At 32.5% G+C, this 121,896-nt stretch overlaps 6 protein-coding genes and 2 long non-coding RNA genes across 12 annotated transcripts; 1 reads left to right on the top strand and 7 right to left on the bottom strand.

Annotated features, from left to right (window-relative positions):
- Positions 1-7,004: 7,004 nt before the first annotated feature.
- LOC128172415 (microfibril-associated glycoprotein 4-like) lies at positions 7,005-28,645 on the bottom strand. 2 transcript variants are annotated; one of them, XM_052838216.1, is made up of 16 exons: positions 28,587-28,645; positions 28,323-28,367; positions 23,410-23,466; positions 22,564-22,693; positions 20,640-20,801; positions 19,409-20,416; positions 15,707-15,798; positions 15,445-15,507; positions 15,169-15,213; positions 13,692-13,748; positions 12,448-12,580; positions 10,919-10,987; positions 10,684-10,820; positions 10,180-10,276; positions 9,751-9,921; positions 7,005-8,878 (listed from the first exon to the last, which is right to left on the bottom strand). In XM_052838216.1, exons 5-16 carry the CDS (start codon positions 20,680-20,682, stop codon positions 8,577-8,579), a joined length of 2,217 nt encoding a protein of 738 aa, XP_052694176.1. In that variant the 5' UTR covers positions 20,683-20,801; positions 22,564-22,693; positions 23,410-23,466; positions 28,323-28,367; positions 28,587-28,645; the 3' UTR covers positions 7,005-8,576. The 2 variants fall into 2 exon arrangements, with proteins under 2 accessions (XP_052694176.1, XP_052694175.1); XM_052838215.1 differs by lacking the exons at positions 19,409-20,416; positions 20,640-20,801; positions 22,564-22,693; ... (1 more) ...; positions 28,323-28,367; positions 28,587-28,645 and adding an exon at positions 17,428-17,536 and having other exon boundaries at positions 15,707-15,769.
- A 217-nt stretch (positions 28,646-28,862) lies between these two features.
- LOC128172536 (uncharacterized) lies at positions 28,863-30,142 on the bottom strand. Its single transcript, XR_008242302.1, has 3 exons — positions 29,955-30,142; positions 29,145-29,207; positions 28,863-28,925 (listed from the first exon to the last, which is right to left on the bottom strand). It is a non-coding gene; the product is annotated as an uncharacterized LOC128172536 (long non-coding RNA).
- A 1,084-nt stretch (positions 30,143-31,226) lies between these two features.
- Positions 31,227-35,411, bottom strand: LOC128172392 (IgGFc-binding protein-like). Its single transcript, XM_052838189.1, has 5 exons — positions 35,369-35,411; positions 35,053-35,130; positions 34,159-34,291; positions 33,695-33,880; positions 31,227-33,472 (listed from the first exon to the last, which is right to left on the bottom strand). Exons 3-5 carry the CDS (start codon positions 34,235-34,237, stop codon positions 32,253-32,255), a joined length of 1,485 nt encoding a protein of 494 aa, XP_052694149.1. The 5' UTR covers positions 34,238-34,291; positions 35,053-35,130; positions 35,369-35,411; the 3' UTR covers positions 31,227-32,252.
- A 4,815-nt stretch (positions 35,412-40,226) lies between these two features.
- LOC128174376 (uncharacterized) lies at positions 40,227-66,056 on the bottom strand. Its single transcript, XM_052839942.1, has 25 exons — positions 65,745-66,056; positions 65,115-65,274; positions 61,193-61,993; positions 60,800-60,936; positions 60,558-60,654; positions 60,095-60,265; positions 59,536-59,790; positions 56,103-56,119; positions 55,494-55,541; positions 55,211-55,288; positions 54,369-54,449; positions 53,236-53,368; positions 52,840-52,968; positions 50,887-52,097; positions 48,906-48,923; positions 48,151-48,213; positions 47,879-47,941; positions 47,599-47,643; positions 46,189-46,245; positions 45,331-45,463; positions 43,918-43,986; positions 43,683-43,819; positions 41,768-41,867; positions 41,336-41,506; positions 40,227-40,801 (listed from the first exon to the last, which is right to left on the bottom strand). Exons 1-25 carry the CDS (start codon positions 65,868-65,870, stop codon positions 40,500-40,502), a joined length of 4,602 nt encoding a protein of 1,533 aa, XP_052695902.1. The 5' UTR covers positions 65,871-66,056; the 3' UTR covers positions 40,227-40,499.
- A 9,997-nt stretch (positions 66,057-76,053) lies between these two features.
- Positions 76,054-85,084, bottom strand: LOC128172420 (microfibril-associated glycoprotein 4-like). The gene is made up of 12 exons (XM_052838222.1): positions 84,994-85,084; positions 83,299-83,352; positions 82,491-82,550; positions 82,155-82,229; positions 81,139-81,252; positions 80,775-80,837; positions 80,468-80,630; positions 78,924-79,280; positions 78,503-78,639; positions 78,143-78,239; positions 77,841-78,011; positions 76,054-77,473 (listed from the first exon to the last, which is right to left on the bottom strand). Exons 7-12 carry the CDS (start codon positions 80,502-80,504, stop codon positions 77,211-77,213), a joined length of 1,062 nt encoding a protein of 353 aa, XP_052694182.1. The 5' UTR covers positions 80,505-80,630; positions 80,775-80,837; positions 81,139-81,252; positions 82,155-82,229; positions 82,491-82,550; positions 83,299-83,352; positions 84,994-85,084; the 3' UTR covers positions 76,054-77,210.
- Positions 85,085-92,921: 7,837 nt separating this feature from the next.
- Positions 92,922-95,706, bottom strand: LOC128172529 (uncharacterized). The gene is made up of 3 exons (XR_008242296.1): positions 95,403-95,706; positions 93,730-93,783; positions 92,922-92,981 (listed from the first exon to the last, which is right to left on the bottom strand). It is a non-coding gene; the product is annotated as an uncharacterized LOC128172529 (long non-coding RNA).
- Positions 95,707-102,189: 6,483 nt separating this feature from the next.
- On the bottom strand, positions 102,190-117,626 carry LOC128172391 (angiopoietin-related protein 1-like). The gene is made up of 13 exons (XM_052838188.1): positions 117,536-117,626; positions 116,185-116,238; positions 115,235-115,291; positions 114,703-114,777; positions 113,269-113,382; positions 112,897-112,959; positions 112,590-112,749; positions 111,902-111,943; positions 111,401-111,661; positions 110,985-111,121; positions 110,600-110,696; positions 110,214-110,384; positions 102,190-102,754 (listed from the first exon to the last, which is right to left on the bottom strand). The coding sequence occupies exons 1-13, from the start codon at positions 117,542-117,544 to the stop codon at positions 102,489-102,491; spliced, it is 1,506 nt and encodes a 501-aa protein (XP_052694148.1). The 5' UTR covers positions 117,545-117,626; the 3' UTR covers positions 102,190-102,488.
- Positions 103,085-107,718, top strand: LOC128172399 (uncharacterized). 4 transcript variants are annotated; one of them, XM_052838197.1, is made up of 3 exons: positions 103,085-104,575; positions 106,231-106,270; positions 107,421-107,718. In XM_052838197.1, the coding sequence occupies exon 1, from the start codon at positions 103,371-103,373 to the stop codon at positions 104,571-104,573; it is 1,203 nt and encodes a 400-aa protein (XP_052694157.1). In that variant the 5' UTR covers positions 103,085-103,370; the 3' UTR covers positions 104,574-104,575; positions 106,231-106,270; positions 107,421-107,718. The 4 variants fall into 4 exon arrangements, with proteins under 4 accessions (XP_052694157.1, XP_052694158.1, XP_052694154.1 ...); XM_052838198.1 differs by having other exon boundaries at positions 107,424-107,718; XM_052838194.1 differs by lacking the exon at positions 103,085-104,575 and having other exon boundaries at positions 104,928-106,270.
- Positions 117,627-121,896: the final 4,270 nt, after the last annotated feature.

The following is a 121,896-nucleotide window of genomic DNA, read 5'->3' on the forward strand; positions in this document are numbered from 1 at the left end:
GCCTCGAGCAATAAAATGAACAAATTATCATCCATGGAATGAACTCCTTTTCTCGCAATAGAACACAGCTTTTTGTAGTTGTAAATTCTAAGTTTCCTGTCTGTTTCCTCTTCTTTGATCATCACCGGCTTGGCTGACCCAGGAAGACAAAGGAAATAGTAATTACAGAGGAGGGCAGATCTGGATGAGGTCTGGGATGATTAATTGATGACACCATCCGTCTCAAGGAAGAGGGCCGTCAACTCCCACGCCTGCAGCCTCTGATCCGGAGTCATTGTTTCCCAGCCTGAGGGTGGCCAAGTGAGTTTGGGCTATCTGGAGAAATGGGGAATGGTGCGACTCCCGTTCAGTTTTTCCTTGCTTGGGACAGCAGTGGCATTACACCAAACTCCAACAGAGTTCTCGCCCTGTCCAAAATGATAATATTGCTCTCTGACAAGTCCATGCTCGAACTAAGCTGGTTCCTGGAGCCTCAGAATTGGTGAAACTTGGGCAGCTTGTAGTAGTGTTGGGTACAGCTGGAGCAATGGTATCGGTATAGAAAGAACTGGCTGGCTCGCTTCGTTGGCTGTCTTTTCCTGTGCAAAGGGCTGGTACATTTACAAGGGAGGCAAGGGCTTCTGGATCCGCCAGTTCTACCAGAATGGATCTACTGGGAATGCTGGCTGGCTCGTTGGCAGGAGTGTCCTCGGCCAAGGAAATTTCAGGTGGCACTCGGAAACCGACAGGAATGGCAAATGTTGGCTGGTCTGAGAGTATAACAGGATGTTCAATGGAAGGGGAGCTCTCTGGCTGCCTGTCAATGGCAGAGGGCCCTCTGGCTGGCTGTCAATAGGAGGGGGCTTTTGGCTGGTCGTCGATGGACAGGAGATCCTCGGGCTGGCACCGAATGGTGAAACTCTCTTGTTGACCATGGACGGGAGGAGGATACTGAGGATGGCACACACCGGACATCTTAGACGGAACATAGACTGGGGTGCATGTTCCCTTCCTGATGCTCTGAAAATGCTTTGGACCAACAGCAAGGACAACGGACAGCGCTTTTTTACGGATGGAGAGGCCACAGGAGTCATGGAAGGCGGTGTCTGAAAAAAAGGATCATAGGACAGTGTTTGTGATTTCCTCATGAATGAAAACAAAAGTTGGAAATTCCGAGCCGTGTCTGGGGTCAGGGTGACGTTATATACTTCGTCCTCCTTGATGATAAAAACACTTATCACTCCGCCGTTCAGACTAATGGTCTACACTAGATGGAAGTCAATGGTGAAGTCAGGTCTGGAGGGGGTGTACTCCCTGGCTCTCTTCCGTGCTTGGAGGTCATCTTCAGGGTCCCCACTATAGTCCGGCACGAACTTCTCCTCCAGTGTCAATGAGGATGAACGCGCTGCCTCCCTTCCCTGTTCCAATTCTTGCAGACGGCGTTTGCACTGCTGGCTTACTCTAATCCTCCTAATCATCTCTTTCCGTGCCCGCACAGCCGCATCAGCCTGCCAGGAATTAGGCGTGATCAGCTTCCGGTAATTCTAGAGGTACACAGCCAGCCGGAACCCATTTGCCTCGGGGAAGAAATCAGAGGGAAGGTTGTCGGATGAAATCATCTTCTCTACTTTGTGGCTACCTGCAATATGCATATTTAGGTCACTCATCCGCGTAGTAACTTTTCCTTCTCAACATCTCGGCGGGGGCAAAGGGACATGGGACCCGCATCTGTTCACAATGCCTGGAAATCAGGTGGTTTTTCCGGTCTCTATTGGACTTAAACTTCTTTGGGCACAGCCAGCATGCGAATGAAGACATGCTAAACATAAAAACTGCAGGTAAAGCTCAGTTCATACTCTGAGCAGAATACAAAAATGCCTGCAGATACGACACCTGAACTATATGATATTATAGTTTACTGCTAATGACTACCTAACTTTTAAGGAGTTTACACAAAACCACAGACCAACAGACATCCTCCCTAAGAATTCTACAAGGTCACATAAAACCACAGAGTTGCATACTGGATGATCAGGCCATATGCTTATTCCCTCAAAATCGCCCGCGGACCTACAGTGTCCTGCCACTGCTACCTTTGAACCATAAATACTCCAATAATCAGTAAACACATTTATTTAAAAAGAACAAACATATCCCCCTGTTGTTATTCAACAGGAATACTAATTGCCCGGATTTGAAGAAAAGTAATCAAAATCGCTAAAACAAAAGATCAAACACTCCTTCTAGAGACATCATCTAGAAAAACATCTAACCAGGAATTGCAACTGCTTAAAGACCATGATACTTTCAACAAGAACAATAGATCAAAATTACTTCAAGAACTACTACGTGACTATAGCACAATTTCCATTGATCTCTATCAATAATCTCTTTATCCATGCTGGCACACCCATTCCCTTAAACATAGACAGGCGGTCAATATGATATAAGTTAGCTTCTTTTCTAGGAATTTGCTTAACTCTGTAAGTGGTATCATACATCTTCTCAATGACAACACAAGGCCCACTCCAAGGACATGACAACTTCTTGCAAATGCCTTTCTACTGTAAAGGTTCATAGAGCCATACCAATTGACCTATGGGCAGGGAAAATCTACTGGACTTGATATCATAGTAACATTTCTGGCGCTTTGCGCTGGTCTTGAGAATCTGCCTGGCTTATTCATGAATAGAATGGAGCTTGATTTGAAGGCCAGTAATGTAAACATTTGGTTCTGTTTCATTTTCTGTAGATGGGGTGCAAAACACAGATTCTAGAGGCATGTTGTTGTTTCTACCTAAGACCATCATGTTTGGAGTAAAATGAGTACTACTGTGGACTGAAGAACGGTATGCCATCATGACCTGGGGCAGAAATTCATCCCATTTGTTCTGTTCTTTTTCACAATACATGGTAAGCATAGTAGCTAAGCTGCGGTTAAAATGTTCTATATTTCCATTGCTCTGTGGTCGCATACTCGTTCTTGTCTTATGCATTTGAAACTGCTGACACATATGTTGAAATAGCTGGGACTCAAAGTTGCGCCCTTGATCAGTGTGAATCTGAAGAGGTGTACCGGATCGACAAATGAACTCATTTACAGATATTCTGCAGACTGTCTCAGATTCCTGGTTTTGTATTGCATATGCCTCAGTCCACTTACTAAAACAATTGCAGACAACAGGAATAAATTTGTTGCCTTTAAGGGACAGGCGAAGAGGACCCATGATACCCAATTCGCTCCATAGGCTCACCAACTAAGTACTGTCTAAGGGGAGCTACTCTTTTGTCAGGGGTTTATTTCTTGCAGAGCATCTGGAACAGTTTATTTGTGTAATTTTTAACATATTTATTCATGACAGGCCAGTGAAATTTATTTTTGATTCTGTCCAGGGTCTTCTCTATGCTAAGATGTCAAACTGATGGAATGTCATGGAAATACTTCATAACTTCAGTCTGTTTCTCTTAGGATACAACAAGCTGTGTCTTAACTTCCTGATCATCTGGTTGCCATTTGCGGTACTATACACAATCATGAAGACCTAATCTGTTACATTGTTTCTATATTCGTTTTGCAGTGCACGACAGCTGGGAGATATCATTCTAGCCAGGCCTGGAACCATCATTGAGAAGAGTCATGATTGGTGAGATGTCCTTATCTTAAAGTTGACGCTGTCTGAACTGAGCAGGCTCCCAACCAGACAGTGTAACTATATTAGGGGGAATGGTAGGTCCGCATGTCCTCTGCTGTACTCTTGTAATGACACAGACGTGGCCCAGATCTACATCTGCGTTTGTTTAATCTCTTGCATTTTCTGTCTGGCTCTCTGTATCATCATTGGTTTGCTGTCGTTTGCAGACACTGCATGGTTTTCTTGACACGGCATCCGCATTGCCGTGTTTTGTTCCTGGGCGATGGACCACCACTGTCATATTGTATGTACCCAGCTCCTGCAACCATCGGGCAACCTGGCCAGTAGGATTCTTCAGGTTTCTCATCCAGTTTACCGCTCTAAGTAGAACTGGTTGACCATACAGGTATTGGTGAAAATGCTTCAGGGCGCACACTACAGCAAGGAGTTCTTTGCCGGTTGTGCAGTAAACCTGTTCATGTTTATTCAAAGCTTTACTGTAATAGGAAACAACTTTCTCATTGTCATCCTGTATTTAGGAAAGGACTGCACCCACTGCGTTGTTGCTAGCATCTGTATCTAAAATGAAACTTGGACCACGGATTGGATATGTTAGAATAGAATCCCCAGCTTTGCAACTGCAATGTGCATCGTTGAAACTCTTCCCCGAGATTAACCCGATGGGGATCTTCGCTCTTTCTCAGACTTCTGAATATTTTAGCGGTAATTTGAATGCTGTTTTCATTTTCTCCTCTACAAATTTAAACAGATTTATTGTATGCATCTTTTACAAACGCTACAGCCCTTTGCTTTTGACGTAAAATCGGCTTATAATTCAGTAAAGATTGCGAAAAATCGTCCGGGACGTTCATTCAAGGAATTTTCGCCCACCATAGTGTTTACCTTCAATGTCGGGCATTTCACTTCTTAGTTACCGTCGTCACGGTGGGCGGAGCTTAAGCACCTTTCTGGCCAATCGTTAACAGCATTTGTCTTATCTGGATTTGTATGTACTCCAGTCTCTGAAACAAAATGTCCTAATTCTCGGATTTCTCTTTGAAACAGGTTGCACTTTGATGGCTTGGTCTTGAAGTTGGCTGTTTGCAGTCTATCCAAACCATGCTCTAAACTTTGCAGGGTTTCCTCTTCTGTGTTTCCAGGTACAATAATGTCATTAATATAGATCAGGCATTCACTCCACTGAAGTCCACGAAACACATCTTCTATCAGGCGCTCAAAGTTCGAAAGAGAATTTGCAAGTCCGAAAAGCATAACAGTAAACCGATAAAGACCCTGACTTGTAGAAAATGCTGGTTTAAGTTTGTCACCCTCTGCCATTCCAATCTGCCAAAACCCTGAGTTCAAGTCCATGCTGCTTAACCATTTCGATCCGGACAATGAATCCAGACATTCATCAATGCGAAGTAAGGGATAGGCGTCTTTGATTATGACATCGTTTAGCTTGCAATAGTCAACACAAAATCTGGTGGACCCATCTTTCTTGGTGACGAGGACGATCGGTGATGACCATCTCGCCTCAACATTTTTTCTAGTTCCTGTTTTTTCACCTCACGTTTTCCGAATGGCAACCGCCTAGGACGTTGTCTGATCGGATTGGCTATACCAGTGTTGATGGTGTGCTGTACCAAATTTGTTCTCCCTAGGTCATCAGAGGATGTTGCAAAGACACTTTGGAATTTTATGAGCAGTTTCATTAATTTCAGGGATACTTCCAAGATTTAAATATTTAAATGCTTCCTACTACGGGTCATCAGATCAACTTAATTTTCTGGCAAACAAGAGGTGGTATTAGTTGAACTCCAGCACTGGATATTGTCTTGGTCTACAATGAGCACCATCTTCTGCAAGTCTAGCTTCTTTACATTTTTCATCAAGACATTTTGACCAAGTATGCCTTCATTTAGAACATCACACACAACTTCAGGCAAACTGCATTTAACTGGACCAAAAGTGACTGGAATCTCTGTATGACCATATATAGTAATTTCTCTGTTGTTCACATTCACTGGTGTCCTCTCTTGATCTCTGAGTCGAGGTTTGACATCAGAGGTTATGTTGTCAAAAAATGCTTTTTAAATTGATCATTTACGTAAATTCCACCAACCAACCCAGATACAAAAAGGCCATCATCCAATTTCTTTTAATTTTACTAATGTGCCCTTAACAAATGTATTCATCCTAGTCTAAATTTATGTTCATCATCCGGCGTACTTGGACCTAAAAACTCGACGGTTTGAAGTTTCTCTGCCATCGTATGGTCTGTTCTTGGTCTCTGATTTTTGTTGATACATCGGACATTCCCTCATGAAATGATCAGTGGCGCGGCAGATGAAACATTGCCTGTTGTTTTGATTCTGTTTTCCACCAAACTTTGCCGTCTGTCCGGATTCCAGGCGTTCCAATCTCGTCACTATTTGCTTCAGGGTATCTTGTCAGTTCTCGAAGAATTGTATCTGCACTGCTGCCGGAGTTCCTCCTCTTGACTTCCTTATCGTCAGCAATCGCTCTTACAGTCTGTTTCCGCTTACAGTTTGTTTCCGTTTTTCTCCTTCACCAAGAACGGTCTCGTAACGCTCAATGACCTCTACCGCATCTGCTATGGTCTGGCAATCCTTGTCTATGCAACTTCATTTCTAATGTAATACGTTAATAAAGCTGATTAATGGACAGTGCTTCCTGCGCTAAGGCATCTAAGTTAGGGTAGGCTTTCTGTGACATCTGTCTTAAATCATCGGCAAGTGCCACTATAGATTCATTAGGGGTTCGTCTCCTAGATTCAAATCTAAATAACCAACGATTCTGCTGCCTAGAACTTCCAAATCTCTGCTCTAGTTTGTCAACCAGTACGGAGTACGTCTGTCTGGACTTAATGGGTAGACTTATGTAAAAAGTGCGAGCGGGACATCGGAAACAAGCTACTAGCGCCAACCTTCCATCTTCTCATCCCCGCGCACACCTCAAAATTTGAAATGTACACCTGCCAATCATCACCACCTGTAAAAGCTTCCGGTTTCAGGTTCAACCCTCTCGCTGCTCCGAGTCTCGCCTCCAGTCACCGCCACCTTGTCTTTCTTGGTCAGCATCGAAGTATTCCTGGAGATCATTCGGACGATCGTCGTCAACTTCTGGGTGTTGAACATGTAGAATAAGTTCAGGATCGGGGATGCCATTATAACACCAGGATAAAACTCAACCACAAGAAGATACTTGAAAAGTAAACATCAGCCTTGAAAAATTATCAAAACCCCCCACTAAACAACATAAGTTCGAATCCGGGATGCTTCTTAAAAAATACAGCATCCCACTTTTGACACCAGCTTGTAACAAGTCGAGCGGACCTTGCAACAAAAGAAAAACACCGTTTTTCTAACACACATCTATTTATTCAGGATGGCTTAATATATAAATATCACAACACAGACAAAGATACTGACCATTTCAAACAATACAACCTGAAACCCGGGGCTATAAACGTTTCAAAAATAAAATAAAATGTTACAAGTATCTAACGGATTTGTCGTTCACAAGCTCAGTATCAACTAAAAACAGCGTATAGGAATTGTACTGAATTAATAAATATTAAATGCATAAACTTGCGCCGATCGGAAAGCTTTAGTCAAAACAAAAAGTTTAATTCTATCTGGTAAAATCAAACTCCCTCCCCATTTGTACTAGGTATGCTAATTAAGTCCTCATAAATTCCAGTAAATTGTAAATAATCCAGTCAGCCTTATCCGGACATCCGGACAACTCGTTATCAAAATGAATAACCTATTTGAATTTATGAGTGCTTAACCGAACGGGATGTGAACGAGTGTTCAAGTGATACTGCTGCTGGAACTAGTATATATGTATAAACTTCTCCAAACAACGAATACTTGTCCTTTTCTGTCTGGACACAAACAACCAATCAGAAATCTGTACGGATCATGGACATTCCGGACAAGTATCCTATATTTCAGAACAAGCATATTTAAAATATTTTATTTTTAAATTTTAAATAATAAAAAAACATGTTATTCCTATACAAAGCCTTGTCAGGATTAATTTAATAACACGGACACATATTTCTATGTCAAAATACGCATATAGCCTTAATACACATCCTTGCAATATTTTACACTTTAAAAAAATTGAAATTAAGCACCTTCTGAAGTAGTGCGCGTAGCGATACACTTGAATATGGAAGCTCGCTATGAAGACACAGTTCATCAATCAAGGTGACCGATTAAAGCAATCACTGACCACACTGAGGTAAAACTACGGGAAAATAGTGGTCAGCATCTAAATACAATAATACATGATATAACACAAAATTAAGAAATGTTGCTAACACAAAAATAAGTGTCAGAATACGTTGCATGTTGAAGAGTGAAGCGGTTCGTGAAGCATATTCCGTACATAGAAATTTTTGAGCGGTAAAATGACGATTATCTCGCGGAAAGAGCATTAAAATGGCATGAAACTGAACAGGGTGATTAATTTTGTAAATATAAACATGTTTTAAACAATGATCATGCATTTACTCGATCTAATAACGTGTCAAAGCAAATAAATTGATTTCGCAAAAATGTAAACAATGTACGGGGGTAGTGTCAAAACACGAACGATAATTCAAAACATGTAAATGATTTGGTGAATCACGTCTATAATAGGTTTTTGACAGGTAAACAACAAATGACTGAACATGATACGAGGCATTTTAACTAGAATTGCATGTCTGATGTAAGACACAATGAAATATTAATAGAAATACTTAATTGATCATATAACATTAATTTATATATGAATGTATAGATAACAATACAATGAATATAATACACATTTTTGTTATAATATAAAAAAACCAAAAAAGTTTGTAATTTAAAAAACTACATAAAACAATAAATCAAAACTATTCCTAAACCATCGGAATAATAATGAAGATACAGTACAAACATCAGATCATTTACTTGACTTACACGATGCACAATAAAATTGATTTTCTAAACGCCGAACCATAATATAGGAAGTTTTCACACCGACATAGCTTGAACTTATCAGATACCAAAAGTTACATGTTTCAGTTGTCAAACAGGTTCCGTTCCCATAAATCCCATTCAGATTTGTCAGCGTACAAACGTTATACCACCACGCCCCCTGGCGAGCAAAAGTACACCGCGCGGGGGCGTTATCGTTATCAATGTCTATGGTGCTGAATTGCATGCCACTTGGATCTGTACTTCCATGATTGTCCATGCCGTCGCCTATATAAAATTATACACATGAATAAGAAACTTGGCAATGAACAGGAAAATATAATTTTGTAATTTTGTTTAAATATTAATTAATAAAACCGGAAGGGGGAGGGGAAAAGCGATCGCTCCGCTGATTTTGTTATATAGATTTATTTTTTCCATGTGTTTTTTTTTCTTTTGTAGTACATGTATCAACAGGTGATACAAATATCAAACTGGGTCTGCACTTTAAGAGTGTTTGCTAACCATTGTGACAATCAACTATTCAATGATTGGTGTTTCTTTTGTTATCTAGTTTTTTTAAGTTACATTTGTAATAATGTATACCAGGTTATTTTCGCCCTACAACAATTGCATAAACATTACATAAAAACGTAAAGTCACGCAAAGATAAATTATACGAAACTACCCTTTATCAAAGTTTCCACCAATCAAAAAGTCTTCGGTACTCGAAAAAAAGAAAAAACTTTCTTCACGAAGACTGCATTTTAGCGAGAATTTGGGACATCTGATTGGCTGAATAACTGGGTTATGTTCTAACATTCGCCCAGACACGATTTGTATAAAAGAGATAACCTGGAACATTGGAATTCGCCCAGTCTTAAATTCGCACGCTGAGAACGAGGGCAAAAGGGGCGAAAATAATACAGGGGCGAATAGTTTCCTGTTTACAGTAGCTATTCGATATGGCAGGAAAACTGATAAAACCGTTAATCAAATTCTAACAAATATGAAAAGGAAGAGAAAAAATGAATGAAAGTCATGAAAATGTGCCCCATTAATCAAACTGATTAAACAAGTTCTATGCAATTATTTACATTTAATTTCAAAATGTTCATTTTATCAAAAAAACTATACAAACTATAACAAAAACAACCTACCAGCATTTCCTTCATACGACCCGGCTTTAAGACTCAGTCTGTAGCCATCGGATTCATCAGCCACTTTAAAGTCGCCGTATTTGGCGTAATACCAGAGTCCACTGAATGCTTCTAGACGAACATACAAGTCAGTGGTTCCTAAAGTAGTAAGCTTGTGAAGATTGTCGTTACCTGCAAAACAATGTATGTCGAATTGAAAACTTAAGGTATTCAATCATGATAAAAAAAATCAAGAAACAAAAGAAACTGTACAAATAAAAACTCCAACGCCACTTCATAGCACAGTATCTTGCCGGACACCAAAACACATTCAAACCAAAAACAAAATTATAACAGTGTGTAACGCCTCAATGAGATTCCTTTTTAAAAGAAATTCGTTAGAAAAATACACACGCATCTATAGTAAATAATAAGTTATAAACTCCATACCAATCCAATGCTCTCCTGATGCCACTCCAAAGCCATTCTTGTAACTGTCCCATTGACGATAGAAATTAACAGACCCGTCTCGTCTGTGTTGGAACACCTTCATTTTTAGAAGAATAAAAAGACATTTTGGCACATACAGAACTATACAGAATGTGTATTTGAAGTATTATTCATTTTCTCATCATTTTTTTTAAAAAATTATCTTATATTCCGTATTACTGCTTTTCACAATACTATTTTTCTTTTTTACTGATACGTGTGACCAAATAATATAATGCTGGTTAGACTCTTATCTTTTACTGATAAATGATAGTTACACATTAATTCCATGCGCGGATCCAGGAAAAAAAAATCAGGGGGGGGGGGGGTTATTGCTTTGCCTGAGGAAGGGAGGGGGGCATATTTGTGGTCATATTATGATGTAATTTGAGGTTATTTGAGTTTTACATGGGGAGGGGGGTTAAAATCCCCTGACCCCCTCTAGATCTGCTTGGATTTTATTACCGTCCATCCTCCACCGTCCGTTGTCATATCACAGTACACGACGACTGGCGTCTCTGTAAGTGGGTCGGGGTATACAGTGTAAAGCCCATCACTATCGTTTCCAAACAGCTTTAGATCTTTGCAGTCACTGAAGATTTCTGTAGAACATACAATCCATTTTTACTAGGTTATTATTTCTGGACATAATTTATCAATGATTCCATACCCTATTATGTCAAGCAAAGGTGAATCGTACCGGTTCCATTAATTCTTCTTAGATAGCTTCGGTTAAGGCGCAACATATTTCCGTTATCGTTGGGAGAATCTGAAAACGAAGAAATAAAACGAAGGATGATGTGATTTTGATAAGACAGGTTTCTGTAGCACATACTTGAATATATTTCATTTGTCAAATAAATAAAACATTTCAAAAGCATCCCATTTTATTAAGAAAAAATACTCTTATTTTAACTCGCGTGTTATTTTTTTTTTTATTATTAGAGCTACTACTGAATTTATAAAACACTCATTACATACATCCGTCTACTATTGTGTATAACCTTAAGGTACTTTACTACGAATATACTTTAAGACACTATACCACCAGATGGCGATCAAAATGTATTTGCTAAATCGTTTGTATCAACCGGTTTGGTAAAATGTCGTCATAGCTCAGTGGTTAAAAAATTTGGCTTGTGAACTGCAGATCCCGAGTTTGAATCCGCCTGGGTCTATTGATTACATATTCGAAATTAAACCTTTGAAAATATGATTATTTATGCAAAATTTCACATTTGTGTTGCCTTTTTGACTTAAATATGTCCTATTCATTATGCTATCCACCACAATCAAGAAATGTTTTACTGATTAAGAAACTATTTCAAGGTGTAGTAAGCAACCTTAAAGAAAAGCGAGTGCATCTGAGTACAGAGCTGCGAAATTTTAAACACTTAAAAAAACCTTTAATATCACAATTCAGGTAGAACTTTTGGTCGATAAAGCATAATTAATATATTATTCTTTTACAAAATATGGTATTGTAAAAACAACGCCGTCATTTTGTCCAAGTAGTGAACCATATCGTAGAATACATTTTTAACACATAATTTTTTGGGAGTTGATTTTAATCAACTCTCCTATGCAGTTACTCTGGCAAACCGAAAGTGAAACAGTGTTTGGACCTAAGGACAAATCATCACCGCTGACAAGACGTAGATCTTGAAAATAATAGATAAATTCGGTGTACCGTATGCTGTTCTATTGTTTTTCAAAAGAAACGTATTTATAAATTCATTGAAAGTAGTCAGATTTTATATAGTACGAACAATTTAATTGTTTTTGTAGTTGTATGTATTCCTACGCCAGAGTTCAATATAGTCTCGTTCAACCAGACGCTTGGCTGTCTCCGTAAATCTCCGACAAGCAGAGAGTCTCTCTTGGTAGTCGGAGATTAACGAAGACAGCCGAGCGTCTGGTTGAACGAGACGAGAGTTCAATATTGCTTAGATCCAGACGTATACAATTCTTAGACACATTTCGATTACTGATACACAGTTTGATGGAATTAATTCTATCTTTAAATATTACACAACATGATTCATATGGGGTTTTCTTGAAATTCTTGTCGGAAAAGTTCGAGAATTCATATTGTAAAAATGTGCGTAATTCAAATACAGATTAGAAACTAGGCAAAATAACATATCGTTGATTTTAAAAATGATAATAATCAATAAAATCAACTCCCGACAGTACTTCAGTACTTTGATGATGTCGATTTTATCTTACCTTGTCCTTGAAGGTACAGGACCGCAATAGTTGCAACAGTAGTTGATATAACAACGGCAATCACTGACAGGATCACAATTATACATGGACGTTTGGAGTCTTTAGTATGTTCTTGGTTACTGTTGGAGTTTTTCTATAGAAATCAACATTGATACTATTTTGTATTACTGTAAAAGTATTATATTTGGCGTGTGTACTATATTTTGCGGAAATTAGATTTTCAACAAGTTCGCGTGTATTTGAATTAGCGTATTCCTGAATGTGATTATTCATATGCAAATATTCAGGTCATTTAACGATGTACTTGATTTAGCAGAAGTTATCTTTCGCCCAAAACGCTAAATACGAAAAAAATTGTGAATTCGTAGAATACACAGCCAAATGTAATACGTTTACAGTATTTGGTGTGTATCTATTTTGCGTTATTGGTTAAATATAACTTCGGCTTAATCAGGTACATTTATTTGCTTAATACACATGCATATGTTTAAGAAAAAAAGGAACATTTAGCAGTACGCTATTTCCAATCAACATCAATATGTTTCAGTACAAGGTATTCTTAATCAATTATCTCATACTCTACAGATATTACCTACACAAAATGAAATACATGTACACGGACATAAACATGAACAATAATATTATTTATTTTTTTTATTTTTTTAAATTTTTTCAAAGATATTTTATGACAGTTATTCTTTGATATCTGAAGTTAACAGTTCGCCATTTGTTACATTTCCATTTAATTTTGTCATATCGTTATCTTTCAAATGTATTACCTATCAACTCTGCATTTATTAATACTTTGGTTAAAGTTAAAAAAAATGCGTCATGGATTTAATTTCATTGATTTATACTGCCAACGAAAATAACAAAACAATATCCTCAACGAATATGTCTGCCTCTACAGTAGTATTATCCGGTAATTGAAATATTAAACAAGTATATTGTCATGACTACTATTGTAAATTTCCTAAATAAATGCAAGAAATTATTAGCCATGTAAAATCATGCAAAAAGCATAGATAATAAAAATTCGCTTTTTTTTCGGACAGATGTACTTAGTGAAAACTGTGATTTATAAAAAAAATCGGCTTTGTCGATTTTATATTTTTGCAACTTGATGCTAAACAGTTGAATCGCCGAATTAAGTACTCGCGTAAAATGAGGAATGTCCAGTATCTTAGGATTTGATTTTTTTCTTTTCAAATATGAAATATTCTGTGAAAATAATAAACCAATACCTGTTCTACATGATCTGGTTTATCATATCTAATTCTAGGAAGTTTCCCCTGTCGGCCCTGCAACACAAAACTGCTGTTTTTAAAAAAGTTTTTAAATAACTGTTATATTATCTCTTTAATTGTTGTTTTATACCAATTGTCGTTGATTAAGAGATAGTCAAATTTTGAATTATATGGGGATTTGCTTTTAACAATCACATCAAAGTATGCTACAGGATTTTGAAAATCAATGATTATTAAATTTATTGATCAAATCAACAACAATAAACATTGTATAAAATGGTATTCAACAAACATTAATGCATCCATGGTATCGTTTATGTAGGTGTTTAGTATTATTTCAACAATGCTTTAATCATCTTTTGATAGAGCATTTGTTGTGTGAATTGATCTTGCATATAAAACTTGTCCTACATTGATGAATATGCAAAACAGGATGATACAAATAAACATGTTCATGTATTTGTTCAAGTACCAGAGAGTCAAAATACAAGGCATTTATAATTCTTTGAAGCAATAGGAGCTTTAAAAAGTAAATTTACACCCGATTTAAAGCTAAACACCGCATGTATAAAGGCACCGTCCGTCACACAGATTTATGATCCCTTTTGATTCCAATACACACGAAACTTATAATCGATGTGCAATATTCACTTTGTGATCTATGGAGTTTATGTATTTTTCTCTTATTATGTGCATTTTCTGTTTGTTTATAATGCATTAACCTGTTGCTTTTCATGTATCAGTCCCCTGGCTTTACGAAAATGCGTAAAATTTGATAATTTACATCGCGACCGAGTAACACAGAGTGGCCAAATATACTAGCTTCATACAGGTGATACATTGCACCGCTACATCGAAATACTTTAAACTATTAAGAGGTTTGCGGGTATACATTTCCCTTGTGGCTTCAGACGGATCTAAACAAAAACATGAACAGGCCTAAATGGATATGTTGTAATATGAGGTTTGCAGGAATAGCGATTAGAAAACAGAAATATGGCGGGCAGTGCCTATCTACAAGCCGTTTTCAGCTTTGAGGATCATTTAAGCCCGGTAAATTCATTACATCACAGAATGGCGATTTTAACGCATTGGGTAACAATATATATCGCCATATTTAGATGTCTATCTCTATGCCGCAATAAAGTGTTGTTTCTCTGTATTATGACGTAAAGTCTCCAGTTTAAAGATCACAGGAAACTTTATTTTCATGACGAGCGGTAAAATTTAAAGTGATCTTTTTCCATTTGCATGTTTTGCACTTGTTATAAAACCATATCTTGATGTAATTTAGTAGAGTGGGTTTAAATGTGAATATTTTACCAGGTCTGTTAAGGATATATAAGTCCCATTGGCCCGATTGTCAATTTATATATACATATCCAGTAATAAAAAAAAACCCAGTGATTTGCCATTCTGGATAAATGAACTATAAACAGAATCTTCATCAATGTTAATCAAGTGTAATCCTTACCGATTTTGGTGTTATGAATTTACCAGTCTGTCTGTCATAAAAGCCCTGCATTTAAAAAAGAAACACAAAATATACATTTCATTAAAATAACAATTTAGCATTAACCTACAGGTTTTTCTTGTACAAATCTCATTTTTTCACACAGATATTGTTTATAAAAAAATAGAATTTAGTGATTTATTGGAGCGTACATGTATTTACTACAAATAAGGATCAATTTCAAAAACAAAGTTAATTTAATACATAGGATATCGTTTCTTCTATTTGAATACCTACCTCTGAAATTTTATCATATGTAGTTGAAGTTGAATTGGAAATCACCGTGTATATTGCTATGCTCTGCAAAAGGTAACATTCTTATCTTTAACAAAACTCTTAACCAACACATTGGTATCATCAATTTTATGAGATTATTTAAAATTAAAATTGAAAAATACTTGGCAAGCGAGTCTTAGCTACAATATATATTAAAAACCGGTATAAAATGCATTTTTTAATGTTTGATTCTCGTAAAATTATTATTTACTAAATAACATACCTGTTTTGAATTGATTGAACTGCTGATAGGTGAAAACTGTGCGTATCCGGACCCTCTTGAACCCTGAACATAATTGATAAAACAATCAGCAACTGATTAAATTCTTTAAATTGTTTAGTGTTTATTAAAGTGTTTATTTACGCCAAGGGGAAACTTACCCCAGTTACATGGACGCAGTAAAGCGCGTAAAATACCCCCGCGTGTATGATAAACAAAAATTTAAACTGAAGAATAGTAAATCCTGAAACCGCGTATTTAACACTTACGCGTATTGATTGGCCCTAGAAAACGCGTACTTAACCACCTGCGTAATTAACCACTTTTACAGTATACCTGGTATGAATGAATAAAAAACAGATGGGCACATTACGTTTTTGCTATATGATGTATATAAAATGCCACTTATTTTAAAAAGAAAAGCAAATGATCTCTTTCATCCTAATATCAACACAATCACTTTGTGGTAGTGAATATAAAAAAAAAAATTCAAGAAACAAAAAAAAAAAAAAAAAAAAAAAACCCAAACAAGACCCCCTAAAAAAAAACCCCAACTAAAACAAAAACAAACCCCAATACAACAAAAACAAAACCCGAAACAAAAACAAGTATTCCTTTTAAAGGAATGGTCGGCATTATATATCATTAATTATACTTTCATGTTAAATACTTTAATCTGATTGGTTTAGACTCAGTTTATAATCCGTTCTATTACCCTCAGCGTTAGCAACACACTTAGCAACGGGTAACACAACGAAATGTTTCGTGCGCGTAAATTATGCGCGATCGGTTCGCTGAGAATTCACGTCATTTCTATATAAAAGCAGTAAAAATATTTTCTAAAATTAAGACATTCGGTATAATAAAATAAATAGTGCCTGTTTCGGAGGATTGTCGCGTCGGTTGACAATGGTTTCCTCGGGGATGTCAATTTCAACTGTTACCCTCCCAAACAGGCACTATTTATATATTGTCAGCTCTGTTTATATCATATACGCTACATGCAGTAAACTATATATAGCACCGTTTTATTGATTTCCGAAATGGCAAGGCATGAATGAGCTTTACTTTTAGTAGGCGAATTATACTTCCGTCTAATATTCTTACGAATATGTGAAAAAAAAACGTGATTTAAATCACTCTGTATGAAACACAATAAATGTTTTATTTTAAAGGTAAACGGATAAGATTACTGTTTCAGTACTCTACATCTAATTAAAGATTTGAATAAGGTTGTCATTGCATAGTAAATAAAATAGTGCAAGGCGCAATGCGTGCGCAAATAGTTAAATTTGCCGGATGTCTAGTATGGACACAACTGTGATCGGCCGAAGCCGATCGCAAAACCAAAAAAAACCCAAAAAACCAAGAAACAATAATAACTAAAAGAAAATTCTTATACTCGTAGACTTTACAAAAAATCTAAAATCTTAAATGAGCGAGTCAGGCCTTCAAAACAAATTAAACTCACCAAACAATACATAACGAGTATCTGACCTTGACATATATTTCTAAACAGATACGACTTAACTCATACCTATATAGATACGACTTCTCCAACAATTTACACGAAAATTGACTCCCACGAAATGAAAGGATTCCACAGTATACAGTTATGACGCACTTCAGACCTATACAGATACGACTTACCTCAGATTTATACTGATACAACCTCAGACTTATACAGATACAGCTTACTTCAGACCTATACAGATACAACTTACCTCAGACCTATCGGAATACATTTTTCAAAGACTGACTATCCCAAACTGATGATCTGATGTGTTGAATCGCAATGGTTTTTTCAGTAACTTTATTTTGAATTTTCTTTTTAAAAGTGCCAGCTTAGTGATCATTGTATTAAATTCTCTTCCTGGTCGTTGTCATAATAGTAAATATCCATGCATAAACATCATCCTTTGTCAAGTATGCACCTTTAAATTTCAACAGAGCAGCTAATTGCATAATGTGAAAATAACTGTACACCCCCTGAGTTAAGTAAGTCATATGAAATCTGTGTGATGAATGCTGGTTTTCTTTTAAATTACACACGCTTATCCCATTTTCAATATTATAAACTAAAAGACACAATAACATAATTATTGTGAAACAAATGACCTGAAATCATGAAAATTCTTCGACAGGGAAAACCAGAATTTATGAATGGAAAACTTCTTTCCTGTGAACTGACTGTCATTAAAATGTGTTGGATATCAGATAAACGTGGATGGATAATAAACAGACAAATTTAGAGTAGCATCTCTGACAAACTTTTGGTAGTATATATGAAGCAATGTGCATTGCTTGCTATTTCTAATGAACGTTTGATAAATATTTATATGTGGAGTCAAACATAAAGTAAGCGAATTATGTCTCTTTATGCAGATAATTTAAAAGGAATGAAAAAAGGTATTGTGCACTGTTATTTTCTTCCTGTTTGTGTTAAACTTTCAGAGTTAAAGGGACTTTGCAACGTAAACAAAGGGTGCATAGATACATGTAAATTCAGCGGTTAATAAAAATGCATTTAATTTCGGTAGGGTAATCAGTTTATTGGAAATGCAGAAGGTGAAGAACAAAAGATAATTGATACCTTTATTTATGAGATATATCAAATAATAACACATTGACTGTGATAAATTAGATTTTCATCTGTTAAATATTGAGTGGGAATATATTTCACTTCATTTAGTTTGTTATATGAACTCTGAATGGAATGATAAAAAATATCAGGCTTTAAGTAGAATAATCGTTGACGATTCTTTTAATTATGGATTTAATAAAACTTTGAAAGACATTTGCTTAAAGGATCTTTTTGTCATTTATTTATATTTTGAACATTTTGAGTTTTTAAAAAAATCTTCTTTGTAATAATAATTTTTGCTTTTGTTTGGGGAGATATAAAAGTATAATTGGCAATATCTCAAAATCAGTTACATTGTTAACCACTATTGTGATCTGTAACAATATAAATAATAAAAATAATAATTAAGAAAGTTTTGTTTTATTTTCATAAACAACGATTGCACGTTCACATTTAATATGATGAAACATAAACGATGAATTATACTCTGATCAATTAGTAACATAATGATGTCATAATTCTAAATCATATATATCAGTAAATAGATTCTGCAATATATGTGCGACAAACAGCATGGATATTTTAATTACTTTAAAATCTATGTACATTTATATTCTTCAAATATTAGAATAATGCGTAAATACAACCTCTCTCTCTCTCTCTCTCTCTCTCTCTCTCTCTCTCTCGTTTAATAAGTTAATGTTAAACATGTATTCTAATATTTTATTATATCTCGAGGAACGCCAATTTTAACCAGTTTTGTAATTTACACAAATAAACTGCTGATGTTCATGTTCGTAAAATCATATTTTTAACTGTTCTCTATATGTAGCACGTAACACAAGTTTAGAACATGTTGCATTTTAAAGATTTCTACTTTTAACAATGAAAAAAGAAATTAAACCAATATCACAATACAGAATTACCTGAGAAAGCAAAGGATTTGAAAAAATTCATGCCAGCACACATTAGTCCAAATTTATCGCTTTTCGTTGTTGTCACCGTAAGTTCACCTGCGAACACACGTATTATCATTACTTTGAAATGAGTACTATAGTAGAGGAATTCCTGATAAAGAATATTGCTTGATGCTACTGTGTAGCCGTTTAGAAGCAGTAGACTGTCGCTTTGTTCCATAATAACTGTAATATAACTGTAATCATATCCAAAAGGAACTATTATTTTGTAGTAATTTTGGTACTGATGAAATCCTGGAACAATAACCATTGAAGGATCACTGATGTATCTTATTGAAGAAGATAAACCGAAACTTGCTACCAAAATAGGTCCGTTCGATTGAATATAACACACTCCGTTGCTTGAAATATCAATATCAAAGTATTCCATACGCTTATACGACTTGTAGAGAGTCTTATTTGTGCAGTTGTAGAATATTGTTGATTTATCGATGGCTATGACTCGTATTTTGGTATTGCTGTACAGATGGGGTGGAACGACATATACTGCATCAATTCGGGATGTCGGTGGCAATTGTTCAATTAGGTGATCACAAAACCCTTGCCCATTTAATTTGTTGCAATCATTTCCAGAGAAGACGGCAATAGGTAAAGATGACTGAACGAACGTTCCTGTCAAGTCCACAGTATGTTGAATCTGGTATGTTTCATAACAGTTGAGTTTGATGCTAAAAGTTTCCCCACTCCGATATATTTTCCCGTCAATTTGTAATGTATCATTCATTTGGAAGGTTATCGATATCATTGTGTTTTCATTAATTGAAGCAACTGCAAATTGACTGAAGTATTTTACCGGATTTGTCGAGACAATAACATATGTAGTTGAAAGTTTATGTATCGGGATATGAGTTGTCATCCCAACCGATGAATAGACATCAGCCTGACTTAAAACCATAGAATTTTGAGAAGTTTCAATTAATATACATTTCGTTTCTATCTTAAAGCCTTCTAACTCCATTGAATTTGGAATCAAGAATTGTTCAAAAGAGTATATACTGGTGGTTTGGTCAATTTCACTTTTGAGAGAACTATTGAGACGTTCCGACGTTGTAACGTTTATCCGTATTCCGTTGACTGATGTGACGTAAATGGATTTCTTCGTATTCCGTATGTTTTGCATGAACAACACAATAAAACGTGTTCCCCAGCTTCCTATAAGCAAACAAAATTGAACATATATTTTATTTAAATTGATGATTATTTCATACGTGTATTCTGGAAAATAAATGCCACCATAGTGATTTTTTGCTTTTTGTAGCAATTGCCTTAACTCGATATTTGTTTTAAAATACAGTTTAAACATATCTGTAAGCAAAAGTTAAAACTTAGTTAATTGCGTTGCGTTTTAAGGCATGTATTAATGACCAATACAAACCGGGTAGATGATCTGCGGAAGGTTTGGTAGTATTATGATACATGTATGGGGAAGATGTGGTTGATGGATACTCTGGCAAGGGTTTGGTATGATCATTGTACGAGGAAGATGTGGAAGATGAATACTCCGGGAAAGAATTGTTGGGTGATAACCGAACATTATCTGAAGAAGTATCTTCCTTGTCATCTTAAAAAGAAAATATTGAAGGCATAAATTTTTTTTCAATCAGCATTTGAATGTACATGCATTGTTGCAACAACGCATACATGTATAACAAAAATGACTCTACTTTTGGCAATTTCAAGGTCTGTGTTATCAATGGTATTAATTATAATATGATATGTTCATGAAACTATTGGCAGCTCATTTTCTTGTGAATACATCATACAACAATAGTTTACTTAAAAAATGTTTTATATCTTTTAAATGCAAATTATTAAGTAAATAAAAGTTTTAGGGTTTACCTTTATGCTTGAAATATTTTACATGTTTGAAAATATGATTATTTATGCAAGAATGCACTTTTTTGCCTTTTTAACTGAAATATGTTTTACCCATCATGCTACATATATCTACCACAATCAAGTAATGTTCTACTGATTTTAAAACTATTTTCAGGTATAGTAAGCCACCTAAGAGATAAGCGAGTTTTTCTGAGTACAGAGCTGCGAAGTATGAAGCACTAAATCTAACTTTAAAGAGCTTCCTTCCTTAGGTATTGGGTAACTATTTTGGGTCACCTCTAGTCTGAAAATTCTGCATCACATATTAATTCTAGTAGTATATTTATATTTTAACAATGGTAAATAAACTATTTTGAATAAAATTGTTTTTAAGAAATTACATTTTTACAGATTTTAGTAAGGGGCCATATTTTGTGGCGGAAGGTTTTGAAGAAGAAAATGAACAATTTTCATATATCACTAGTTTTAGAGTACTATTACTTTAGCTTCCTTTTTGTCAGCGAGGACCAAACTTCTAAAAAGTTTGTGTATTATGATATGTTCATGATGTATTAAAAACATATTTAAACAATATTTTGATATTTCTATCGATATATATTGGCATAATTAGCTTATATTTTATAGAAGTTAGGAAAGAAATAACTCCAATTATGGCCTAAAATTAGCTTATTTCAAACTATATCTTAATGTTTGAGATGTGCCCACTAGTTGTGTTACTTTTAAATAAGGCATTAAATGAATGTCTATTTGTATGCAGAGTTTTTGAAAGATTACATAACTATATATATATATATATATATATATATATATATATATATATATATATATATATATATATATATATATATATATATATATATATATATATATATATATATATATTTCCGTGTTAATTTGATTGCTGCAAAATTCCGAACATCTGTTGTTGCGTTCATTATGTACTGCCTTTGAAGCCACCAGTGAGCCAAGTATTTCTAGACTTTGACTAAGATTTTACTTTTATAGTTTCTAAATATGTTCAATTTTATACGGTATTAAAATCATAACTAATTAATAATTTAAACTATATATATTTGTTTGATTTTTTTAAATTATCAATTTCTATGTCAAATTTTAGCAAAAAATTCAGGAAAATTATCATTTTTGTTTGGGGGCCCTATATTTCCAAAAAAAAATGGCATGTGACATGGGTCACAAATAAAATACATAAACATAATAGGTCCCCAAATGGCCATATTTATATCCAAGTGGGTTTTTACATTACTATTATTTTAGGTGCTAACCTCCTCTATCCCACTGTTAATACAGAACTTTTGGTTGATGAGGCATACATGTAATTAATAAATCGTTCTTTTACACAATATGGCATTGTAAAGACCAAGCCGTCAATGCGTTGGACAAGTAAACAATATCGTATGTACATTTCTGACACATAGTTTTTGAAATCGGTTGTATCTTACCTTTTCCTTGAAGGTACAGGACAGCAATAGTTGCAACAGTAGTTGATATAACGACGGCAAAAACTGACAGGATCACAATAAAACATTGACGTTTGGAGTCTTTAGTATGTTCTTGGTTACTGGAGTTTCTCTATAAAAATCAACATTGAGATTGTTTTAATTTTTTGGCCGCGTATCATCTGTGGAATCATTTGAATTCATGGGGGGGGGGGGGGGGAGGCAGTTTCGTAGATTGTGGGATTTTGAATATTCATGACGATATAATTTCGTGGATGCGTCGGTTTTGAATTTCACTAAGTCATTTTCGTGGAGGAAGTAAACACATGGGGGATGGTTACCCACAAATACCAAGAAAATTGAGCCACTACGAATTTTAGTGATTCCAAAGTATTTTGCGTTATTAGTACATGTAAAATATGACTTCGGCTAAATCAAGTTCATTGCTTAATACCCATGTACATGTTTGAGATTTAAAAAAGAAACATTTAGCAGTATGCTCATTGAAATTAACATCAATGTGTTTCAGTAGAATCTATTCTTTTTAATTATTTCATATTCTAAAGATATTACTTATACAGATTGAATTATACGGACATTAACATAGAATATATTATTATTTGTTTTGCCTCGGATTAGAGATTAAAAAATCTCGCTTTTTTCGGACAGATGTACTAAGTGAAAACTATGATTTTATAAAATTGGATTTTGCTATTTTATATTTTCGCAACTTGATGCTAAATAGTTAAATCGCAGATTTAGGTACTCGCGTAAAATAAGGAATCTAAAATATCTTAGAATTTGATTTTGTAAAATATGAAATATTCTGTGAAAATAATAAACCAATACCTGATCTACATGATCAGGATTATCATCTCTAATTCTAGGAAGTTCCCCGTGTCGGCCCTGCAACACAAAAATTTTGTTTATAAAAACAAGAAGAAATATGTTATATGGTTTCTTTAATGGTTGTTTATACCAATTTTCGTTGATTGAGCGATAATCAAAATTTAAACAGTATGTGAATTTGCTATAAGCGATCACATCAAAACAGTATGCTACCGGATCATTGATTTTCATTGATCAACTCAACAACAGCAAAATACATATATATTGGTATATAACGAATATTAATGGAATCACAGTATCGTTAATATAGGTGTCTAGTATTATTAGTCCCCTACCGCTTTCACCGGAGGGGACTATAGCTTTCCTCTGCGTCCGTCAGTCCGTCTGTCTATCTGTCTGTCCGTCTGTTCGTCTGTCTGTCTGTCCGTCCGTCCGTCTGTCTGTCCCACTTCAGTTTTCCACGCTTTTTTTTCTTTATGCGTTTGAGGAATAACATGAAATTTGCTGAACAGCTTCAAAATGTCAAACTACATATCAAGTTTACATTTTTGTAGCGTCTGGTTGACATATTATCGTGAAAATTAATTTTTTATATTCCAATTTTTTAATGTTCGGGTTCGGTATCGGGTTCGGTGTGTAATGAATAAACGAGGAAAATATGTAGTCAATAATGATATTGTGCATTATTTGGACCGTTCCTTTTATTGTTTCTAACAAAACAAATAAGTTCTCTAAAATAGTTTCAAGCATTGTGTTGTTATATAATCGAAAGGGTTTTTTCTTGTATAATTACAATCGGGTTCGTTATCGGGTTGGTCTGTTGATTCGGAGTACAGAAGACGGTAAGAATGATAATCTGCATAACAGTGCATTGTTTCCACAAATTTCTACAAATTGGTAGAGGACGTGTATTGCTTATGCAATACTCTCGGAATGGTTGTTTTAACATTGTTTTAATTATCCTTTGATATAACATTTGTTGTGTCAATTGATCTTGCAAATAAAAACGATTCTTACACTGATGAATATGGAAAACAGGATAATACAAGTAAATATGTTTATGTATTTGTTAGAGCTGAACATCATGCGGAAATAGCCACTGCCGCCCAGGCCAGATACCGGTATATAAACTCTTTGATTTCGTTACACCGATTGCACACCTGAACTTGTGTAGTATTCTTTTCGTGGTCTTTGGACTTTATGCATTCATTTCTTATTTCATTTGCATATTCTGTTTGTAAATAATGCATTGAGCTGTTTATTGGAAGTAAGCATTCTTCTGGCTTGACAAAAGTGCGTAAAACTTGGTAATTTCATTGCGACCGTGTAACACGGAGAGACAAGATGTACGTCCGCACAGATGATACCTGTTCAGCGAAATATTTTGTATTAAGAATTCTACAGCTTATATAGGGGTTGTAAGGATAGCGGTGATAAAAGAGAAATATGGAGGATAGTGCCCATTTACGAGCGGTGTTCGTCTTTAAAGTACCAGAGAGTCAAAATACAAGGCATTAATATATGGAGGGTAATCGTGTTCACAAATCCAGACATGTAAACTTGTTAATCCGAATATGCAATCGTGTTGATGTGTGAGCCTGAGTATGAATATGTGTAATTCTGATCGTGTAACCTATAAAACTCGGGCATAAACACATGTAAGATTTGACTCATGATGCACATTTTGCAGTTTTATTGTTTTCATTGGTTAAATAAACTTTCAACTCTGCACACTTTCAATCCGTAGTTACTGCATTTGTGTCTTCAGGCTCGGCAATAGCACATCTGACATAATACAAATTGACAAATGTAAAGTCTACAAGTTTGTCGAGTTTTAACATGACCTTGGCAACTGCCTTGCTGCGGGAAAAGGAATGCCATAATCGCCGGAATGGACGAAAAATAAACATAATATCCACCTAAACCGTTGCAAAAAGCTTTTTTTTTTTTTTTTTGAAATTGGACCAAACAGGAAGAGGTTCATGTATATAACAATCGTTGCCGATATGACGAATGCGCTAATTTCTGTTAAAAAAAATGTTCATGGTATTATATGATATTAAAAGGTTAAAAAGAAATGCCTGATATCTATTTCTCTAAAATAATTTGACATGTTTAAACTGGAATATGAGTTAAAGGACAGGTTACACACAATCATTTTCTTTTAAAAACATTTTCTTTGATAAATATACTCTTTTTCTAGAAATGAGACGGATTAAGAAATTTCCTAAGGGGGTAAATATATTTTGAGCGGCATGGGGTTCGAGGACCGCCTTGAGGTCCCGTGTACAGTCTGTAGCTCCATTGCTTCTGAATTCTGAGAATTTTTAGAGAGAATTTCTAACCGGGTTTTTCGATTATTAAAATAGTGAAAATGGCGGGCGGTCGAGTGGCTGCCAAAAAAGTACCCTTATTGTACCGATAACACCTCGTACAGTTTTCAAGATTCGAAGTAACTGTTCTTTTGCAGATCAATCATACATATATCATTTGTATGCACATTGGTAGGATTTTGATTTCTGATATAATGTAATTTTTTTAAAAAAATATCAGCTGTTGAACTTCATTTTTTGGCAAAAACATTGCATATAAAGTATCCCATTTCTTAAGATAGGTAGTATTTATCAATTCAGGATTTTCAAATGGATTATAGATACTGTTCACACTAAGAAAACCCGGTTACCTGTCACATTGACAGCTTTTTTCTTGTTATTTTTGTTATATTTTTTTTTTTGAATTAGTTAGAATAAACGACCTGCAAAGATTTGGTAAATTTTCGCAGAAAAATGTATGTAACTATAATTATATGTATTCATACCTTTTTAAAATATCAAAATAATTTTGTTGTGCAGGTGAAAGATAAACAGTATATGTTCATAGCTCCCCGGAAATTTTTTATCAACCAACTTCACAAAGTGAGTCTGTATTGAACCGACATTCAGAACTTCACAAAGTGAGTCTGTATTGGACCAACATTCAGGATGTCATACTCATATCCCGCAATTATTGCTTGATATAAAGAAAAATGCCAATTTTCACCTGCATGATACATGTAGTCTTTTTCCCTATATATTGCCAACAATGCAAAATGAAATTTTTTCAATATGATTTGTACACATTTTAATTTTCACGACAGTTAATTAGTTGTTTTTTATTCGGAATTTTTATTTATGTATTTTTAAAGGGGGTGTCCTTCTTATGTTGCATATTAATCAAAATCTCAAAACAAATGTTTTTAAATATAGTTTTTTCTTATCGGTAACTTTGCAGTTATTTAATTGACCAACTGGCCGACCCCGTGTAATTTTTCACGGGGGAGGGTGGATGGGGGAGGGGTCTTGTCCCAACTTTGTGGTAGCGATAAGGAGGCTTTTGGAAATGTTTTCTTAATTCAGCCCAGCTCTATACTTTAACAATTTAACGAGTTTGATCCCCGTGATCGACAGTGGTTGTATGTGATAGGGTATGGCGGTCGCCCGCTTGGACACGTGGGTTCTCTCCGGGTACTCCGGCATCTTCCCACACCAATGACCCCCTCGCGCTAACATCCGTGCCAACGAGAGATATTACATGTAATATAAGTTGTAGAACTTGCTTATCAATCGTTGTAAAATAAATAAATTTCTGGTTCAGGTAACAATTTGTTGCATGTACTCTAATGAAAATGCTTGTATATCTATTTACACGTATATTCAAACAAAATCAATATATGTAATTTTTCAAGTTCTAAAAAGATATCCAAAGCCGACCGAATTCTTCACTCGCATCTTTTATACATTCTCTTGATACATGTAAAATGTACACCAATCTTATAATTTATTTTCCGAAAAATAATACTTTCTAAGAAATGTTGTTATCCAGAGATAAGATTATAGGCCTTCCTAATACTTTTCTTATTTATTCCGTCCCTATTCCGGCGATTACGGCATGCCTGTTGCTTCTATCGGTGACGTCACTGTTTCCATACATGGTCGTGTCAAAATTCGGCAAACTTGTAGACTTTACATTTGTCGATTTGTAACATGTCAGCCGTGATATTTCAAAAACGGAAATACAACTGCAGAGACTACAGATGAAAAGTGTTTACTAAAGTGGCAGGTTACATGTACATGTAAATTACAAAGAGCATTTTACACCTGCAATTAAGCGTGCAGCTGTAGGAGAAATTAGATTGAAAGCCTGCGGGGTCAACTCTAAAGTGTTTATCCCTGAGTTTTATAGATTACACGATCAAAATTACAGTCATTTTTACTCAGGCTCACACACCAACACGATTGCATAATCTGATTTACAAGTTTACATGTCTTGATTTTTTAACACGATTACCTTCCATATTATTACTTCGTTGAATCGATCGTAGGTTTAAAAGATTTAATGTACACCCGATTTATAGCAAAACACCGCTCGTAAATAGGCACAACCGTCACACAGATATATATGATCCCTTTCGGTTTCGTTAGACCCGAAACTTGTAGTAGACGTGTAATATTCATTTTGTGATCTATGGAGTTTATGTATTTGTCTCTTTTTTGTGCATTTTCTATTTGTTAATAATGCATTAACATGTTTATTTGATGTTATTAGTCCATTGGCTGTACAAAAGTGCGTAGAATTTGATAATTTTCATCGCGACCGAGTAACACGGCGTGGTTATATGCACCTCAACACAGGTAATAACTCTACAGCAAAATACTTGAATGATCTTTTAAAAAAAAATAATAATATATGGGTTGTAGGGAAAGCAATGCTTGAAGAAATATGGCGAGCAGTGCCTATGTACGAGCCGTTTTCAGCTTTCAAGATCATTTACGCCCGGTGATTTCTATTTTTCCTGACATTACGTCACAGAATGGCGATTTTAACGCACTGTTATACAGTTTATATCGCCAAAGTCTATCAAGTGTAATCCTCACCGAGTTTGGTGTAATGAATTGACCAATCTGTCTGTCATAATAGCCCTGCAAATAAAAAAAAAATTCCCAAAATACACATTTCATTAAATAAACAACTTAGCATTAACTTTCACTATTTTTCTTGTACAAATCTCAAAAATACTCACAGACATTGTTTATAAATATTAGTTACTTATTGCAACTTATTTACTACAAACAAAGGTCAATTTAAAAAAAAAAGTTTCTTACATAGGATAAAGTTTCTTCTATTAGCTGAATACTTACCTCGGAAATGTTATCATAGGTAGTTGAAGTTGAACTGGAAATCGCCGTGTATATTTCTATGCTCTGGAAAAGGAAACATTTTTTTCTTTATTGTAGCGACGCTAAGTACGCTAAATAAAACACTTCATTAACACAATGGCATCGTCATTTTAATATGATAATTTAAAATTTAAAAAAAAATTACAAAGCTGGTCTTAGCAACAATGTATAATATATATAAATGTATTTCTTTTATATTGACATCTCGTAAAAGTCATTGTTTACTAAATAGCTTACCTCTGTTGAATTAGTGGAACTGCTGATAGCTGAAAAACGTGCGTATCCTGAACCTCTCGAGTACTGAGCATAATTGATTACACATTGTATTAATACATTTTAAAAAAGTAACGGATTAAAATACTTTAAAAGAGTTGACAATGGCATCGTCATTTTAATATGATAATTTAAAATAAAAAAAAAATTACAAAGCTGGTCTTAGCAACAATGTATAATATATAAAAATGCATTTTTTTGTTATATTGACATCTCGTAAAAGTCATTATTTACTAAATAGCATACCTGTGTTGAATTAATTGAACTGCTGATGGCTGAAATACGTGCGTATCCTGAACCTGTCGAGTCCTGAACATAATTGATTAAACAACGTATTAATACATTAAATACAGCAATTGATTAAACTATTTTAAAAGTGATATTTACGCCTGGGGGGGGGGGGGGGGTTACGATTAGACTAGTTACATGAACGCAGTAAGCTTAAAAGCGCGTAAAATACCCCACGTTTAAAATAAAAATCAAAACTTAAGAGTTGTAAATCACGCATCCTCGTATTTAACACCTACGCGTATTGCGTATTATCTGACCATAGAACAATAACCTAACCACCAGCGTTATTAACCACTTTTACAGTATACCTGGTATGAATGAATAAAAAGGGAAATGCACATTCCGTTTATGCTGAATAATCTATAATTAATATCACTTATACTAAAGAGAAAGGCATATAATTTCTTACATCGTAACAGCATCACAATCACTTTGTTGAGAAGAATATTAAAAAAAGGAAGCTAAAGAAACAAGAAGACAAACACCCCCCAATAAAAAAAAACACGAAAAAAAACGAAAAAAAACCCACAAAACTTACAAACAAAAACAAGGAAAAAAATTACACATTCTTGTTGGCTTTACATATTATCTAAATTTGCAAATGAATGCCAGGGTCAGGCCTTCAAAACAAATAAAAGTCAGTTTACAATACATTACGAGTATTCTGACCTTGACCTATTTTTTTTTTTCTGTAGTACATATACTAGTTCCTTCATAAAACTATACAGATACGACTTTCTTCAGACTTATATACATACGACTTACCTCAGACCCATTTGAATACATTTAGACTGACTATCCCAAGCAGTTAATTGGTGTGTTGATTCGCAATGATAATTTCAACTACTGTTTTTCGAATTTTCTATTTACGAGTGCTTGCTCGGTGATCATTGTATTAAATTCTCTTCCTGATCGTTGTCATAATATTAACTATCCATCAATAAACATCATCCTTTGTCACGTATGCAGCTTTAAATTTCGACAGAGCAGCTTATTGCATAATGTGAAAACAGCAGTACACCCCTTGCTTTGAATATGTCATATGAAACTTGTGTAATGAATGCTAGGTTTTTTAAATATTACACACACTTATCCAATTTTCAATATTATAAAATAAAAGACCCAATGAATAACATTAATGCTAAAACAAATGACTCAAAATCATGAAAATGCTTACTCATACGAAAGGAAAAATCAGAATTCATAAATGGAAACTTTTTTTTTCCTTCACACCGGCTGTCATTGAAATGTGTTTGATATCAGATAAATGTGTATGGATAATAAACAGACAAATATAGAGTAAAGAGTACAATCTCTGACCAATTTTTGGCAGTATATAGGAAGCAATGTGCATTACTTGCTATTTCTAATGAACGTTTGATAAATATTTATATGTGGAGTCAAACATAAAGTAAGCGAATTGTGTCTCTATGCAAATAATTTAAAAGGAATGAAAAGGAATTAGGCACTGGTATTTTCTTCCTGTTTGTGTTAAACATTCAGAGTTAAAAGGACTTTGCAACGTAAAAAGAAAGGGTGCATAGATACATGTAAATACAACGGTAAATAAAAATGCATTTTATTTCGGTAGGGTAATCAGTTTATTGGAAATGCAAAAGGTGAAGATCAAAAGATAATTGATACCTTTATTTATGAGATATATCAAATAATAACAGATTGACTGGGATAAATTAGATTTTCATCTGTTAAATATTGATTGGGAATATATTTCACTTCATGTAATTTGTTATATGAACTCTGAAAGGAATGATAAAAAATATCAGACCTTAAGTAGGCGGAATAATCGTTGATGATATTTGAATTATGGATCTAATAGATCTTTGAAAGACATTTGATTAAAAGATCTTTTTGTCATTTATTTATATTTTAAACATTCTGATTTAAACAAAAATCTTCTTTGTAATAACAATTTTTTCTTTTGTTTCGGGAGATATCAAAGTATAATTGGCAATATCTCAAAAACAGTTACATTGTAAACCACTATTGTGATCAGTAAAAATATAAATAATCAAAATACTAATTAAGAACGTTTGGTTTTATTTTCATAAACAACAATTGCACGTTCACATTTAATATGATGACACATAAACGATGAATTATAATCCGATCAATTAGTAGCATAATGATGTCATAATTCTAAATCATATATATCAGTAAATAGATTCTGCAATATATGTGCGACAAACAGCACGGATATTTTATTGACTTTAAAATCTATATACATTTATATTCTACAAATATCAAAATAATGCGTAAATACAACCTCTCTCTCTCTCTCTCTCTCTCTCTCTCTCTCTCTCTCTCTCTCTCTCTCTCTCTCTTGTTTAATAGGTTAATGTTAAACATGTATTCTGATATTTTATTATATCTCGAGGAACGCCCATTTTAACCAGATTTGTAATTTACACAAATAAACTGCTGATGTTCATGTTCGTAAAATCATATTTTTAACTGTTCTCTATATGTAACACGTAACTCAAGTTTAGGACATGTTGTGTATTAAAGAATTTAAAGGGGCATGGTCACGATTTTGGTCAACAATTATTTTTTCGATTTTAATGTTTACAATACTTCAGTAAGGCATTTTTAATAGGCAACCAAAATTTGAATGCCATTTGATAAGTCATAAGCGAGTTACAGAGCTTACAATTCTTCGCTATGTAAACAAAGCGTGTGTTTACATTTTGAATGTTAAAGTGAAAATTCCAGTTTTAGACCTAAAATGAATCTGTTAATCGTTAGGAACTGTTCATTTATGCTTAAAATGAATAATTAGATAGACAAACCAGCTTTAAAAAGATTTTGTACTGGTATATTGAACCTTTAGTAAACAAAAACAGGGCACGAGCCTTGTTTACTTGACGAAGAATTGTAAGCCCTGTATTTTGCTTAAAACTCAACGACTGGCACCCAAATTGCATTTGATCATTAGAAATGCATTCCTAAACATTGCAAATAATAAAAAAATAAAAATAAAATTTGACCAAAATCGTGACCATGCCCCTTTAACTTTAAACAATGAAAAAAAAATCCCAACCAATATTACAATACAGAATTACCAGAGAAAGCAAAGGATTTGAAAAAATTTATGCCAGCACACATTAGTCCAAATTTATCGCTTTTCGTTGTAGTCACCGTAAGTTCACCTGCGAGCACACGAATTATCATTACCTTGAAATGAGTACTATAGTAGAGGAATTCCTGATAAAGAATATTGCTTGATGCTACTGTGTAGCCGTTTAGAAGCAGTAGACTGTCGCTTTGTTCCATAATAACTGTAATATTGCTGTAATCATATCCAAAAGGAACTATTATTTTGTAGTAATTTTGGTACTGATGAAATCCTGGAACAATAACCATTGAAGGATCACTGTTGTAGCTTAATGAAGAAGATAAACCGAAACTTGCTACCAAAATAGGTCCGTTCGATTGAATATAACACACTCCGTTGCTTGAAATATCAATATCAAAGTATTCCAAACGCTCATACGACTTGTAGAAAGTCTTATTTGTGCAATTGTAGAAAATTGTTGATTTATCGATGGCCATGACTCGTATTTTGGTATTGCTGTACAGATGGGGTGGAACAACATATACTGCATCAATTCTGGATGTCGGTGGCAATTGTTCAATTAGGTGATCACAAAACCCTTGCCCATTTAATTTGTTGCAATCATCTCCAGAGAAGACGGCAATAGGTAAAGATGACTGAACGAACGTTCCTGTCAAGTCCACAGTATGTTGAATCTGGTATGTTTCATAACGGTTGAGTTTGATGCTAAAAGTTTCCCCACTCCGAAATATTTTCCCGTCAATTTGTAATGTATCATTCATTTGGAAGGTTATCGATATTATTGTGTTTTCATTAATTGAAGCAACTGCAAATTGACTGAAGTATTTCACCGGATTTGTCGAGACAATAACATATTTAGTTGAAAGTTTATGTATCGGGATATGAGTTGTCATCCCAACCGATGAATAGACATCAGCCTGACTTACAACCATAGAATTTTGAGAAGTTTCAATTAATATACATTTCGTTTCTATCTTAAAGCCTTCTAACTCCAGTGAATTTGGAATGAAGAATTGTTCAAAAGAGTATATACTGGTGATTTGGTCAATCTCACTTTTGAGAGAACTATTGAGACGTTCAGACGTTGTAACGTTTATCCGTATTCCGTTGACTGATGTGACGTAAATGGATTTCCTCGTATTCCGTATGTTTTGCATGAACAACACAATAAAACGTGTTCCCCAGCTTCCTATAAGCAAACAAAATTGAAGATATATTTTATTTAAATTGATGATTATTTCAGACGTGTATTCTGGGAAATAAATGCCACCATAGTGATTTTTGCTTTTTGTAGCAATTGCCTTAACTCGATATTTGTTTTAAAATACAGTTTAAACATATCTGTAAGCAAAAGTTAAAACTTAGTTAATTGCGTTGCGTTTTAAGGCATGTATTAATGACCAATACAAACCGGGTAGATGATCTGCGGAAGGTTTGGTAGTATTATGATACATGTTTGGGGAAGATGTGGTTGATGGATACTCTGGCAAGGGTTTGGTATGATCATTGTACGAGGAAGATGTGGAAGATGAATACTCCGGGAAAGAATTGTTGGGTGATAACCGAACATCATCTGAAGAAGTATCTTCCTTGTCATCTTAAAAATAAAATATTGAAGGCATAAATTTTATTTCAATCAGCATTTGAATGTACACGCATTGTTGCAACAACGCATACATGTATAACAAAAATGACTCTACTTTTGGCAATTTCAAGGTCTGTGTTATCAATGGTATTAATTATAATATGATATGTTGATGAAACTATTGGCAGCTCATTTTCTTGTGAATACATCATACAACAATAGTTTACTAAAAAACTGTTTTATATCTTTTAAATGCAAATTATTAAGTAAATAAAAGTCTTAGGGTTTACCTTTATGCTTGAAATATTTTTGATAAGCCACTTCGAGTGCAGCAATGGAAGCCAAAAATAAAATTACAATCAAAATCATGTAATATTTAAATTTTCTATTTGCTTCTGCTGTTCCTTCTTGGATGGATTGATCCTGCAAAAAAAAAAGGAATCTATAAAGAATAATGATATTTTGTTAAGATGCAAACATGTGTAGGTTTTTTTTTTTATAGTTTACATACAAATATCAAGTTATCCTGTGTTCTGAGAATGTTGATTGTTTCCACCTTTTATATATGAGCGTGTAAAAATTATTTTGGAAGCAAAAGCTTTGTAATGCTAAAAAGATCTGATTTACGGATGTGGGAATTTAGTCTAGTTACGCAGTACACCTAAAAGTGAAAAAAGAATACATGAGCCCCAGCGTGTATGGTAAAATTATCAAGGACGAAGGATCATATTTGCTATGTGCAGATGTGTCGCGCACCTTAAAATAAGTGATTGTTACGAACATCAATTTCTCCTTATTACGTCACAAACAAAACTTAAAAGAAAACCGCTTATTATGCAAAATATTGACCTTGTAAGTCGTCAATGCACACTATAAATAGTGTAAATAGTGCCTGACCTTACTTACATTTAACATGATAAAAATGCTTGTCAGCATCATTTCATATATATCTTATGTTTCTTCAACTCTTCGCCGATAGATAATACATATTGCAATCTGTTTTATGTATGAACTTTTATGACTTAATGCTTTAAGTGAACTTATCTAGCTGCTTATAATGAGAATATCACGGTATATCTAATAATAATCACAACAACAAATATGATAAGAAAAGGGAAAAAAAATCGAAATTTTACCGGAAAGATTGTAGCCATTTAAAAATATATTGATGCCATTTGATTTACTCTTTGGTTTGTATTAGATGGTGTGTCAGCTTGGTCTCGGGAAGATGCTGATTGTCTTCCAAATAAGGAATCATACGCCTTTAAGATAGATGTGTAAATCAATGAAGCTACACTGAATAACTAATCAAAGTTATTTAGCTTATTGAAGCTATATATGGAGATTGTACTGGACCTGTCTAATAGGTTAACGATACTACTACCAAAAACAATTTGGAACATTATTTTGATTTTTTTTTTAAATTTCAAAACTAATTAAATACACACATTTCTCGCAAGGATTAAAATTTGCATATTAGTTCGATTCTTCCAAACTTACCGGCGGTTGTGACACGTCCAGTCCGTCGGATTGATCAGAAAAATATATCTGTTTGAAATAAAAAAAAAAAAAAGAATATGTAAATATTACCAGCATATCTTTAGATTTAAGGTATTGGCAGATCAGTAAATTAAATCAAACGATATTTTAAAAAAATGACAGAATAAATGCAAGATCTAGCTGATTTTGTTGCCTAGAGTCAATGCAACTCGGTTGTTGAGTTCAAGTGTACCAACACTGCATTACATTTGGCGATCGTTAAAATGAAACAAATAAACTTTAAAAGTTATATTTAAACTGTTAGAATGTATAGCAGTATTAAAAGCATCAAACGAATGTATTCTTACATTTGTAATATCCGTTTCTCTAATTTGTTTCTAAAATGGGTTTATTGACCAATTAAACAGGTTTTTATCAGAAACAGCCATTTAATTATCAATACTAAAAATTAATGAAGTAGTAAACATTACATATACGAGTTCTACAATGCAAAAAAAACCAATGAAATCAAACGTAACATGTTACAATACATTTATTAAGGGTGTAAGAATTGTCTTCAAACGAATAATACTCGTAGACAGCAAACAAGATTATCATTGATATGTATTTAATCTGGTAAAAGTCTTATCCTAGCCATTTCACAAGGTCATTATGTTGAAATACACTGCTGTGTTAAAATACACTGAGTTTCTTGTGTACACACACGTTAAATGTCGGTCATGCTTTAAATACGATCGATTTTGTTTGTGTTATGTTCCATTTAAATCCCCGCTTATTTTTGCAACGAAGCGTGATATTGGCAGTTGTTTGCTATATTTGATGTTGACCCCTTTTCAATGTCAATGTCTTGTTATCGCTTTTATATTTTTTGGAAAACAACGTCCAAGATGTGCATGCAGAACAATAAATCATTGACATGTCTGGGAGTCACAAATCATACTAGTACATGTATGTGCAAAAGCAAGTAGTAAGTCCCTTTAGCTCCAATATGTAGCTCATATTTTGTTTGCTATTTTTTTTAAACTTAGATTTATCTTTCGCCAGTATATATAACACGAAACTTATGTACAAAGCATAAGCGTTTAATATTTTTTGAGTTATAAAGTTTTAAATGCATTATATTTTTCTGACAATTTAAATTGAAAAATATTTTTATATAATTGTTTTGAATACCTCAAAATAAATAAACCGTTTCTAGTAGTTGAAATAATGGTGCACATCAATCAAAACGACTATGTCTATCACGACATTTTCAGAAAATATATCATTGTTCGTATAGGGATAACCTTTTGAAATAAATATCGTAAATGAGTTTGTTTGCTACTTCAACGTATTGCTTTACTTAAACTATCTTTTATTTGTCAAAATAACGATAAAAATGGCATTTCGTCTTATTTATTCCGAAAGATAGCTATATGTTCCTCAAAGGATGAATTTGTGCCTTTCATCGGATCTGATTTAATACCGATAGTTTGCTAAAATTATATAAATGCAAAGCATTTAGTCTCATTCTCCATTCTGTGACTTTTACAATACTTAAAGATAACAAATTTATATTAAGTTGAGTGATACCGATCGAGCTAAAGTTAATTATAATAATAATAATTATTATAAAATAATTAGCAACAACTGAGATACGCAACGTATCCATCATCTTTATATTGCAACACATTTATACAAGTTATTCAAAAATTCATTTACAAATTAAGTTGGACAGGTTCCTTTTATAAACCTGACTTAATTTACCTGAGCTACTGGTACAACGGTTCATGATCCACTGATCTCCTATTGTTTGCATCGCTAAAAAAGTAACGCTAATATCGTATAAATCGTGTAAAATATTTTATGAATGCACGGTAATTTACAAGGTGATTATTGTAATTTAAGGGTAGCTAAATCATCAGAGTAACAACACTACCAAACATGTCATTATCTAAATATAAAGACGTACAGTATTTTGACAGTTTTTGATTGATATGCATTTAGATTAACAACTAAATTGCTCCTCGGTGCTTTATTGTTTTTCAGTGTGGCTGGTTAATGCCATTGTCATACTGAATATAAATTCGATATTATATTCGATCAGAAACATTCTTTTACAGGAAATTCTTATCAAAAGGTTTATTAACAAGAAGTGGGTCATTCTAGTTCTATGCCACTAACGTGCACTTTTTTGTTTTTACCAAGAACTTATTCATGTTGATAAATAAATGCATATTTAGATGAATACATGTATACACTAACTTTTCCGCAAAACGATGCTACGTGCATGTGTTATACAATTTAAGGCGCTCGCTCGTAAAATCTCTCTACTATTTCATGGTATTACAAAATCCTTAAATTGCACAATTGTCTTTTAACATTGACAATTTACATCGATTATTGATAAAACAAGACAAACAAAAACCCCTTTATCACCATTTGTTTATGTTGATAATTGCTCTAATGGGAATATAACTCATCTTACGAACGATAACCCCAAGTTATTTAAATCTCTATTAATTTTTTTGGTGTGATTTCTTGAAAATTGAATCTAAGAAGAATAGGAGAGATGTTACTTTTATTAATAATTCGCTAAAGGGTATGTAAATTTGCTTTCATTTCTCGGCCAGGTTTTCCTCTGTCGTTGCTTACGATATAAAAACCGACTAGAACAACATAGAAATTATCATCTCATAATATTCAAAGAAAGATTCCTTATCACTTATATTAATACCATTTCAAATTTGTACACTTTAAAACATTTTAAAACCACCAATTTTTCAAGTAGCACATACTATGTATGACTACGAGGCGATGTCAATACCGTTTTCGGTTATGCTATAAGACACGCCCATTTTGTGTCACTCGTGTTTTATAAAGTTATTGGACTATAGGCTTCAAAATTTATTCGTATTGTAATCACAGACAAGTGTAGTTGAAAATGTTAATTTTTGGGAATATGGACAAGGTTTTATGGCTACATTGCATGTAGCACTCTAGAGCGCTAACAACTACGTTAGTCCTTATTTCCGAGGTACGCATTCCCGACTTCATGGACGGGCATTCTGGGAAAACATCTGTAGATAGACTGTACTTTGACAATTTCGTTTTATCAGAAAAAAAAACATATTATCCGAATTATGTTTCCTAATTTATTGTCTCACCTACACATAAAAGTACAAGAAAAACTTAATAGGTCATATAATGTGAAGACTGTAATGACCTACTGGTCAAACGTAGGGTGCGTTCAGGTTCGGGGCTGCGTAGGACTACGTCACGGCTATGCTGTTGAACGGTAATTAAGTAACTTTGCTGCTACGTAGGTATTCGTACTTGAAGTTCTTAGTGCTAAGCATCAAATTTAAGATGGCTACTTTAGATTCCACTTTGAAACAAACAGATAAATTGTCTTATTAAGTGATATTTTAAGTTATAACAAGATTATCCTTTTAAAAAGCTAAGAAAGTCAGCCAGCGGAATATTAATTTAGGTGAAACGTGAATACACAATCTTTTAACTTACAAAATGTATTTAGTATCCGGGACAGTAGTAATATGCGGGTGTACATTTAGTTTTCACAATTACCTTTACGACTGTATATACAAAGATACGCTTGTAGCGGTTTACATACAAATAGAATGTATGACTGTTCACCTACTTATGACTTAAAATTTACGCTTTGCAAATCCAAGCAAAGAAACGACATTCCCGCGGGAAAATTTCAGCAAAATATCCCAGTTGATCACTTCCTTTGTGTGTATAAAAATGGATATAGCGCTAGCTGTTGAATATTATATTGAATATGAAAAATAATCAACTTAATAGCGCTAAAGAAATCGATACTAACGTTATTGTTTCGATCATATTACATATTTCATAATACTATGCATCAGCTATGTTATCCTTGTTAATTTGGGTTTTGTGCTTTCAACCACAAATATAACTGTCATTCTTGATATAATTCGTATTTGTATGAAGATAAATTATTCCGACGATGAAGCTGTGTATTTATTACAACGATTTTTACGTAGACCAAGTGATACATGTAACCAAGATTAAACGTTTTGCAGTTTATCTACAGTACCGATCAGACCCAACCTAACAGCAGAGAAAACCCCAACTAAACCCCGGGTTTACTTCTTGGGTTTACTTTGGGTTAACCTTTTGAAAATTTGGGTCCACTCGGGGTTTACTCTGGGTTTACTCAAAGTTTACTTTGGGTTAACTTGAGAATTGATTTTGGAGTCAACTATAAGCACTGAAGTGTGAAACAAACCTGTATTTTATATTATCACTCTACTGCCTGTAATTCCTGCCCCTTGTATATTCCAAATACACATGTAGCGTCTTCTTTCAGGGTTTTCTTATGATCGGGGTTTACTCTCTGTGTCCACTCTGGGTTTACTTGGGGTTTACTCTGGGTCCACTCTAGTACTAGTAAACCCAGAAAGTAAACCCAGGGTTTAGTTGGGGTTTACTTTCTTTTAGGTTGGGTCTGATTGGTACTGTACATCTCATATATACTCTGAGTGCAACGTACGTAGGTAGATTAGACCGGCATTTGAAACAATAAATCACTGACGGGAATTTCAGTCCTTAAGCAGAGGTTTTTCTATTGGATATCAGACCACGACTTGATACATTGTCTTCAAAATTCTAAAATCATTATTACGATTATTCTTAAATAATTCTTAAAGTTATTCTTAAAAAGAATACATTATTTTTTTTTTAAAGTTAATATAGTTAGCACAAAGGAAAGTTATTCAAGAAAAACTATTTTAGGTATAGGGAAAATTAATTTTTTGACAATAAAATAAAAAAAAGCGGCGGACTAATTCAAATAGAAAAATATCCAAGGACAATACATATATGCATGCATATATGTTTTATTTTAAATACATTAAATTAATTATTTTTCATCTTAAAATTTTAGATTTTAGATCAGATGAATAACATTAATATGTAAGTATGGATATTGGTGCAAGGGAAAAAGTATAAATACATAAGTAACAATACAATGAAATGATACATGTATATATTGTTTTCAATTGATATAAAGCTAACATATCTGTAACAGTTGCGAAAAAAATATTGCTGACTATTATGTAGGCTGTCGTTACATATTTAACAAAATGGTACTCGCATCGTGTCATTTACTGGACGGACACTTTGCACAATAAAATTGATTTTCCAAACGTCGAACCATCATATAGGAAGTTTTCACACCGACATAGCTATTACTTAACAAATACCAAAAGTTACATGTTTCAGATTTCAAACAGGTTTCGTTCCCATAAATCCCATTCAGGTTTGTCAGCGTACATTCGTTATACCACCACGCCCCCTTGCGACCAAAAGTACACCGCTCGGGGGCGTTATCGTTATCAATGTCTATGGTGCTGAATTTCATGCCACTTGGATCTGTACTCACATGACTGTCCATGCCGTCGCCTGTATAAATTCATACATATGAATAACATATTTGGCAGTGAACAGGAATATATAATTTTGTTTAAATATTAATTGATTAAAAGGGAAAGGGGGGCGGGGGGACGTGATGGTGAGGAAGAGTGGAAAAGGAAACGATTGCTCAGCTGATTGTGTTTTATAGATATATTTCTACCATGTTTATTTTTCTTTTTTTGTATCAGCATTTGATACGAATATCAAACTGGGTTCCAATTTTTAAGAGCGTTTTCGAACCATTATGACAATCAATTATTTAATTATTGGTGTGTTTTTATGTCATCTAGTTTTTTGAAGTCTAAGAAGGTCGTTAGTGCCTGTTTAGTATGGCAAAAAAAAAAAGAATAAAACTTGATAAATTTCTCACAAACAAGAAAAGGCAGACAAAAAAAACCCAGAATTGAAAATTATGAAAATGAGCCCTATTAATTAAAATTATTCCAAATTATTATGGAAACATTAATATTTAATTTCACAACGTTCATTGAATCCAAGCAAACTATAACCCGGATTACCTACCAGCATTTCCTTCAAACGACCCGGCTTTAAGTCTCAGTCTGTAGCCATCAGATTCATCAGCCACACTAAAGTCGCTATATTTGGCGTAATACCAGAGTCCACTGAATGCTTCTAGACGAACATACAAGTCAGTGGTTCCTAAAGTAGTAAGCTTGTGAAGATTGTCGTTACCTGCAAAACAAGGTTTATCGAAATGAAAAATTAAGGGATCCAATTATGATTTAAAAAAAACCAAGAAACTAAAGAAACAGTACAAATAAAAACTCCAACTCCACTTCAAAGTACAGCATCTCGCCGAACACCAAAAACACATTCGAACCGAAAGAAAAATTATAACAAGGATCAATGCCTCGTTTAAATTCTTTTTTGAAAGAAATTCGTCAAAAAAATACAAACACTTTTATAATAATCAATGTGTTATAAACACCATACCAATCCAATGCTCTCCTGATGCCTCTCCAAAGCCATGCTTGTAACTGTCCCATAGACGAAGATAGAAATTAACAGACCCGTTTCGTCTGTGTTGGAAAACCTGCATTTTTAGAAGAAACAAGAGGCCCAGGGGCCACATCGCTCACCGGAGCAACAATTGCCTTAATTCTGATCAAATTAGCATTACAGTATCAACATATCTCGACAACTAAGTACAGTAGATCCTGCTAAAAAAAATAGAAAATCTGCCAATCTTTATCCACCTCTTTTTTTTCGTAAATACCAAGCCCATTTTGTTGTTGTACCTGTAAGAAGATTTTTCTCTATTCCTATACAACACCCCCAACACCCCCCCCCCCATTTCGTGGCCCCACTTTTCTCTAGAGAATCATGGTTTCATGAAACTTAAAACTGCATAACCTGTGCCTCACACTAAGTACTGAGTTTTGGACCGAAAACTTTCCCAAAATATTTCTAAAGATTTTCTCTATAAATTCCTATATAAAAATTCAAACCGCCATCACGGCCCCGCCCTACCACTAGCGACTGTGATTTTGAAAACTTGAATTTACACTACCCGAGGATGCCTCTACAAAAGTTTAAGCCTTTTTGGCCAAATAAACTTAAAAAAGAAGATTTTTAAAGATTTTCTCTATATAGTCCTGTATGAAAATTTATCCCCCAATTGTGGCCCCACCCTACCCCCGGGGAGCATGAACTTGAATCTACACTATCTGAGGATGCTTCCACTTAAATTTGAGCATTTCTGGCCTAATAGTTTTTGAGAAGAAGATTTTTCAAGATTTTCTCTATATATTCCTATGTAAAACTTGATCCCCCCATTGTGGCCCCACCTTACCCACAGGGACTATGATTTGAACAAACTTGAATCTACACTATCTGAGGATGCTTCCACTCAAATTTGAGCTTTCCTGGCCTAATAGTTTTTGAGAAGAAAATATCTCTATATATTCCTATGTAAAACTTGATTCCCCATTGTGGCCCCACCCTACCCCCAGGGACTATGATTTGAACAAACTTGAATCTACACTACCTGAAGATGCTCCCATTTTAATTTGAGCTTTTCTGGCCTAATAGTTTTTGAGAAGAAGATTTTTAAAGATGTTCTCTATATATTCATATGTAAAACATGATCCCCCTATTGTGGCCCCGCCCTACCCCCGGGGACCATGAATTGAAGAAACCTGAATATACACTATCTGAGGATGCTTCCATTTTAATTTGAGCTTTCCTGGCCAAATAGTTTTTGAGAAGAAGATTTTTGAAAAATACCAACAAATTTTCAATATTTCTCAATTATCTCCCCTATTAAGAGGGCGTGGCCCTTCATTTGAACAAACCTATATCCCCTATACCTAGTGGTGCTTTGTGCCATATTTGGTTAAATTCTACCAAGTGGTTCTTGAGAAGAAGATGAAAATGTGAAATGTTTACAACGACGACCACGACAACGACGACAGACAACGGACAAATTATGATCAGAAAAGCTCAATTGAGCCTTTGGCTTAGGTGAGCTAAAAAAAAATTTGGCACATACATAACTATACAGCAATTGTATTGGAATTATTATTAATTTTACCATCATTTTTTAAAATTATCTTATTTTCCGTATTTGTGCTTATTACAATGCTATTTTTCTTTTTTACTGATACATGTGACTAAATATTATAATGCTGGTTAGACTCTTAACTTTTACTGATAAATGATAGTTAGACATTAATTCCATGCGCAGATTCAGAAAAAAAATATCGGAGGGCGACAGTTTTTTTTTTTTGCTTTGCCGGCAGAAGGGGGATATTTTTGGTCATTTTCTGATGCCATTTCAGGTAATTTGAGTTTTACATGGGGGGGGGGGGACCCCTGACCCCCTCTAGATCTGCTTGGATTGTATTACCGTCCATCCTCCACCGTCTGTTGTCATATCACAGTACACGACGATTGGCGTCTCTGTAAGTGGGTCAGGGTATACAGTGTAAAGCCCATCACTATTGTTTCCAAACAGTTTTAGATCTTTGCAGTCACTGAAGATTTCTGTAGAACATACAATCCGTTATTACTGATTTATTATGTCTAAACATAATTTATTAGTGATTTAATATGCAATTCTGTCAAACAAAGGTGAATCGTACCGGTTCCATTAATTCTTCTCAGATAGCTTCGGTTAAGGCGCAACACATTTCCGTTATCGTTGGGAGAATCTGTAAAACGAAGACACAGAAGTTATAGAAACTGTGGGTTTTGAAAAGACAATAATTCGTAGAAAATTTATATTTTATTTTGCAAATAAATAAAATATTGAAAATACATTTTATTTTCTTATTATGAAAAGTATTCTTATTTTAACTCACCTTTTACAATAATAATTTAAAATAATAATTTAAGTGCGACCAATGAATTTATAAGACAATCATTAAACACATCCTTCTCATATAGTGTATAACCTTAAGGTACCTCACTACAACTAGACTTATTCTTTTTAAGACACTACGTCATAAGATTGCGATTTGGTCAAATATCGTCATAACATTTGTTAAAAGAACGGGCTTGTGAACTGCAGAACAAAAGTTTGATTCCGTATGGGGCTATTGATGGCATTTTTTCAATAAAATTTAAAAAAAATATGATTATGTATGGTGGCATAGATCTGTCACTACTTGTCAGATAGTTATGTCGACTTGTCAGATGATTATGTCGACTTGTCATATAGTTATGTCAACTTGTCAGATCTTTATGTTGACCTGTCAGAAAATAACCATATTGACTAGAAACTCAATATTTTGTTGTTAAAACGTTTTAGTGTCACTAACTGTCATTAACTTGTCATCATAATATCTGACAAGTCGACATAAAAATCTGACAAGTTAACATAATTATTTGACAAGTCACCATAAACATCTGACAAGTTAACATAATTATCTGACAGAAAAAAATAATATGGCCACTAGTTTAAAGAAATTTATCATTCATATTATAAGCCGAGGTGTCGGATAATGATGTTGACTTGTCAGATGTTATGTCGTCTTATCAAATAATTATGTCGACTTGCCAAATAATTATGTCGACTTATAGTGTTAAACTTTTAAACACGTGGATAAGTGACAAATCGACTTAAAGAACTCACAAGTCCACATAATTATCCGACAAGTCGACATCAAGATCTGACAAGTCGACATTATTATCTCACAAGTGGTGGCAGATCTATGCCACCATAATTATCTATGCAAAATCGCATTTATTTTACTTATTTGAATTTTTATCCATCACAAAATCTATTATAATATTGTAAGTTTCTGCTGATTTTTTATTTGATTTGATTCTGCTATTTTTAGGTGTTGTGAACCACCTTAAAGAAAAGCGAGTTCTTCTGGGTACAGAGATGCTCATATAGAACTCTTGGTCGATAAAGCATAATTAATACATCATTCTTTTACACAATATTTTACAATATATTGTAAAGACCAAGCCGTCAATAATGTTTAAGTAGTGAACCATATCGTAGAGTACATTTTAACACACAATTTTTGATGTCGATTTTATCTTACCTTGTCCTTGGAGATACAAGACAGCAAAAGTTGCAACAGTAGTTAATATAACAACGACAACAACTGACAGGATCACCATAATACATGGACGTTTGGAGTTTTTAGTATGTTCTTGGTTACTGTTGGGGTTTCTCTATAAAAAATCAACATTGAGATTGTTTTAATTTTTTGGCCGCGTATCATCTGTGGAATCATTTAAATTCATGGGGGGGGGGGGGGGGTTGCAGTTTCGTAGATTGTGGGATTTTGAATATCCGTGACGATATAATTTCGTGGATGCCTCGGTTTTGAATTTCAGTAAGTCATTTTCGTGGAGGAAGTAAAAACATAGGGGAAGGTTACCCACAAATACCACGAAAATTGAGCCACTACGAATTTTAGTGATTCCACAGCATTTTGCGTTATTGGTACATGTTAAATATGACTTCGGATAAATCACGTTTATTGCTTAATACACATGTACATGTTTGAGAATTTAAAAAAGAAACATTTAGCTGTATGCTCATTGAAATTACCATCAATGTGTTTCAGTAGAATCTATTCTTTATCAGTTATTTCATATTCTAAAGATACATGTATAACTTATACAGATTGAAATTTACGGACATTAACATAGACAATATTTTTATTTGTTTTGCCTCGGATTAGAGATTAAAAAATCTCGCTTTTTTCGGAGAGATGTACTAAGTGAAATCTATGATTTTATAAAATTGGCTTTTGCGATTTTATATTTTCGCAACTTGATGCTAAACAGTTGAAACGCAGATTTAGGTACTCGCGTAAAATAAGGAATCTAAAATATCTTAGAATTTGATTTTGTAAAATATGAAATATTCTGTGAAAATAATAAAGCAATACCTGATCTACATGATCAGGATTATCATCTCTAATTCTAGGAAGTTCCCCGTGTCGGCCCTGCAACACAAAAATTTTGTTTATAAAAACAAGAAGAAATATGTTATATGGTTTCTTTAATGTTTGTTTATACCAATTTTCGTTGATTAAGAGATAATCAAAATTTAAACAATATGTGAATTTGCTATAAGCGATCACATCAAAACAGTATGCTACCGGATCATTGATTTTTTTTATCAACTCAACAACAGCAAAATACATATAAATTAGTATATAACGAATATTAATGGAACCACTGTATCGTTAATGTGGGTGCCCAGGCCAGATACCGGTATATAAACCCTTTTGTTTCGTTACACCGATTGCACACCTGAAATTTGTGGCCGACGTGTAGTATTCTTTTTGTGGTTTTTGGACTTAATGCATTTATTTCTTATTTCATGTGCATACATGTATTATATTTGTAAGTAATGCATTGGGTTGTTTATTGGATATAAGTTTTACAAAAGTGCGTAGAATTTGGTAATTTCATTGCGACCGTGTAACTCGGACAGATGATACCTCTTCAGCGATGTATTTTTTATTAAGAAATTTGCAGCTTATATAGGGGCTGTTAGTGATAAAAGAGAAATATGGCGGACAGTGCCCATTTACGAGCGGTGTTTGTCTTTAAAGTACCAGAGAATCAAAATTAATAATTCGTTGAATCGATCCAAAGTTTAAAAGAGTTACATGTAATATAGACTCGATTTAAAGCAAAACACCGCTCGGAAATAGGCACAACCGTCACACAGATATATGATCCCTTTTGATTTCGTTACACCCGAAACTTGTAGTAGACGTCTAATATTCACTTTGTGATCTGTGGTATTTCTCTCATTTTTATGTGCATTCTCTGTTTGTTTATAATGCATTAACCTGTTTATTTGATGAAATTAGTCCCCTGGCTGTACAGAAGTGCGTATAATTTGATATTTTCATCGCGACCGAGTAACAATAAGCACTTCCACACTCATTTACAAGATCATTTACGGCGGGTGATTTCTATTTTTTATGACAATACGTCACAGAATGGCGATTTTAACGCACTGTTTAACAGTTTATATCACCAAAGTTTTGTGTCTATTTCTATGCCGCAATGGGTGTCGTTACTATGTACACCATAATGTAAAGTCCCGAGTTTAAAAAGCTCGGGAATTTTTATCATGACGAGGAGTTGATTTCCCAAAAAAAAATGAATTGAAATTTTTTTTTTCATTTGCATCCAGGTCTGTTAGGGACATATAAGTCCCATTGTCCTGATTGTCAATTTATATATACATATCCAGTAATAAAAAACCCAGTGATTTGTCATTCTGGATCAATGAACTATAAACAGAATCTTCATCAATGTTAATCAAGTGTAATCCCTACCGATGTTGGTGTAATGAATCTTCCAATCTGTCTGTCATAAAAGCCCTGCATTTAAAAAAGAAACACAAAATATACATTTAATTTAATTAACAATTTAGCATTAACCTACAGGTTTTTCTTGTACAAATCTCATTTTTTCCACATAAATATTGTTTATAAAACAGTAAAATTTAGTGATTAATTGCAAAGTACCTTCTATGAACAAGGATCAAATTCAAAACCAAAGTTAATTTTATACATAGGATAGCGTTTCTTCTATTTCAATTAGCTCAATACTTACCTCTGAAATGTTATCATACGTAGTTGAAGCTGAACTGGAAATGACCGTGTATATCCCTATGCTCTGCAAAAGGAAACATTTTTTTTTCTATATTCTAACGACGCTTGGTATTCTTAAAAAAAACCCAACACATTGGCTTCATCAATTTTATGTGATTATTTGAAATTAAAGTTAAACAAATTCTTTGCTAGCGAGTCTTAGCTACAATATATTAAAAACCGGTATAAAATGCATTTTTTAATGTTAATCACTATATTAACTAAATAACATACCTGTTCTGAATTAATTGAACTGCTGATAGTTGAAAACCGTGCGTATCCGGAATCTCCCGAGCTCTGAACATAATTGATAAAACAATCAGCAACTGATTAAATATTTTAAAATTTACCCCAGTTACATGAACGCAGTAATCTTAAAAGCGCGTTAAATTCCCCCGTGTGTATGATAAAAAAAAATAAAACTTAAGAATAGTAAATCCTGAAACCGCGTATTTACCACTCAAGCGTATTGATTGCCCTAGACAACGGGTATTTAACCACCTGCGTAATCAACCACTTTTACAGTATACCTGGCATGAATGAATTAAAAAAAAGCAGATGGCACATAACGTTTTTGCTCTTTGATGTATATTAAATACCAGTTATGTTAGGGAGAAAAGCCATTGATCTCTTACATCCTAATAACATCACACTCACTTTGTTGTAGTGAATATTAGAAAAGGAAGTTCTAGAAAAAAAACCAAAAAACAAACAAACAAACAAAACACCCCCCCCTTCCAAAGAACAAAAAAAACAACAAAATGAAAATTCATATTCTCGATGACTTTACAAAAAATCTAAAATCTTAGATGACTGAGTCAGGCCTTCAAAACAAATTATATTCACCATACAATACATTATTTTTCTTTCTAATACTAGTCCTTACATAAAACTAAACAGATACGACTTACTTCAGACTTATACAGATACGACTTATCTCAGACTTCTACAGATACAATTTACCTCAGACGTACACAGATACGACTTACCTCAGACCTATCGGAATACATTTTTTAGACTGACTATCCCAAACAGTGTTTTGACGTGTTGATTCGCAATGATTTTTTCAGCTACTTTATTTGGAAGTTTCTATTTATGAGTCCTTGTTTGGTGATCATTGTATTAAATTCTCTTCCTGATCGTTGTCATAATTTTAACTATCCATCCATAAACATCATCCTTTGTCAAGTATGCACCCTTTAAATTTCGACAGAGCAGCTTATTGCATAATGTGAAAACAGCAGTACACCCCTTGCTTTAAGTATGTCATATGAAACTTGTGTAATGAATGCTGGGTTTTTTAAATATTACACACACTTATCCAATTTTCAATAATTTAAACTAAAAGACCCAATGAAAAACATACTAATTGTGAAACAAATGACCTGAAATCATGAAAATGCTTACTCATACGACAGGGAAAATCAGAATTTATGAATGGAAACTTTTTTTTTCCTTTACACCGGCTGTCATTGAAATGTGTCGGATATCAGATAAATGTGTATGGATAAAAAACAGACAAATAAAGAGCAAAGAGTACAATCTCTGACCAATTTTTGGCAGAATATATGAAGCAATGTGCATTGGTTGCTATTTCTAATGAACGTTTAATAAATATTTATATGTGGAGTCAAACATAATGTAAGCGAGTTGTGTCTCTTTATGCAAATACTTTAATAGGAATGAAAAGGTATTGTGCACTGTTATTGTCTTCCTGTTTATGTTAAACATCCAAAGTTAAAGGGATGTCGTAACGTATATGTAAAATAGGGTGCATAGATACATGTAAATACAAGGGCTAAAAAAATGCATTTTATTTCGGTAGGGTAGTTTAGACGTAAAACATTTCGCTGTGTATTCTATTTAGCGCATTTTGCGGAATGTGGCTTCCGCTAAATCAAGTACATCGCTATATGCCATTCATATATGCACAAGAATAGTTAAACTCAGGAATACGCTTATTCATATCAACGCCAACTTGTTCAAAAACTTATTTTCGCCAAATATCGTACACGCAAAATATAATACGTTTACAGTAATCAGTTTCATGGAAATGCAAAAGGCGAAGAACAAAATATAAATTATACCTTACTTTTTAAGATGTATCAAATAATAACACTTTGACTGTGATAAATTAGGTTTTCAACTGTTAAATATTGATTAGGAATATGTTTTACTAAATTTAGTTTCTTATATGAACTCTGATTGAAATGATAAAAAAATATCAGGCCTTAAATAGACGGAATAATCGTAGATGATACTTTGGTTTATAGATCTGGTAAAACTTTTAAACATATATTCTGAAAGGCTTTTTTGTCGTTTATTAATATTTTAAATATTTTGAGTTTATAGTGAAAGAAGTCTACATTGTAATGTTCATTTTTGCTTTTGTTTGGGGAGATATCAAACTATGATTAGCCTTACCCCCATGAATAGTTAAAGGACTATTTTGATCTGTAACAATTTAAATAATTAAATACTAATTAAACACGTTTTGTTTTATTTTTTATTAACAGCGATTGCACGTTAACATGATAAACGATGAATTATGGTCCGATTAATAAGGTCCATAAATGTTATATTAAAAAATACATAAAGTCATAGATTATATATGTCAGTAAATAGACTTTGCAATATATGTGTGCGCTTAAAATTGTATGACAAACACCATCGATATTTTAATAACTTTAACAACCTCTCTCTCTCTCTCTCTCTCTCTCTCTCTCTCTCTCTCTCTCGTTTAATACGTTAATGTTAAACATTTATACTCAATTTCTTATTATGATATTTCATTATATCTTAAGGAACACCCATATTAACAACTTTTGTAATTTACACAAATAAACTGCCGATGTTCATGTTCGTAAATCATATTTTTAACTGCTTTCTACATTTAGCACCAAACACAAGTTTAGAACATTTTGTAAATTAGATGATTTTACTTTCAACAGTGAACCAACATCACAATACAGAATTACCAGAAAAAGCAAAGGATTGGAAAATTTTCATGCCAGCACACATTAATCCAAAATTCTCGCTCTTCGTTGTTGTCACCGTTAGTTCACCTGCGAGCACACGTATTATCATTACCTTGAAATGAATACTATAATAGAGAATTTCCTGATAAAGAATTTTGCTTGTTGCCACTGTATAGCCGTTTAGAAGCAGTATACTGTCGCTTTGTTTCATAATAACTGTAATATAGCTGTAATCATATCCAAAAGGAACTATTATTTTGTAGTAGTTTTGGTACTGATAAAATCCTGGAACAATAACCATTGAAGGATCCCCGATGTATCTTATTGAAGAAGATAAACCGAAACTTGTTACCAAAATAGGTTTGTTCGATTGAATATAACACACTCCGTTGCTTGAAATATCAATATCAGAGTATTCAATGCGCTTATACGACTTGTTAAAAGTCTTATTTGTGCAATTGTAGAATATTGTTGATTTATCGATGGCCATGACTCGTATTTTGGTATTGCTGTACAGATGGGGTGGAACAACGTATACTGTATCTATTCTAGATGTCGGTGGCAATTGTTCAATTAGGTGATCACAAAACCCTTGCCCATTTAATTTGTTGCAATCATTTCCAGAGAAGACGGCAATAGGTAAAGATGACTGAACGTACGTTCCTGTCAAGTCCACAGTATGTTGAATCTGGTATGTTTCATAACGGTTGAGTTTGATGCTAAAAGTTTCCCCACTCCGATATATTTTCCCGTCAATTTGTAATGTCTCATTCATTTGGAAGGTTATCCATATCATAGTGTTTTCATCAATTGAAGCAATTGCAAATTGACTGAAGTATTTCACCGGATTTGTCGAGACAATAACATATTTAGTTGAAAGTTTATGTATCGGGATATGAGTTGTCATCCCAACCGATGAATAGACATCCGCTTGACTTACAACCATAGCATTTTGAGAAGTTTCAATTAATATACATTTCGTTTCTATCTTAAAGCTTTCTAACTCCATTGAACTTGGAATGAAGAATTGCTCGAAAGAGGATATATTGGCTTTTTGGTCGATCTCACTTTTGAGAGAACTATTTAGACGTTCAGACGTTGTAATGTTTATATGTATTCTATTGACTGATGTGACGTAAATGGATTTCTTCGTATTCGGTATGTTTTTCATGAACAACACAATAAAACGTGTTCCCCAGCTTCCTTTAAGCAAAAAATTGAAGATAAATTTTACTCAAATTAATGATCATTTCATACGTGTGTGCTTGGAAATAAATGCCGCCGTAGTGATACTTTGATATTTGTAGCAATTGCATTAACTCGATTTTTGTTTTAAAGGGGCATGGTCACGATTTTGGTCAATTTTTATTTTTTCTGTATTTATTATTTTCAATGCTTTAGGAATGCATTTCTAATGATCAAATAAAATTTGGATGCTAGTTGATAAGTTTTAAGCAAGATTCAGGGCTCAAAATTCTTCGCAATGTAAACAAGGCTCGCGCCCTGTTTTTGTTTACATAGGTTCAATATACCAGTAAAAAATCTTTTTCAAGCTGATTTGTCTATCTTTGTATTCATTTTTAGCATAAATAAACAGTAACTAACGATTAACACATTCATTTAATGTCTGAAACTGGAATTTTTGACTTCAACATTCAAAATGTAAACAAAAGCTTTGTTTACCCAGCGAAGAAATGTAAGCTCTGTAACTGTCTTATAACTCAACAAATGACAGTCAAATTTTAATTGCCTATTAATAATGCCTTACTGAAGCATTATAAGCATTAAAATCGACAAAAAAATAATTTTTCACCAAAATCGTGACCATGCCCCTTTAAAATACAGTTTAAACATATTTGCAATAAGCAAAAGTTACAACTAATTCATTCCTTTGCGTTTTAAGGTATGTTTAAATGAACTATTGTCACTTGTAACCAATACAAACCGGCTAGATAATCTGCAGAAGGTTTGGTTGTATGATACATGAATTGGGAAGATGTAGTTGATGGATACTCTGGAAAGGGTTTGGTGGGTGATAACCGAATATCATCTGAAGAAGTATCTTCCTTGTCATCTTAAAATTAGAAACATTGTAGGCATATATAGATTCAATTTAAATCAACATTTGAATGTACACGCATACGTGTATAACAAAAACGGCCCTACTTTTGGCTATTTCAATGTCTATGGTATTATTTATATTGATTTAAATATGATATATCCATGAAATTATTTGCAGCTCATTTTTTTGTGAATACATCATACAACAATAGTTAACTAAGAAACTGCTTTCAATATTCAAAATGCAAATTAATAAATATATAAAAGTTTTAGAGATTACCTTTATGCTTGAAATGTTTTTGATAAGCCACTTCGATTGCAGCAATGGAAGCCAAAAATATAATAACAATCACAATCATGTAATATTTAAATTTTCTATTTGCTTCCCTTGTTCCTTCTTGGATGGACTGATCCTGGAAAAAAAGAATCTAGAAAGAATGACGATATTTTGATAACATGCAAAAATGCAAACAGGATAGTGTGTAGGTACTTTTTATATAATTTACATTCAAATTTCAAGTTGCCCTGTGTTCTGAGAATGTTGATTGTTTGCACATTTTTATATGAGCGTGTAAAAGTTATTTTGGAAACAAAAGCTTTGTAATGCTTTAACGATCTTATTTACGGAAAGGTGAATTTAGTCGAGTCACGCGGTGCACTTAGAATCAAAAAAACAAAAAAAAAACATACATGTACCCCTGCGTGTATAGTAAAAACATTTATGGCAAAGGACCGTATTCCCTATGTGCAGATGTGTCGCGCACCTTAAAATAGATAGTTTCGAACATCAAATTTTCCATATTACGTCACAGACAATAAAACTCAAATAAAAACCGCTTATCATGGCGTAGATTGACCTTTTACGTCGTCAATTCACACTATATATGGTGCAAATAGTGCCTGACGTATTTACATTTAACATGATAAAAAATGCTTGGCAGCATCATTTCATATATATCTTAGGTTTCGTCAACTCTTAGCCAGATAGATGATACCGTTAGTTCTTATCCTCACCATTAGTGATATTACTATCATCATATCACTTACTCTTTGCTGCACAAGCGACGTTGTGTTTCGTCGTACCGTGGGAGTGGAAGGTTGTCTTCCATATAGAAAACCATATACCGAAAATATGAACTGATATGTTATTGTTCTTTATTTTCTTTTTAGTGTAATAACAACGCGTGAACATCTTGATTTTTACATACAGTGCCATAAGAAGTCAATGCAAGGTTGCAAATCGTTTCATGAATATATTTTTCAATGATCAATTTTTTGAGTGAACATCTAACTGCTTATAGAATTGGTTTTCGGTATACATTATAAAAATAAAAGAAACCGGGTAGAAATTTTATCGGGGTAGATTCTAGCCATCCACATGTGTATTGGTCAAAGCAATAGCAGTTGACTTACTCTTTGGTGAGTATGCGACGTTCTAGTCCCTTGGTCCATGTGCAGAAGTGCAAACTGTCTTCTATATAAGGAATCATATGCCTATAAAAACAGATTTTCAATCAATTAGTGTTCTTAACATGTTTAATATACCTTTCCTTTTTAACCGTTTTAGAAATGAACTTTTTGTTCGTTTTACTCTTTTCTGAATTGTCTTAAACAAAGAAATATAAATAAATAGATTAAAATCTACATCTTTTTTCCAGCTATCATCGGAATGCACTGGTTTTACTTGTATACTATTGTCTTTGAAGTCAAAACATTATAGTAAAACAAATGAAAACTGATGTAAAATAAATTTAGTAAAATGCATTTTGTAATACACAACATCTGTTTGTGTGTGTTTTGTAAAAAAAAAACCATTTGTTATAACGTACAAATTAACGTATTCAAATAGTCTTTTGGAGACAACACACGTTAGTTTTCCTATGCAATGCCTAATTATTCTCTTATGAAAAATAAGAGCATCACGACATAAGGAGATGCACGGACTATTTATAATGTTTTGTCGATTTATGCACCCATAGTACAATTTTACTGTACAAAACACCCTTTTAATTAACAGAACTAAATTAAAGAAAAAGAAAACCCACAAAACATTCGCATTGCAAAATGTTTTATGTATAAATTTTTAATGATGTGCAATGACTTCAGTGAATTCATCTAACTGTTTATAATGAGAATATCACGTTATATCTTATAATTATCACAACTATATCTATAATTAGAAAAGGGGAAAAGACTCGAAATTTCACTGGAAACATTGTAGCCATTCAAAAATATATTGATGCCACTTGACTTACTCTTTGGTGTGTATCAGATGGTGTGTCAGCTTGTTCTCGGGAAGATGCTGATTGTCTTTCGAATAAGGAATCATATGCCTTCAAGATAGATGTGAAAATCAATGAAGCCACTCTGAATAGCTAATTATAGCTATTTAGCTTATTGAAGCTATATAGCTAAATATGGAGATTGTACTGGACCAGTCTAATAGGTTAATGATACTACTATGAAAAAAAAAATTGAAACTTTATTTAATCTAATTCTCGCAAGGATTAAAGAATGGTTCGATTCTTCTAAACTTACCGGCGGTTGTGACTCGTCCAGTCTACCGGATAGATCAGAAAAATATATCTGTTTGAAAGAAAAACAAGAAAAATGTAAATAATACCAACATATCTTTAGATTTAAGGTATTGGAAGATCAGTAAATTAAACTGTAGTAAAAAATGAGAGAATAAATGCAAGATCTAGCTAATTCTGCTGCTTAGAGTCAATGCAACTTAGTTGTTGAGTTCCAGTGTACCAACTTGCATTAAATTTGGCGATCGTGAAAATGAAACAATTAAACTTTAAAAGTTATATTTCAACTGTTAGAATGTTTAGCAGTATTTAAAGCATCAGACAAGTGTATTCTTAGTGTTTGTTTCTCTAATTTTTTTTGTAAAATTAGTTTATTTGACCAATTAAACAAGTTTTTATCAGAAACAACCATTTCATAATCAATATTTAAAATCAATGAAGTGGTAAACATTACATGTACGAGTCATGCAATGCAAAAAAGCCAATGAAACCAAACATTACACGTAACAATACATTTATTAAGGGTGTAAGAATTGTCCTCAAACGAATAATATACGTAAACAGCAAACAAAATTATCATTGAAATGTTTTTAATCTGGAAAAAAAGTCTTACCCCAGCCATTTCACAAGGTCATTATGTTGGAATACACTGCTGAATCCTTGTTTTTTTAAACTGCGAAGTTTCTTGTGTGCACACACGTTAAATGTCGGTCATGCTTTAAATTCGTATTTTCTTCTTCCTTGTTATTTCTGCGTTTAAAACTCATATTTAAAGAGACGACATATTTTGTTTGTGTTATGCTTCATTTAAATCCCCTCTTATTTTTGCTACGAAGCGTGATATTGGCAGTTGTTTGCTTTATTCGATGTTGAGCCCTTTTCAATGGCAATATCTTGTTATCGTTTTTTATATTTTTGGAAAGCAACGTCCAAGATGTGCGTGTAAAACCATAAATCATTTACATGTCTGTCATTCGTTATGGTAGTCACAAATCATAGTAGTACACGTATGTGCAAAAGCAAAAAGTAATTAATAAGTCCCTTTAGCTCCAATATGTAGCTCATATTTCGTTTGCTATTTTTTTTCAACTTAGATTTATCTTTAGCCGGAATATTTAACACGAAACTTATGTAAAACGCATAATCGTTTACTATTTCTGAGTAATAAAGGTTTAAATGCATTATTTTTCAGACAATTTGCTTTATTTAAATTGAAAATATTTTCATATAATTGCTTTGAATACCCAACAATAAATGAACCTTTTCATATTGTTGAAATAATGGTACACATCAATCAAAACGACTTTGGCTATCACGACCTTTTCAGAATATACATCATTGTTCGTATAGGGACAATCTGCGGCTTTTGAGAGCAATATCGTAAATGAGTTTGTTTGTTACATCAGCGTATTGCTTTACTTAAAGTATCTTTTATTTCGTCGAAATAACGATAAAAACGGCCTTTCGTCTTATTTATTCCGAAAGATAGCTTCAAGTTCCTCAACGGATGAATTTGTGCCTTTCATCGGATTTGAGTTAATACCGATATTTTGCTAAAATTAATCAAATGCAAAGGACTGCCGTTTTGTCTCATTGTCTGCCCTTGATTGTTACAAAACTTAAGGTTAATCAATATATAAGTATTGCTATACCGATCGAGCTAAAGTTATAAATACGCAACAAGTGATACGTAACATGTCCATTATTTTTATCTTACAACACATTTATACTTTTGTCAATATCTTTTTTCGACGAAAAATGCTAAGAAGCTGTGCTTCACATTGTTATCATCTACTGCTGAAAAAAGTCGACATTATTTTGAACTTGTAACTCAATAATAATACCGTGTGTTTGCTACAATTAATGAGTCGCAGAAAATAAACTCAATCAGAAACATTCTTTTACAGGAAATTCTTATCAAAAGGTTTATTAGCAAGAAGTGGGTCATTTTAGTTCTATGCCAAAAACGTGCACTTTTTTTTATACAAAGAACTTATTAATTTTGATAAATAAATGCATATTTAGATGAATATACACCAACGTTTCCGCAAAATATGTTTGGTGTCGATATGAAACCATTATATATGTATATGTAAGCTACCTAAAAACTCTACATATCGGATATTTTAATACACGTAACTTATATGGGTTTGAAACATTTAAAAATACTGTTTTGGTGCACATTACAGTGCGTATCTTATAACTTTATAATTGCTAAAATTACACTCTCAGTCATCGTTTCTTGGTAATGCAAAACTAGATATTTTGAAAAAGCCGAAAAAGAGTATGATTTGTTCATTCATCTAAGGTGGTGATGGCTGCTTAAAAATCAAATTCAATAACAAAGCATGAAAATAAACATTATAACATTTTTATAGACGTATTTTTTACGCATTGATAATCGTTGCTAATTTTTAGGGGGGGGGGGGAAGGGTTAGTTTAAATGATATCTGGACCAAATCAAAAGGCAACTTTTATCTTCTGATTTGGTGACACTTTACAACAATTTTCATACGAATAATAAAAAAAAACAACAATTTTATTGGATAGAAATTAAAAAAGAAATAATGATGCTAAAATGGGAAAATTAAACATTTATTTCTACAAATTTAAATACGATCCTATAGTAAAAATAATGTAAATGTAAAACAACTTGAAATTTTTTTTCTATCTGATGTAAAATTCATATGACAAACACAAATAAAGAACTGCGAACGCTAACGCCCGTTTCCCGCCTACATTTTACATCCAAATATTTCGGAATTTCTGTCAGATATTCTAAAACTAAGTTTTCTACTAAAAATTATAATCAAATCCTAATCAATTTATATCAAAATAAAATGTGCAATCAAATTATTTATCTTTAAACAAAAGTTTTGCTAACGCGGGGTCTAAAAAAAAATTCATTGAAACCGGTCTCTATGAGTGAGGAAAATTTTATTTAGCAGCCAATATGTGCATAAAAACTTAATAATAACATATTTACGATATATATTAAAGTAAAATTTCATTTTAATTCACATCTGTTAATTAGTTTCCGAAAATTTACAAAGCAAAATTCTTTTTTTGGAATGTATTTCGGTCTGTAGACATATGTCCCCCCCCCCCACCCCCGTGAAACAACAAACCCTTTGGTAAAAATATGCTAAATAACAATAGTTAAAACCCCTCAAAAGGAATTTTTGTTTCACGGCGGGGAAAGATGTTTTAAAAAACATTTCCGTTTACCGTTATTTTCTATTATGAAATGAGCTATTTTAACCCAAAATACAAAGTTATCTCTCTTTGTTTGACCAAATCATTTTTATTTAATGAAAATATACATAAATGTTTACATTATTATAAAAACATTAACTTTAATTAGACAACTTTCAAAAAATGACTTTTAGTTAGGCGTCTAGACAATGCTATCGTTCGCAGTCCTTTGGTAAAAAAAAACTACTTATGATGCGATTTGCTAAAATAAATTATTTTTTTTAAACAAAGTAGCTGTTGTAAATACATGATTGCACATTCGATATATTTAATAAAAATGCTATCCGGCACACAACTGACCAAAGGCTTAAAGCGTTGTAATACATGTGAACTGTGTTTTGGTTAATATTATACACAAACAATTCAAACGTTATATTATTTTGCTCATTTTATAAAAACAGCCATATACATGTACATTCACGTCGGAGCAGTGTCCATGTTGTCAATCACCTGTACAATGTCAAGGTTATTTGTTCATAAATATTTATACATAATGTGATGATAATAGCATAAAATGCATATTTTATGGGATTATTAAAGTCCAGCTACTTATAAGTACAAAAGTCATGTTGCCCATTTGTGCTTTCTGGTTATTATTCTAGACCAAATTGCTTGCTAAGAATTAAATAAATTTGGAAAAAAAATGATACGTGTTTGTTAGCGATATTATATTCATTTCGATACATGTTACACTTCTGTATCGAAAAAAACCCCATGACGACCACTCTTTTATTTATCGTCCGTAAACATATCTAAACCTTTAAACAAAATTCTTCGGCATTATAAAACACGTCGAACCATCATGAAGGACGTCTTCACTCCACTAAAACTGTTCGTCAGCGAATACCAGAAGTTACAATTCCCACTGACTATACAACTTCCGTTTCCGTAACGTCCATTGAGATTTGCCCACGTACAGATGTTATGCCACCAGGCTCCTTGACGTGCAACGGTGCAACTTGCGGGAGCAAAATCGTTATCTATATCTGAGGTGCTAAATTTGTAGCCATTTGTATTGGTAGTTCCATGACTTTCAATGGAATCTCCTATTAAATATTGATTTAATTTTTTTTTATAACTTATAAGTTATACATGATTAATGCGTTGACTAATAAAAAGTTATTAATGTGCCTACCACGATAATTGAAAACATTTGCACATATATTATCTATTAAAATTCAAATATATGCATTATTTAAGTTGACATCTGCATGTTATTTGACTAGTTTTGATTGTTAAACTATATTTGTTTTTATTTGACTAATAGTAATTATATTGATATTATATTTTTTTTTCCAATTCCTTTTGTATATAGATATCTAACAAGATAAATAATTGTTTGTTAATAACCTGCGTTTCCTCGATATGACCCAACCTTTAATTTCATTCTGTATCCATCTGATTCGTCAGCTACAGTGAAATTGTTGTATTTTGCATAGGCCCATCCGCCAGTGAATTTTTCGAGACGTACGTAAAAATCTGAATTTCCCCATGAAGTCAGTTGGTGAAGATGATCGTTCCCTGAATAGAAGGTATTCACAAATTTGACCTCAATTTTTAGAGCTTACGATTAAACATCTGTTTTTTTTAACCCCCCCCCCTTCCTTAAAAAAACCCCACACACACAAATAAACCCCCCACCCCCCCCCCACCAAAAAAATACAACAACCAAAAACAAAGAAACCAGAAAAATAACAACAAAATACACACACACCCACACAAACAAAGCCAAAAAATAAATTACAAAAATAAAGCAAAAAATATTAATTATTTTCACATTTAATATTAATAACAACTCTAGAATATAACATACCTATCCAGTACTCTCCATCTGGCTCTCCAAATCCATTTTTGTAATCGTCCCAAGGAAGATAAAAATCAACAGATCCGTCTCTTCTGTGTTGAAACACCTAGAAAATCACATCACTGTATAATGTTACAAAGTGTTACGATTCTATGTCATAAACTAATGGGACTTTTAAATTTCTATATTCAACGAAAAGAAATATGTTTTGGTTGATAATAGTTCTTAAAGTTAAAAAATAAAAACCATACCGTCCATCCACCACCGTCCGTCCTCATATCACAATAAACTCTGACTGGCGATTGTATCGAGAGATATGGATATATTGTGTACACTCCATCTTTTCTGTAGCCATTTATGATAAGCTCTTGGCAGTCCCTGAACGTACCTATAACACATCATATATTGAGTATTCATGTAGGCGTATATTTTTGAAATTAAAACTATGTACACGTTAGAATGAAAGAGAAAAACAAAAATTTATATTATAAATCGCGATTACTTTGCAAAAAAAACAACCAGTTACTTAACGAGTAAACTCTTAAATACTAGAATAATCATCAAAATGTATTTTTCTAAGATTTCAAGAGAATGAAAATTCATCTTTTATTTAACCTAGATGCAATAACCACATGTCACCAGACCTGTTGAAGAAATAGTAAATGCTGGATGAGTCGTTTGTATAACTGTTGTAGTAGCTGGGCTTGGTGCTGTTGAAGTCTCCGTGGTGGAGACAGTTGTAACTGGATTTGTAGTTTGTATAATTGTTGTAGTAGCTGGGCTTGATGTTGTTGAAGTCTCCGTGGTGGGGACAGTTGTAACTGGATTTGTAGTTTGTATAACTGTTGTGGTAGCTGGGCTTGGTGTTGTTGAAGTCTCCGTGGTGGAGACAGTTGTAACTGGATTTGTAGTTTGTATAACTGTTGTGGTAGCTGGGCTTGGTGTTGTTGAAGTATCCGTGATGGGGACAGTTGTTACTGGATTTGTAGTTTGTATAACTGTTGTGGTAGCTGGGCTTGATGTTGTTGAAGTCTCCGTGGTGGGGACAGTTGTTACTGGATTTGTAGTTTGTGAAAATGTTGTGGTAGCTGGGCTTGATGTTGTTGAAGTCTCCGTGGTGGGGGCAGTTGTTACTGGATTTGTAGTTTGTGTAAATTTTGTGGTAGCTGAGCTTGGTGTTGTTGAAGTCTCCGTGGTGGGGACAGTTGTTACTGGATTTGCCGTTTGTATAACTGTTGTAATAACCGTGGTGGGGATAACAGTTGTTGTTGTTGTTGATGTATCAACAGCTTCTGTTTTGGAAACTGTTGTAGGCGCCATCGTTTGGGAGATAGGCGTAATTTGGATAAGTGATGTTGTAGAAACCGACGATAATACAGAAAATGTCATAGTAGTCATGATGGTAGAAATGTGAAATGACGTTGTTGGCATCGTCGGTTTATTTTCTGAAAGGAAAACGCGTTAATTGCTTGAAATTTTATTGTTTTTCCGAAACACATTTGAAGAAGAAGGAAACTAATTTTCTTCTAAAAGATGCTTTGTCATATTATAAGTCTTATAAGTCTCATAAGTCCTATTATTTGTCAAATATGTGGGTTGAAAACTTTAAAACATAAAGAAAATTCAATGAAATTATATAATTATTTTTACCCAAGATTCTCAGTTAGATAAAGAACATGGCCAAACGTGTTCTTGCCAATTGAAATATTCGTTGTACATCAATGATAGACTAGATATTCTAGGCTAACTTAAGAAACTGATATTTGCTTGAAGCAGATGCAAAACTAATCATATTATATCTATTTTTTGTTCGAAAAAAGACAGGAGATGTTTTTGCTGCATGGAATGATTGCTCTTCCGCAGAAATGGAGAAAAAATAGTGCAGGTACAGACTTCAAGAATTGTGACGAGAATTTCACTCTATGGTCTCCACAGAATCATTTTTTTAATAACGGAATGGGATTCTTTGGCTAAAAGATGGGGAATGGCTAAATAACACTAATGAATAAAATTTACTACAATCGTGTACCACAATATCTTTTTGATATTGCTAACATTAATAGTAAAGAAATACAGTTGTGTACTACAATACATTGTATCTTTTTGAATATTATCTTTTATTAGTAAAAAGGATACCTCTCGCTTCAGTACTCGTTATGAAGGTACGTATATGCCTCCCAGAGTTACATACGATGGATATGAAAAATAATTTATCCCAGATGCTATAAGTAAATGGAACTCACTTAATTCGAATGCTGAGAAACTTTCAAAGAAATATTTCTAAAAATACCATTGATAAAAAAAGTTCCTAAGTATCTAATTTGTGGTACATGTAGTAGATAATCTGACATAATTCATGCAAAACTAAGGCACTAATGTTTAATACATATTTATAATCTACACAGAATAAATATTATTGATTCCCAAACTCCATATGTGGAATGAAAGTATATCACTTTTTATTTGTTTACAAACGATTTTCAAATGCCAAACACTTTGTCAAACAGGAAAACTCGAATATATTGAGCACGCGTATATCGAATGTGGGGCAAAACCAAATTCTTAATCATGTCCCGCCAAAGTTCTTATATAAACATATAAAAAATTGCCGTACATACATGTAACGAATACTGTAAAAACAAATTTACGTTTACACTGAGGTGCTTTTTACGACCTCCTCTGGCAACATTTTAACGTATCCGATCATTTAAATAACAATTTCATTACTAATTTCATTGAATCTACATGCAGTTTTAAGATGAATATATATTCAATTTCAAATATTATACAGAATTTTTAAAAAATGACTTGAATTAAGTGATATTGATTTTACGATAGTTATAGGTACTGTCAGCTACTTATATTGCCATAACGAATTCGCGATCAGATTTCCTACGAGTTCGCTATAAATGTACAATGAATAACGGTTAATGCATGACGAAGATTTTTTTCCATGGTCCTTTGAAATGTGCGAAGTTTTTTTTTTTGAAATGATTTATGACAATTATAATTTATTTTTGCATCAGAGTTGCAAGAACTTGTTTTGAAAACCACTGTATAGTATGTATTCAATATCGCTTGTTTTAACTACATGTTAAAGATGCTTTCACAAAAAGTAAATGCTTACACAACAAAATAAATCACATAATCCATTATTAATAATGTAAAAGTCATTAATATTTATACAGAGTATTTGAATGTGTTATGTGATACTACCACATAATCAACTTATCCCCTGCAGTATCCTGCTGTTGACCATCAGGAATATCATTTAGTATCCTCTACAAAATCCCTGCATCAGAATACTTGCTTACACCTTCGGTATTTCAACACATATGAGATGATGTCCGTAAGATATAATTTAATTTTAACAGAAAAGTTTTCATTGAGAAATTAATAAAAAACCAATTTTATTTTCGATAAAGAAGCCCGAAATAGCAAAAATGAAAGTAATGTGGTAGACACGCTTTGGAGGATCCAAGTCACTGATAATCTCGATCTAAACATATACTTGCAATGAAATAATATTGAATGATTACGTATAGAGTGGATATTTTTACTGTGAGCCTTTTTTTAGAATATATAAAAATCAAGATTTGACAAATGTTAAATATATAGAAATAAGTTATTTCGTTTCTTTAGTGAACGATTTTAGTTTTGATACTCATTCGCCTGCAAGCTGACCCCTGGTGAGAGAATGGGATAAAACTTTCCAGAATGGGGTAACCAAGAACGCTGATTGACTATTTAACGAAAAGTGTAGGACGATTTCATAAGGCATCGCAGGCAGATACCTTGGATTGGACTTCGGATTGATACAAAAACTTAAGAAATAAAATGGAACAATTAATACAATTCTAGTGTTAATTGAAGGAACTTTCTAGAACGAGGTGCCTAGATACGGGTAGACTAATTGACATCATGGCGGAAAGTGTAGGGCTAGTTAACCATCGGCCTTGGCCATCTACTTTGAATCAGACAACTTTGATTTAAATTTGCATGCAAAAGGATTTTAATGCATAACTAAGCGTGATTTAATTTCATACATTTTCATACCGCGACAGATTGGTTGTGTTGTAAACCTTTAACATTATTGATCAGATAATTTCTAACTCTAAATATACTGCCAATCGCAACTTTTCGGAAAGTTGTGATTGCTATACTGTATGGATAAATGATGATAAAAATTATATTGAAAAATGACCCAAGGAACCAAATTAAGAGAGAGATTCCTATTCACTGTTTTGAACTAAATACATGTAAAATAAAAAAAAAAAGTTTATTTTTTGCAAGTCAGCTGCAACCAACCGGATTAAAGCCACGTTCATGTACATGTGTATATTATTAATGTCAGTGTAGATTTTTCATCCCTGTCCACTCCCCTAAATGTTCAACAATGCAATTTTTTTCCAGGAATAATTTAGACAAAGTATATACAAAAATGAAAAAAAAATATGATCCAACATATTATGCATTATATTATATTAATATGTAAAGTGTTTGTTCCCGCAGTTGCGCGGGGTATTATCTAGTATCATATATAAAAAATGGAGGTTCGATTTTTACCTTGCTCCTTGAAGTGAAAAACCAAGAAGGTTGCTACACCACTTGCTATTATTATTATTGTCAGAACTAGCACTGTGACAATGCATGGACGTTTGCTTCTTTTAGAGAAGTGTTGGTTGTTAGGCACTTTGGTTTCCAATTGATGACGTTGCGTTGTATCCTGAAAAGATGAATATTATATTGATATATATAATTTATTATTGATTTATGATAACCGTACCAACAATTGAAAGTCATTTTCGGATATGAATCTCAGTAACCATTAATTAAGATTTCAATAAAATGTAAGACATCAAGCACAGTAAACCTCTGTTCTATTTTGTTCATGTGAATGTTGCAATCTTTTTCCGTTTATATCTTGTGAGCGGTTCTTAAAAATAAATTGATTTAATGTTGTAATATCATTTTTATTTTACAAGAATAGGTACATGTAATACAGTATTGTTCTAGATAATAAACACAATGAAATGATTAGTTCACATTTACCAACTATTTCATATAATTAAATTGTCAATGTTAAAAAGAAATTAATTTTTAAAAGATCGTGTCATCTTTATGTCTTTTTTATTATAGTCTTGTCATAAATTGGGATACCATATTATAAAAGCCCACAAAACAATTTTCGCTTACTCTGGGAAGTTCGGGCAAATCATTCTGTTGTTGTCTTTGTGGTTGCAAATGACTCGATGGGCGACCTTGTATAGGTATTTCATATCCCAATGAATCCGTTAGATTGGTATTCTGTAAAGTATGCATCCGAACAAATTAAGACATTTTTAAATGATGCAAATAATAAGATAACTTAAACAATTACTGTTAAGCGTTAAAACTTAAGTGTAAGTAAAAGACAAAGGTCGGTATTTTATTTTGTGCGCATCTATTATTTATCATCATTAAAAGATTTTACTCTTTATTGTTATAAATTTGCCATTTATTGTATTATAGGCATAAATAACAGAGATCACCAACTCCTAGGCATAAATAAAAGAGATCGCCAACTCCTCAATTAGTGTGTTCTGTTGTTGAAAATGGCAGTAACCATTCATTAAGATTTCAATAAAATGTAAGATATCAAGCACAGTATGCCTCTGTTCTATTTTGTTAGAATGGTTCTTTTTCCGTAGATATCTTGTGAATGGTTCTTAGAAATAAATTGATTTAATGTTGTAATATCATTTTTATTTTACCAGAATAGGTACATGTAATACAGTATTGTTCTAGATATTAAACACAATGAATTGATTGGTTTACATTTTCCAACTATTTTATAAAATTAAATTGTCAATGTTAAAAAAGAAGTAAATTTTAAAATCATGTCATCTTTATGTCTTTTTTATTTTAGTCTTGTCATAAATTGGGATACCATATTACAAAAGCCACAAAACAATTTTCGCTTACTCTGGAAAGTTCGGGTAAATTATTATGTTGTTGTCTTTGTGGTTGCAACTGACCCGATGGGCGACCTTGTATAGGTATTTCATATCCCAATGAATTCGTTAGATTGGTATCCTGTTAAGTATGCATCCCAACAAATTAAGACATTTTTAAATGATGCAAATAATAAAATAACTAAAACAATTACTGTTCGGCGTTAAAGCTTAAGTGTTAGTAAAAGATAAAGGTCGGTATTTTATTTTGTGGGCATCTATTATTTATCATCATTAAAAGATTTTACTCTTTGTTGTTATAAATTTGCCATTTATTGTATTATAGGCATAAATAAAAATAAAAACTCCTCCATTAGTGTGTTCTGTTAATGAAAATGGCACGTGACCAACATTACTTTGAGAACTACATTTAAGTAAACTGAGATAATTATCTTCAACTAAAAGTATATTGTTTTATGAAAAATGTGCATAGGTTTTAAACATTTTTGAAACAAAATATTGAAAAAAAAGATCAATATATAGAAAACAAATTGGCCCGCTATAAAACAACGGCGAAATCTTTGACAACGAGTAGCTATATAGCCAACTGCCTCCTTTATTGATTTAAACTGGGAACATTTTACAATAGGGACCACGAGATTTCGATCGGCTGCCAATCTCTGCTATCCATGTCTCTGATTGTATCAAGATACAAGTCATACATTAAATGAACCCGTCAACTATTGTCAACATGATAAATCATTGAACTCCACGACGCTTTGCTGTCTCATTTGTTAAATATGTGACTGTGTGTATTGGAGAAGTGGAATGTGAACCCCTTTGGAAACCTTTATTTCCTGACATTCAAGCACAAATAACGTCAATTTAAATGCCTTTTGTACTTGTGGTTTTACGTGTCGTGAAAATTGGGCTGTTCGAGGAAAAAAAACCATGTTCCGATTAATTTCTTTTGTTTAAATCGCCTATCCCGTTTAAAAAGGAATGCAGAGGCTACGTGGTCCAATGTTAACAGTGCAAAGACGTTAATTGAATAAAAAATAAAGATGTGGACTGTGAAAAACATCGGCTAAAAATACCATAACAAACTTCATGTCATGAAAGCAGAAAAGGAAAATGTTTGAATATGTGCTATGCAAACTATTACATATACCCTATTGTCAAAATCTTTTTATTACCAAATGAAAAAAAAACAATAAAGGTCCACAAATCTTAATTCACTTTCTATTTAAAAAAATCATAATATCATTTAATATTTGTGCACGATCGAAATAATATATTATTATATTTTTTTTTACAATTGAGCATTGATATTAATAACACACACCTATTTGTTTTGTTTATGAGAACTTAACATTTGCTAATTCATTCAGACTAATCATCTTTCAGTTAAAAATCTATAAATATTGCGTCACCGGAAAACCCCGCGGTATCGTATCCTCGTGTTGCGATTCTTTCAACTTCTCAGAATTCTGTCCATTAAAATGGTGCTAGACAAAATAGTAATTCATTTTTTCATATAGTATTAGATGCTCATGGTTGAATGTATGTCATAGTAAATAACATTTAATCCAACAAAGTTTTTTTTAGGAAATGTGAAACTATTTATTAAAAAAAAAGATTTAAATTGCTTTTTATAATTATCATTTTTTCAAATAACATTTACTATAAATATGTTCTTGAAAAGTTAATGATAAAGAAGGAGTACTTCTTGCGTCATGAATGCAGGAACTTAAAAGGTTCAACGATTAAGAAATCAGCTACCAGATATACCAGAATGGTTTTATATTAGATTTCTCTACCTATAAAATATTGCTTAGTTTGGAAAAAACCCATAATGTTTACACTTGAGAGTTAAGTTTTATATCGAATTTTTTTTTTAAAGAAAACGAATACAATCTTATAATGTTCCTAACTACATTGTACTTACATCTGGTATTTTGTCATACGTAGAATCTATTAGTTCAACATACGTTGGATGGGTCTCCTTCTAGAGAGAAATATTCATTAAAGTTAACAAACGAAATCAGATGAGAAATACTATTATTCCCCTGTAAATATTTTTGTTATTTTATGTAAAGTTTTCTAAGTTTTATTTGTTTCCTGATTCTCTAAATAAGATAAAATCAAATCAAATATCAGTAAATGCCTACATATAATAATGAAATTTAATGGATTTTTGTGCTAAACAAGCTACATGATAGACTGTATGAGAGTATAAAATATGAATCCTTCAACAACTCTTTTATAGTGACACATAATTTGATATGCGACCAACACAAAATACATTGTCAAAATTATCGAAATGTACAATGTATATAAATCATTTTAAAGCGTTTTCCTTATATTTCAACTGAATTTAATGCATGTTGCGATTGTAAAGGACAGTGGGGTGTAGAGTGATTCTTATATTTCGAACCAACATAAACATGTAACAGTCAGTTTATCTTCCGATATCCTTCATAACACACGCAACATCGTACATGTATGTGCAAAGCATTTTCTGTTAACCGTAGATGGAAAACTCATTTATGGGTTTTTTTTAGAATCATATCAATTTAATGCATTTGTTTAATGATATGTTGCATGTATTTAATTCTCCATGATATAAAGATGTACTAACCTCGGTTTCTTTATTTACAGCTTCACAATGTTCATAGCCCGAATCCCCCAAAATCTAAACAAACAAAACGAAACCCTTGATTTTGTTGATTTATTTGTATTGTATTTTGCAATTAAGGTCAATTAAGTAAAAAAATGAACACTTTAAAAACATAAATTCTGATTTATCTTCGTTTTACATCTCTAATATATCGGTTGCCAGGTTATTTTGAAAATTTTAAAATAGAATGTACGTTTAGAACAATGAAATGGAAGATTATGATTTCAAATGACAAAATTGCTATTTTTAGACAAGAACATACCCACCGACATTTTTAAATAACCTTGAGGACACTTAATTGCAAGTAGTACACATACGATTTAAATGAATAAAAAATATTTTTTTTTCCAGGTACATGAATTTATATGATATAACCTTTTTTTAAAATGACTTTAAAAGGGTGTCACTGCCCTGATGTCATAAAAAAGTGACAAATATATTCTTCAAGAAACTTTTTCAAATAGGATTGGCGTACGTAATGCTTACGTTGTTTCATGTTTAGAAAAAAAAATCATGTTTAAATTAGGTTTAATTGATTCCGTAGGAATTGGTGTAAAATAGTTCATATAATTCGAAAAATGAGTTAATAGTTTACAAATTGCTAATATTTTACACTTTTTGGTATACCATCTAAAATACAGAATTATACTTTAATTCATGTTTGGTTTATTTAATGGTGAAAATTCATGGTTTCCAACTTTCGAAGATAAAACCTGCAGAGTTGATGAACGTTTTTTCTAATTCAATGCATTTTGATTAAAATTGGCTTGTTTTATTAAACTATCATAAATTAACTTTAAATAAATCAAAGTTAGACCAAATTTAGTCCTGAGCTATACATATGTGAACCGTGCAATGAGAAAAAGAAACCTAACTAATTGAATACCAATCAAAAAGAAATTCCCTTCGGCATGAACAGCGTTAAGTGAACACCAACCAACTGGAAGAACATAGATAGTCAGAGTCGGTTTTTATGCTATGATATAATTTAAACTCTCAAATTTGGTATGGACATTTCAAACTAGAATTTAGAATTAAATTGTCTTTAAACGTATATTTTCTATAAAAAAAAAACAAAAAAAACCCCACAGGAATCATTCTTATATTTATATCATTTCTATAACAGAAACAAATCAACATTGTGCATATTTCATATGTGCTATTAATAAAGACACCCGTGTAAAAACCCGAAAGAAATGAAATAGAATAGAATATTTTATTAAAATTTTAAAAATAAAAGACTAAAAATGTTTAAGGTGCCGTAAAAATCAAACTGTTTACTTACCCCAGACATTTGTTTTTACATTCAAAACCAATCAAATTCTAACAATCACCTATATTGCAACGTTTTTTTTTTTTCGTGTTTAAAAGTCTTACAATCAAACTTCACTAAACGGCCCCATATTAAATGGTGTGTTTTAAATGGACTATTTTTCTTACCGGTACTAGTCTCTTTTAAAAACAAGAAGAATGTTCACTAAGTCTTTGACACTGCAGAACACTATTCTCTCAAAAATTATCATTCTCGTAGCAAAATAGCATTAATTTTCACACAGAAGAACTGTCCTAGATTTTTTAGAATGCAAACTTAATTCATTACCTACTAGAATTGTTTTTTATACCATGGTACACTTAACTGGTATTTTGTAAGTCATGCATTTTTCAGCATATTTTTTTTTAAAGTTCAGTATGTAATAATACTAATAGAATATTTTTCTCATAAACTTGCCATCTTTAAAATCAAAACAGAAAAAACCAACAATCTGCTACAAAACGGAAAGAAAACTATATACATCATTTCATTTTGCTTGTATACTTTCTAATTTAAATTTTGTTTAATTCTTATGTTAGTGAGGTGTTTTATTTTAACAAACTTCATTTTTTAACAGTAAAGTCTTCAACGAGCATTAGATACCTGCACATACAGAAGATTTTTTTTTTCAGGATGATGAGGATCTCTCTCTCTCTCTCTCTTTTTTAAATAGTTTTCAAGTAATACATATGTATATATCTATGTATTTTTGTATGTTTCTAAATATGTATGTAAAAACACAAGTTTATAAAATAAATAAATTATTAGAAAACAATCACAATATTTGTTCGGTTTTGGACTATGTCTACAATGAGACCAACGCGATATAATAATACATATTAAAAATATAAGAATATGACCTAAAAACAGATTACATTGTATCTCAACACCTAACACAGAGAAAAAGAGTTGAACCTTATTCGAGCCATGATGACGCATACAGCCAGTGCTTATGCTTGGTTTCCGTAGTGCTTAGAAGATGATTGTCTTTGACTCCCCATAGACGTAACACCAGTTCATCGCATTATGCCTCCCAGCATATGTAGTTACCCGGTGTCAGCTGGGTGGAATAAAAACAGTGTAAATAAAGTGTCTCGTCTAAGGGCACATCACACATCATCAAGCAAAGAGAGAATAATACATTACAAAGAGTTTGCAGTTTGTAAAGCAGTTTGGTTACATTGGTAAAATGGCGATTATTATATGTAAAAAACAAATCATAAATGAAACCAGTATTATATTACTGAATTCCCGGAGAAGGCATGCGCTCGGAAGACGTTCATCTCAGCACACGTTAAGTCCAAACATTTACCCTCCCCTGTTCTCCCCAACATTTCTTCTTCGTATACACGAAATCTTCTGATATCAAAATCATAATAACGATTTCTCCACTTTGGTCTTTCCCGTCAATTTGTAAAGCCTCCTTCATTTGGAAGGTTATCCATACAATTTAGTTTTCATAAACTGAAGCAAGTGCAAATTGACTGAAGTATTTCACCGGATCTGTCGAGACATTTACATATTAGTCGAAAGTTTATGTATCGGGATGTGCGCTGATAAAAATCATCGCCTTGACTTACAACCATAGCATTTTGAGAAGTTTCAATTAATATACATTTCGTTTCTATCTGAAAGCTTTCCAACTCCATTGAACTTGGAATGAATAATTGTTCAAAAGAGGGTATATTGGTTGTTTTGAAAATCTCACTTTTGAGAGAACTATTTAGACCTACAGACGTTGTAACATTTATATGTATTGACTGATGTGACGTAAATGGTTTTCTTCGTATTCATTATGTTTTTCATGATTTACACAATAAACCGTGTTCCCCAGCTTCCTATAAGAAAAGTGTTGAAGATATATTTCATTCAAATGAATAATTATCTCATACATATATTCTAGGAAATAAATGCTGCCGTAGTGAACTTTTTCCCCAATTTGTAGCAAGTGCCTTAACTTGATATTTTCTTTTAAAATACACCTTAAACATATTTAAAAGCAAAAGTTACAATGTAGTTCATTGCTTTGCGTTATAAGGTTTATTATAATAAACTACTGCCATTTGTAACCAATACAAACTGGTAAGATGATCAGCAGAAGGTTTGGTATGATACATGTATGGGGAAGATGTAGTTGGTGAATAATCTGGCAAGGGTTTGGTAGGAAAACTGTACGAGGAAGATGTGGAAGATGTGTTAGGTGACAATTGAACATCATATGAACAAGTCTTCCTTGTCATCTTAAAATTAAATATTGAAGGCATACATTCAATTTAAATCGGCATTTGAATGTACACACATACTGTTTTCAGGGTTATTTTTGCCCTTCAGCGACAAACGGTTTTGCTCCGTATTAAATTTCCCAGACACGGTTTTGTATTATAGAGATAAAGTGGAACATTGGAATTTGGCGAGTCTTACATTCGCCCGCTGATACCCAGGGCGAAAGCGGCGAAAAGAAAATCGGGGGGGGGGGGGGGGGGGGTGTCGTATATTTCCCTGTATACAGTACATGTATAAAACCGAACGACTCTACTTTTGACAATTTCAAGGTTTGTGGTATTATGATATTAATAATGAAAATGAAAATACGTTTAAATGCTTTATAAGACATGTTTAAACAGAATGTATTTGGCAAAAATATACGTTCGTTGGGCAAATCAAATTTTATTTGCTGTCAAAGTTGGTCAATTCTGTTTCCGATGACGATGTCAATAAAAGTGAATTATGTGTTTATGTGTGTTTTTCCTCTTTCTTGTTCTTTCTGTGTTTAAAAGTCATGTAAAGGGACTACAGATCTTGTTTGTGTTATGCTTAATACCCCCCCTCCCCTTTTTTTGTTTGCTACGAAGCGTGGAATTGACAGTCTATTTGTTATATCTGATGTTCAGTCCTTTTTTCAATGTCAATATCTTTGTTTTATATTTTTGGAAAGCAACTTCCACGGAGTGCATGTAGAACCATATGTGTCTTACATGTAAGTCAACCGTTATGGTAGTCACAAATCATTCAAGTATTTGCAAAGTGGCAAACACTAAGTCCCTTCATTTCGAATATGTAGCACATATTTTGTTGTTTGCTATTTTTTTCATCTTAGATTTATCTTTAGCCAGAATATTTTACACGAACTTACATACAAAAGCATAAGCGTCCAATATTTTTTTGAGTAATAGAGGTTGAAATGCACTTTTCCTGACAATTTGCTTTATTCAAATTTTTAAAAATGTTTCATATAATTGTTATATTCCCCCAAATAAACAAACCTTTACAAGTACTTGAAACAATTGTGCAGAATTATCAAAACGTCTTTGGCGATCACAACCTATACAGAAAATACACCATTGTTTGTATTCGGATAATCTGCTTCTTTTGAGAAAAATTTTGCAAAAAAATATGTTCCCTACACAAAACGTCTTGCTTTACTTAAAAAAAAACTATTTGTCAAAATAACGAAGAAAATGGCCTTTTGTCTTATTTATTCCACAAAAATAGCTATATGTTGCTCAAAGGATGGATTTTTGGCTTTCATCGATCGAAATATAATATATCGAAATTTTGCTTAATTAATTAAATGCAAAGCTCTTTCGTTTAGTCTCATTCTCCATCCCTTGACTACAATACTAATAGCGTTTATGAAGGTTATTTTTCTCGTGTGTTTGGAACGCTTAATGAGTCGCGGAAAACAAATCAGCGTTTTTTATAACACGCTTAGTTCTTGTAAATATGGGTATATCCCTCGAACTATTTTTAGAATCGGTAGGACAACAAAGTTGTGGTTTAAGCAAAGAAGTTCCTATTCTTGCAGAGTGTATATCCATTTATTGGAACATTTTAAATCAAAATGCTTGACACATGTCAGAAAAGAGGATTTGCAATTTAAAAGCAAGTGTCAAAATCGAATTATCATTTGAAGAAAAAGAATTGAAATTGTTTTAATGTTTTTTTCAATACAGACGCATTTTGCCGGAAAACGAATCTGATCTCACACCAAGAAAATTTTAACAGGAAAGAGACAATTTGATGAGCTTGCATTCAAGAGGTCCCTCGTTGCTGAACGAAAATTATGGCCGGAGCTATAAAACCTAACGTTAACATTACCGCCCATGGAAAATGCATTAGTGGACTATACCCATATAACAAATTCTTCCCTCTTTGCATTTATATCAAACAGTTAAGTGAATGTAGAGTGACCTGTAATCAGTTTTTTAGACGCTAGAAACCGGGATCGGAGGACAAGCGCCAGAAAAGTCGCATTGCTTATTCAAAAAATACTTTACAAATTAATTAAGTTGGACAGGTTTCTTTTATAAACCTGTTATAAGTTACCTGAGCTACTGGTACAACGTTTATGATCTAGTGATCTCCTATTGTTTGCATCACTAAAAAAAGTATCGCTAATATCGTATAAATCGTGTAAAGTATTTTATGAATGCACGGTAATTTACAAGGTGGGTATTGTAATTCAAGGGTAGCTAAATCATCAGAGTAACAACACTACCAAACATGTCATTATCAAAATAAAAGCCTACAATAATTTGACAGATTTTGATATTGATATGCATTTAGATTAACGACTATATTGCTCCTCAGTGCTTTTTCGTTTTTCAATGTGGCTGGTTAATGCCATTGTCATAATATAAATTCGATATTATATTCGTTCAGAAACATTCTTTTACAGGAAATTCTTATCAAAAGGTTTATTAACAAGAAGTGAGTCATTTGAGTTCTATGCCACTAACGTGCACTTTTTTAAAGAAAGAACTTATTCATTTTGATAAATAAATGCATATATAGATGAATATATCTTAACGTTTCCGTAAAATATTTTTGCTGTCGATATGCAACCATTATATTTGTATATGTAAGCAGCCTACAAACTCTAAATATCGGATTTTTTAAAAACACGTTACTAATGTGGGGTTAAAACATTTAAAAATACTGTTTTGGGTGCACATTACAGTGCGTATCTTATTACTTTAAAATTGCTAAAATTGCACTCTCGCGTCGTCGCGTGTCAAATTCAGTCATCGTTTCTTGGTGATGTAATCTAGATATATGCAAAAAGCCGAAAAAAGAGTATGCTTTGTTCATTCACTTAAGGTGGTGATGGGTGTTTTAAAATCAAATTAAATAACAAAGCATTAAAAAACATTATAGAATTTTTATAGACATATTTTTTAGTCATTTAATCATGGCTTTTTTTTAGAGAGAGAGAGGGGGGGGGAAGGGTCGTTTTAAATGATATCTGGACCAAACCACAAGGTAACTTCTATCTTCTGATTGGTGACACTTTACAACACTGTACAACAATTTTCATACAAATAGAAAAAAGCAACAACAATTTTATTGTGTAGAAATTAAAAGGAAATAATGATGCTAAAATTTGGAATATTAAACATTCATTTTTACAAATTTAAATACGATCCTATGGTAAATATTTAGAACTTTCGAGATGACAAAACGATTGTTAGTGTGATCATTTTTTTTTCTTAAAATTTAAACTCACAATAGTTAATGTAAATGTAAAACAACTTGATTTTTTTTTTTCAATCTGATGTATATTCATCTGACAAACACAAATACAATTGTATAGAAAAAATCATTTATGATGCGATATGCTAGCTAGCTAAAATGAATTATCTTTTTTTTAAAACAAAGAACCTGTTGTAAATACGTAATTGCACATTCGATAAATTTGATAATTAGGTTCTTCGGCAAACAACTTACCAAAGGCTTAAAGGGGCTTTGACACGATTTGAAAAAAAATTTCATTTTTTTTTCCATTTTTAATGCATATACTGATAAATATAGAAGTTTTTAATGCTATATCAAAATTTGAAAGTCAAATAATTATAAAGTTATAAGCAAGATAAAGATTTCACGCTTCTTTGTTTTGTAAACAAAGCTCGAAGATTGTTATTTTTACATATGTGTCGTATTAGTGTAAGTTTAAGTCAGATGTATCTTTCTTTTGCTGATAATTGTATTCATGAAGATATTCAATTAGTTTTAATTTTTTTTTACATGTCATTTTTCCAAGAAATAGTTAATCTCTACATTAAATATTTTGTAAACAACTATAAGACTCGAGCTTTGTTTACATAACAACCAATTCTTACCTCTGTATTTCGCTTGTAACTTGACATAAACATTCCATATTTTGGTCGAGTCGATCATTTAAATCAATACACCAGTAAATCATTTTATACATAAAAAATAAAGTTTTTTTTTTTTTTATCTCAAATCGTGTACAAGTCCCTTTAAAGCGTTGTTATACATGTAAACTGTGTTTTGGTCTTCTTATACACAAAAAATTAAAACGTTATATTATTTTGCACATTATACCATTTCATATACATGCACATTCACGTCGAAGCTGTGTCCATGTTGTTCCATCATCCGTACAATGTCATAGTAATATGTTCATAAATATTTAAACGTATTCGTGATGATATTAGCATAAATTGCATATTTTATGGGATTATTAAAGTCCAACTACTTAGAAGTACAAAAGTCATGTTGCCCGTTTGCACTTTCTGATTATTATTCTAATTAAACTTTATAGCTAGTAAAGAATCAAATAAAATTGATAAAAAACGATACGTGTTTGTTAGCGATATTATATTCACTTCGATACATGTTACAACTCTGTATCGAATAAAACATTGCGAGCATTCTTATATTTATTGTCTATAAACATAATTATATAAACGTTCAAACACAATTCGAAGGCATCATCAAACACGCCGAACCATCATGAATGACGTCTTAACTCCACTATAGCTGTTAGTCAGCGAATACCAGAAGTTACAATTCTCACTGACTATACAACTTCCGTTTCCATAACGTCCATTCAGATTTGCCCACGTACAGACGTTATGCCACCATGCTCCTTGACGTGCGACGGCGCAGCTTGCGGGAGCAAAATCGTTATCTATATCGGATGTGCTGAACTTGTAGCCATTTGTATTGGTAGTTCCATGACTTTCAATTGAATCTCCTAATAAATATTGATTTAAAGAATATCTATCACTTATAAGTTATACATGATTAAGGCGTTAAGTTATAAAAAGGTATACATGGGACTACTAGGAGTAGTTTTCATACGATGATTAAAGAAAAACATTTGCATATATAATAAGATGTATCTTTATCTTTCTTTAATTTATTTTCAAATGCATGGGACACTTAACCCGATATCTGCATTTTATTTCGCTACTTCTAATTGTAAAACTAGTGATTTTTTTAAAGTATTAATAGTTATTATCCTAGTAATATAATGAATTTGTTATCGTAGAAAAAAAAATCGAATCTAAGATATTCCCGCATATAAATATCTATCAAGATAAACAATTGTTGGTAAAAACCTGCATTTCCTTGATATGACCTGGCTTTCAATCTCATTCTGTAACCATATGATTCGTCAGCTACAGTGAAATTGTTATATCTTGCATAGGCCCATCCGCCAGTGAATTTTTCGAGACGCACGTACAAATCTGAAGTTCCTAATGAAGTCAATTGGTGAAGATGATCGTTTCCTGAATAGAAGGATTTAAATAACTGATCACCATCTTTATATCTAAAAAATACAACCACTTATCCCCCTCTCAAAAAAGGGAATTCTAACATTTAATATCTATGAAATTAGCAACACTGAAATATTTCATACCAAGCCAGTACTCTCCGTTTGGGTCCCCAAATCCTTTTTTGTAATCGTCCCAGAGAAGATAAAATTCTACAGATCCGTCTCTTCTGTGTTGAAAAACCTAGAAGTTCACATCACTGTATATTGTAACAAAGATTAACCAATATATTGTTCCTTAACAATCATTTTTCGAAAACGATGCTTTATAATTTATATTCTGTGGCTTCTGATTCATTTTTAATGATTTAAAAACTTTAGATACATTTTTTGTCAAAGTTCAAAAAATTCATTCTGTTTCGATGATCGATGCTTCTTTTGAATTTCTTTAATCAAGGAATGGTTTGATATTTTTTGTGATAGTTGGTATCAGAATAAAAAAAATACCGTCCATCCACCGTTATCTGTGGTCATATCACAGTAAACTATGACTGGTGATTGTATCGAAAGATATGGATATATTGTGTACACTCCATCGTTTCTATAGCCATTTATCTTAAGCTCTTGACAGTCCTTGTACACACCTGTAAAACACCAGTCATTTAACATACATTATTTATTCATATAGGCGTATACTTTGACATTGAAAATATGTGAATATGTTACATGTAGAATGAAAGGTAAAAATGCAAGAGTTTTGAAAAACAAAAACATATTATCAATCGTGAATACTTTGCAATAAACATTTTCTTTACAAAAAAACTCATATACACTAATATAATCATCAAAAGGTATTTTTCCAAGATTTGAAGCAAATGAAAAATAATCTTTAATTGAGTTATATACAATAAACTACATGTCACCAGACCTGCTGATGAAATAGTCGATGCTGGATTTGTCGTTTGTATAACTGTTTTAGTAACTGGGCTTGGTGTTGTTGAAAGCTCCGTGGTGGGGACAGTTGTTACTGGATTTGCCGTTTGTATAACTGTTGTGGTAGTTAAGTTCAGTGTTGTTGTAATAACCGTGGTGGGGATAACAGTTGTTGTTGTGGTTGATGTATTAACAGCTTCTGTTTTGGAGAGTGTTGTAGGCGCAATCGTTTGGGAGATAGGTGTACTTTGGGCAAGTGATGTTGTAGTAACCGACGATAATACAGAAGATGCCATAGTTGTCATGATGGTAGAAGTGAAAAATGACGTTGTTGACATCGTCGATTTGTTTTCTTAAAGAAAAAAAAGCATTTATTGATTGGAATTATCACATAATCACATAATCAACTTACCTTCAGCAGTATCCTGCTGTTGACCATAAGCGTTGCTTTTGTCCAGTGAAATTAGATAAATACATACGTGAGTGTTTTGCATACTATTTACCTACAACCAATGGACAAAAAAAAACCCCTCCAAAAAACCAAAGATATCAAATAATGTTCCATGTTTTGTGTGTTTAGTTATTTTTGACATTCATATGCGTTTCAATTTAACTTTTATAAACATACGATGGTTGTCCAAAAGTTCGTGGACAATGGCGTTTTTGTCATTTTAAATGGGTTGATATAAATATATTGTTTATCTAAATCTTTGTCATAAAATGTCAAATCAAATTCAAGAGGTTGCGTCATTTTCATACGTCATTTGAAGCTATTTTAAACTAGCAGAGGACATTTAAAAGATATAACGGCAAGATCATGTCTTTAAAAACGCCTGAAAATGCGATGTCAGCTTACCGCACGGAACAGCGTGCCGTCAGAAAATTGTTTTGACTGAGGTAAAATACCGATAAAAACAAAACAAACGATGAAGGTAACAGGAATAATATCGAAATAGTTCAGGTGTTATTATCTGCAAGCTGCACAAGCGATGATTTGATGGAGTATGCGATTGTACCCTCTGGCCAAACGGTGAATGCGGCATAATACTCTCATGTGAACTCAGGACTACGGCGTTATAGAAACATCGTTATAACACAGCGTCAGACTGGGCTGTGCGGCCGGCATAGGAAATGTATATATAAATATAACTCCAATACAAAAATGTACATTGCTCTGATATTTATACATATATATTATTATACTCTATACTTTTTTAGAATATTATAATACTTTCCTGATAATGACGCCATTATTTTGAATAAAATAACGTGTCCACGAAATTTTTGCACAACCCTCGTATAAACGTTGTTTTAAACAACTATTGATTAAACCAGTTTCACATTTGACATTTTGTTTTACTGCTAGTGTTCTAGTGTTCAGTTAAAACAAATATCGTTAAAATCTTTTAAAAAAATAAGGCTTTTTAAGGAATATAATTTGATATTCTCCTAATCTGCTCATCATCTTCACTCATTTATCCAGGATTATATGACAATATTGCATAAAAAAACCATTCAGAATTGATGTTCGAGTTTTACCTTGTTCCTTGAAGTGGAAAACTAAGAATATTGCCATGCCGCTTGCTATCAATATTGTCAAAAGCAACGCCACCCCAACAATACAAGGTCGTTTGCTTTTGTTAGAGTGCCTTTCATTGCTGCTTAGAACTGTGTTGTCCACTTCAAGAGTCTGGTAAGTATTCTGTTAGATTTAAAATGATTTTGGTCTGTGTGATTAACGTAAAAATGTTCTTCAAATGATTTAAAGATAAATAAGAATGTAAAGCTCAATACACCAAAAATCACTAAAAATTCAATAAAATGGTTTACAGGAAGAAAACTATACCTGTTTTTCATTGTGTACATGGGTGTGTTCCACACTGATTTAATGTAGATATTGTGTTCCATTCTAAAAAGTAATTGATTTTTTAAGTTGTAATACTATATGAAAAAAACTGCAAATTTTCGTCTGACAAATATGTTTAATACAGTCTTTTTAAGTCATGCTTAAGCAAAACTGGTTAATGATGCATAGCTATTTCATTAAAACATGATTATGTTACAAAGTTAAAACGTTAAGAACATTTTTAACGATATCGCGTTCGTATTGTAAATCTCAGTCAAGCAGTATATAATAACACCGTACAACAAAAACAAAGTGCAAATTTGTAATTGAGTCGGTATAGAGAGTGTAATCCAGTGCCACTTACTTTAAAGAGTTCGGGTACAAAATTATTTGGTTGTTTTGGTGGTTGTAACTGGCTGAATGGACGAACAACTTGTATAGGTTTTTCATATTGCAAGGAATCCTTTAGGTTATAATCCTGTAAAAAGAAACACTCCCAGGAATTTAAAAAAAAATGTATGATGAGACGAATCACAGATAACTATTGTATTGCTTTTACGAAAATAAGTGTGTTTTAGTTATATGCACATGTATTATTGTTATCCTTCAAAATACATACATGTACCTGTGTAATGTCTGATGTTAAGTTTGGTTAAAGTCATTCGTCATACAAATATTGTCGAAATAAAAGGCCCTTTAAATTCACAACGCTTTGCTGTCTCAATCGTTAAATATGTGTGTACAACGGGGAAGTTTCATGTGGACCCTCTTGCAAACTCTCATCTCTTGACCATATATATTTAAATGCCTTCGATACTTGTCGTTTTCCATAAGTTGAAAAATGGGCTTTATTGAGACAAATAAAACACTGTCTTTATGTTAATCTGTTAAAATTGCCCTATTCAAGCTAGACAGATACGCATATGCTACTTGGTTTATTGTTAAAATAGTGTAATACTTATATGAGCTTTTGTGGACAGCTAATATGTACGGCATAAAATACTGCGACATGCTACATTTTTAAAATGCAGTAAAAATCTTGTTCGATTCTGCTCAATGCACATGCTAATTTATTTTAACTAATCAGTAATAAAGTTGAACAAGACAAATTACTGCGTACCATATCATAAATTTAATATATTCAAAATGAAATCATAAGTAAAAAGGAACGAATAAATCTCAGCAATGGTGTAGATTGGAATCAATTTACAATATCAAACTTATTTACTCCGTATGACAGAATAATTCATAAATTCGTATATGATCTTAATAAAATGTTAGGTCTTCTAACTAATAAGCAACGATTCTAATAGTAGTTAATGAACTGTATGTTGTTGCGTTTATAAAAAAAAAACTGGAGAGAAGTTTCAGTTAAATTACCTGAACATCCGAAGGTGTCGTATATTCATTATACGAATTTTTCAGCTCAACATAATCTTGCCCATCAAAGTGTTGCTTAAACAAAGTAATACAGTTAAATTACTTTATATGGTTCTTTTTAATTGAATTAAAGAGGTCATAACAATTCAAGACAACCTTAAATGCTGTGTAAAAATAAAAATCGAATGCTTTGGAATTGTAATTACTTTATATCCTGCAGATATTTATTTTTTCCAAAGAGATTAATGCGAAAACATTTTCTTTAATAAAGTAGATCACGACAACAGAGTGTTTTTTGTGTTATGAATACATTAATTAACATGCATACATACTTACATCCGGTATCCTATCATAAGTAGAATCTGATAGATCTACATAATCCGGATGCCGCTCATACTAGAAAAAAAAAATATTCTTTGCAGAAATGCAACTCAGTAATAAGATTGCAAAGCCTGAACTATTTTATCGCATGTTTATTTCTCAAATGTTTTTTGTTCCCTGATTCTCTATAAGAAAAAAAATTATCGTCAACTATCAAATAAAACATTCCAAACCGTTTTCTGTGCTAAACATGCTCCACAAATAATGACTTCGATAATCAAATATCATGACAGAAAGAAAGTACGATATCGTACACATCTTGTATATTTAAAAAAAATAGTTTTGTTTTTTGGGACTTTTAATCGCTGTGATTTTCAGTTATAAGGCTTATCATCAACACATTATTTATGACCTGTTGAATGAAAGCTTTATCCTCACAGACTCAGAGACATATATTTTGTTTTATCCAATGTAAAAGTGAAACATATACAGCGGAATCTTGAGAATTCGTGGTGACTCAATTTTAGTGGTGTTCGTGGGTAGCCCTTATAAACGAAAAAAATTGAAAGAGTTAGTTATCTGACTAAACTGAAAACCGACGCATCCACGAAATTACATCCCCAAGAAAAAGCAAAATATTCACGAAAACTGGCCTTCACGAATTCAAATGAATCTACAGTACACTGTCGTATATACAAACAATTTCCTCACAATTGCTTGATAAAATCATTAATACTATTGTTCGAATCTACATGGAACTAATTATTTCATTAAATGATACTTATACAAGAATCTACTACGTTTATGAATTTTTTACACTGACCTCATTTGTTTCCTCTACAGCTTCAACTTTTTCATAACTCGAATCTCTTGAAATCTAAACAAAGCAATTAAAACGTAAAAAATTTTTTTTACTGATTTTCTTCAATTTTTTGGGTCGTATATTGTGATTTAAGTCATTCAAGAAAATGCAAGAACTTTTTGGAAAAGATGAAAATAGATATACTTCTGTGTTGCATATCTATCATATCAATTGCCATGTTTTTTTGAAAGAGTTCTAGGTAAGATTTGCATTTAGAGAAATAAAATGGGACATTTAAGATTTAAAATGATTTAATCTCTATTTATAGAAAAAAAACCCCAAAATTTACCGACATTTAGAAATGACTTCAAAGCCACGTGAAGATTAGATATATAAATAGCTTTAAATCTGTCAACTTTTTTTAAATTCTCATAAAAAATATATTCGATTTTAATGTTTACAATGCTGTAGTGAGCTGAAGTAATTTTTGATAGGCAACGAAATTTTAGCGTCATTCGTTGATGTATAAGTGATCTACAGAAAATAGAAAAATATAATTTGACCAAAGTCAATTATTATTAACAGAAAAAGGGATGACAACGCGTAGCAAGTAGCATGCAAATATATAGAATCTTCTTGTTTTATCTTCAAGATTTTGAATAAATAGCTGGGCACTTGACATGCTTTATAATTTTTCGTAATTTTCAGAGGAAGGTTTGAAAAAATTTGTGAGAGTTGTCGGAAGAAAAAGCCTCGGCAAATGATTTTTTTAACCTATTGTTCAGCCTTTACATTATCTGATGTACAATCCGATATGAACTACTTAACTTTTGAATCATGTTTATTATATCTATTGGTAAGAATTAACCTATATCAACCGATGCATTCTTAATCTGCAAAAGTACTAGACTTCTTTTATCATTCATTTTCTGATTAACTGATAACTATTTTTATAATTTTTTTATTCTACTTTAATGTAAATTAGATAGTTATATATGTCTGTACACACACACATATATATATATATATATATATATATATATATATATATATATATATATATATATATATATATATATATATATATATATATATATATATATATATATATATGCATTGTTGACGATATAATCATGTAGTCTTTGACATTAATGATGCATCCCAAAGTCACTAACATTATATACAATGAATAAAAAAAACATCATAAACAGTTGAACCGAAAATTGCCTTTTTTTTAGCTTGTCTTAAACCGGATGAAACAAGTGGAAAAGTTTGATCTTATTTCGAGATCAGCGATAACCCGTGTTTTTTTTTCATTTAATATTTAAATGCGAATTTTAAAAGAAAATCCCTTTGACTAAACAACAACTAGGACAACACCATCAATCCGGAAGAAGAAAAAAATAGTCGTTTGTTATGTTTTTTTTCAGGACCCAAGTCTATAACACATTCAACTCAATTCTGACCCAGAAAAATGCACTATGCATGCAATTTTTAGATCATGATACAAAAATGATTGAGATATTTTTATCAATTTCACAACATGCCAACTTTGTTGATATTTCAACGATACTTTAATAAGAAACACCCATGTAAAAAAGAAAAAATAACCCGAAGAGACAAATGATAATCATATAAGTTATAATTCATCAACATATAACGAATAAATGTTTGAACGTGTTTGTCTTGCCTTATTAGTTTAAATTTGTTACATACCTCAGACATATTTGTTACATTAAAACACAACAAACTTTTCTCCGCCTGTTTAAATGCCTTCAAACGAAGTTAAACTAAAAGGTTGTTTATTGAAAGTTTTTTTGAATAGTTTATTTTTCTTCCTGGTCTTACTCTCTTTTGAAATTGTAAAGTACAAATGGTGTGACCTGCAGAATATTATTCTACCAAATTCTCTTTATTGTAAGCTGATCTGTGCTGAATATTTTGTTATTGTTAGCATTTTTTAGTAAAACAGAAACAATTTAAACTATTGTAAACTTACAAGGTATTCATTATTTGAATATCTGCTTGAATGTTTTGGAATATCATTGCGCCATAATGCACATATCATATTAAGTGTTTTATTTTGTTATTTCTTTTCATGAGAACTACCAATTATCAGTAATCAAAAAGGCAGCTGAAAAAGAAAAGTAATGAAAAAAAGGGGGAACCCCCCACCCCCAAAAACAAAAACAAAATATTTATTCTACTACTGCATACTCGACTACTGCTTATGTATGAAGGGAGTGTTAAATATAAAGATATGAAGAACATGTAATTTAGAAGGATGTTGTAATTTCTTTTTTTTATTTGAATTAAAGTTTTGTTTTGTAAATAGATAACTCATCAAATTGCTGATTTGATTGGCCGCAATGTTTTACATGTTTTATCATATTTTTTTCTATATACAATCATACACAAACCTTTTTGAATATTTCTCGACAAAAACAAACCAACGAAGATCGAATAACATTCATTTTCAGAAAATACGAGCAATTTTTGACAAAAACTTGAGCATACCTATTGAAAAAAATGAAAAAGCAAGCTCTTGATATTTAGATATCTGAAAGTAGGCAGAAATATCTATATCTATATCTATATCTATATCTATATATATATATATATATATATATATATATATATATATATAATTTCTTTTTTTAAATACTGTAATGTTTATAATAATAAATAGCAATTGTTTTCTTGTGGTCTTCTTCACTGATTGGTAGCTATAATTCGTAATAGCTATGCTTTTATTATTGACAATCACATGAATTTGTTGGGCTAAAGCAAGCCAGCAGGAAAAATGTGAGACGTATTGTATGATTTTTTCAAGTAATTATGTATACAAATTTTAAAAAGAACGGTATTTATTTAATCCGTCCTAATGAACATTTTCGGAATCTCAGACACCAGACAGAGGACTTCGGACTGCGGACCTTTTAGTTGAGGGGACATGTCAAACACGAAAATTGAAGAAAATATGTGTTCAAAAAATTGTTTTCATTGAACTTAATTTTTGACTTCGGGTGCGTTGTTTATAAGAATAAGCATGCTGATTTCTTTCAATTATGATATTTTTAAAGATTAATTTCACGTAATTTAAGGTACACGTATATAATGTATAATATTTTTTATGTTTTCGAAGTAATTTCAAGATATTCCATAATGATACTTGACGACATATTTGACCGAAACGTTATCAATGTTTAAAAAAATACCGCAAAATTGTTTATACATATTATAACAAGTAGAGGAAATGTATCCCTTTTTAATGAAATTAAAAAATATACAGGAAACGAGTTCTTCAAGTGTTTTATTAAATTAAGCAGACTCGTCAGAGTCAACACCAAGAGCTTTAAGAAGTTTTGGTACTTTTTTTGTTATAAAAATGTTATACGCCTCTTGATTTTCCCGCATAACGCTCAGAAGTGGCCGTGTGCGAACTCCTTTTTGAGATGGTGATGGTCTAGAAGTACCAGGCGTAGATGAAAATCTAGATGAACCGGGCACAGATGAAGATTTTGACCAACCGGGCAAAGATGAAGACGTAGATGTAGACGGACCGGTCAAAGATGCAGATTTTGAAGGAACAGGCGTAGACGAATCGGAATTGGCCTCATTCAAATCCTCTTCGGAAGAGAACAGATCTTGCATCATTTGAGATCTTACATCCAATTCGTTCAAATCAGTGGTCGCACGTACCCCGGTCTGTTTTTTATGAACAGGTTGTGCTAATTTGATTTCTATGTCCCTTACCTTCTTCAATTCATTCCTAAAAAAATACAAAAATAGTTATCAACTATATTTATAAAATTGAAGCTGGTTGAATTTTATATGAACATTTATTTAGAAATAATTTTGAACATTACAAAGAGTTCTATTTAAACAATATATAAACTACCTGATCGTGATATTCTTTATATCGAGGTTGATACAGACAGCAATTTAGATAGTTTTGTAGAAAGCCTATCTTTTATTTGTTTTGCATTAGAGGAATTGTACAAATTCTGCGTTTCTAATGGAAGCTGATGGATGTTATCAATCATCGATTTGTGTATTTGGAGCCAAGCACATGGATAAGTCTGGTCGCTCCTCAACATCAACAGGATTTCCTGGTCGCAAAACTTTACCACCCGTTTTCGTTTTATATTTACCAAAGGCTGTTGATGTTCGAAATTATCTGCAATTAAAAAATATGATTGATAGAATTTTAAATGTACTTCAATGCTTATTAATTTTTTATGGTTAAAAATATATTGAAATAAGGAGATGTCTTTCAAAAATTATTATTTTATATTTAATCATAGATAAGCATGAAGGGATAACGCCTCCGTCAAGTTTGCACTTGCGAGGGGTGTTCGGGTGGAAGCCTTGTCTTTAAAAAAAAAGAGTTATTGGCCTTTTCTCTTGTGAAATCACTTGTATTTTACTGTTGCCGAGAGAGGGTCGGTTTTTATTTTATTATCATTTAAACTTAAGCATATGACAATTCACAGTTTTGAATATTTTCGAACAATTTTCATTTTTATGATATATCTATTTAAATGTATTTAACATGTACTGTGCATGTGTTCACTATAAAAATGAAATGCACGTCGTTTTCAATAGAAAATAAAATACATATATGTATTTAGATATTGATAAAAAAGATTACATGTAAATGAAAGCTTACCATCTTGGATATCTGGCAAATCATCCATATCTAAGTAAGTCCGTGTTCTCGGAAGAAATTGAGCGGAATGAAAGAATAGGAAGAGCGGTACAAAAAAAAAAACAAACAAACAAAAAACTAAAGGGTCATATCAAAAGTAATAAAAAATGTAAGCAAAGGTTGGTTGTATTTAGAGTAAATGGTGTTAATTTTGTGAAGGATTTTAAATAATATTAGGTTACGAATGCAATCAATTAATCTTTTTAGGATCCGTTTAACTCAACACAAAGGATGTAATTATTTATTTCGTTTTAAATTATATTAGTAATATAATTTATTTATTATGATAGTATAGAAAAGTATATTCAATGAATGAATGCGATCATTAAGATTGATTGGGGTCTTGACCCAACTGTAACTTAAATTAGAATTACGAATTAAATGGATTTCTAAAAAAATATATTAATTTAACATAGACCCGTAGACTTCCATAAAAACCCCAATAACCTAGAATCAATTAAATTGTGATGCCATAATGTTCTAGAATTTCGTTTGTTACTCTCACCAGCAAATAAACCTAGGGGGGGGGGGGGTGGGGGTGGGGGGTGTCAAATAATATGAAATGCAAGTAATCTTCCTACATTATATGTACATATATTAGCAAATATAACATTCTCATTAAATAGTAACAACCAACGATAATTGACCCCAATAGTTTTAATTGATTCAGTAACTCTCTTGCTACCCCCCCCCCCCCCCAATCTTCCTCCAATCCCCCGGTAAATATAAACTATGGAAATATAAAACAGGTAATTTTTATTAAGAATTGTTTCAATTTCAGGTAAACATGGATTTTGATGTTGTGGTTGCAGCTCTCCCAGCTTTTGCTTCGTGTCCGCCCGATTGTTTTATTGTTAAACAATTTTATCAATATTGATGATTATCACTAAACCCCCACCTGATCCTTTGGTGGATGTGCGACATCGTCTTTGTACAGGTGAACCAGGTGTGTGGCAAGGAAGAGATATATTCTGCATGTTTTCAGACCATTCCTATGGCTTTTATGAGATAACAGGCGAGAGTCTTGAAACTTTTCTAAACCTTGTGCAGAAAATAACTAACGCTATGGGTAGGAAAATGACTGGCCATAATCTGTCACCAAAAAAACCGTACGCTTTTATTTATGATTTGGTTGAGATGTTATCCATCTTACAATTTCTTGTCTCAACTGTTTGATGTAAGTACCACAACAATTCATGAAGAAATTGACCAGTTAATGCCTGCATTCCATGCTGTAGCAAATTCATTTATCACGTGGCCATCAGTTGATGAATGGCGGGATATGATACATATTTGGCCAAAATTACCAAATGCAGTTGGTGCAATCGACGGAACATCAGTCGAAATATATTGTCCCAGAACGGAACCACAAAGACCGTATTACTCTGGTCATAGAAATTATCACGCGTTACATGCACAAATCATAATTGACAATTCGGGGTTGATTCGTCATCTAAAAAGTGGGTTTCTTGGACATCAAAACGACGCTCAGCAGTATTCCATAATGTCCTACAAATTTGGAAGAGACCTCCCTTTCCCATTAGACTGTTTCATTTTAGGTGACAAAATATATCCAAACAGATATCCAATTATAACACCCTTTTCTCAACACCAAATAGTTACAAGAAATCATCAAGAACAAAGAAAGCGCCGAAAGTTTAATAAAATTGTATCATCTTATAGAACACTTGTAGAACGAACAATTTGTAAGTTGAAAAAATATAAAATTTTAAGCAGTGTATGGCGGCATCCAAGAACAAAATTGGCATATGTTGTAGATATTGTAGCAGGACTTGTTTGTAGACAATACCATCTCCGATTTAAGCAAACACCTTGTCCATTCTTAATAAATGCATAAATTATGCATATACAACTGCATTATAAGTATTTTAAACGTATTATAATATTTATGAAACACAAACCTTTTTTGCCCAATATATAGAGCTGACAATGCACGAAATCTTCCTTTAATGTATCAATTTTATCTAAGAAAATAACGAAAAAAAAAAAACCGGCGGCGTGAACAGGTAAATTCTAATTAAGTTTAAAAACGTGTTTTGATACGTTCCACAAGAACAGTCTTTTGTTTGCGGTCCGCAGTCAGCAGTCCGCAGTCGGGTGTCTGATATTCCGAAAATGTGCAGTATTCCCGTCCCGTAGCTCTTTACGAAGAGGATATCGCAATGATGATGCTGTGTGTCTGTGGGTATGTATGTATGTTTGTCAAATTCAGCCTTATGGACAAATGTACAGAAATCACTCTTTATATATGATAGAAAATATCATTAATCGTCATTCTAGCAAAGAACATTTGTTTAACTTTCAATTGCTACCGAAAAGATTTTCTTCAATCAATATTGGCTATATGCATTTACAAATATGGATAATTTAAATAGAATTTGATTTAATTTGGATTGAACAGGGATAAAACAACTCGCCTGATCAACTAAATCATCAGGAATTGGTCTTACGATATATCTCTTCTCTTCATCTCTTACAAAATTAGAATTTTATTTTAAGGACAATTCTGACTTGTGGCTGGTAGCTTCATTATATGGCTCTTACTTATTCCACCTACATCCATAACTGTTATGCTTGTAGCTCTGTTGAAATGAATTTTGTATTCAAGAGAAAGATTTAGAAATGCCCGTCATGAAGCTAGAGAGTATTTGTTTTTCAACTGCAGAAATTGAATACAACAATCCATCCTCTTGATGAAAAACAAGCCTAGGTCTATGCCAGAAATCACTTTGGTCAGTGTAAAGTCTGCTGGTGTACTTTTGAAAGGACAGAACAGGGCAGCTGTTGTTTTCTGTAAATTAAGTACCTTTTTTTATTATTGACTTGAGATAACACAAAATGTGTTATCTGTTAAAATTGAATAATAATAATATAATGTATCATATGACACAATATTGTATAGTATCATAAGATGCAAGATCGTATTTTATATTAGTGTAATGATAAACAATGTATCTCACAATACCGTATAAAAATTAACATGATTATCAAACATTATGATTTTTTTAAAACATATGATAAACGATATTGTGTCAATTCACACTACAGTATGCATGAATATCCAATACCAAAACGTTCATATAATATAATAAGTGGCTCTAATAAAGGCGATGCCACATTAAGGAGATGATTCGTCTCTGTGAGCTTTGCAATCTGTGATTACCTATATTTTTTCCTATCTGATGTAAACTTCCTTTGGCAAACACTAATATGTTCTGATGGAAGAAATTATCATAATTCAAAAAAACGATTTGCTAAAATAAATTATCTATTCTAACAAAGAACCTCTTAAAATTATACAATTATGCATTCGAAAAATTTAATAAATATGATAATGTTCTCCGACACACAGTTTACAAATAAAGAATAAGGAATCATTCTTTGAGTATTATGAGGTGATAATTTCGGTCGGGGTGTGATCAAATCCAATAAAGCCCAAAGGGCTTTATGATAGATTTGATCACACCCGACCGAAATTATCATTTCATAATATTCAAAGAATCATTCCTTATTACTTATATTTATATAATTTTAAGCCATCGTACGATTACATATTTAAATATTAATAAGCAAACCCCGCTGGAGCCTCGATTTGGCGTCATTTGTATTATGGGTTATAGAGTACAAAATCGATTCGAAGTGTTATCACAGGCAAAGACACTGGATGTTGTAAATATATATCATTAAACGTTGTAATACAACTAAACTGTGTTTTGAAAGTATTTTACACAAAAGTAAAACGTGATATTAATTTGTGCTTTTCTACATTACCTTTTATACATAAGCAAAAACTTCACGTCATAGTTGTGTCTATACTGTCTATCACACGAACAATTCGTTATTATACATAATCGTGTTGAGATAAGCATTAATTACATATGTTATGTTATTCTGAAAGTCCAACTACTCATAAGTACAAAAGTCAAATATCAAATGAATTGGATGTTTTAGAAAGCGATATTATATTCATTCCGGTACATCTAACACTTCTTTATGTAATAAAACAGGAAAATTCCTATATTTCCTATTTCCTGTTTATGAACATATATAAATCCATTAGAGAAACATCATCGGCATTATAAAACACGTCGAACCATCATAAAGGACGTCCTGACTCCACTATAGCTGTTGGTCAGCGAATACCAAAAGTTACAATTCCCACTGACTATACAACTTCCGTTTCCATAGATACCATTCAGGTTTGCCCACGTACAGACGTTATGCCACCATGCCCCTTGACGTGCGAAGGCGCAGCTTGCGGGAGCAAAATCGTTATCTATATCGGATGTGCTGAACTTGTAGCCATTTGTATTGGTAGTCCCATGGCTTTCAATGGAATCTCCTGTGAGATAAAAGTTAAAAAAAAGGAAAGTTATACGAAGAAGAAACCCAAACCCATTTACCCATTTCTGTTAAAACGCTAGGAATCAGATAACGACAGATGAAATCGAAGCGTGTCTTTGCTTAGGCCAGGGTCATATCATTAAACATAGTTTGTATAGGACGGAATGAAAAAAAAGACATATTGTTGTTGTTGATTTTCATTCATAATCACAAACGGGTTCGTTAATAATAACTTTAAAGAGGAGGAAACGATAATGTGATGGTCCAGGGTCAGTATACATGTACCTATATAACACTCACAGGGTATTCCCCACAGGTGATTTTAGGAAAAAGATTTTTGTACATTTCTAAAAAAAAAATTCAAATTTATACATAGACGAGATCTGGCGTGTATCATTTGGCCAACTGTCAAACTATTTAATGATTTGTTTTTACAATAATTATATATAGTTATTTTTTTTTCTAAAGGACTATGTGCAAGATAAAGAGTTTTAACGCCATAGAATTCAAACTGAATAGAGTGTTTTTTGTGTTATGAATACATTAATTAACATGCATACATACTTACATCCGGTATCCTATCATAAGTAGAATCTGATAGATCTACATAATCCGGATGCCGCTCATACTAGAAAAAAAAAATATTCTTTGCAGAAATGCAACTCAGTAATAAGATTGCAAAGCCTGAACTATTTTATCGCATGTTTATTTCTCAAATGTTTTTTGTTCCCTGATTCTCTATAAGAAAAAAAATTATCGTCAACTATCAAATAAAACATTCCAAACCGTTTTCTGTGCTAAACATGCTCCACAAATAATGACTTCGATAATCAAATATCATGACAGAAAGAAAGTACGATATCGTACACATCTTGTATATTTAAAAAAAATAGTTTTGTTTTTTGGGACTTTTAATCGCTGTGATTTTCAGTTATAAGGCTTATCATCAACACATTATTTATGACCTGTTGAATGAAAGCTTTATCCTCACAGACTCAGAGACATATATTTTGTTTTATCCAATGTAAAAGTGAAACATATACAGCGGAATCTTGAGAATTCGTGGTGACTCAATTTTAGTGGTGTTCGTGGGTAGCCCTTATAAACGAAAAAAATTGAAAGAGTTAGTTATCTGACTAAACTGAAAACCGACGCATCCACGAAATTACATCCCCAAGAAAAAGCAAAATATTCACGAAAACTGGCCTTCACGAATTCAAATGAATCTACAGTACACTGTCGTATATACAAACAATTTCCTCACAATTGCTTGATAAAATCATTAATACTATTGTTCGAATCTACATGGAACTAATTATTTCATTAAATGATACTTATACAAGAATCTACTACGTTTATGAATTTTTTACACTGACCTCATTTGTTTCCTCTACAGCTTCAACTTTTTCATAACTCGAATCTCTTGAAATCTAAACAAAGCAATTAAAACGTAAAAAATTTTTTTTACTGATTTTCTTCAATTTTTTGGGTCGTATATTGTGATTTAAGTCATTCAAGAAAATGCAAGAACTTTTTGGAAAAGATGAAAATAGATATACTTCTGTGTTGCATATCTATCATATCAATTGCCATGTTTTTTTGAAAGAGTTTTAGGTAAGATTTGCATTTAGAGAAATAAAATGGGACATTTAAGATTTAAAATGATTTAATCTCTATTTATAGAAAAAAAACCCCAAAATTTACCGACATTTAGAAATGACTTCAAAGCCACGTGAAGATTAGATATATAAATAGCTTTAAATCTGTCAACTTTTTTTAAATTCTCATAAAAAATATATTCGATTTTAATGTTTACAATGCTGTAGTGAGCTGAAGTAATTTTTGATAGGCAACGAAATTTTAGCGTCATTCGTTGATGTATAAGTGATCTACAGAAAATAGAAAAATATAATTTGACCAAAGTCAATTATTATTAACAGAAAAAGGGATGACAACGCGTAGCAAGTAGCATGCAAATATATAGAATCTTCTTGTTTTATCTTCAAGATTTTGAATAAATAGCTGGGCACTTGACATGCTTTATAATTTTTCGTAATTTTCAGAGGAAGGTTTGAAAAAATTTGTGAGAGTTGTCGGAAGAAAAAGCCTCGGCAAATGATTTTTTTAACCTATTGTTCAGCCTTTACATTATCTGATGTACAATCCGATATGAACTACTTAACTTTTGAATCATGTTTATTATATCTATTGGTAAGAATTAACCTATATCAACCGATGCATTCTTAATCTGCAAAAGTACTAGACTTCTTTTATCATTCATTTTCTGATTAACTGATAACTATTTTTATAATTTTTTTATTCTACTTTAATGTAAATTAGATAGTTATATATGTCTGTACACACACACACATATATATATATATATATATATATATATATATATATATATATATATATATATATATATATATATATATATATATATGCATTGTTGACGATATAATCATGTAGTCTTTGACATTAATGATGCATCCCAAAGTCACTAACATTATATACAATGAATAAAAAAAACATCATAAACAGTTGAACCGAAAATTGCCTTTTTTTTAGCTTGTCTTAAACCGGATGAAACAAGTGGAAAAGTTTGATCTTATTTCGAGATCAGCGATAACCCGTGTTTTTTTTTCATTTAATATTTAAATGCGAATTTTAAAAGAAAATCCCTTTGACTAAACAACAACTAGGACAACACCATCAATCCGGAAGAAGAAAAAAATAGTCGTTTGTTATGTTTTTTTTCAGGACCCAAGTCTATAACACATTCAACTCAATTCTGACCCAGAAAAATGCACTATGCATGCAATTTTTAGATCATGATACAAAAATGATTGAGATATTTTTATCAATTTCACAACATGCCAACTTTGTTGATATTTCAACGATACTTTAATAAGAAACACCCATGTAAAAAAGAAAAAATAACCCGAAGAGACAAATGATAATCATATAAGTTATAATTCATCAACATATAACGAATAAATGTTTGAACGTGTTTGTCTTGCCTTATTAGTTTAAATTTGTTACATACCTCAGACATATTTGTTACATTAAAACACAACAAACTTTTCTCCGCCTGTTTAAATGCCTTCAAACGAAGTTAAACTAAAAGGTTGTTTATTGAAAGTTTTTTTGAATAGTTTATTTTTCTTCCTGGTCTTACTCTCTTTTGAAATTGTAAAGTACAAATGGTGTGACCTGCAGAATATTATTCTACCAAATTCTCCTTTTTTTGTAAGCTGATCTGTGCTGAATATTTTGTTATTGTTAGCATTTTTTAGTAAAACAGAAACAATTTAAACTATTGTAAACTTACAAGGTATTCATTATTTGAATATCTGCTTGAATGTTTTGGAATATCATTGCGCCATAATGCACATATCATATTAAGTGTTTTATTTTGTTATTTCTTTTCATGAGAACTACCAATTATCAGTAATCAAAAAGGCAGCTGAAAAAGAAAAGTAATGAAAAAAAGGGGGAACCCCCCACCCCCAAAAACAAAAACAAAATATTTATTCTACTACTGCATACTCGACTACTGCTTATGTATGAAGGGAGTGTTAAATATAAAGATATGAAGAACATGTAATTTAGAAGGATGTTGTAATTTCTTTTTTTTATTTGAATTAAAGTTTTGTTTTGTAAATAGATAACTCATCAAATTGCTGATTTGATTGGCCGCAATGTTTTACATGTTTTATCATATTTTTTTCTATATACAATCATACACAAACCTTTTTGAATATTTCTCGACAAAAACAAACCAACGAAGATCGAATAACATTCATTTTCAGAAAATACGAGCAATTTTTGACAAAAACTTGAGCATACCTATTGAAAAAAATGAAAAAGCAAGCTCTTGATATTTAGATATCTGAAAGTAGGCAGAAATATCTATATCTATATCTATATCTATATATATATATATATATATATATATATATATATATATATATATAATTTCTTTTTTTAAATACTGTAATGTTTATAATAATAAATAGCAATTGTTTTCTTGTGGTCTTCTTCACTGATTGGTAGCTATAATTCGTAATAGCTATGCTTTTATTATTGACAATCACATGAATTTGTTGGGCTAAAGCAAGCCAGCAGGAAAAATGTGAGACGTATTGTATGATTTTTTCAAGTAATTATGTATACAAATTTTAAAAAGAACGGTATTTATTTAATCCGTCCTAATGAACATTTTCGGAATCTCAGACACCAGACAGAGGACTTCGGACTGCGGACCTTTTAGTTGAGGGGACATGTCAAACACGAAAATTGAAGAAAATATGTGTTCAAAAAATTGTTTTCATTGAACTTAATTTTTGACTTCGGGTGCGTTGTTTATAAGAATAAGCATGCTGATTTCTTTCAATTATGATATTTTTAAAGATTAATTTCACGTAATTTAAGGTACACGTATATAATGTATAATATTTTTTATGTTTTCGAAGTAATTTCAAGATATTCCATAATGATACTTGACGACATATTTGACCGAAACGTTATCAATGTTTAAAAAAATACCGCAAAATTGTTTATACATATTATAACAAGTAGAGGAAATGTATCCCTTTTTAATGAAATTAAAAAATATACAGGAAACGAGTTCTTCAAGTGTTTTATTAAATTAAGCAGACTCGTCAGAGTCAACACCAAGAGCTTTAAGAAGTTTTGGTACTTTTTTTGTTATAAAAATGTTATACGCCTCTTGATTTTCCCGCATAACGCTCAGAAGTGGCCGTGTGCGAACTCCTTTTTGAGATGGTGATGGTCTAGAAGTACCAGGCGTAGATGAAAATCTAGATGAACCGGGCACAGATGAAGATTTTGACCAACCGGGCAAAGATGAAGACGTAGATGTAGACGGACCGGTCAAAGATGCAGATTTTGAAGGAACAGGCGTAGACGAATCGGAATTGGCCTCATTCAAATCCTCTTCGGAAGAGAACAGATCTTGCATCATTTGAGATCTTACATCCAATTCGTTCAAATCAGTGGTCGCACGTACCCCGGTCTGTTTTTTATGAACAGGTTGTGCTAATTTGATTTCTATGTCCCTTACCTTCTTCAATTCATTCCTAAAAAAATACAAAAATAGTTATCAACTATATTTATAAAATTGAAGCTGGTTGAATTTTATATGAACATTTATTTAGAAATAATTTTGAACATTACAAAGAGTTCTATTTAAACAATATATAAACTACCTGATCGTGATATTCTTTATATCGAGGTTGATACAGACAGCAATTTAGATAGTTTTGTAGAAAGCCTATCTTTTATTTGTTTTGCATTAGAGGAATTGTACAAATTCTGCGTTTCTAATGGAAGCTGATGGATGTTATCAATCATCGATTTGTGTATTTGGAGCCAAGCACATGGATAAGTCTGGTCGCTCCTCAACATCAACAGGATTTCCTGATCGCAAAACTTTACCACCCGTTTTCGTTTTATATTTACCAAAGGCTGTTGATGTTCGAAATTATCTGCAATTAAAAAATATGATTGATAGAATTTTAAATGTACTTCAATGCTTATTAATTTTTTATGGTTAAAAATATATTGAAATAAGGAGATGTCTTTCAAAAATTATTATTTTATATTTAATCATAGATAAGCATGAAGGGATAACGCCTCCGTCAAGTTTGCACTTGCGAGGGGTGTTCGGGTGGAAGCCTTGTCTTTAAAAAAAAAAGAGTTATTGGCCTTTTCTCTTGTGAAATCACTTGTATTTTACTGTTGCCGAGAGAGGGTCGGTTTTTATTTTATTATCATTTAAACTTAAGCATATGACAATTCACAGTTTTGAATATTTTCGAACAATTTTCATTTTTATGATATATCTATTTAAATGTATTTAACATGTACTGTGCATGTGTTCACTATAAAAATGAAATGCACGTCGTTTTCAATAGAAAATAAAATACATATATGTATTTAGATATTGATAAAAAAGATTACATGTAAATGAAAGCTTACCATCTTGGATATCTGGCAAATCATCCATATCTAAGTAAGTCCGTGTTCTCGGAAGAAATTGAGCGGAATGAAAGAATAGGAAGAGCGGTACAAAAAAAAAACAAACAAACAAAAAACTAAAGGGTCATATCAAAAGTAATAAAAAATGTAAGCAAAGGTTGGTTGTATTTAGAGTAAAGGGTGTTAATTTTGTGAAGGATTTTAAATAATATTAGGTTACGAATGCAATCAATTAATCTTTTTAGGATCCGTTCAACTCAACACAAAGGATGTAATTATTTATTTCGTTTTAAATTATATTAGTAATATTATTTATTTATTATGATAGTATAGAAAAGTATATTCAATGAATGAATGCGATCATTAAGATTGATTGGGGTCTTGACCCAACTGTAACTTAAATTAGAATTACGAATTAAATGGATTTCTAAAAAAATATATTAATTTAACATAGACCCGTAGACTTCCATAAAAACCCCAATAACCTAGAATCAATTAAATTGTGATGCCATAATGTTCTAGAATTTCGTTTGTTACTCTCACCAGCAAATAAACCTAGGGGGGGGGTGGGGGTGGGGGGTGTCAAATAATATGAAATGCAAGTAATCTTCCTACATTATATGTACATATATTAGCAAATATAACATTCTCATTAAATAGTAACAACCAACGATAATTGACCCCAATAGTTTTAATTGATTCAGTAACTCTCTTGCTACCCCCCCCCCCCCAATCTTCCTCCAATCCCCCGGTAAATATAAACTATGGAAATATAAAACAGGTAATTTTTATTAAGAATTGTTTCAATTTCAGGTAAACATGGATTTTGATGTTGTGGTTGCAGCTCTCCCAGCTTTTGCTTCGTGTCCGCCCGATTGTTTTATTGTTAAACAATTTTATCAATATTGATGATTATCACTAAACCCCCACCTGATCCTTTGGTGGATGTGCGACATCGTCTTTGTACAGGTGAACCAGGTGTGTGGCAAGGAAGAGATATATTCTGCATGTTTTCAGACCATTCCTATGGCTTTTATGAGATAACAGGCGAGAGTCTTGAAACTTTTCTAAACCTTGTGCAGAAAATAACTAACGCTATGGGTAGGAAAATGACTGGCCATAATCTGTCACCAAAAAAACCGTACGCTTTTATTTATGATTTGGTTGAGATGTTATCCATCTTACAATTTCTTGTCTCAACTGTTTGATGTAAGTACCACAACAATTCATGAAGAAATTGACCAGTTAATGCCTGCATTCCATGCTGTAGCAAATTCATTTATCACGTGGCCATCAGTTGATGAATGGCGGGATATGATACATATTTGGCCAAAATTACCAAATGCAGTTGGTGCAATCGACGGAACATCAGTCGAAATATATTGTCCCAGAACGGAACCACAAAGACCGTATTACTCTGGTCATAGAAATTATCACGCGTTACATGCACAAATCATAATTGACAATTCGGGGTTGATTCGTCATCTAAAAAGTGGGTTTCTTGGACATCAAAACGACGCTCAGCAGTATTCCATAATGTCCTACAAAATTGGAAGAGACCTCCCTTTCCCATTAGACTGTTTCATTTTAGGTGACAAAATATATCCAAACAGATATCCAATTATAACACCCTTTTCTCAACACCAAATAGTTACAAGAAATCATCAAGAACAAAGAAAGCGCCGAAAGTTTAATAAAATTGTATCATCTTATAGAACACTTGTAGAACGAACAATTTGTAAGTTGAAAAAATATAAAATTTTAAGCAGTGTATGGCGGCATCCAAGAACAAAATTGGCATATGTTGTAGATATTGTAGCAGGACTTGTTTGTAGACAATACCATCTCCGATTTAAGCAAACACCTTGTCCATTCTTAATAAATGCATAAATTATGCATATACAACTGCATTATAAGTATTTTAAACGTATTATAATATTTATGAAACACAAACCTTTTTTGCCCAATATATAGAGCTGACAATGCACGAAATCTTCCTTTAATGTATCAATTTTATCTAAGAAAATAACGAAAAAAAAAACCGGCGGCGTGAACAGGTAAATTCTAATTAAGTTTAAAAACGTGTTTTGATACGTTCCACAAGAACAGTCTTTTGTTTGCGGTCCGCAGTCAGCAGTCCGCAGTCGGGTGTCTGATATTCCGAAAATGTGCAGTATTCCCGTCCCGTAGCTCTTTACGAAGAGGATATCGCAATGATGATGCTGTGTGTCTGTGGGTATGTATGTATGTTTGTCAAATTCAGCCTTATGGACAAATGTACAGAAATCACTCTTTATATATGATAGAAAATATCATTAATCGTCATTCTAGCAAAGAACATTTGTTTAACTTTCAATTGCTACCGAAAAGATTTTCTTCAATCAATATTGGCTATATGCATTTACAAATATGGATAATTTAAATAGAATTTGATTTAATTTGGATTGAACAGGGATAAAACAACTCGCCTGATCAACTAAATCATCAGGAATTGGTCTTACGATATATCTCTTCTCTTCATCTCTTACAAAATTAGAATTTTATTTTAAGGACAATTTTGACTTGTGGCTGGTAGCTTCATTATATGGCTCTTACTTATTCCACCTACATCCATAACTGTTATGCTTGTAGCTCTGTTGAAATGAATTTTGTATTCAAGAGAAAGATTTAGAAATGCCCGTCATGAAGCTAGAGAGTATTTGTTTTTCAACTGCAGAAATTGAATACAACAATCCATCCTCTTGATGAAAAACAAGCCTAGGTCTATGCCAGAAATCACTTTGGTCAGTGTAAAGTCTGCTGGTGTACTTTTGAAAGGACAGAACAGGGCAGCTGTTGTTTTCTGTAAATTAAGTACCTTTTTTTATTATTGACTTGAGATAACACAAAATGTGTTATCTGTTAAAATTGAATAATAATAATATAATGTATCATATGACACAATATTGTATAGTATCATAAGATGCAAGATCGTATTTTATATTAGTGTAATGATAAACAATGTATCTCACAATACCGTATAAAAATTAACATGATTATCAAACATTATGATTTTTTTAAAACATATGATAAACGATATTGTGTCAATTCACACTACAGTATGCATGAATATCCAATACCAAAACGTTCATATAATATAATAAGTGGCTCTAATAAAGGCGATGCCACATTAAGGAGATAATTCGTCTCTGTGAGCTTTGCAATCTGTGATTACCTATATTTTTTCCTATCTGATGTAAACTTCCTTTGGCAAACACTAATATGTTCTGATGGAAGAAATTATCATAATTCAAAAAAACGATTTGCTAAAATAAATTATCTATTCTAACAAAGAACCTCTTAAAATTATACAATTATGCATTCGATAAATTTAATAAATATGATAATGTTCTCCGACACACAGTTTACAAATAAAGAATAAGGAATCATTCTTTGAGTATTATGAGGTGATAATTTCGGTCGGGGTGTGATCAAATCCAATAAAGCCCAAAGGGCTTTATGATAGATTTGATCACACCCGACCGAAATTATCATTTCATAATATTCAAAGAATCATTCCTTATTACTTATATTTATATAATTTTAAGCCATCGTACGATTACATATTTAAATATTAATAAGCAAACCCCGCTGGAGCCTCGATTTGGCGTCATTTGTATTATGGGTTATAGAGTACAAAATCGATTCGAAGTGTTATCACAGGCAAAGACACTGGATGTTGTAAAATTATATATCATTAAACGTTGTAATACAACTAAACTGTGTTTTGAAAGTATTTTACACAAAAGTAAAACGTGATATTAATTTGTGCTTTTCCACATTACCTTTTATACATAAGCAAAAACTTCACGTCATAGTTGTGTCTATACTGTCTATCACACGAACAATTCGTTATTATACATAATCGTGTTGAGATAAGCATTAATTACATATGTTATGTTATTCTGAAAGTCCAACTACTCATAAGTACAAAAGTCAAATATCAAATGAATTGGATGTTTTAGAAAGCGATATTATATTCATTCCGGTACATCTAACACTTCTTTATGTAATAAAACAGGAAAATTCCTATATTTCCTATTTCCTGTTTATGAACATATATAAATCCATTAGAGAAACATCATCGGCATTATAAAACACGTCGAACCATCATAAAGGACGTCCTGACTCCACTATAGCTGTTGGTCAGCGAATACCAAAAGTTACAATTCCCACTGACTATACAACTTCCGTTTCCATAGATACCATTCAGGTTTGCCCACGTACAGACGTTATGCCACCATGCCCCTTGACGTGCGAAGGCGCAGCTTGCGGGAGCAAAATCGTTATCTATATCGGATGTGCTGAACTTGTAGCCATTTGTATTGGTAGTCCCATGGCTTTCAATGGAATCTCCTGTGAGATAAAAGTTAAAAAAAAGGAAAGTTATACGAAGAAGAAACCCAAACCCATTTACCCATTTCTGTTAAAACGCTAGGAATCAGATAACGACAGATGAAATCGAAGCGTGTCTTTGCTTAGGCCAGGGTCATATCATTAAACATAGTTTGTATAGGACGGAATGAAAAAAAAGACATATTGTTGTTGTTGATTTTCATTCATAATCACAAACGGGTTCGTTAATAATAACTTTAAAGAGGAGGAAACGATAATGTGATGGTCCAGGGTCAGTATACATGTACCTATATAACACTCACAGGGTATTTTCCCTCATTGAGCCTCCAGGCTTTACTCTGGTTTAAATGGAATATCGTGTGACACTAGTCCACGTGTACCTTGTTTAAAGAAATCAAAATAAAAGCTATTTATATCACTATTGAATACTGTTCACCCAGGGTATATAAGGCCTTACCTGGCCACACTTCGAGTCTTTCGTGTAAAAGGCCACGTGTACGTGGGTCATTCACGCAGTGTATGACAAAATTCTTTACTGCGCTGCAGTACCATTTCTTATACTGAGAGTTGGAGAAAATTCGGGTGTTCGTGAAAACTCCCTTTCATACCTGGTAAAATGCCAAATTTATCTGACTCCAGCTCTGAAAATGAAAATGTCGATAAGGACATTGTTCAGTTATTTGCGTCGGATTCGGAGGTTGATACGAACATACAAAATGAAAATGCCGACCGACCAAACACAAGAAGCGTGGCTTCTACTTCAACAACCGGGAAGGGTAAAGGAATAAGTTCCAACAAAAGGGGAAAGGCCCCAGCAAAAAAGGTAAACAATAAAAGAAAAAACGAAGAAAAAACAACAAAAAATAAAAAACAACAAGACTTCAATCCTTCCCAATTATTTTCTTTATTGAATGAATTTCTTAAGAGAACAGAACACGTCGATAATAACAACAATCCATGCACTTCCGGGACTACCGGCGAGAACCCAGAAGGGGTGATAGAATGTTTTCCGGATTCGGATTTTGATCATGTTCAAAATAACGAAACAGATATGTTCTCTATTGATAATGACCCAGAGGTGGTCTTTGATGATGATAATTCTGAAATTTCAATGCCAAAGATATTTGAGGATGAAACAAAATTTTCAGAGTCGATTTCGGAAAATATGGCTAAGTTTATTAAAATGGGTTGTACCCAAAAGGCTGATGTTTCAAAATATTTAGATGAAGTCAAAATTCCAGAAAACTGTAAAAATCTTGTGCCACCATTAATAAATTCTGAAATTTGGAATAATCTTTTTCCTAATGTCCAACAAAGAGACAAAACATTGCAAGATGCGCAAAGAATTCTCGGTCTATCTATAGTTCCCATGATTTCACTTGCTGAAATGTTCAAGACAAATAAATTTGAAATGAAAAAAGCCAAAAAATGTGTTTCGGATGCAATTACTCTGGCATGCAATGCGATGTACGAGTTGAATGTAAGACGCCGCTTTATTCTCAGGCCATTTGTACATAAGAGATTTCAACAATTGTGTGCTGCAACAACTCCAATTGAGGAGAAAACTCTTTTCCCCTCTGACATTACAAAACGTATGAAAGAAATTTCTGATGCGTCAAAAATAAACAAGCAATTAACACCTGGTTTTCCTCGCAATATTCAATCAAAAAACTTCAGAGGGAAAATGAACTTCCGAGGAAGGACAAGTCAGTACAATCCATACTCTCGAGGAGGCGGCAGGTCAAGCCGGTCAAGAGGCTCGGGTTACAACCGAGGACAAGGCAGAGCAGGGTACAACAGATACCAGCAGAATTATTAGATGTGAGTAACTTAAATTTTGTTGCTGGGGGTTTAGCAAACAATATAAGAGAATGGGAGAAGATAACTTCAGATTCATGGATCCTTGATACAATTTTAGGTTACAAAATTGAGTTTGATGAAATTCCTTTTCAAAACAAAATTCCTGTTCCTATTAAATTTAATGTAAAACAAACGGATATAATAGATCAAGAGGTTATAGACCTCCTGAATAAAAATGCAATCAGGGTAAGCAAGTTTGAAGCAAATCAATTTATTTCTAATATTTTTATAGTGGAAAAGAAAAATGGCAAATTTAGACCGGTGATAAATTTGATGAAATTGAATGAATTTATCACTTATCACCATTTTAAGATGGAAACTTTAGATGTGGTTTTATCTTCTATAAAAAGAAACTCATTTTTTGTCAGTATTGATTTGAAGGATGCTTATTTGTCAGTACCCATTTATAAAAATGACAGAAAGTATTTGAAATTTTTTTGGAAAGGAGTCCTTTATCAATGCAATGCACTAATGTTTGGTTTGGCATCAGCTCCGAGAGTTTTTACTAAATTAATGAAACCCATTTTTGCTTTTATACGACAGCAAGGAATATCTTCATTTTATTATATTGATGACTCATTAATTCAGGCTAATCATTTTGCTAAATGTGAACGGGATGCAAAATTTTTAGTTAATTTGTTAGAAAGCTTGGGATTTGTTGTTAACAGAGAAAAATCGGTTTTAATACCATCTCAAGAAATACATTATTTGGGTCATATTATAGACTCTGTCAAATTCAAGGTATATCTACCAGATGAAAAAGTTGAAAAAATTATTTCTTATTGTAACTTGATTTCAACCAAAAAAGTATGTTTTATTAGGGAGGTTGCAAGATTAATAGGATTATTTACTTCCTCCCTTCATGCCATAAATCTAGGAGCTCTATTTTTTAGATACTTAGACAGAGATAAAGTTCAAGCTTTGGCTAAAGAGAATAACGATTATGATGCACAAATGTTGTTGAGTGATATGTCTATTAACGAAATAGTTTGGTGGAAAGAAAATATAACACTTAGGAATGGGAAATGGATACGGGACCCAAAAGTAGATATTTATTTGGAAACAGATGCTTCAAAAGCTGGATGGGGTGCAAATTTAAATGGTAAAATCACTGGTGGCAGATGGTCAAAAACAGAATCAGTTTTGCATATAAATATTTTAGAAATTATGGCTATCAAATTTGCATTACAGAGTTTATGTCAGAATATGAAAAATATACATATTTGTATTAGATCAGACAATAGCGCTGCTGTCTCATACATTAATAATCAAGGTGGATCAGTATTATCATTATTTGAAGAGGCTAAAAATATTTGGCTTTGGTGTGATAATAAGAATATACTAATTTCTGCTGTTCATATTGCGGGAAAAAACAATGTTACTGCTGATTATATGTCTAGATCCTTCAGTGATTCAACAGAATGGAAATTGAATGAAAAGGTCTTTGATGAATTATGTAGAATATTTTTTTATCCAGACATGGATCTCTTTGCATCTAGACTAAATAGACAATTAGAAAATTATATTTCCTGGTTTCCTGATCCTTTTGCTTTTACTTCAGATGCATTTTCTATCAGTTGGTCAGATTTTAAACCTTATATTTTTCCTCCTTTCAGTTTGATTGGGAGAGTTTTACAGAAGTTGGAGGACGATCAGGTGAGCAAGGCAATTATAGTTGTACCAAAATGGGCAACACAACCCTGGTATCCAATGCTACTAAACATGTTAATAGGAATTCCAGTGCGTCTGCCAGTAATTCCAAATCTACTTCGGTTAGCTCACAACAATCAGTTACATCCTCTAAACAGAAGGAAAATGTTTCTATTCGCCTGTATGGTATCAGGAGAAATCTCAAAAGCAGAGGTCTTTCAGAGAAATCTATTGAGCTCATTTCAAATTCATGGAGACAAAGTACCAATAAAAAGTACAACTTTATTTGGGCAAAGTGGAATTTTTGGTGTAATCAAAGGGATATCAATCCCATGCAACCAGCTTGTAATCAGTTAATTAATTATTTATCAGAATTGGCCGAAAATAATTATTCATACAACACTATTAATGCATACAAAGCTGCAATAACTCAGACACTTTCAGTCACAGGAAATTTTTATTTTAATCAAAATCCTTTGCTGATACGATTTATGAAAGGAGTATTTTTGAAAAATAGACCTAAACCAAAGTATACCTCAACTTGGGATGTTGGTAAGGTTTTGACATATTTAAAATCTCTTTACCCATTGGAGAATTTAGATTTGAAAAGTTTGACTATGAAATTGGCATCACTGATAGCTTTGACTACAGCACAAAGGGTTCAGACATTAATATCATTGAATATCAAAAATATGTCTGACCATGGTGAATACGTGGTGTTCACCATTTCTGATTTACAGAAAACTTCTAGACCAGGTCATGATATGAAAAAAGTAAAAATAAATTCTTTCTCTGACAAAAGTTGTTGTGTGTTACACACATTGCGATATTATTTAGAAAAAACAAAGGATTTAAGAAAAACGAGCAAATTATTAGTTTCATTTAAAACTTATGATGAAATTTCAACTTGTACAGTTGCTCGATGGCTGAAAGAAATATTGAAAAAAGCTGGTATTGATGAGAAAGTTTTTTCGGCTCATTCTTACAGAAGTGCTTCTACCTCAGCAGCTTTTGCTAGAGGTGTGCAACTTAAAGACATTTTAGAAACTGCAAATTGGGCAAATGCAAAAACATTTTATACATTTTATAGAAGAGAATTGAGCAACACTTATTCTGATACTATTTTAAGCTCATCTAAGAATTGATTTTCTTATAGAAGTGGTTTGACTTTCATCGATGGACGGATTTACGAGTACCCGGATACAGTCTCAGGATTATTCTTAAAAATGATTGCACAGGAGGAACATGGTCACAGTGACATATTTTTGCGTGTTAGTGAACGATGAACTGTATAGACTGTGGTGTGTTCCTTATGACATGGATATATCGGACTTTGGAGTAATTATTGCGTATAATTCAACTTGATTAATAAATGTATTTTTCTTTTCAAAATGTTGTTATTTTATTTTCTCTTATTATGTTGATGTTTTAAATTTGCTGTCTTTATTGCTTTAAAGATTCCATTTAAACCAGAGTAAAGCCTGGAGGCTCAATGAGGGAAAATGGAACCCTTATCCAAGCATCCTTAAGGATGTGATGGATGAGGGTCATTTTCCGAATTAGCCGTAAGGCTACGAGGGTTTAAATACCCTCCCATATATTTCTTTTGATGCATTGGTGCAGAAACAATTATACTAAAAATCCCACCACTAGACAACAAATTTAAGAACATGAACCTGATAATATAATTATTAAGTTTGCTTTAAAACGACTCGAAGTGTGGCCAGGTAAGGCCTTATATACCCTGGGTGAACAGTATTCAATAGTGATATAAATAGCTTTTATTTTGATTTCTTTAAACAAGGTACACGTGGACTAGTGTCACACGATATTCCATTTAAACCCTCGTAGCCTTACGGCTAATTCGGAAAATGACCCTCATCCATCACATCCTTAAGGATGCTTGGATAAGGGTTCCATTCCCCACAGGTGATTTTAGGAAAAAGATTTTTGTACATTTCTAAAAAAAAAATTCAAATTTATACATAGACGAGATCTGGCGTGTATCATTTGGCCAACTGTCAAACTATTTAATGATTTGTTTTTACAATAATTATATATAGTTATTTTTTTTTCTAAAGGACTATGTGCAAGATAAAGAGTTTTAACGCCATAGAATTCAAACTGAATAGAGCTTTAGAAATTTGCGTAAAGAATGGATAACATATTTATATCAGATTTATAAAGATAAGTTGTCTAATCACTGCCGTAACAGAAATGTGATATTTAAAAAAAAAAATGAGGTATACGTATTCAGCCGGAAATCGGGTACATGTGTATATTCCATCAGTTTAAAAAAAATGATTTTGAGGGCATGTTTTCTCCAACACCATTCTTTGATATAACATGCAAAATAATATGAACATTAATATATATGTGAAAATTGTTTTGGTGCAAGGGTGCGCTCTATACCTCCTACTCTTGGATATGTCACGGTGTGAAATTCAATATTTCGGACTATTTTTAATTATTGTGTAAATTAACTTTTTCGGACTTTGTGTTAATTGGTACAAAAAACTTTTATTCTATTTTGACAACTGTTTTAAACATTTTTAATTCAGCACAGCCTTAATCCTACCTGAGGCAGAGTCAGAGATGGACAGCTAATCTTTTTATTGATTTCTGTTCATGTTTATTGACACTTCGTCTTTGATATTATTAATCCTTTTATGTACATGCTGCTATCATAACGGACATACTAGAAATTGGTTAAAGCATAAAGCGTTATATAGATAGCGTATGTTTATTTATGTTCTTGGAGAACTGTGTTATTTAGTCCAGTGATAAGCCTGTCGACGCTGGGTCAAAATCTAAAAAAACGCTACTACTGACCATGGTGCGTCAGATCATTAGTATGCACTTGATTGCATTTACTTATTAGGAGGAAAATGTTGTAGCGCACTGTCTGTGCGTATAAAATGGGGGTGCGGGAAACACGGCTCTCCAGTAGTCATCTGGAAGCTGTCTTTCTGCCTCCTCTTTTTATACATTTGTAGATTCAGAGGGTTTAAATAATATTTTATTTTCAGAGATATTTGTAATTAATATTAATGTTGATAAGTTTCATGGTAATTAATATTGTTAATATTGTTAAAATGTCATTTTAAATTGTTATATCAAAATAAAGAGTAGTCATCTGCAAGCTGTCTTTCTGCCTCCTCTTTTTATACAGACTGGGATACGGCCTACTTCCCATGTAGAGGTGGAGACATGCCGGAAACACCTTGGCTAGCGCAACCGCCAGGTGTGGGCATGCTGGAATAAAGATCTCGAGGATCTATAGAAATTAAATATCATAACACTCCATATAACCCCTAGTGGACTTTTACAAAATAGTATTGGAGGCGTTACGATACTGCTTAAATGGCATGGTTTACTTAATCAATAGGTGTTTGATAATTAAGCTTACTTCTGTACATATTATATTAATCCTTCATTGTATTATTCTATTGTTTATTAAATATAATTCGGAATTGTAAAATATAGTCAGTTGGAATCAGGCCCTCGGTGCTGATGCATACCAAACTAACGTAAAAGTATATTTTATGTAAAGTCTATATAAAAGACTGAAAAATAAATTGCGTGTTGGCTTGTTGGAGGTTTCATGAGGCTGGGTCCAACAACAAGAGAATAAGCTCAAGGTTGGCCCAGAATTAGTCCTGTGCGGGAAAGAGAGCGCCCCGTAATAGATATAAAGAAAAACTGATGAATTTTTCCTGGTTTTCAGAATATGCGAGAAATGGTCCATTCAGCGAACGTCAAAAAAGCACAATGAAGAAATCTTTTAAATTTGTGTAACTCGAACATTCAGTTTTTTGTTTTATCAAAACATCTAAATGATATGATTTTCCAATCTATAGAAATGGGGGCAGAAACTACACCTTATCGAATAATTAATATGCTTCTTTGTAGGTTTTTCCAAAAAGAATAAACGATTGTTTGTCCTTGCCTGCATTTCCTCGATAAGATCCGACTTTCAATCTCATTCTGTATCCATCTGATTCGTCAGCTACAGTGAAGTTGTTATATTTTGCATACGCCCATCCCCCAGTGAATTTCTCGAGACGTACGTAAAAATCTGAAGTTCCCAAAGATGTCAGCTGGTGAAGATGATCGTTTCCTGAATAAAAAGGTATTTATACAACTGACAATCATATTTAATGTTAACAATCACAATTTTATTTATTTAACAAGACCTTTTTTAAAATTTTACCTTCTACCTAAAAAGAACAACACAAAAAGAAAAAAAGGGGGAAAACACTTGAAAGACAAAACAAATAAGTAGTTTTACATATAATTGTTAAAGTTATTTTTAAAAATTTAAAATTGTCATACCAAGCCAGTACTCTCCGTTTGGCTCTCCAAATCCTTTTTTGTAATTGTCCCAAAGAAGATAAAAGTCTACAGATCCGTCTCTTCTGTGCTGAAAAACCTAGAAGTTCAGATCACTGTATAGTGTAACAAAGATTAGCCAAGGAATTGTTCCCTAACAAACATGCTTCAATATATACATGTATACTCCGGCTTCTAATTCAATCCCTGTGATTTAAAAACACGCATCTTTTTATGCCTTTTTTGTTGTGTTTCAAACAATAATTTTGTTTTGATAATCGGTTCAATGCCATACACCAAGGGGACTTTTAAATTTCTATATTCAACCACTATTCTAATATTTTTTGTTGGTTATAGTTGCTATTAGATAGAGAAGAAACCCCCATACCGTCCATCCACCGCCATCCGTCGTCATATCACAGTACACTCTGACTGACGTTTCTACCGGAAGGTATGGGTATATAGAGTAAACGCCATTATTGCTGTAGCCATTTGACTTCAGCTCTTTACAGTCCTTGAACATACCTGTAAAATAACAGTCACTTTAATTATGTTGATTCTTCTTATTGGCGTATACATCCGAGTTTTGGCATATGATAAATGTACTTGTTTGCTTCAAAATAGCAACTCTAGCGTTATAAAAAATAACCCACCACCAACAATTAACAATAAGTTGGAATTAGAATTCATTTCACGCATATAGGCAATAGAATGTAATAGAAATGGTATTTCTCAAAGATTGACTGGGAAAGAAATTAATAATCCCCAGTTTAGCTAGAGTGCAATGTACACTATTCATCAAACCTGTCGGGGAGGCAGATGAAGATGGATTTGCCGTTTGTTCAACGGTTTTGGTAGTTGGGCTTAATGTTGTTGTAATAAATGTGGTGGGAACAACAGTTGTTGGTGCGGTTGATGCTGTAACAACTTCTGTTTTGGCAACTGTTGTAGGTGCCATCGTTTGGGCAAGTGTGGATGCGATAACCGAAGATGATACGAATGCAGTCTTAGTTGTCATAGTGGTTGAAGTGCGAACTGACATTGGTAGAATCGTCGATGTTGTCTCTAAAATAAAAATACTGGTCATGTCTTGCAAATCATTTCCCAAATCGAAATTATCATGAAAGAATTCTATTTTATAAAACGTAGGCTTTGTTTAAGCACTTTTAGGCAATACAAAGATATCCGTCGAATCTTTAAATCATGATACAGGTGCATACTTATCAAAAATATCTGGTCAATTAGAAATACATGTATATGCATGTTTTATTGTTGTATAATCCGTCATAAAATTAGCGTACGTACCTCCAGTTGTATCCTGCTGTTGGCCATCAGTGTTGCTTTTGTCTAGTTTAAATCAAATAAATGCATACCAGAATTATCATTGCGTGAAGTTTATTCAAAACTAATTGGGAACATTTAAAAAGTTAGGTATCACTGAACCATGTACAGTTACGAAACTGGTTGGGATTTATTGCCAATTAAATTGGGCTTAAAATGTAATTAATTCTTATTAATTATTATCATGTTACTATTTCACAATCTAGTACAGGAGCACATTCACAATTGAAGAAAAAAAATCAACTGGAAATTTTTTTTATTTGAAAGTCGTTTCTACATGCATAGAATAGAAATATGAGATGTTATTGTTTTACCCTACATGTAGCTACAGAACCGGAATTTCCTCAGCTTTCAAATTAACTGCTCCAAAACATTTACTACCATTTGAAGTTTTCATCTGCATTAAAAATGACTTCTTCAACAAATGTTTTATTGCATAAAAACCGAAACCAAAAAAGACAAAGTTCTGCAAGGGGTATGATACGGATCTGTATCAGCTCTAAAGGGCTGATAACCTGTCTGATACATGTACATATATGAGTTTGTGATGTCATCTGTATCACATATGCAAAAAAACCTGTATTTACTACTAAAAATAAGATAAAGTTTTATACCACATGCTAGTGTCTCTACATAGCGGTTCGATTTTTACCTTGCTCCTTGAAGTGAAAAACCAAGAAGGTTGCTACACCACTTGCTATTATTATTATTGTCAGAACTAGCACTGTGACAATGCATGGACGTTTGCTTCTTTTAGATAAGTTTTGGTTGTTAGGCACTTTGGTTTCCAATTGATGACGTTGCGTTGTATCCTGAAAAGTTGAAGATTATATGGATATATATAATTTATCATAAATTTATAATAACCGTGCCAACAATTGAAGGTTTTTTTTGGATATGAATCTCAGTAACCATTAATTAGGATTTCAATTAAATGTTAGATGTGAAGCACAGTATACTTGTATTCTTTTTTGTTCCTGTGAATGCGGCAAACTTTTTCCGTGGATATCTTGTGAGTGGTTCTGTAAAATAAATTGATTTAAGGTTGTACATGTAATATCATTAGATTAGGTAGTAAATTTTTTATTCTACAAAAATAGGTACATGTTATTCAATATTGTTCTAGATATACACAGGAAAATGACTGTTTTACGTTGACAAACTATTTCATGTCATTAAACTGTCAATGTTAAAAAGTAATAACTTTAAAAATCATGTCATCTATATGTCATGTTTATTGTAGTCTTGTAATAAATTGGGATGCCATATTACAAAAGCCAAGTCAATTTATAATCAGGTCAGTATAGACAATAAAAACAATTTTCGCTTACTCTGGGAAGTTCAGGTACATAATTATTCTGTTGTCTCTGTGGTTGCAACTGACTCAATGGGCGAACAACTTGTATAGGTTTTTCATATTCCAATGAATCCTTTAGACTATAGTCCTGTAAAATATGGATCTCCACAAATTGAGACATTTTGAAATGATGCAAATAAAAAAAAAAAACGAATACTATAAAGCGACAAAACTTTAGTGTTTGTAAGAGACAAAGGTCGGGATTTTATTTTGTGCGTATTTATTATTTTTCACCATTTAAAACTGTTACTCTTTTCGTGTATTTTCTGTTGCTGTAAAGTTGCTGTTAATTCTATTAAACACAAGACATACATTAAAAAAATCCGCCGACTATTGTCAAAATGAAAAATCATTCTAATCAACGACGTGTTGCTGTCTCATGTGTTAAGAATGTGACTGTTTGTATTGGAGAAGTAAACTATGAACCCCATTGAAAATCTCTATTTCCTGACCTTCAAGCACACATGTCGTCGATTTAAATGCCTTTTGTACTTGTGGTTTTACGTGTCGTGAAAATTGGGCTGTTTGATGAAAAATAAAACCATGTCCCGGTTAATTTGTTAAATTGAATCGCCTATCCCATTTGAAGAGGAATGCAGAGGCTACAAGGTCCATTGTTAAGAGTGCAAAAACGTTAATTGAGTTAAAAATAAAGACTTCCACTGTGAAAAAATCATCTCAAAATACCATTACAATCTTCATATTTTGAAAGCGGATAAAAATTATGTGGTATGCAATTTCTTACAATATATCCTAATTCGAAACGTTTATTTATCCAAAATAATGAAAAAAAATAATTTACATCTATTTATTGATGTATTATCCAACTGAACATGAATAAAAATAAAATATAGGTTCACAAATCACAATCTCAATAAAGTTTCTAATAAAAAAAAAAACTTCAAAAAAGTCAATTATCTTTTTTTTTTACTAGAAGCAATTCATTACACGAAATGTATTACAAACTTAATAAAACTTAAGCTGAATGTATAACCTAAAAAGGAAAATGAATATTCTGCAGAACTACACTTACACTATTTTTGAAAAATTATTTTTAAATTTGAAGATTTGAAGAAAGGAAAATTATTTTGTACAGTTTCATTTTCTTTTTATTGTAAATACAAGCTAAGCTGCAATTCAACTTTACACAAATGTTGTAAACAAATCTTTCCGCTGACTTACATATTTTTAACAAAAATATATATATACATCATCATGCTAACTCGCTTCCAATTTTAAACCACTTAAAATTATTGTACATGATCTAAATAATACCTTAAAAGTTTTTTTTTTTATAATTGAGGATAAAATTAACACAACTTTTTTGTTTTGTTAATGACGACGTGATAATTGCTATTTCAATTTTACTAATCTTCATTCAACTAAATGTCTATAAATATTGTATTACCCGAAAATCCAGCGGTGTCGTATATTCGTGTTGCGATCCATTCAGCTTAGCAGAATTCTGTCCATTAAAATGGTGCTAGATAAAATAGGACGGCATTTTTTTAATATATAAGTGCATGTAATTGGTTAAATATACGTCCCAGTAAATAACATTTAATCGAACCTGAAGTTTTTGAATAACATGTTTTACATTACATATAATTATTATAACTATTATTGTTGCTTTTTGAAATAAGATTCATCATAGATGTATACTTGAAAAATTAATGATGACGAAGGGGTGCTCCTTGCGTTATGAATGCATGAATTTAAATGGTTCAGAATAAATTATCTACCAGAATTATACCAAAGGGTTTCGAATTAAATTACTTTACCTATAAAATATTGTTTAGTGTGGAAAAATTCCATAATTTTTACATTAGAGAGTAACATTTGAGAGTTAAGTTTTATATCGAGGTCTGTTTTTAAAGAAGATGAATACAATCTTACAAATTTCACGACCATCAAACCCTCCTTAACTATATTGTACTTACATCTGGTATTTTGTCATACGTAGAATTTGTTAGTTCAACATAGTCCGGATGGGCTTCCTAGAAAGGAGAAATATTTTTGTTAAAGTTAACAAACAAAATCAGATCGATGTAATTTTTTTTTATATTTCATGTAAAGTTTTCCATATATGATTTGTACCTGATTGTCTTCATAAAATCAAATCAATTCAAATATCAGTAAATGCCGAATAATCAAATTTATTTTTTTGGTACTTAACATGCTACAATATAGAGTTGTAATTAATATATGATTAATTTAACAATGTTTTGATAATGACACATACCTTTTGAAAGACAGAGATAGAAAATTTGATATGCGACCAACACAAAATACATTGTCAACATTATCTAAATGTAAATAAAGCATTGCAAAGCGATTCTTTATATATCAATTGATTTAAATGCATGTCGCAATTGTACAGGACTTTTGTGTCAATTCCAAATTAAAACTAGGGATATTGACTTACACCATTATTAATTACAATCAACTATATATATTGACAATAACATCAAATACAGTAAGAAATTGAACACTTGCTATATATTTCATGAAAAGAGCTTTGCTTTTTGGATCAACATTTCTGTGACCCCCTCTCTCTCTAAAAAAGCTTATCTTAACATTTACATTTATACATGTATTTTGAATGGTTTTTTTTTTACTTTAAACCTTTCATTAAACGTTCAGAATAATGATGTAGTTCAAGCTGTGTACATTTTTTTGTTTGGTTTCGTATCAACATACACATGTAACAGTCATTTTACCTAACATTAGCCTTCATAACACACGCGCCATTGTAGTTGCAAAGCAGTTATTTTTAACCTTACCTGGCAAGCTGTTTTAAGATTTTTTTTCAGAATCATATCAAATTACTGAATTTGTTTAATGATATGTTGCATGTATTCAATACTCCATGATATAAAGTTGTACTAACCTGTGTAATCTTATTAACAGCAGCACATTGTTCATAACTCGAATCCCGCAAAATCTAAACCAAAAAAAATATCTAAACTAAAAAAATCTTATTTTGTGGATTTATTGGTGTTGTATATTGAAATTTAGGTCATATAAGTAAATGAAGGACCACTTTAAAATATAAAGTCTGATTTATCTTCGTTTTTCTCTCTCTTTTGTCGGTTACCAGGTTTCTTTGAAAGGTTTAAAGTAGAGTGAACGTTTAGAAAAAAAAATGAAAAATTATGATTCAAAATGACAAAATCGCTATTCTTAGACGAAGAACATGCACACCAACATTTTGAAAAAACCGTGGGGACACTTAAATGCAAGTAGTATGCAAACAATTGAAATAAATAACAATTCTAATTCTCTTCCGGGTACATGAATTTATACGATAAAATCAATTTCAAGTTGATTTAAGATAGATAGGTATTGCATTTCTGCATACAGAAAATTAATGAAAGAATATAGAAAGTTTAGGCATATACACATCATTATTTTTCTTCACGTTACCTTTTTGAATAGGATTGACATATGTCATGCATTCATTGTTTCATTAAAAAAAATATTATGTTTAAATTAAGGTCTAATCGATTGCGTAAAAAATGGTGTAAGATATTTCATATAATTTGGCAAATGAGTTAAAGGTTTACCTTTTGCTAACCTTTTACACATTTTGCTATACAATCTAAGATACTTAATGATACTTTTCAGTAATGTCTGGTTTATTTAATGGTGAAATCTCAGCTTCCAACCTTTTAAATATAGACCGCAAAGTTGCTAAAGGTTCTTTATTATTCAATGTATGCAGATTAAAATTGGCTTGTTTTATCAAATTAGCATTTAACGAGTAATAAGGGGTGGGGGGGGGGTGGGGGTGAAATCAAAGTTGAACCAAATTTCGTCCTGGGCGGTAGATATGCAAAGCGTGCGATTAAAAAAGTTGTGGATGCTAATTCAAAAAGATATTTCCTTCAACATTTACAGCATTAATTCGGCACTAAACGAATGGGAGAAAATTAAAAGTTGTAATCATTAATAAGGCTTTGATATTATTTCAGCCATAAAATTTTGTATGGTCACTTTAAATAAGATTCGTCTCTAAACGTTTAATTTCTAGATCAGAATACAGGATTTTAAAAAAAACATATTGATATCACTTTTATTACATATACGTATCGAACTTGTGCATATTTTTCCTGTATTATAAATTAAAACACCAGGATAAAATCCGAAAGGATTGAAATAAAATATTTTATCAAAATCTAAAGATTAAACTTGAAAAAAAAATGTTTAAGGTTCCGAAGACAAAGAAATTGTTAACGTACCTCAGACATGTTTTTTTTCTATTTTAAAGCCAGCAAAATTCTAACAGTCGCCTATAATGCAACGTTTTCCCTCCGTGTTTAAAGGTCTTGCAATGAAACTTCACTAAACTGCCTGGTATTGAATGGTTTATTTTAAATGGGTTATTTTTCTTCTCGGCCCTAACCTCTTTTAAAATTCAAAGGAATATTCACAAAAAAGATGACACTGCAGAAAACTATATTGTTCAACATTAATTTTCACACAGCAAAACTGCCCTAGATTTTTTAAGGTTCAGACGTAATTCGTTACATGTACCTATTATAGAGATTATTTATACCATCATGATGGTAAACTTCAATGATTTTTCATAAGTCATGCATTATTATTAAGAGAATGTTTTGTTATTTGTTATTAAGTATGTATATGTAATAATACTAATATAACTTTTGTTCATAGACTTGCTATCCTTAAAACCAAAACAAAACAGAAAATACAAAAGCCGCCACAAAACAGAGAAAAAAACAGACTACACTATATTTCGCTAGCATACTTCCTTATTAAAATTTTGTTTTGGTTCTTATCTAAGTAATATGATCTATTCTAACAAATTTTACTTTTTTTCAGAATGAAGTCTAATTTTGATAAATATCTTAATTAATAATCCTATCAAAAATGATTTTTTTTTCCTAAAATAAATCATATAAACTGAAAAATGAACAAGAACCCCCCAACAAATACTGGTAATGTAATCTATAGTGGTAACAAGTAGATATGACTACAGGAATGATATTGTAATTCAATACTTTATGACTCGAACTTGTTTACATAAAAATAAATTCTTACCGTTCTCTATGTCTTTTAACTTGATTTCTACCATTCAAACTGCCATGTCAATCTTTCAATATGCGTAAGTAAACCATTTAGTTACAAATATTATTAAATAAAGCTGATCTAAAAAATATATGTGTCCTTTTATCCCTTTATAAACTTTGCACTATTTTACCAATCATAAGTTTTAAACAAATTTAAAAAAAGTAACTAGGAAAATCCCTAGGCGGATGCAAACTCATGACTTCAAACATTATGCTATCAAATGTGACTGTCAAACCGGTTCGAAAACCGGCCCCAGATAGCTTAGTTGGTAGAGCACCTGACTAGAGATTCAGGGGGCCTGGGTTCGAATCCTAGTTTGGTCCGTCATTATTTCTCCCATTCCGTTACATTTGGTGCCGTGACTAATCTCTGGAACTGACTGGTTAACTCCTGCCAGGAAAAGAGCCTGGGGTGATCTTCAAGGGCAAAGATCATTTAAGGGGGAGGAATGTGATGGTCAGACCTGTTCGAATACCAGCGCCAGATAGCTCAGTTGGTAGAGCACCTGACTAGAGATTCAGGGGGCCCGGTTTAATGATACATGTACGTCATGTTTCACCAAACAAAGTCATTTTGCCCTGCAAAAGAGCAATCATCACAGTTACTAGGATAGGGTCTATGACCCTAGCACAAGTTTTTGTTTCTGTTACGTTAAAAAAAAAATTGAAATTAAGTTGACATGTAGACAGACAAAGTTATCATAGAAAACAAAATGTTTGCCCTGTTGCTTCTTCTGTCCAAAAGTTATATTTGAAGAATGTTAGATACATCTAGTACATGTTGAAAATCACCTCATCCTTGAGTTAACATGTATACGTAGAATATGTAAATGTATCTTTGACTGTAAAAATAACATCTACTTTGAAAATTATTTTCAAAATGAACAAAAAATATATATTTGGAATATTTTTTTTATATACATGTAAACAAACATAGGTAAAATTTGAACATATTCCCATGAAATTCTATTATCACCATGGAGCTATCAAGCTGTATATTAATCTTATTTTACTTAAAAGCATGCATCACACTGGTAGCTATACATGAAGGTCTTATTGCTTTAGCGTGGTTGACAGGAGAGTAGAAACCCCATATAGCTATAAGTATATATAAGATATTCACTAAAATGAGTGTTTAATTAAGCTCACTTTTTCATGGAATCAAGAAATATCATATGCTGGATGGAATGTCTCGTTGTCTGTGGCTATATATAAATATATACATGATCATTTAAGGGAGAAGAAATGTGTGGCTCAGACTGGTTCGAATACCGGCGCCAAATACCTGGTTTGGTAAGGCACCTGAATAGAGAATAAGGGGCCCGGGTTCGAATCCCGGATTTTTTCCTTAACTTATTCTTAAAAATTGAAATAAAAAAACTGCATTGTTAGATATTTAAAGGAGCGGACAGAGATGAAAAATCTAAATTAAAATGGATAATATATACATATACGTGGCTTTAATTCTGTTTGTTGCAGCTGACTCAAAAACATAAACTTGTTCACTGTGTGCATTTGAAACCAGTAAATTGGTATTTAGTGTATTTCAGTAAAATTTCTATAACTGTTCCAAAAAAGTATTTTAAATAAAAGACTGATTTGAAAAACAATATAAAGAGGGGGGCACCCCCATTAAACTTCCCTGTTTAATGCATGTATTACATCATTTATCCATATAGACGTAGAATCTGTTCATTAAATACTGTATACAAACTAATGTCTAAGTTTTACTACCAATCTGTCGTGGCATGAAAATGTATGAAATTAAAACACGCTAGGTTATGCATATTTATTTCATAATTTAACCCAAATTTGTCGGACTCAAAGTATCTGCCCGATGGATAACTCGCCCTACACTTTCCGCCATGATGTCAATTAGTTAACCCGTTTCTTGGCATTCCGTTCTGAAAAGTTTTTTCCATCAATACTAAAATAGCATTAATTGTTCCATTTACATGTAATTAATTCACTTTTTGTATTATTTGGCTTTAAGTCCAATCCAAGGTATCTACCAGCGATGCATGATAAACACGTCCTACACTTTTCGTTAATTAATCAATCCGCGTTCTTGGTTACCCCGTTCTGGAAAGTTCTATAATCCCATTCTCTCTCCAGATGTGCTTTTCAAGCGAATGAGTATCAAAACTAAAATCATCCACTGAAGACACAATTCGACTCATTTTATTTATTCAACATTTGTCAAATCTTAACTGTCAAATTTGTCAAATCTTAACTTCTATGTTAACTAAACAGGCTCACTGTACATATATTCACTCTTTACGTATTTATACAATATTATTTCATTACAAGTATATATTTTGATCGAAACTACGCCTGACTTGGATCCCCCAAAGCGTGTCCGTCACCTTACTTTTATTTTTGCTATTTTGGGCTTGTTTATCGAAAATGAAAGTAGGTTTTTTTTTTTATTAATTTCACAATTATAAATTAACAGTTAAAATTCAATTATACCATACGGACATCATCTTCAATGTGTTGAATTACCAAAGGTGTCAGCAGGTACTCTGGTGCAGGCGTTTTGTAGTTTATTTGCAAAATGCCTTTATTTATAAGTGTAGATTATAACCGGATTACAAAATAGTTGTGCCAATCTAACATGCAATACATACAGTAAATACTATTTTCAGGAAAATGTCTCTCTCCCTCTCTCTCTCTCTTTCTCTCTCTTTCCCTCTCTCTTTCATAAATTGTATGTAATGAATTAGGTATGTAAACGCACACGTATACAAAATGAAATATTGGAAAACTCACAAAATCACAGAATATTACTAAGTCTTTTGAGTGTGTTTACGTTATGAAAAATGTGAAGGCACATACAACCGGTGATTATGATCGGTTTTCGTAATGTTAGCGGATGTTATTCATTGACTTCCCATATGCAGAACATCAGTTAATCGCATTATAACTCTTATGGTATGTTGATACCCAATGTCAGCCGGGTGGACTTAGACAATGTACATAAAGTGCCTCGTCTAAGGGCACATCACACATCATCAAGCAAAGAGAGAATGATACATAACAAAGAGTTTGAAGTCAAGAAAGCAGTTTGGTTTAAATTTATTTTAGTAAAATAACGATAACTTCTGGTGAGAAATCATAGATGAAACCAATTTTATGATACAGAATTTCCGGAAAAGGCATACGCTTGGAACAAGTTCGTCCCAGCACACATAAGTCCAAAAGTTTCACCTTCCACTGTTCTCACCAACATTTCTCCTCCGTACACACGAATTATTCTAATATGAAAATCATACATGGAATAAATATTAGATACGATTTTTTCATATATAATAGTGTATGCGTTAACTGTTTTTTCGTTAATACGGATTGAGTTAATGGTATTTCCTTTCATTACTATCGATAAATAATTGTACTCATACGTAAAAGGAACCATGATCTTGTAGTAATTTCGGTAATGGTGGATTCCAGGTACGAATGACATTGACAGTTCGCCCACGTTTTCAAGTGAAGAGGATAATCCGAAACTC

The sequence above is a fragment of the Crassostrea angulata genome, chromosome 2, assembly GCF_025612915.1.
Source record: "Crassostrea angulata isolate pt1a10 chromosome 2, ASM2561291v2, whole genome shotgun sequence".
NCBI classification, from domain to species: Eukaryota; Metazoa; Mollusca; class Bivalvia; order Ostreida; family Ostreidae; genus Magallana; species Magallana angulata.

What these genes read in the sequence shown, in the direction of transcription:
- LOC128172415 (XM_052838216.1), bottom strand. Translation starts at nt 20,682, where the DNA reads ATGTATCATAATACTACCAAACCTTCCGCAGATCATCTACCCG. An exon ending in TATTATGGAACAAAGCGACA is followed by an intron (nt 15,799 to 19,408) that starts GTCTACTGCTTC and finishes GAATTTAATCAG; the next exon opens with TTGCTGATTGTTTTATCAAT. An exon ending in ATCAGGAGAGCATTGGATTG is followed by an intron (nt 9,922 to 10,179) that starts GTATGGAGTTTA and finishes ATTGTTTTGCAG; the next exon opens with GTAACGACAATCTTCACAAG.
- LOC128172392 (XM_052838189.1), bottom strand. Translation starts at nt 34,237, where the DNA reads ATGATTTTGATTGTAATTTTATTTTTGGCTTCCATTGCTGCACTCGAA. An exon ending in AAAATATTTCAAGCATAAAG is followed by an intron (nt 33,881 to 34,158) that starts GTAAACCCTAAG and finishes TTTATTTTTAAG; the next exon opens with ATGACAAGGAAGATACTTCT. An exon ending in TTCCGCAGATCATCTACCCG is followed by an intron (nt 33,473 to 33,694) that starts GTTTGTATTGGT and finishes GTTTGCTTATAG; the next exon opens with GAAGCTGGGGAACACGTTTT.
- LOC128174376 (XM_052839942.1), bottom strand. Translation starts at nt 65,870, where the DNA reads ATGCATACTTTACAGAATACCAATCTAACGGATTCATTGGGATATGAA. An exon ending in CAGACGGTGGAGGATGGACG is followed by an intron (nt 41,868 to 43,682) that starts GTAATACAATCC and finishes CTAAAAATGCAG; the next exon opens with GTTTTCCAACACAGACGAAA. An exon ending in ATCAGGAGAGCATTGGATTG is followed by an intron (nt 41,507 to 41,767) that starts GTATGGTGTTTA and finishes CTTGTTTTGCAG; the next exon opens with GTAACGACAATCTTCACAAG.
- LOC128172420 (XM_052838222.1), bottom strand. Translation starts at nt 80,504, where the DNA reads ATGGCAATATTCTTAGTTTTCCACTTCAAGGAACAAG. An exon ending in CAGATAACGGTGGATGGACG is followed by an intron (nt 78,240 to 78,502) that starts GTATTTTTTTTA and finishes GTGAACTTCTAG; the next exon opens with GTTTTTCAACACAGAAGAGA. An exon ending in AAACGGAGAGTACTGGCTTG is followed by an intron (nt 78,012 to 78,142) that starts GTATGAAATATT and finishes CCTTCTATTCAG; the next exon opens with GAAACGATCATCTTCACCAA.
- LOC128172399 (XM_052838194.1), top strand. Translation starts at nt 105,086, where the DNA reads ATGTTTGGTTTGGCATCAGCTCCGAGAGTTTTTACTAAATTAATGAAA. An exon ending in AGAAGTTGGAGGACGATCAG is followed by an intron (nt 106,271 to 107,420) that starts GTGAGCAAGGCA and finishes ATTTTCTTATAG; the next exon opens with AAGTGGTTTGACTTTCATCG.
- LOC128172391 (XM_052838188.1), bottom strand. An exon ending in TTCATCTGCCTCCCCGACAG is followed by an intron (nt 111,122 to 111,400) that starts GTTTGATGAATA and finishes GTTATTTTACAG; the next exon opens with GTATGTTCAAGGACTGTAAA. An exon ending in AAACGGAGAGTACTGGCTTG is followed by an intron (nt 110,385 to 110,599) that starts GTATGACAATTT and finishes CTTTTTATTCAG; the next exon opens with GAAACGATCATCTTCACCAG.